Source organism: Lygodium microphyllum, chromosome 2 (genome assembly GCF_053477565.2).
Source record: "Lygodium microphyllum isolate KBCC chromosome 2, Lygodium_microphyllum_v1.1.10, whole genome shotgun sequence".
Taxonomy (NCBI): domain Eukaryota; kingdom Viridiplantae; phylum Streptophyta; class Polypodiopsida; order Schizaeales; family Lygodiaceae; genus Lygodium; species Lygodium microphyllum.
The window spans coordinates 41,373,139-41,517,317 of NC_141136.1; the positions used below are offsets into that span (position 1 = coordinate 41,373,139).

Here is a 144,179-nt window from a genome sequence, read left to right on the forward strand (position 1 = left end):
GTATGGAGCAGTGTGTGGGCTCAAGATGCAGAATCCCATATGCACAGTGGTGGAAAGTGTAGCCTAGTCTATTAAAGCATTGTACTTGCTCTCTTTTTGAATGCAATGTCATAGTACTTGTGTACTTCCAACAAAGTGTCTGTGTCATTGTTAGTCCACTACACAAGATTGTGTTTATGAGTCCATGCTTCCATCTTGGAACCTAATTCACTTGTGTGACATTTGGTCTTGATGTTTGTTACCTCATGAGCTCACTGTTCCTCTTTCAACCTCCATAGCCATGGTTTAGATCCGGCATTTTCTACATGGTATCAGAGCTCAATCGGGCATGGCTCAACTCTACAAATCACTCCTTTAACTCCTCTAAATATTTGGTTAGCTCAGCTTAACATAAACCCTTCATCTTCCACCTCCATCTTCACTCTATCTCTCTTGGCCTACCATAGACAGCACCTACCTACCTCTGTTGGAGCAGCCATATCTCTTCAATCAAGCCATATCTCTTCAGTATTTCTTCTTAAGAGTTGTTTAGGTCAAGGCACATATTTCCAGCCCAAAATTGCATGACATTGTGCAACATGCAGCCTGACATTGTTGAAAACATAGATTTGGTGCAAATTTCGTTGATGTAAATTGGACATGTTCTCTCTCTCTCTACTGTGAGCATTATTCTATGAGTTATCATAGGGCATTTGTTGTCATATAGGTGACTTACTTTAGCTAAGAGGGCTTGAGAAAATTCCACTCCAACAGAGATATATGAGAAGATTACTCAGAGGTGGTACTGTAGGAAGCCATAGCAGCCTGTTGTTGTTCAACTAATGGCACCATCATCGTGCTTCACAATGTCAAGGGCTATCAAAGGGCTTTGAAGTTTATCATATGGGCTACCTCTTGAAAAAATTTCAGCTCAAATGCTCCATTGGGTGAGCTACTACAACCAAAATATCAAGCTATTGTCCTAAAACCATAACTAGCAGCCATAGCCACTTACCTTCAAGCTCAATTTTTCCTTCATTTTCTCTCTCTTTCCACTTAAACCAAACCTCTGTCACTCTCATCCACTGAGAATTGAAGTTTCCAGCAATATTTTAGTATCCAACAAGCAAGCCTTGGATAGCTTTTGAAGATTTGAAGCATTCACTGAAGTACAAGCATCAAACATAGTGAAATTCTATGCTACCATTGCTTGTATTTTTCAACACACTGCAAAAGTCAACTTGGTTACTGATCAACCTCAATCAAGTGAAGCCATTTTGAAGTTGTTTCCAGCAATCATTTCCCATCAAAACAGTAAGGAAGGGAGAAATCCAAGCATTAAAGCATCGAACTCAAGTGCTTGAAAGCATAGTATCTATTGATACTTATCAAGTGTTATTTAACACTACATTCATTGTGTCTCTTGACACAATTAAATCTTCTACTGCTCAAATCTAAGTGTTTTGGTGCTGATTTGTTGCTCTAGCATGGGCAAAGTCTCTCCAATTGTTCAATTCAAAGGGGTCATATTTCACACCTGCCAAACCTGCATTAAGCTCATTCTAATGAAGAAGGGTCTTTGGGCCACTACCAATGGCAAGGAGAAGAAGCCTTGAGATCCAGACCTTGCAGTTACTTGGCAAAATAATGATGACAAAGCATAGGCCATCATTAACCTGGAATTAGATGACAACTACATCCACCATGTGGATACCTGTGAAACCTCTAATAATACATGGAAGAGATTAGATCCTTTGTTTAGTGCACAATCAAAGTCATCCAAGTATGGATTACTAATTGAATTTTTCAGGTTAGATATGAAATCAAACCCACCTCTTGCAACTCACTTAAACTACATGGAAAGTCTCTTAACTCAGCTTGTAGGAATTCATCTCAAGATGGATGAAGATATTTGTATTGGTGTGTTATTAAAAAGCCTACCTCCTAACTATAATAATATGTCAACTACATTGATCAACATGCCTAGTCCTAAACTGGTTGACATTAAGGCCTCCTTGCTAGAAGAAGAAAAGAATGTAAAATCCAAAAAAGAACCAAGCACCTCTAAAGATGAACAAATGTTATATGTAGGTACCAAGTACAAGGGCAAGAAACATCAACGGATATGTGAAGTTTGCAAAAGGATCAAGCACACTAAGAAATTTTGTCATGCTAGGAAGAGGTCCCAAAAGGCCTATCTAGTTGTTGTTAAAGATCAAGACCATGGAGCAAAAGAAGAAGAAGAAGAAGAAGAAGAAGACCACCAGGAGAAGGACAAACCTCATCAGTCCTTCTATTCTGATTGAATTTTTTAGCCTTATATTGCCTAGCCCTAATACTTTTGTCATAAGCTTGTAAACTCCTCATGTAACCTTGTACTACAGCCTCTGTACACTTTGTGAGGCCCTTGTTACAGCCTCTAGATATCCACCACGTCTTTGGTACCCACACTTAGCCTTTTCTATGACAACCTCTGATGTTTACCATGTTTGTGGTTTGCCCACACTTTTCAAGTGGTTGGTCACTAAACCTCTACACACTTTGCACTTCTCTAGTTGTGATTGAGGAGGGGTGTTGAGATATTGGCAATCACACTCAGCTTAGCCTCTTTGTATGGAGCAATGTGGGCTCAGGATGCAAAATCCCATATGCACAGTGGTGGAAAGTGCAGCCTAGTCTATTCCTATAAAGCATTGTACTTGCTCTCTTTTTGAATGCAATGTTATAGTACTTTTGTACTTTCAGCAAAGTGTCTGTGTCATTGTCAGCCCACTACACAAGATTGTGTTTATAAGTCCAAACTTCCATCTTGGAACCTAATTCACTTGTGTGACATTTGATCTTGATGTTTGTTACCTCATAAGCTCACTCTTCCTCTTTCAACCTCCATAGCCATGCTCTAGATCCAACATTTTCTACAACATCGATCCCATTAAATGTCATGACTAGACATCAAACAAAACATGCCAAGATTGCACTATCGAGATCCAATAGCTTGAATGCCTCATCCATAGGCAAAAAGAATAGAAACAAAAGGAAAAAGAGAAGCAAAGTAAAACTAACACTAAATACTGATAGTGCAAAATCTTAACAAAAGGGAAACAAGTCCTTCATGCAGAAGACAAGACTTCAGCTCACAAAACAAATGCAAGAAGGAGCACTAAAGTCGGGGAATACCCAAATCCCAAGTGACAATTGGATGCTATCGATAAAGTGAGAAGTTGGGTAAAAGAGACTCAAGGACACCTCCAGGACATTGAGCCCATCATGAACAAATGACTATACAACATGTCAATAATAAGCCCACCCTCTTCTCCCACCTACATGGGACTAGAGGAAAACCACATGCCCAACGCAACCCCTCTACGAGCAACTAGAAACACAGCTCAACATTAGCTGCAGCATGACCATGGGAAACAAGACATCAATGAATATGCATATGAGAAACCGAATGGTAGCTTGCTAGCTACTCTGACCTCAATGCTAGTATCCCTATCATTAGAACTAATATGGAAGTAAAGTTGTTACACTTTGGAATGCATTGAAAAAGTGGATTGAAGAACCAATGAGCTAGAAACACCAATCCTCCAAGATAACTCTACTGACATGCATATACCTAGTTTGACTCTAAATTCCACAATAGGGAACTTACAAGTAAATGCCTTCAAGGAAGGAATCGAGATGCATGTAATACTTCCTATTGTGACATTGGAAGACTACATAAAGGGAATTGTACACACAACACTGAGTTTAGCATCCTTAGCCATGCAATATTGCAAGCTTGGGGCAACCCACCTATGGGAAATGCCCGATTTAATGTTACATTAGCCAATGGAACAAAGGTCTAAACATTTGGTCTATTAAAAGACTGGTCTATAAAAATTGTAGGTGTTAGATTCTTAGTGAACTTTATTGTCATGCAAGGAGTTGATTATGACATTCTACTGGGTGGAGAGAATCACTCAGATGATGGAGGACTGGGGTAACAGCTTGATGTTCTTCGAAAATCGCACGAAAGCTATTAGGATTGAGATGGACACTTGAAAGATCTCACATGTCAACATCGACACCATCTCTACCTTGCTAAAGGGAAACACCATATCCACACCAACCGCTCATGAAATACATCCCCTATCTTGACGATGAGCAAGATTGGATGTATATCCTTATAAGCATCGACTTGCGCTTCTCGGATGATGAGGATGATTATAAACAAGCAATTGATACATCCAATCATGTGGAGAAAGAAGATAAAAGAAGGAATAACTTAGAGCAAACACCACCTTCGATTTAGATTTGCATGATGGCACCACACATCAAGATAGCACTAGGCACGTCCCACCATGTGCTTGTAAGCAAGTTGGAATTGATGAAGATCTTGGACTTCTTAAAAGAGAAGTTGCATGATGACCTTGGCAAAACTACTCAAAGAGCTTTCGGAAGCTTGACATTGGACCAAGGTCCATGACTTGAATCTATTGTATAACTAGGCTCTCCTCAAAAGAGACAAGGGATGGTGGTAAGTAGTTACAAATGATGAGTATTCTAATGCAGAAGACACAGAAAGCATATACATAGATTGTGAATCAGAATAAGAGGCCTCTAATGTCATTCTTGAGATCAACCAAATGGTTGAGAGTAAGTGTATCTTGTACCCTCAATTCTATGAGCTTTTGTTGTAACACTTTGGGAGTCATGCTTGAAACATCAAAGCTTGTAGCTTGTTAGAAACTATCAACAATGGCTTGGAAGTTAACAAAACTTCTTGTTGAGTTATCCATAGTGCTTGTTGTGGTCCCTATGGTCTCCAAACTAACTAGGTTAATGATGTGATTAATGAGGTAGTGCACATGCATATTTTCTAGGTTGAGATTATGACTAGGGCTTGGATCCTTATTGATAGGAAGTATGAAGCTCACGACTACTTCTCAAGCGCATGCACCCTCTTATGGATCCTAGGCCATGGGTTAAGATGGTATCTATGTGTTGTATTCCTTTGTTTGGTGGTTTTTTATTTTTCTAGTTTCAGTTGTTTGGAAGAATATTTAAATAGAGCTTCATTTTGAAAACTTGATGGGCAACATGCAAGTGTATTGGTGGATGTCATGCGAAATGTGATTGCGTGGGAATGCACACAAGTATTTTAGGGCATGTATGAATGTATCTAAGGTGTGCTTGGTTAGAGACTAAGACACGGGTAATGAGAGAGCACTAGGTTTTGTAGGCACTGAGATGATGTAAATGTAATGGTGTGCGTAACTAAGGTGTGTCGATGTGAGTAGCGGTGTCGTGTGTATGTGTATGCACAACACACCATGTAATGCTTTCTAATTGCAATACGCATACGTGTGCTGTGAGGCTAACTTATAGTGATGTGAGTGTGGTGTGTGATGTGTTTATGTGCAGGGCTATCGTGTGGATATGCAATGGTCCATGTGCATATGTGCATAGGTCCATGAGTATGGATGTGTGCACATGTATGTGTATTCATGCACATGCATGGGTCTATGTGCATACGAGCATGTGCACGTGTGTGAGGGTGTTGTGCAATGTCCTAAGTTCTATTGCCAACGTGTGATGACATGTGTGCACATGCATTTGTGTGTGTGCAAATCCAAGGGACTATGTGCAAAGGTCCTAGTGCGTGGGGTTGGGTGCACGTGCACGTGTGCTAGTGCCTCTGTGGGATGACCTATGTGGGCATGTCTATCTGCACATGTGAGAGACTATGTGCAAGGGTCCTACTTGGAGGAGTTGTGTGTGTACACGTGTGCATGCATGAGTGTGTATGTGCACGTATGAGAAACTCTGAATGCAGGTGCACATGTGCACTTGCCTATGCGCACATGTCGAGACCTATCTGCACGTATCGTTGTGAATGTTCGTGGATGGTAGTGCAAGAGCAAATACATGTGCAAGTGATGGTGTGCACGTGTGCTAGGTCTAAGGGGAAGAGTCTGGTGTGAAAGTCTTGGTCTATGAGGCAGTTTAGGGTTTTTAAAGTGGTGGAGATGGTGGTGGTGGAAGGGAGGAGAGGGAAGGGGGTAGAGAAGTTTAGAGAGGAGGGCAGGGAAAAAGGATGTTGGAGAAGGGGGGAAGGAAGTAGTGGAGGAGGCGGCGGTGGCGGTGGCGGCAGCATGGCAACGCCGCTAGTGTAGGTGACTGGCAGGTGGACAGCACTGTGGCCTTAACCGGTGGGCTTGGTGGGCGAGCAGCAATGACGAGGAGGGTTGCAGAGCATACGATGGCAGGGGAAAGGACTTGTATGACTTGTCATCCCTTGTTCACACGCAAGCCCTTATGGTAGCGTCTTGTAAAAAAGAAGCTTGCAATGATACACCTTCTTTTCCCAATCCTTGTGCAATTGTCTCTCTCCGTTAATCCTTTTTTTAATAAATGTAAAAAAGAAAAGAAAAAGAAGAACTAAGATGAAAGAATGATCATTCTACAAATTTTTTTGTTATATGATTTAATAAAAATCTCATTTTATCTTCCAACAAGTTCCATGCATATCTACATCAACCAAAAGACAATGAAATCCTACCTATACGTGCATTTTGTAAGCAACTTCGTGGTCCATATGTGCTTGGCCCTAGCAACCAAACAAAAATGTTGGGTGATACGCTCTCAATGTCCTAAGACCATTGTGCACACTCCTATTAATTCAAGAGTTTTGGCATGAAATCTGTTGGCTAGCTCTCACCTAGCCTCTCATGCATTGCAAGAAATCTCAAACCATTGTAATGAGCTCCCCTGGCCCTCCTTCAAGTATGAAGGTAGCTCTTAGAAGGCTCCATGACTCATGCATGCACTCACTCTCCCTTCTCACCCTCTATGGCCCTCACATGTATAGAGCAAGCATGAGGATAGGCACACGAGAGCACTCAAGAGAAAAGATGGGAGCTTCACTCTTGGTCCCTCATTCACACACACACACACACACACACACTCTCTCTCTCTCTCTCTCTCTCTCTCTCTCTCTCTCTCTCTCTCTCTCTCTCTCAATGAAAAACAAGAAAGTGAGAACAAGAATGAGCACACACGTGAATATCCTTTTCCATTCTCTTTCATCCTTTTTATACAACTTTTTAGGGTTAGGGTTTCCCCACTTTTTGGACCAAAGACTGGTCTTTTTTGTAAGCATGCACTAAATTCCATGTTCCTATGCTAAGTGCTATCGGATTTGATTACAATTTGCAGGGGAAGGAACCTAGACCTTGTTTACAACAATTGATGTCTTTTCCAAGGCCTAGTAATTTCCCTTTTTTTTGTGGCTCTCATGTTCTTTTTCTTCAAGTCTTTGTTTTTTCAATCAGTCAACAACTCCCTCCACTAGAAATTCCTCATCGAACCGACTAGCAGCTCCTCCACAAGGGGCCACCCTAGACACAGCCACAAAGAAATGAAAAGCTCATCATCCATGCCCAACCAATCCACGCCTCTACAAGAGCATCATTTCTAGATACAAAGGATACTATACCATCATCAAGGAACCATACGCAGCCACTTTAGCTTCTCTGTGTTAGATAGACCCACGAGAGATATCTTAGGATGAGAGTGCCTCCTAAGAAATTCTACATTGTATCTAGCTTAGACATCATTCTGTACTCAGAAGCTATGTGTATTGTTTGTTGTTTATTTTCCATTTAGTTAGTCATATCATTAGATGATAACTATTTCGGGATTTGAAAAGATTCCTTGACTTTTCAAATGTAACATTTTGGTCTCATGGGCTGGTTTGCCTTTTGTAGACATTAATATAACTTTCTTTCTTTCTTCTCTTTGTGTTTGTGTGTGTGTGTGTGTGTATGTGTGCCCATTCTCACACAAAAGCTCAAATATGAGGGTTGCAATACCCTTCAAAGGGAGGTTTATCCTTCACAAAGAAGGGTAATTATATATTCTCTCTTCAAAATAAGTAGATTAGTTTACCTCTCTTCATAAAGAAATTGAGGTTTTATTAGAGCCCTTCAAATTAAGAATTTGGGTTGGCTAACTTTAGTGGTAGCATGAAGAGGGATGCCTTAAACACCATATTGGGGAATATGGGAATTTCCCATAAGTTTGGGATATGTGGTCAAATCTTTGGATTTGTCATAACTTGAACACTATAACTCCAAATCGAGTGTTCTATAGCTCAATAGATTCAATTTTTCAAGTGCTTTCCAATGATAGGTCAGATCATATGATTTTGAGAATGGAAATTGGGAAATTCCCAAACTCACTAATATTGTGTTCTTAGATTTTATCTCCAACTTGAGCCATACTTGATGTCTCCATTGCAGTAGACTTGTACATAATTTTGGAGGCCAATATCTATGCAAGTATGATATTTTGTTTGATGCACTAGTTTAGTTATAAACTTAACTTTAGTTCCATTATAATGTGGGTGTTTATGTTTACATGTGCAAACCAAACTACACACATGATAAACCACAAATATGTTTAGACATGCAATCAAATATGTTTATATAGTCCTTGAATGAGATATTGACATGACCAATGTAGATTCATGTAATGATATAAGAAAAATATAAAGTGAAAGATGACATTCAAGACTCTTATATGCAGACAATAGAAATCATATTTTGAGAACAACCGATTAAAGCAAGCCACAAGAGAAGTGCAAAGGCTTATATTCAATTGATAGATCAGAATACATCAATCTTACTTCCAATGCTTAACTCTACATGAGGAAGGAAGCACTATCATTTTTCTTGATTTATGCACGATTTCTTTCTCTCATCTCACATTACATCCAATGAACAAGCATCAACCTTTTTTGCATTGCTCATTATTGTGGCATTTCCTATTTGCTATAGTACCATGATAAGTTGATTCTTCTTTGAAAAATTAGCCCTAATAAACTTGATTTGAGTACCCTACCTTTAAGAAAGAATGTTAGTAATAAAAGGGAACTACATTGCACACTTGTGCACCATTGTTATAGATGATAGAGCAACATGACCATATAAATCACCTCCCCCTATCTCCCCCTTGCTCATTAGAGAATAGGGAAAATGGTCAAATTGGGCTTAGATAGCATAGCATTGTTAATGTTAGAGTTTCAAGGGTCAAATTGGCTTAGATAGCACAATGTTATCAATGCCGAAGTTTCAAGTCAAGAACTTGAACAAAGCTACGTAAACTCATAGAATTTCAATATTCTTTTTAGAATGAATGTAGATTGGAGACCATTACTTGTGGAGCTTGCTCTAACACATCTATGTGCTTCTTCCATACTCCATCTATTGAGGTGACCATGGTTGTTTTCCTGTTAGGGAAAAATAGAATGGGAGCCAAACTATGTAGATGACCCTCTACTACGTTCATTATCCCATGAAATTTTATATCGGAGCATCTAGATAGCCATGGCATTGCAACTCAAGAAGGTTGGAGGTTTGTGTTGATTCTCAAAAAGATTTTCCATAAACACTGTTGTCCCCTCTCTATCTCCACATATGGCTACTCACTTGCCACTTGACTTCTTTACTTACCATAGCAACATGTCCATTTTGCAAATATTGTAAGAAATTATTGCACCAAGTGATATATTTAGAAGGAACTTCTTTTTGCAGCTGTGTTTGACTAGTTATAAGATACTTAGGAAGGATCGAATTGTCTTACAAAGCATGAGGGATAATTATTATTATTAATGAAACTCACATATATGCAAAGTTTTACTTTTTGTGAGTACTTACATGATTCAACTCCATTCTTTTTAACAATTAATAGACTACTAAGAAGGTTTATGATTTTGTTATTAAAGTGGGCATCCTGTTGAAAATGAAAAGTTAAATAACTCTTTGAAGGAAATGTTTCTCATGAAAGGGCAGCTTGCTACTTTATACAAGCATACCCACCCAAAAGAACATTGGGGGGATGTACATTGTTTTCTCACCTTGGCTTACCAAGCACTTTACTAGTTAACTATTAAATGTCAAAATAGCCAATCTGAGTGGTTTCTCCCTTTGAAAGAGACTAGTGAGATAAGACTATTGTTATTTGTGTGCTTTGTGAGCACCTTATCTCCTGAACTTTGAACCCATTAACCATAACATATTTATATTGCTTAGATCAAACAATAGACAAGGGCACCATTTGTTTTTAGGCATGTAAAGAGAAGGTTGAGAAAAGAGGCATCTACATATATGGTAACATCTCAAAGGCCTCAAGAAACTTGACCTAAACTGTGAATTTTTAGTCAATCACACAATCATCAAATATTACTTCTTTTAATTTGAGAATGTACTTGAAGAACCTCTCATAAGTGCATTTATCATATCAACATTAGCATACTTAGACAACTTCCCTTAGTTGCAATCCACATCTATATGTTTTAGCACAATGTGAAGGTTATGACACTAATAAGTTTAATTAATCCATGGTTTTAAATTTATACCGGATGAATAAGTTCATTTGCAAAATCACTTCACTTTTGTAAAATTGATTTTGGAAGGACCTTTCATTGCACTTTCTAGGTTGCATTAGCAATGGACAATGGTCAACCCCTCTTAAAATCATTTGAAAATTGGTTTTAAGTTTATTATCAACAAAGTTACCATTAAAAATTTCGATAAGTCCTAAGCCTATAACCTTGTTGCAATTCTTAGCCACCTTACAAAGTAAGCTCTACATAAGTGGGAGTTCTTGGGAATAGGCTTAACTTGATTAATCTCTTCGTCACATTGTACTCTTCCACAAAAGAAGGATATGTATTTTAGCATGCTTAAATGTAGAGCTTTAAAAATCATCACCATAAAGGATAAGTATCTTAACATCAAGTGTCTAACAACATTGAGTGGTATTGGCAAGTCATTAAGGCACCCCAAACTACACGTAAAAAGTGAGCTTAGGAGCAACTTTTTAAAAAGGAATCTAAGATTTTGTGAGTGTATTGTTAAGCAAGATAAGGTTGCCATTTGTGACTGAGGGCATAATTGTTTCAAATTTGGATGGAGAAGGAGAAATTTTAATTGTTGAAGGAAGTCAAGCATGGTAGAGACTAGAGAAGTTCAATATCTGAGAGCTCTCTTAGCTTAATAACAATATTTTTTTAATATGTTTTCTATAAAGGAAATGAGAGAAGTTGGTTGAAATTTTGTTGAAAAATGATTTTGAGTTACATGTTGAGAGAAATTTGATTTGCAAAAGGAAGTACATTTAGGAGAAGCTAGAGGATGTTAAAGAGTAATTGAGAACTATGTTGGTTGGCAACATTCAAGTTTATATTAATTCTATAAAGGAAACAAGAGAGGATGTTGGTTGAACTTCTCGTGAAGAATGATTTTGAGTTGCAAGTCGAGAACAAATTATCTTGATTGGTTGCCATTCTAAAGTGATAGTATAAGCATCATATTTTATTGTTGTGGCCCACTTATTAGAAGACACTTTATACATTGGAATTTATACTTTGTGGAGAAACCCTACACACATGACCTTGGTGTTTCATAGTAAAGCATAATGACTACTAAAAGTAACTGCATGTGCAATGTTGTGCTTATGGCACCAAGATTTTATGTCGGATTTAAATTCTTCATATAAGCATTAGAAAAACAAATATTTGTTTGAGAAGGTAACTTCACACATTTTTATTTTGAAACAACAATGTTGGTAACCACTATAGTTTAATTAAAACCATATTATACAAAGCCACATTAATATAAACTTGAGAATTTTTTTCATACCACAAGACAAGACATCATAAATAAAGTAATATTTCAAAGAATGAGTTATAACCATATCACCTCAAATAAGCCATCTTAATGTTGTCTTTACCTTGTTTACATGTTCTTTGATCATGTGTATGCAAGTCAACATGTATCAACACCATATTTCACAAGTATAGGTTTTAGCTCTAGGCTAGTACTTTGCATTAGATAGTGCACACACACACATACACGTGTATGTGTGTGTGTGTGTGTGCGTGTGTGCGTGTGTGTGTGTGCATTGGGCTTCACATGTCATAGCTAAGTAGTGCAAGTGTGTGGATAGGTGTGTAAGTATATTTGCATCTTCTCTCATTACTTCATCTCTCACCTCTTGTGTGTTAAGTTCAAAGTAATATTGACAGTAGCATATTAATAAAATTATTAATATTAATAACCTCAATTAATATCACATTGAGAACACATATAAGAACTATATGTATGTAGTTAAATATCAATATATATCTATAAAAAGATATATAATAGATTATGCTTTAACATTTTATAGTAAATTCTTAATATAGTTGTTAATAATATCATTATGAATTGTTAATATAATGTTGTACTTGTAAGAATATTATTACTATAAAAACATATCTAAAAACTTATATTAATATTAAGTATTATAGCATAAATTTATAATTTAATATAAGGTAATGATATTTAACTATTTATAAATTATTCATATTATTATCCTATATTATAATATTAATGTTTATAGTATAATTTACTATAGACATCCTTTTATAATTGATGTCTAACAAAATGTTGAAGGAAATATTCAATTAGAATATAAACATAATAAAATCATAATCATAATAAATATTATTGATATATATACCTAATTTCTTATAAACATCAAATAATATTAATATATTATCTTTATTAATACTTATTTAAAATCTATTTATAAGTATTAAGTTATAATAAACTTTATTATTATTATTATTATTATTATTATATTGTGTATGTTTAATTATAATAAATCTGTGTCTCACTCAAAGTCATTGTACGCTCTCTCTAGTTATTCTTGCACTTTCTCTCTCCTCTCAATTTGTAACTTTGAAGGGTTTTTGTGCTTGAAGCAATTTGTGAGTACTCCCTACTCTAATAAGTATATGTCTTAAGGAATGCAATGCATGTCAAATGGATCACTCATGGAGATGGCATGATACATAATTAAGAGCTGAGCTTTGTAACATAGTTTCTAGCTTGAAGCTATTTTATGTGCAACTGATGTACTTAACAATTGTTCCAGTAAAGCTTTGCAGTCTATTACTCCATGTGATTGAGATCTAAAATATACTCTTGATATGAAGATTGACATTTCATAATAGGTGTACCCATGGGGATGCCACGAAATTATAATTCAAATATTTGGTACAACATGTTTTGTCTTATGTATATTTGAGGCAACAAGGGGCATTGGGGAAGTCCAAAGATAGCTCACACATTTCTTCATGAGGAACACCTCCAACCAAAAACCCGAGAGCAATATTAGGGAGTCCTCTACACATCCTCAACTTATATCTATACATCCATGGGAGGATATAAAATATCATCGGTTGAGCCACAACCACACCATCCAAGTTTCTCTCTACACGAGAGAAGATTGAGGTTATACTTCCACAAACAAAGAGGGATTTCTTGAGATTATGTGAGTCTCATCATACTATGGACTAGTTTCTTCTATTATCAAGATTTCAATTTAATTTTCTTTTGTTCTATTATTTAATGTCAGACACTTCTATTAGTTTACAAAGAATTCTAAATTATGGTCTCATAGGCCATTTTGGCATGTAATAATAAGAGAAGTATATGGAAAAACCACAAAAGATACATGGCTTTCAAACCAAACAATTATTGTTTTGACATGTTAATATATTATTGCTTTCCTACCTCTTGCAACTTATACATCAGCTAATCCATTCTTCATCGACTCAAGTTGTGTAAGAAGATCATTTGCTATCCATTCCTTAGTACCAATAAGAGACTTGATTGCTTTAGACCTTAGTCTTCTCCTTGTCACTATAGAGTAGAATAGCATGTTTCCCTCTTGCCTATCCATATGGGGGGTAGCAATATTAATAAAGAGAGAAGCTGAATGATATTGCTTCTCATATCCTATCCGGAGGTCTATTTGGCATGTTCATAGAGATGGTCTCTTGATAGCTATCATGTTGTGATAACATAAGATTTCTCATGCCCAATGTGTGTTTTGAACCATGTGTGATGACATTCCCCATCTCAACTAGTCAAGGAAGGGTGGGATTTTGTTCTTAAGTGCGAACTTTCACGTCACACCGACAAACAACTAGCCATTCCATCAAGAAAAACTAGTTCCTAGTTATTGGGCGAAATGCCACCAATTGTCTATTTGCAACAAAATGTACCCATCATTTTCACTTCCTACAGTCAATATCTATAAATGGCATGAAATACTTTTATTACATAGCTAATATATTGTAGCTTGACTAGCAAGTGGGGTTTATTCCGGAGTGTGGACTTTCGCATTACATCAACAAATAACTAGCCATTCAATCAACAAAAACTAGTTCCTAGTTATTGGGTGAAACGCCATCAATTGTCTATTACAACATCACTTTCACTTCCTACAATCAGTACATACAAATGACATGAAATACTTTTATTACATGGTTCAGCTATTCTAGGCATCCTTAGTTATATTGGTTGACTGCAAAGACGGTAATTCTGGCAATTGGGTTATATGGTTCCTACATGTCTTGTCCCTTCAAGAGGCCATCTGGATGGGGATTAAAACTGTCTCACTCCACTTGCAATTCCTTCACGACTAGACTTCAGCATGCACCTGCTTTCTATTGATATACCCATGCAACATCTTAGCCTCTTTTCTTAGCTATTTATATGGTGTCCATTTACTGTGGCTTTGGTTCGCCAGCCAAAAAGCAAGCTAACTAGCACCCAAATTCAAAACAGAGCACTAATGATGGTAATCACAAACTATTCTTTCTTATCAGCTTAGGGTAGGATGCCTCCTGATCTTGGTTTTTTACGTACACATGTTCAATGCAGTATCGGAAACTACTGCATTCAAGCACATCATGGAAGTGTGTTTCTGAGAGAGTGAACTTCCAAGGGAAAGAGGTTGCCTTGTTCCCTTTGCATTTGATCACCAATACAACAAGTTGACAATCTAAGAGTCTAAATTGTAATGATGTCCAGAGAAAAGAATCTCTTGTAATGATGTCCAGAGAAAAGTAGTCCATCAACATGTCCAGCAGCTGCATTCACTCAACTGTACTTTATTATGTTTCACAACTTGACCAAGACTGTTAGGCTCAAATAAAATCTACCTTTCGCATCTTGCTCAAGGCTGTCAGGCTTAAGTCAAAATTCAGGCTGATGAGTTGAACTTCTTAACATTTCACCATTAATCTTTAATGTAAGTAGTGCTTCAATCAACCCAAGACATAAGCCATTTTTGCTGCCAAGGTGGGACCAACCACTTGCGAGTACTTACGCAGGTCACAAGCCAATGAATCTATGTATGTTTGTGGCCCAGTCATCATCGCTTGCAAATGCTTCAAAAAACAAAACATTTAAGAGATATTCAATGCGCAATTTAAACTCTTTTAAACAAGAACCCTACACTGTGAGTCAAATTTAAAGAACTCACCCAATTCAAACTTGAAGTGATTACCTTAAATTGCAGGTATCGGTTGCCCAGTTTCAGCAGTACGTTGCTTACATCTTCAGACTCTTTACTGCTACTAGCAACTTCAGTTGTCGTTACAGCATCCATATATGGCTGAATATTATTATCAACAATTTCCATGTCTCTTGCCTCACCATCTAGTCCATCATACATAATAACTGCTGATTTTTCTGGTTTGGGTGTGATTTTAGAGGATTTTGGCACAGAAGCATTAGCCCAACAATCTGAGAGGCAAACATACGGTTGTTCTTCTAGATAAGGGCATGCAATGTCAAATAGTACCCACCTGAAGCATCACAAACTCAGCTGCCTTTGGACTGTTTCATTATGCAGATAAATCAGTAACATGACTATCAATTTAATCAGACATTACAAAGAGCAGGACCCATTGTGTGAAACAGATAGGTGAGCCAGAGCTAGCTAAGCCGTACATAACTCAAAAATCTGACAGAATATAAAAATAAAAGGCTCCCTCTCCTTCTTCCTACTCCCCCCAACCCCTTCTTTCTCTCTCATATACGATGCATTTTGCTACCAAGTGATGATGAAGACGAATTGTGTGTATGCCATGTACACGAGCTGGATTACTAGTCTGTGAATTGAGAATACCTACAGACCTCTGCCGTTTCATTTTTTATGTTAACACACGTCTACTCCCCATCTATGTTTCACACCATATTGTGGCATCATCTGCTGTGTTTCTTACCCAGATTTGTTGTTATCTAACGCAGTCTACTGCCAGTTTTAGAAATTTTATATGTTGTTTCTTGATGCAGATCAGCCATCCCCATCCTTGGCCACTGTGATAGTAGGTTACTTGTGATTTGTGCAAGCTTTGAATAATGATAAAGAAATATTGCAAGGGATGCCAACCTTTGGGCCCTATTGTGTCTCATCTACCATGCAAGAGCAAACTAGGTGTCCCATTTAGTGAATCTTTTGGTTCATTTGCTGATTTATTTCATGGGCAAGTTGGTTTACATTCATTGCCCTTTGGACTATTTCCAAAGGCAGGTTTCATGGTTCAATCATCAGGACATCACCTCCTTCAAGGAGCCAGATTATTTCCAAAGGCTGGTTTCATGGCTCGGTCACTCGGACATCACCACCTTCTTCAAGGAGGTGAGCTTGTGGTTGTCTAGAGTGCAAGTACAAGTTTTTGTAGTCTAGCTTTCAGCAAAGGATTCTTGGGCATTGCTATCTTCTCTAAGGAGGTGTGCTTGTGGTTGTCTAGAGGACCAAGGTGAGAAAATTTCTCAAGTGCTGTAATTTGTGAACAGTACAAAACTTTTAGCAGTTTCAGCAAGATGTTATGAAGGGAATATGATGTTCTTAGTAATGCACATATCCTGAGTGGTGCTCATCCTTGATGCTAGCATCTCTAGTCTAAGTGCATTTCATTTTCTAATCTAGTTCATTAAATGTGGCCAACTAGTATGTACAACCACATTAAATGCTTGCTGACTGCAGAATTTGATGTATTTACTTCTTTCTATTTATAGGCTGCTAGCTACTCTCCTTGAATTGTCAGATGGGAGCACACTGCTTCTATTGGAGAGAGGAAGATAGGCGCACTTTGTTGGCTATCCTTGGCACATACATTTCTACTACTCTTGAGCCTCAGTATATGGATTCCATTTCCCTAGTCTTGTTAGCAGATTAGTCATCTCATCTTGACTCTGTGGGCTAGGCACAATTTTATATTGTGTTTCTTTTTTGGCTGATTGAGTTTTAATTGGTTATTTGCTGATCTGGCCGACCAACATATATTATAATTTTTATTATTTTATTCAGCTGATAGACTTTCCCCCAAACTTAGGGCTATTTATAGCCAAGCTTCCTCAATTAATTATTCACTTGCAAACTTCTAGAGTAGGTTCTATTGGATAAAGGGAGCCCATGCCAGTGCCCACACAGCAAGTGGCCCACTCTTGTACACGATTGTCTCCTATTTGGTATATGGATTCCATTTCCCAAGCATATATATGAGTTCTCTCTTTGTAGTGTTCTTGTGTTCTCTCTTTTATAGTGTTGTGCAGTCTACTACAAAAGTCTTCTACGCTTCCATTGCTGCACCCACTTCAGACAAGTCTATCCTCTCTGAGTTCTTTTGTGTTCTTGTTGTTCCTTTCTATTCATTGTGTTTACAACAGATCTATCAGAACTGTCTCTTTTCTTCTGTTGCTCCACACCTTTCTGATATGGTATCAAAGCCCCACTTTTTTGGTCCTCCTGGCTGCTGTATTTGACTGCTGTTTTCAGGTCTGATCGTTTAGACTGCTCCAAAAACTTGTGTTTACTGTTCTTTAGATCCAAGCAAGCCCAGCGACAGTTCCTACACCTGGGTGGCAATTTCCAACCACCATGTGGCCTGTTCCAGCCTGTATTTTTGCTGCAAGACCCTGCAAGCAACAGTTCCTCCAGCTCAGTGGCAGTTTTCAGCCACCATGAGGCCTGTTCCACTGCATTTTTAACCCTGCATTTTGATTCTCAGCCTGCATTCTCTACTGTACAGGTTATGTTTTACCTAGATGCTGGCATTTTTGCATTTGCAGTTGGCATTTTGCAGGTTTTGTGGCTGATTCCAACTTTTTTTCAACAAATATGATATCCATTAGTCTACATTTCCGTCCAGTTTGCACATTCAGCCTGATCTGAACACATTCAAAGAAAGGTCACACATGCAAGTTGTCATAGTTTCGTCACTATGCACTCTTCACATCTCTTCCTATCTCCGTATGCTTTAAGTGTTAAACTCTTGGTGTTGGGTTGTTCATATGAAGTGCCTACCTCTCTTATATCCCTCGAAACGTCCCCCTAGGATACAAAGTGCACATGAGACATAACATGAGCCATATTCATGGATATGAGGGACTCAACATCATTAGCTTTGAAGCTAGTAGCATTTCAGGTTGCGACCACATCCCAAGGACTGGTGTCCCGTCGAGGAACTAGATATCAAACTCAGCTCCCAACCATGGAGCCAAACAAGCTCACTCTCTAGCCTAGAAGCTAGCAGTGTTTCTGTTCACAACCACATCCCAAGGATTGGCGTCCCATACCAGCAATCCACACCATCCCAATATATAGATGTATCAGCCAATGGACCAAGAGTCCAAGAGTGGTGATCACATAATGAATGTGCACAATAGGGCCTTGGGTCCTATAAATAGGACTCAACTGCTCTAGCCCGAAAGTACCCTTAGTTCATTCGCACTAAATCACTTCATGACCACTGTGACCAATGCTACTAGCACCTATCCGGATGTCCAAGGATGTAACACTTCCCCCCTTATGAATGATTGATGTCCTCAACAATATCCTTAGGGACAAAGTGGGAAAAACGACTCTTTAACAAATATACAAACTCCCAACCAATCTCCACCTCCACGCAATTTTTCCACTTGAGCATATATTCAAGATAAACGGTTCAATAGGATTGTTTAGTCCTAAGGTCAAGAATCAACTTGGGTTGGAGTGGAATATATCAAGCAATGTCCTCGAGCTGCATGACTTTCTCAATTGGAACAATAAGTTCACCTTGTTCCAATCGTTCTTTCAAACCATTAAAATGGAACACGGTAAACTCCGATTTTTGAAGATAAATCCAACTCGTAGAATATGCTATTTATCTTTGGTAATCTGGAAAGGACTACAACATCTACCAAGTTGTCATGTACATAGTTGTCAGGTACGAAAGGTGCAATATAGTACGGTACGATAACATATGGTACTCAACGATACCTTATGATTTTATAAGATACTGTACAATATTAGTACGGAAAAAAATTAACTTGATTTTTCAAAAGACCATAAATCATTAAGTGATAGAACACATGCTTAAAGTGAAAATAGCCATTTCATTACAAAATAAGATGAATATATCAAGATGGCCCTCGCGGTCACTACATTGCATGCAACATGTGATACATTATACAACTAGAGTCTAAAGACTAGTACATATATGGATAATGGATCTTAGTGGCATGTGGATACAATGATAGTAGATACCAAAAAGAAAGAGACCTATGAATCTAAAGACTATGACGAGGCATCACTATCAATATCATCAAAACCATCTGAGTGCTCATCAAGAGAGTCTGAATATGACTCCTTAGCATCGGATGAGACACTCTCGTACTCATCCTTGCTCAGGTTACCATTATCATCAAATGATGGCTCCGTAGGCACTAGTTCTACAGAAAAAGGGGGGAAGTCATCATGAGGTACAGGATGGTAGCTACTAGAGCCTCGACTTACATATGTCTACAAGCCACTTGAACCACCCCCCCTCGATGTCGGAGGGCGCCGAATAACCATGCCCCTAACACCTACTCAAAATCCTCTCCCATGAGCATACTGCCTATGAGTGTCACAAGTATCTACTACTATAAGCTCTCTAGAACTCCACAAAGATTATTTCCTTCTTCTCATCCATCTCCTTTATATACACTCAAAAGGGGCTTCTGTGTGCCAGTGCCTCCATCTCCATCGACACCTACGGAAACATTCATGTTCCAATGCCTCTGCATCAATCGGCACTCATTGGACACTCCGAGCCTATTTATGCGTACCCACCTTTTCCCCCTCCTTCCTATCAGACATACCCACCGCCACCATCTTACCCTCCACCTCTATCTTATCCCACTTTCCTCACACCTCATGGTTCCGGCCCATCTTCTACCAAGCATGCTTTCAATGATAAGACTCGTTTTAACAAGTCAAACTTTACCACTTGGTCGAACTTGATGAGACATGTCCTTGACTCCCAGAACCTATGGGATCTTGTGCAAGGGTTGGAACCCCAACCCGATCCCGCACTTGTTCCATACGAGATTGTCATCTCATGGAAGGCTAGGAATGCCTCTGCTATTGTTGAGCTAATATACGGCTTATTGCCTGAGTATCGTTCCCAGCTTTAGCATTTTGACTTAGCGTCAGAACGATGGGCATGCTTGACTGACCGCTATGCGGCTTGGGATAGGACCTGTCGTATAAATCTTAACTATGAGCTCCAACTCTTTAAAATCACTAACCGGGATGACTTGAAAGCCAAGTTGGCTGAGTATCAGTGACTTCTTGCGGAATTCTCCACTACGGGGACTCCCAAGTCCTCTAACGATCAAGTCACATTGTTTCTGAACAAACTCCCTAGGAAATACTTCAATTTTGTGGAAGGTATAGTTTCAAAGCCTACCATGCCTACTTTCTATGAAATTGAGTGTAAGTTGTTGCATTACACACGGTTGTTCAATCAATTTCATATGAATTCTTCCTTAGAGGGGGCTCTTGTTGCTCATTCTCAGAAAGGGCAACAAGGAAAGGGCAAACAAAATCAAACCTCCACTCAAAATCAAAAACAAAATCCATCCGAGAAATCCCAAGGAAAATCCTAGTCACAACTCAAACAACAGTGGCAGAATGTACCTTAAAAAAATAGGTACTGTCAACATTGTCAAAAGGCTGTGACGACGAGTGTCAATAGAGGCACAACACCCAAACCTAAGCCTCAAACCCCTGCCCCTCAGTCGAGCAACCCCCAACAGGGGAGGCAAGGAGATGGCAAGGAGCAGTTTAAAGATCAGACTCATATTGCCACCGCTCAGCCATCTCAGTCGACCACATTCTCAACTCCAGAGGGCTTGTCTAACTGGTCTGCAACTGCTCACATCGTCTCCATAGAGACATCAGATGCGAGTCTCATCCACATCTGTGAGTTGTCTCCCGACGAGATTACTGGAGAGGCCCACTCGTCACATCCAAGCACTTCAGCTCCTATTTGGATTGTGGACAGTGGAGCTACACATCGTATGACTCCTATAGCGGACATTTTTCGTTCCCAACCCCAGCAGCCAGGCAAGTCTGCGTAGGAAACAACTCCTCTATCAAGATTCAGGCTCAAGTTAGTATCAGTTTTGCTGCTGACAAGGGTTTGGATCTGGCTTTGCTGGACAATATATACCATGTCCCCTAGCTTGGGGTGAACTTGTTATCTATTCAACAGCTTCGCCAGTTGGGGTGAGCAGTTTTATTTACAGCGACTAAGGTCGAGATCCTTGACTCTCAAACTAATTTAGTTATTGCTCGCGGTGAGGCACAACCTAATGGCCTTTACCACATGACACACTTTCTAACCGAGTTGACAGTCGAGGGCTCCGTGTTCCACAGCTTCCACGCTTTGGCACTTTTGTTTAGGGCATATTGGCTATGACTCTTTATGAGTTATCTCGCCATCAACTAGCTGAGAGCCTTTCCTGCCTAAAACTCGCTCAAGATGTTTGTAAGCTTGTCAACTCGAAAAGTAGCACCATACCCCATTCCCTCAGCAGTCCACACATCGTGCCGAGGAGTTTCTTAGGTTGATTCATGTTAATCTTTGTGGATCGACATCCACTATCACCTTGAATGGCACGTTGTACTTCTTTTTTATCGTGGATGATCATTCTAGATACATGTGGGTGTACTTCCTCGAACATAAGTCAGATGCTTTCACATATTTTTCTGCTTGAGTGTTGTTGGTTCATAACCAGACTGGACATCGTGTTGGTTGCATGAGGAGTGATAGCCGTGGTGAGTTTATCTCCCACGAGTTTTCTGAGTTTCTACTGAAGCATGGCATCTCTCACCAGCTCACCTCTACTAGCTCCCCCTCTCACAATGGAGTCGTAGAGTGTAGAAATGGGACAGTCATGGAAATGGCACGCTCTATGCTGTTCGCTGCAGAGCTTCTTAAGTGCCGTTGGGTTGAGGCTATTAATACTTCGGTATACATCCTCAACCGGTGCCCAACTACAGCTCTTCTTCAAAAGACCCCGTCTGAGGCATTTTTTGGCTCTCCGTCTATCATTTCCCAATTCAGAGTCTTCAGGTGTCGTGCCTACATACATGCGCCTGATGATAAGATAGGACAGCCCTTCGATGCACATATCTATCGTTCTATTGTAGGAAAACTTATTTGGTTAATTCAAACTAGGCCAGATTTAGCTTACTCAATCAGCATACTCAGTCAGTATTTCACAATACCTAGGATGTTACATTGGATTGCATGTCTTCATGTGTTGCGTTATTTACAGTGTACTTATTCTTATGGCCTAACATATGGTTCGGGTTTATGTTTGCAGGGGTACACTAATTCTAATTGGACAGGAGATCCCGACACCCGGAGTTCTCATGGCGGCTACCTCTTTACCTTGCACGGCTCCCACTTCTTGGTTAAGCCGTAAGCAGGAGATGATGGCAGCTTCCACGGCAAAGGCTAAGTATCAAGCTCTATTACCAAGCTCTATTCGATGGTACCACCAAGGCCATCTACCTGAGGAGTTTACTGGGAGCACTTCATTTCCCATGCGACTCTCCCATCGTTATCTACTGCGGCAACCAAAGTGCCATTGCTCTTACGGACAATCAGATCATTACACCATGGATACGGCATGTGGGAGTCCATTTCCATTTTTCTAGAGAGCAGGTTGAGCTAGGCACTATCCGCCTAGAGTTTGTGCCTACATTCGATAATTTTGCAGATATTTGGACTAAAGCAGTCAACCGGCAAGTTCTTCAATATCTGTTGTATTGTTCATTTTGTTCATTTTGCAGATATTGTTCATTTTGCAGATAACGCTTACAATTTTTAGACATTCATTCATTTATTCTTTTGTATTGTGTTTTGGACATTTGTAACTTCATCCGCACTGTCAGGATGATATGATTGTAAAAGGGTGCTTGGGCAAGTGAACAATTCCCCTGCGAGGACACTGTCCAAGTGGCACCGTTGCATTGCATCCTGCATGAGCATGACATCTTGCATTGCCCTTTGCATTACCCCATGCATTGGCATTATGTTCATGTAAACATGCATCTGTGCACATTTATTTCTTTTTGGTCTTTTGGAGTGGTCGACTCTGGATCCACCATATTCGTGACATTATCCACAACAGTCTCCAAGGCAATTTTTCCTTAGCTTGCTTGCTTGCTTTGCTTGTTTTACTTGCTTCACCTATTTGTTATGTCCACACCGTAGCCTTATTCTTCTTCCCTAACACCCACTAATGGTAGGGATAGTATGCTTGTTTTGCGAAGCTCTTGGATCTAACCATCCTTTATCATTCTCCTTTTTGGGACACGGATACTCCCCCACTTAATGCTAAATCAATCATTTTAAAAAAAGCCCTTAAAAACAAAAACAAAAAAGCAATCCGTAGTTGATTCCATCCGCCTTTGTAGAGCTTAGTAGGCCATTGGGTAGCTGACGTGCACCCTTTGTCCGATGCCCTGTCCTCTCTAGGGTGATCACTTAGGCTCCCTTGGTAAGATAACCATTGCCTTTGTAGTCTTAGTAGGCCATTGCGCAGCCAATGCGCACCCTTTGTCCAATGCTTTGGCTGCTTTGGGGTGGGACGCACCCATGGGGTCAAAGATCTTTCTCATGGCACCGTTGTTGGGCTTGAGAGGGAGTGTTGAGCTAAAAATGCATTCGCTTTACTTAAACAGCCCGAAAACTTGCTTAATTAATGAAGAAACCTTGTTTATTCAAAAGAAACGTAATCCTAGAGAGTTTTTATGTCCCATAAGCACAAACCCACTTGGGAGGGTCCAAACTTTCTATAAATACGTATACTGCCCTCCATTCAGTCCTCAATCTCGTTTTTGTAGATTTCAGGTGTTTCAGCTTACTATCCACACCCCAATTGCGGAGGACATCTCAATCGAAGCTATCCATTTCTGTCTACATCAATTGGCGCTTGATTTCCAGCCCTCTTCTCACAATTCAGAGCTAGTCCCAACCAGGCGACTACTGTCCTGCACAGATCTGCTATCGTACTACTTGCCACGTCATCTGCAACCTGCGTTTGGCAGTGTTCTCTCTCCTCCAGTTGTCGCCTAGCTCCTATAGGCTGTCCTACTTGCGTTTTTAGTTTCTCTCCCTATAGGCTGTCCTGCTTACGTTTTTAGTCTTTCTTTCTCCTCACTGCTATCTACATCAAATCCAATTTCTTACTGTTGGTTTACTAGTGTTCAACATCCGGAGGCTTCCTCGCTGCAATTCGGAATCCATTCAGAGTACAACACACTCTCCAGCTCATTACCCCTGCCTTGATCCTTGAGATAGAGGAGTTCGAGGTTCAATATTCATTTATTAGTGTGTTTGCTACATGAGCATTGTATATTCAGCAGTTATATCACTTCAATTATTTTCTGTGTTCATTGTCTCTAGGTTACCCTAACCCTAACTGTGTTCTTTTATCAGTCTGTGCTTTGTCATACGATTGTTATTTGTGTTTCTATGTCAAAGTATTTCTTTACAGTACCATACATCCTAGTATGCGGCCCCAATCCCACCATAGCATGGAAACTAGTGCTATCACCAAAGTACCATGACTGCTCCATCATTGTGCATACCCTGCTGTCTAGAAAACATTGGATTGGTACTTCCAAGTTGGCATTGCATATATATCAATATTTTCACTAGCATCATTTGCTTATACTCACTACCCACATTTAGAACATCATACTGTTGTATTGGCTCTTTCTTCAGTGCATCTCACTGTCCTAAAGCTCATGAAGACGATCTCTTCTTACCTTTGCTGCCCTCCTTTAAGGGTTCAAAAAGTGCGGGAACCGAGAATCATTTTGCCAATTGCATAAACATTTAAGCTATTGTCCTCAACTCATCTTTAAAGTGGTCATCAAATTCCTCTTCCTCTTGCTGATCATCAACTTCTGAAGGCCTAGAAGGACCCACGTTTTGGTCTAAACCAACATTATCAACTTGTTGTCCATGCTCATACCTTCTCCAAAATCAAGCAGTGCATTTTCCCAAAGACTTTGTGAATTTTCAAACTAAGAGGCATCATCCCTGCTTGATCCCATCTCATGATTTGAAGACATTCTTGCTGTAATGCTCAACTCAATACAATTTCAGCACTACAGCAAAGCTTCTGACCTTCAATTAGCCGCCTTAGGCCCACCAATTCCAAGGAATTGATGGCATCTTGGCAATGGAACCTTGAAACATACCTTCCTTCTCAAATAGGATAGTAAATAATCTAATTAAGTACTTAATTACAACAATTAACAAATTCACAAAACTGAAATGCACACTTTACCATATAATGTTGGACATTAGATAACCTATTGGCCCCAAAGTTGGCACCACTTGCGGTATTTCTTTAACTTTTATTGCAAATGGATGGAGTACAACTAAGATTATTTGACCTCCTCCACTAACCCAAGTGCCTCTTGCTGCTAAAGTTGACCAGCAAACCTCCAAACCAATTTTCCCCTTGGTTTGCTTGGGGATTGACCTTCACCATACTCCTCGAAAGACAAATCCAACCTCCAATCTAATATTGGTTGGCTGGCCTCTTGAATCTCAGGGTTCTTGGTCTGTTACCATGAAATAATTGCCATGATGCATCACATGTGCTAAAAAATCTTTCACATTCGATTAATAACTTAATCAAATGTTATGGCCAAGATTAAAGTATCTTAAAATTTCATGCCCCTATGGCAAACCTCCCCCTTGAAATTTCTGCAATCGTCCTCAATTGCACTGCATTGTGCCAAAAAAACACATACTGCACTAGAATTTCCATAAGGCATCACAGCCACAACATTGGTCACTATTGTCCACATAGTTATCAGGTACGAAAGGTACAATATTATATAGTACAATAAAATACGATACTAATTGGTACCTTAAGATTTTATAAGATATGGGACGATTTTAGTACGGAAAAAAATTTAACTTGATTATTTTGGACTAAAGATAATAGAATAGATGTTTCAAGTCTAAATAGCAATGCTATTAGAGTATATAAGCTGAATACTTGAGAATAACCTACCAAAACCCAATGCTACATGTGCTATTGCTTACCTACAGCTTACAACTACATAGATGGGAGTGGATACATCATATGTGAATGATCATACAAATAAGGAAAGCCTGGGCTTGAGAGAGAGAAGGTTGAGAGCAATGGTTTGAATCTCAAATAACCTAATCTCATGGGAGAAACATATTAGTGTAAGGAGCATTTGGCTCATCCCAAAGTGCAATTCGAACAGAAAAAGATGTATCCATTAAGTTGGTATCTTATGGTACTAAAACGTAAGGTATCATACAGAAGTATGGTATAGTATAAAACCTTTTGTACATGGTACTAAGCTAGAGCGAGAGAGAGAAGGTTGTGTGTGTGTGTGTGTGTGTGTGTGTGTGTGTGTGTGTGTGTTTGTGTGTGAGACTTCAGAGAAAAAGAGAATGTGAGAAGCTTGAGAGAGAGGCTTGGGGGGATAGAAATAAGAAAGAAAGAAGAAAAAAAAAGGGGAAAAGAAAAAAAGAAAGCTCTAGGCTTGACACAATATTAAGCATTGAATTTTTCCCAATAGTTTGGGAATATTCAAACTGAGAGGCATCATCCCTACTTGATCCCATCTCATGATCTGAAGACATTCTTGTAATGCTCACCTAAATACAATTTCAGCACTAAAGCAAAGCTTCTAACCTTCAATCAGCAGCCTCAGACCCGCTAATTAGAGGAAATTGATGGTATCTCAATAATGGAACCTTGAAATTGGCCTTCCTTCTCGAATAGGATAGTAAATAACCTAATTAATCAATTAATTACAACCATTAACGAGTTCACAAAACGGAAATGCACACTTTACCATATAATGTTGGACATTAGATAACCTATTGGCCCCAAAACTAGCACCACTTGCGATATTTCTTTAACTTTTGTTGCAAATGGATGGAGTACAACTAAGATCCTTTGACCTCCTCCACTAATCCAAGTGCCTCTTGCTGCCAAAGTTTACCAACAAGCCTCCAAACCGATTTGCCCCTTGGTTTGCTTGGAGATTGACCTTCACCATACTCCTTGAAAGACAAATCCAACCCCCAGTCTGATATTGGTTGGCTCGCCTCTTGAATCTCCATGAAATTCCTTAATTTCAACTCCTGCAATTCAGGTCCTAGACCCTCAATTCTAAGCACGCATCCAGAGTGGTTGTCACACCCTAATTTCTACTATAAATTAGAGTTTATAGCAGAGATTTTGCAATATCTCCATCTTTGATGGCTGAAATGGCAGGATTTTGCTGAGATAACTTGAGAGATGGCTAGCGAATGAGAGAGTGTGTTATAGAGAGAGAAATTTTAGAGTTTCATCATGAGAAATGCTGAAAAAACTATTGTTGCCGCTATCGCCTACAACTTAGAACCACCAAAAAGACTATTGCCCCCTCCTGTATGTTGTCACTTGTACCAGAAGGACCTTGGGCTACAGTCTCCTACTCCTAGAGGACTCCAAATTGTTGTCACTTGCTGTAGAAATGATTCCTAGTGGTTGCAAATCACATAAGCAACCCTCCTTGCTCTCTAACATCCTACTTCCCTCTCACAATGGCTAGAATAGACCTTTACCAGCCCCTAAAAACGCTTTTCCCACTTGCATGGGCAAGTTTTGCCAAGTGGCAGCCTTCTAATTCCATTCTTCAGCAATATCCAACTTATTTTATTAATTTTCAGAATATTAATTTTGAAATTTACTTTAATAATTATTCAACTGCTCAAAAAATTAATTTTACTAGCCAATAATTAAATTGACTAAGTCAATGCGTGTTCCAAGTATCTATGAGGAGTTATTAGCCCTTAGACCTGCATTAATTAATGCCTAGTCTCTAATGTCACCACGAACATTAGTGGCCAATAAATTTGTCTAAGCCAAAATTTGACACCAGGTATCACCTAGCATCTATCAGGCATAACTTATTACAATTTTCTCCTTTGGCACCAAACAAGTGATATCTCAGGGTCCTTGTTCTCTCACTATGAAATAACTGCCATGTGCATCACATGTACTAAACACCCTTGCACATTTGATTGATAACTTAATCAAATATTATCAGCAAGATTAAAGCATCTTAAAATTTCACATCCCCATGACATCATACAACTAATTAGATCAGTTTGAATTTGAGACTTATGTATAGTACACATTGTTTGTCGTGGGCAACAGTGTGGAACTAAATATACATCTCTAGTGACATTCTTGTAAGTCAATTGGACAATTGGATTTAATATAGCATGTATTCATGTGTTCCACTTGTTAAGAGTATAAATAGACAAAATTTGTTACACGTTTGGTTAAGGTTGGTAAGAGCAAGTAAGGATACCATGCTCAAAACGAGTTTGGGTAGAGTCAAAAGCAAGGAGCATGGGGATCACTAGCATTGAGAGAATGTTGATTTGTGACAACAAGTCACTTGTGATTCATGTACGCTTTGAGTAATGATAAAGAAATACCATAAGGGGCAACAACCTTTAGGGCCGTCCACCATGTAAAAGCATTCCATCTCTTCTATTTAGAGAATCTTTTGATTTATTTGCTGATTTGTTTGATGTTTGCAAGTCTATGTTCAAAGCCCTTTAGATTATTTCCAAAGGCTAGTTTCTCCTAGCTTTATTTAGCCTCGTGTATGAACACATATTATTGTGTGTAAAAGTGCTTGTTTAAGTGTGTGAACCTTTTACACACATTAGTGTGTGTAAAACTATGCATTTAGGTGTGAACACCTTTTACACAACTTAGTATTAAATCATGGTCAAAGGTATAGGTGGATACCTCAGCCTATATATTCAAGTCCTATTACTTGTACTTTCATCTCACTTTCAATCCATCTTCCAATTTGTGTAAACTTGCAAGAGCTCTCTCTCTCTCTCTCTCTCTCTCTCTCTCTCTCTCTCTCTCTCATGGAGTTCCATCCACCATAGTCTACTGGTCATACGCAAGCTCCATACCCAATAGCGGTATCACTTCAACAACCCAATATTCTATGTATTTGCCAGTGGTTGTTTGCTGCACAATGTTAAATGGAGGAGGAGGAGGAGGAGAAGGAGAAACAAGCAACAAAGATACTATCCAGAATTGCATAGTTCCATAAGAAGAAGAAGAAGAGCAAGAGGACAAAGTATCGCGTCTCCTATCAATGTACATGCCCTCCAACCTATCCTCCACGAGAAACCTACCGCCTATTTGATGTGTGGGCACCACCCTAGAAGGAAAAGTCTCGCGCACGTTCATCTCACCAATTGTCCCTAATTGTTGACCCATGCACATCCAACCACACACCATGTTACGATTGTCCTACCCACGTGAATTTGATTGGCACCATGCCTGCCCTACCACATCCCGATGATCATCAACCCATAAAATCTCAACAACTAGAGATAAGGTTTTGATTAAAACCTTATCTTAATTGAAGTTTTAAAATTCTTAACAAACAATTCACACAAAATTGAAAATCTTTTATTTTTATCATAATTTATTGTCATCTGCCCAATAAAAATCGCACCTTTTCACGTTGGCATCCTCCAACGATACACCTGAGCGCTTGTCTTCAATATCGGGCCAAAAATGGCCAGCCAAGCATCCAATGTTTGGTGACGTTGTCGCAAGCAATCAAACATTGATTGCAATGTCCTCATTGTTAACATTAAAGGGGGATTTTTATCCCAATAAAACTTTTAAAGATTAAATTGATTAAGTAATTAATTATTAATACAATTGAAATTTTTAAAAAATATAAAAATGTGATTGGAATTAGACACTAGTCATGCTCGTGAATGCACTAAGACCTTTCCATCACTTATTAAATAATGTGGAGTCCTCTACCTAGATTTTGATCCAAAATAGGTTGTATTTCTTTTATTTTATTTTCTTTCAATTCACAAAGGAACTATATTTGAGGGGGAATCGTAACCGCTTCCCGCATGACCTCTGAGTTGAGCTTTAAAGCTATACCAACGTATTTGACATCTGGTCGTGTGCATAGTACCTGTGAGCCACATTGGCTTTTGATTAGCCTCTGAGCCACGCACATGCACCTTTGTTAGTAAACCATGTAATGACCTCTCTCATGTTGTATCGCTCTTTCTTATGTATCTCCTTTTCCAAAATCATTATACGCAATCAAACACTACCTCTTTGAGGTAAGACGTTCCCTTTTCCTTTTTTATATGTTCACGGGTGATCGATCCATGACCCAAAAAGGGGTATATAAAAGTGCATAATTAGGTGTAAACACCTTTTACACCACTTAGCATTAAATAAGGATCAAAGATTTAGGTGGATCTCACTTTCAATTTATCTTTTAGTTTGTGTATACTTACAAGAATTCTCTCTCGCTCGCTCTCTCTCGCTCTCTCTCTCTCTCTCTCTCTCCACAGAGTTCCATCTGCCATAGCCTGTTGGTCATATGCGAGCTCCATACCCAACAGTTTCACAGCCCCTATACATACTACAATTGTTACGTGTAAAGGCCCTTAGACTACTCCCCTGTGTGTATTACTTTGCACATATAAACTCACCCTTTCGGGTCTAAGTGTACACTATCCTAAGTATAAATATATTCTTTTATTCTTTGTATGTACCACACTAGTACACATCTATCAATCGACTCTCACTCTCACACTCACTCACTGTTCACTGGACTCCCGCTGCACCTCCATTGACGTGCGTACTCTCTTTGCTTCTACTTGTACTTGACAAACTGGTATCAGAGCTCAACGGTCCAAGTTGGTAGACGTGATAGGCAGCACTCGCAGTCGACAGACATAGGCAGCAATCACAGCCAACAGGTGCAAGCAATAGTCGTAGGCTAGAGTCGCAGGCTACAGTCGCAAGCCACAGGCGCAACCTACGATAGGCAAAGGAAACTCACAGAGGCGATAGGCACAAGGGACAAGCCCAAGCAACAAGCGGGCAACAAGCATTGGTGGGGCTCCAGGCCATCACCACAAGCTTTGGCACGGCTCTAGGTCATCCTGACAAGTGCTGGCAGGACTCCAAGTCATCCTGATGGATGGCAAGCGATCGGTCAAGCAACAGGCGACGAGCCAGAACAGCCAATTCTTAGATATTTTTTGTTATTATCATTATTTAATTCCTTTGAAGAATCAAGCCTCTCATCTTACCAGGTGTTTGCACATACAAGCACAGAACACAAATCTGTGTAAAATTACTCTTGCAATTTGGGGATTTTCCCTGATTTGGTACCGAACACACATAACAGTGACCGTTGACCCATAAATTGCAAGCATTGGGTGCACAAGTCTCGGAAATTTGGGGGGCTTTTTCACATGTAAATGAAATTTTGCTTGGTTGAGCCAATTTCATTGAAATTTGTGCACTCTTGGGCCTCAAAATTTGGGGCTTTTGCAGAACTAGTAAGATTTCTGCAACAGTTGTCCTCATTTGATGCATGGGAAGATGTTTTTATGCAAGTGGGGCAGATTTACTGCAAAGATTTTGGAGCTTTCCACATCAGTGATGCACTGAGTCAATTTGAGCCTTGACAGTGAAATTTGCACCAGATTCACTACTGAGTGGAGAAATTTTAAGCTTGGGATGTTTCAAACGCTATGAAGGGCAGCTTTTCTTGGTATACGCATTGCTGGATGCTCATTATGCAATAAAACAGTGGTATATAGAGCACTTAGGTTACTGCATTTGGGTATTATGGTGATGTATTACTGAAGTAGGAGGTATCGTTAATGCAAATGTATTAGATTTGATGTGTGTACATGCCGTAATCAGTATTTGAGACTGAAATTGCAGCAAAACATCTGCTTCTTGGACATCTTGGAAGTAGAAGTGTGTGTAATTGTTGCTACATTCAGCAACCTTGCTATTGGCTGAAAGCATTCTACACTTTATTGCTGAAGATGGCTAGTAGTGCATCTACATTTGACACAAAGAATCCCTTTGAGATTTGTAAATTTTATGGCAATGGCTTTGATCTTTGGAAAGATCGTATGCAAGGTACACTCTTTCTGAAGGATTCTGATGATGCCTTGGCAAAACATAAGCCTGTTGCTTTGCCGGATGAGGATTGGGCTAAAATGAATAAAAAGGCCATTACTTACATTAAAATGGCTATCACAGATGATACCTTGGTTGACATAAAGGGGCTTGCTACTGTCTATACAGTTTGGGAGAAACTCAAGGCTACTTATGAAAATACAACTCTTGTCAATCAAGTACATCTCATGCGAAAGTTGGTCAACTTGAAGCTTGATGAGTCTAAGCCTACCTCAGAGCATTTCAATGCTTTCACTGGTATCTTAAGTCAGTTTTAAAGGATGTAGACTTGCCAACTTTTGATCCTAAATTGAGGGCTATCTTCTTGCTCACGACTTTGCCCGATTCATGGGAAGCATTGGTTGTGTCATTGAGCAACTATCCCAACTTAACATTTGATGGCGTGAGTGGTCCTATTCTCAATGAAGATATTAGACGCAAGGCAATTTAGAAAATCAATGAATCAGCCTATAATGTAAGATAAAGTACTAAAAAAAGATCAAATGCTACAAATCAAAACAAAAATCGCAAAAAAAGCAAGGAAAAATAGCAAGATGTAACTTGTTATCAATGTGGTCGTAAAGGACATAAAAAGCTCAATTCCAGGTACTTCAAAAGGGAACAAGAATGCAAGAAGCAGACAAATGCAAAAGGGAAAAAGAACGAAAAGGATGGCAGCTCTACCCCTAAAGAAACAGAAAAAGTAAATGTGGTATCTAGTGTCATTATTAATGAGATAGGAAAAGATAAAGATGCTGATTTGCTGGTTGCAGCTTCAGATCCACATGCTATGACAGTGGAGGACATGTATATCACTAAAAGGGATGTGATAGATGTTTTGTTGTCAACCCATGATGGTTTGTCACAATCTTGGATTGTTGAGAGCGCTGCTTCATTTCATGTAACTCCATCTTTGGGGTGTTTTTCTTTTTATACAGAAGGTGAACTTGGGAAAGTATACCTAGGCAACAACCATGCATGTGATATTGAAGGAATGGGCACCATACATCTGGCTCTTGAAAATGGTCAGGATTTGGTCCTTCATGATGTTAGGTATGTACCTGGCATCAAGAAGAGCTTGCTTTCACTTGGGCAGCTAGACAACAAATGTGACTTCACTACTTTTGGTGGTGGAATATGGATGGTACATAAAGGATCTATGCTAGTCACTAGAGGTGGTAAAAAGGGCACTCTATATTATCTCTACTGCAAGGCACTTCCAAGAAAGTTTGTTGCAGTCGCTGAAGTGTAGTTACACATAGACTTATGGCACAAGTGTCTTGGACACATGAACCAAAAGGATTTGCAGACACTTTCTTCAAGTGGAAAGTGTTGATGTGAACAACTCAAAGCTCGACTTTTGTGATGACTATGTTCTCGGTATGTAAAGAGTCCATACTCACATGGAGTCTCTAGGAAGGCATGTATCTTGGATTTAGTCCATTCTGATGTATGCACCATTCCAATAAAAACTCATAGTCCTTTTCATTATTTTGTGTCTTTTATTGATGACCATTCCAGAAAGCTATGGGTTTACTTGCTTAAGGAGAAAAGTGAGGCATTGGACGCTTTTAAAAGGTTTTATGCATTTCTTAGTACTCAAAAGGGTTTAAAATTAAAATGCATAAGAACAAATAACAAGGGAGAGTATGTATCTAAAGAATTCAATAAATTTTGTGATGCCAATGGGATCAAACAAGAGCTTACAGCTCCTAATAATTCGTCATCTAATGGTGTGGCTAAGCGAATGAATCGCATGCTGTGTAAGAAGATACTAAAAAATGTCACATCTAATGACTCAGACAAAAAGAAAGTGAAATTTTCGCATGATTAATATCTTGAACAGCTATCAACCACTGAAAATTCAGCTCCATTTGATGCTGGTTATGATAATCAGCGTATCATCATTGAGCCAGATGAAAATGGGCAACAAAGGGATGCTGAAAATCAGCTATGGCAACAAAATCAGCATGCTGAAAATGTATTACAGCAACCTGAACATGCAGTTAAACAGCCAAATAATGAGGTCATTGGCATTCCTTTGGATATGCATCCATTACCTAATAACACAAATAATTGGGTAAGAGGGTCTACATGTGCCAAAAGACCTACACAAAGGTTTGATCCCTCTTTGAATTGCATTTTGCTCACAGATAAAGGTGAGCCTCTTACGTATAAAGAGGCTTTATCATATAAATTCAAGAAAATGTGGGAGCTAGCTATGCACGAAGAAATGAAGTCATTGTATCAAATTTTATTCTTTTTTGCAAGTAAAATGTGGCTGATTATATTAGTCAAAAAAACTTATTACAATGGAATGCTCATGCTCGATAGACTAGCTAGATCTGGTGCAAGGTCATAAATACATCATGTGTACAAGCCTCTCAAGGCAGTCGGGGGGAATGGGGGCAAGAAGTCATTTTGGGGGGGGGGGGGGGGGGGGGGGGGGGGGGTGGGTTTGGGTTGTTGTGTTTGTTGGAGGGGTATATATGGCCATTTGGGGCTGCCTACATGCATCATGAAGAATAGGTCCTTGCCGCCCCAGATGAGCATGAAGTGAAAACGGAGCTCCTGATGAGCTCGAGACTCTCGCCTTGCATCTATTCCCATGGTTGCGGAGGGAGTGGATGATGGAGGTCCAGAGCTCTGCCAAAGTGGCGTGCACTAACAGTCTCTCCCCGCCAAAAAAATCCTAGCAGCGCGCCTTCTAGATGTGCCATCCAATAAGACTCCCTACGATCTCCCATACCTCCGAGCGGTCTGCTGTGGACTCCAGTACCTGGCGGATGGGTAGCCTCCAAGCCGACCACTGCACATGACCCAGCCTCAATGATGAAGATCATGTCCTGAATCCCGGCCTCATACAAAAGGTGACGGCCCTAGCTGACTACTTGCTAGCAAAAAGCTCCCCACGAGATACATCTAAGGTAGGGTGCTAGACATTGGAGAATGCAGCATGCTCCTCTCCACACGAGCTGCGCCACCTCACACGACCAAAGGTAGTGCTTTGGAGTTTTCCAAAACCTATTATGTGCAGCATTTACACTCTCCATCCTTTTGCATCTGAGCTAGCCAACTCCCCACCGCCACGCCTCCATGTGCCAAAAGCCATAAGAAATACGATACCCTCCTAGGCCTCCAACTGTCCCGTTGGCGACGCCAGAAAGTCCAACAAAAAGCATCCGTGATGCTGTGCTCCGCCTAGTATCTGCTACGCGAAGACACCTAGTCCATGTCCTTCTGCATCAATACGTGTCTGCCAATCCTGGCTGTGTACTCCAGGAACCTCAGGGGCTTCTTGGCGACCACAGTGGCCAGCCATGGCCACTCTCCAGGGTCCCACTCCAACTCATCAAGTGGCCTACTCTCCCATATCCAGAGGTGCCACTCTCGGAACTCCTCCCAGAACACATAGGGGTTAGATGCCATGTCTTCCCTTAAAGGCCAACCACACGAATCCTCCTCCACGTAAGGACAACGATCCCCTCATCATGTTGCCCTCTATCAAGGACCAGAGATCCCCCCTCCTGCACGATGAAGAAAGTCCGGTGTGGGGCGCCGCCCACTCTACATCCCACCTGTAGGGGGATACATATTGGTGAAAATCTAGCGGCCCATACCTCACCAAGCTCTACCGGCTCTTGTATCGAGGGGTCAAAGCCACTCCTAAGGTATTGTTGCGTTGATCTCCCTCCTCAGCTCAACTCCCTCTCTCACAACCTGATGCCTACTGCAACACCTCCTGGTCCACCATCCTGTACACCTGCCATGTCTTGGTGGTACGAGTAGGGCCGGCCTCCCAACCAACCCACTAGATGTGGGGGCACTCGCCAATCTATATCCCATCCCGATCTCTAACCTAGGGGTTCCAGATCACTGGCTAGCATTCTATCTCCTCTTGACAACCTTGGGGGCTCTGAATTAGGGCCTAATGGAGGCCTTGCCACACACGAAGTAGGCTGCGAAGGAAAAAGGATCAGGGGGCATGATCTAGGCCGTCGTGAAGATCCATCTCAAGGACGGCTTCTAGTCATCTCCAAGCCTCGGTCTATACTCCTGGAGACCCTCTTGCAGTAGGACTTTCCAACTCTGCCCTCTTAGTGTGAGACTGCGGACTACTAGCTTGCCCAAAAGGGTCAGGCTCTGATACTCTGGGTCTATGATCCCAAGCCCTCCCTCTGACCGATGCCGGATGATGGTCGCCCACGCCACCTTGGCCCGAGAGTCCCTGGAACCATTTGACGTGACCCAAAGAAAATTCCGCACTAGGCGACGAAGCTTAACTACATAGGACGAGGAAAAGCACCAACACGAGGCAATGTACCAAGCCGTCACTAGGAGGACCTAGTTAATCACCAAGGCTCGGCCCGCTAGGGAAGGCGGACAGTACTCAATTAGATCAGCTTATGCCGAATAGAGTCGAGGACTGGAAGAAACTGTTGGGCACGAGTGATCTCGAGTCCCACCTGGAACCCTAGGTAACAGAGGGTCTGCCCTCTGTACACCCATCTGAATCCCAAGTGGATGCCCCACTCCATGCTAGAGTCCAGGTCTATAAGGAAACCAACCAACTTTCACCACTTGATTTTCTCTCCCGTTGTAGTGCAAAACACCTCGAGAGCTAGTCTCGCTCTAGCATCAGCTTATCGTCCCCTATGTAGAGTATTGTATCATCTGCATACTCTTAAGTCTAACAGCTCCATCTCCTCTCTCACCGAAAGTCAAAGGCCACGTAACCTACTCACATGTGACTTGAGGAAATGAGACATCGCCTCTACAAAGAGTAGGAACAAATACGGGGCCAGAGGGCAGCCCTGTCGGACCAATCTGTCCAGCCGAAACTCCTCCTCCCTCCTGCCATCGATGAGAACCCTGATGGTAGCTGATCTGTAAACTCTGGAGACCCCGCGGATCCATGCTTGGAGGAAGCCCAACCTCACCATGGTGCCCTCTAAGAAGTCCCAGTCAAACCTATCATAGACTTTCTCAAAGTCCAGGAGTAGTACAACCAAACCCTAACCACTGTATTGGGCCCACTCTGTCACCTCAAAGAAGGTGAAGACATTGTCTAGGATGCTCCTATCTTGGACAAAACCTATTTGTGTGTCATGAATGATGTTTGGAAGCACCAAGCAGAGTCGCCTACCAATCATCTTGGCTAGTGCCTTATCGGCCACCACTGACAACAGGGTGATCGGTCTCCATTGGGATAGCTCCAACCGGTCTCCCCCTTTGGGAAGGAGACTGATAAGGCCTGCCGATAGACTCCCAGGGATCCGTCCTGAGCTGAAAATCTCCTGAAAGGCCACCAATAGAGGACCCTTCACTACCTCCCAGTAGGTAGTGAAGAAGGCCTTCAAAAGACCCTCTCCCAGGCATTTTTGCCTGTTCTGTGCATGGAAAGCCTCCTCTAGTTCCTTCTCTATGAAGGAGTCTAGGAGGGAACATCCCATCTCCTCTATTACAAAGGGACGGAATATGGTCCCAGACCTGCTGTCTACATCGTTGTCCTCTGGCTGGGGTTGTCTCCTGCTGGAAAAGGTGTCTATAGTAGTCAGTGGCAATCTCCATCACCTCATCTGGGCTAGAATGAATCCTCCCATATACTGATCCTAGAGATGCAGGGCTGATGCACCTGGAAAAACTTCTTGTGCATCGTGTCTCCCTTCCGCGCCCAAAAGGCTACTGAGGTGTGGAAGGAAAACTCCGAGCGCCTGTCCTCTAGGCCAGCAAGGGCTGCTCATGTGCACACCTCCTATGCCTGAAGAGTGGGATCCTCGGGTACCTCCTGGAGTAGTCTCTATAAGGCTGCTAGGTCCTGCCAGAGTGCTCTCTCCTCCTACCACCTCTGCTGCCTGGCCTGTAGAGCTGACTCTTGGTAGATATTGCTCAACTCGGCTAGGACCTCTGAAACCTCCTCTGTGATCCGGTCCCTCCTATCCCACTCCCTAGTCCAGAGCTGCTCAATCTATCTCTTCCCCTCCTCCCTCCTGCAGTTCGAGTCAAGGATCCGATAGGATCGTGTCTAGGGCAGAGGTTGGGGGATCAAGAGTCAAGAGAACCGGGCAGTGATCAGACAAAGTGGTGCCAGCCAACTGCCCTACCTAGCCTCCGGGAGAGCATCCCCACTCTCCCACATAAAACCTGTCCAACCGCTCCTGTAAAACTCCACCCAACCGCCTGTATCCCCAAGAGAAGTCTAGCGACCTCTCCCTCCTGTGGAAAGCTAGGTCTCTCTAAGCACCACGTCCTCTTACTGCGAGTAGTAAGACCTCCCATGCCTCTTGCTCCTCCCCAGCCATACCTTGATAGTTTCTGCCTCTGCCCTGCTAGTAGTCCAAGGTCTCCGGGTTGTTGAAGTCTCCTCCAACAATCTACGAGTCCATCTCAAGGAGTCTTGCTGCGATCTCCACCCAGAACATGTTGCGTACCCTAACCTCAGTAGGGGCATAGATATTGAGGACTCTAAGGTATGAGTCCCCAATATCCAATCCGATCCATAGAATCCTCCCTGCCACAATCGTCCTGTGGTCGCATACACAGGCGGTGAGGCTCGGGCCCATAGAGGTGTATACGCCTCCACTCCTGCCATGGGTACCGATGGCATGCTCCCAGTAAGTGTGTGAACTGCCTGGGAGTACCTTCCCTACCCGATGGGCCTGGGCAGGAGTAAGCTTGTGCTTCTATAGAAGTAAGATGTCAATCCGTCCGATGAGGGCAAGCTGCAACTCTTGCCAAACAATCAACTTCCTTGAACCACATGCCCCACTGTAGTGGAGGCTATTCACATTCCAACATGCAAGATGTAAACTCATAGGGAAACCTATGACTGACCAAACAAGCATCTATTCGGTGTGGAAGCTACTAACGAAGAAAAAGAGCTATGGGACATGCGAATATGCTTTGCTGCAAGCCTGGACAGTGAACTCCATTCCCCCATAGTGGCCCTCGGGCGGACTGTGGGGGTAATAGATGCTCCTGGTGGTACCTCCACAGCATCTATCAACCAAACTGAGAAGCATGACTCTATACACTGGTAGAAACAAGCTATCTGTGCCAGGGGCCACTCGATCACATCCATCGGTACTCTCCATTGCGGAGGGGCTTAAAAGATAATGCTCAGATGCGGGACCTCGACCCCAACCCACCAGTTGATGTCCATCATGCAAGCTGGCCACAGCTGGGAAAAGAGTGCTAGTCCTCCCATCCACCAGGAGATGTGGTCTGCCACCTGACTCTTCACCTCCTCCTCTATCTGTGTCATCGTCCACTCTCCTATATGAGAGGTCTAAAGGAAGAAAGTATAGTTTAGTCCATTCGGTGGTGCTAGTAGATGGATCTTGCCGCTCCTTGACCGTGTACCACGAAGATCCCCACCTGCAAAGGTAGGGCACACTCCGCGCTCCGTGACTCTCAGCTAGGACCACAAACCACTACGAAGATGCCTGTGGTAGCAGTTGCGCTTGTCTACGCTCACCCTCCTACTCCTTGCTGCCGTGGCTTTCTAAGGGGCTAAATGCAGCCCCCCTACCGTCTCCCTCTCTGTCGTCTTTGGACCCGTGTAAAAACGTCAGCGTCCACCTGTGGGCCTGTCGGCAAAGCCGCCTTGGCTCCGAAGCACGTGCAATCTACTGTCTAATGCCCAAAGTCATGGCAATGCAAGCACTGCCTTAGCTGCCCGATCACAATAACCTATTACTTGAAAGAGTATCCACTTGTCTCAATCTCCAGAAATTGTGGTATACTCTTTGTGTCTTTCACTACCACCCGTACCTTTGAGACTCCTGTGACTGTCACTGCGTCCGTATAGGAGGCGGAAAGGACAATGCCAAAGAGCTGTCCAAAGTCCTCCACTAATTGGCGATACTATACTGCTAGTCCGAGGAAGAGTAGGGTGACGAGATATCTACGAAACCTGTTACGGAGCGCGAATGCCTCCATTGTGAAGCCACTATACCAAGGAATCATGTAGATAACCCCCTTCGTGGAAGCATAGGGTGAGCTATCCACTAGCTCACAGACTATCTACCGAGGTGAGTCATACCATGAAGATCCCTTGACCCATGAGAACCGCCTCTAATCTGCATTGTGCCAATGTGTAGTGTGGAGTGAAGCCAATCCTGAAGATTAGTGAGTGTCCTACAACTTGACCAAAGATCGATGTTTCTTTCAACTCCAGCTTTGTAGCACGTACTATAAATGTTGAGTTGAACACAATTTCAGCACTAGAGCAATGCTTCAGAGCTTCAATTAGGTTCCTTGTCCCTACCAAGCCAACAGAATTGATGGTATCCAACAATGGAACCATGAAACCAACCTTTCTCCTTGGAGAGGGAGGTAATGACTAGATTAATCAGTAATTACAGCAAGTGATAAAGTACATAAATTGAAATGCACAATTTACCACTTAATCTTAGCAAATGGACAGCTTGTTGACCCCAAAACTGGCGCCCCTCTGAATTTATTTACCTTTTATTGCTAATGGATGGAGTACATTGAGATTCTTCAATCTCGTGTGTTGATCCATATGCCTCTTGTTGTCATAAATTACCAGCAAGCTCGAAATGGATGGAGTACACTGAGATTCTTCAATCTCGTGCTCCTTGAGTGACAAATTTAGCTCCAAATGTCTGTTGGCTGAATGGCCACTAGCCACTTGAATCTCCTAAAACTACACCAATTTCACTAATTGAAATTCGAGTCTCTAGGCCTTCAATTTCTGAGCAAGCTTCCTGAGGTGCTGTCAAACCCTAATTTTTGCTGTTAACTAGGATTTAAAGTTTCCAGCCTGTAGCCTGCCTCCATCTGCTGTCCAGCCATCGTCGACTGCAACCACATCACCTTCAGCCTGTCCATTGCTGTAGACGACAGCTCTCAGCTGCTGGCAACTGCTCCAAACTCTCCCAGATTGCTGTTCAGCCTGCTGTCCATCATCTCCAGGGTCAGCCAGCCTGCATTTTCAGCATTGCAGGCCCTGACACTCTCAGACACTGTTTCAGCCTGCTGTTTACAGCAGACTGTGCACAGTTTCCAACCCCCGATCGGTGGTACACTGCTGCGTTTACCAATTTCCAGCCTCCAGATTGCTGCGTTTTGGTGACCAGCCTGCTGCCATTCACCATTCAGCACTCCTACACTCCGACTGGTGGTCACAGACTTGGGATCCGTCTTCGGTGGACGTCACACTCTGACATTGCTCTGCCCTTGAGCACACTGTACACTCTTACATTCATTTACAACATTCATTCACTTCAGAGTTGTGTTCTCTCTCTCCCTTCTTCTGTTTGTGTTTGAGTTTTTGTGTTTGAATTTTGAGTTTTGCGTTTAGGGTTTGCGTTTTGAGTTTTGCCCTCTGTGTCTGTGTCTGTGTCTGTGTCTTTGTGTTTCTGTCATGGTCGTACACTCTGTGTGTCCTCAGTGCAAACCCTAGCAGTCTTCTTAACGGGGGAGGGGGCAAGGGCACTAGTGAGGAGGGGGGAAATGTTGTTTTCTGCACAGGTGGCGAGTCTGCCAAACGGGGCCACAAAGCGGAGGAGGCAGGGGCAGTGTAGGAGGGGGGGGGAAAGAAGCAACAAGGCGAGGGTGGTAGCGCAAGGGGGGGTTGGGAAAGAGCAGGCAAGGCGAATAGGAGTAGGCGGGGGGAAGCAGGGTGGGCGGGCAGGAGCAAGCAGAGCGGGCGGGAGCAAGTGGAGCGAGGACGGCGGGCGGGCTACGGGCGAGAGCTGGCGCGAGCAAAACAGTGGGGGTACGGGCAACAGATGTGACGCGACGCACAGGAAGTGACTCACTTGTTAAAGGTACATACAATTCAGAAGACCCTAACATTGTATCAAAATGATACTTGGGATTTGGTTTCATTACCCAAGGTTAGGAAAGCCATTCCTAACAAATGGGTCTAAAAAATCAAATGTGTGGATGGTAAACCCAAATACAAAGCCAGACTTGTGGCTAAGAGCTATACACAAAAGGAGGGCATTGATTTTCAAGAAGCCTTTTCTCCTATTGCCAAAATGACCACTCTTTGGATATTATTTGTCATTGTAGCATCTATGGATCTTGAACTTGATCAGATGGATGTTAGAACTGCATTCTTGCATTGTGATCTGGAAGAAAAGTTGTACATGAAATAGCCTAAAGGTCTTGTTATACAAGGAAAGGAGTATTTGATATGTAAGCTTAACAGAAGCTTGTATGGTTTGAAATAGGCTCCTAGACAATGGTATAAAAAGTTTGATGACTTCATCCTCTCAAGTGGGTTTAAAAGAAGTAATGCACATCACTGCTTATATATTAAGAAGGCTAATGATGGAAATCTTATTATACTCATGCTTTATGTGGATGATATAATTATTGCTGGTAAGCATAAAAGCCAGATTAATTCATTGAAAAAATAGTTGGTTTTAACATTTTCCATAAGGATTTGGGTCCAACTCAACACATTTTAGGCATGCATGTGACGAGAAATAGAGAGCAGCAGCTCTTGTTTCTCTCACAAGAAAAGTACATCAGCAAAGTACCTGATCGTTTTTCTATGGCGGATACTAAGCCACTTAATGTTCCTTTACTACCATATCTTAAGCTTAGCAAAGCAGATTGCCCAAAAGATGATATCGTAGCCAGCTCTATGAAGGTTGTTCCTTATGCTTCCGCTTGTGGTTCACTTATGTATGCTATGGTTGCCACTAGTCCTAACATTGCTCATGCAGTGGGAGTTGTGAGCAAATTTATGTCAAATCTTGGCAAAGCACATTGGGAAGCAGTGAAATGCATACCAGGTACCTTAAGGGCACACAAAGAAAATGTATTTGCTATCGAAAGGGTACGTTAGCTCCACAAGGGTATTGTGATGCAGACATGGCATGTGACTTGGATACTCACAAGTCTACTAACAAGCATTTTTACCTTGATTAGTGGGGTGGTTTCTTGGTGCTCTAGATTGCAAAAGATAGTAGCACTTTCTACCACTGAGGCTGTATCTTTCAACCACTGAAGCTTCAAAAGAAGTTGTTTGGCTCGGTTGTTTGGTCAAGGATTTTGGGCTACCCACTAAAACACATGTACAATGTAATAGCCAAGGTGCTATATGCTTGGCTAAGAATGCCATGTTTCATGCACGTACCAAACATATTCATGTTGGATTACATTTCATCAGACAAGTTCTTGATGATGGTCTAGTCACATTGCCTAAAATCAAAACACACGATAACCCTATAGATGTTTTCACTAAAATTCTTACAAGGGCTCAATATCAGCATAGCATTCGACTAAAGGTTCGCTTAGGATCTTTAAGTGGGAGGTTGTTGCATGTAAAGGCCATTATGCTACTCCCGTGTGTATATTACTTTACACATGTGAACTCGCCCTTTCACGTGTAAGTGTACCGTACCTTAAGAATAAATGCATTATTTTATTATTTGTGAAACCAATCTTCCTCCTCGGATAGGGTGGTAAATCCCTGATTACAACTTAATTACAGTAGCAAACAATAAATGCAAATCTGAAAATATAAATTTACCTACTAATCTTGGACAATGCACACCTGATTGGCCCCAAAATTGGCGCCCCTTTCGGTATTTCTTTCGCTTTATTGACGAAAAAGTTGACTTACAATAGGATTCTCCCAATCCCTTTCGATATTTCAACTCCCCTTACTGTCCAAAGTGACCAGTAAGTCTTCAATCTATTTTGCCCCTTGATTCGGGCACTCAATTGGCCTTCACCCACTTCATAAACAATGGAAATGCCCCAAATTTAATGGCTGGCTCGTCCTCCACCTGAATTCAACTGAAATTCACCTTCAGCCTTATTGGATCCAAGTCTTGGAGCTTCCAATTTCTGGCACGCTTCCACGGCTACTGCAAAACCCTAATTTCTGCTGTAAATTAGGGTTTACAACAAAGAAATTTGCAATTTCTCACCCTCCAAGGGTCCAAATGCTGAGATCTTCGGAGCAAGGTTGTAAAATGGTTGGGAGATGAGAGGGAAAGCTGTAGAGAGAGAAAATTCAAAGTTTTGTCGCGAAGACTGACTAAAAATCAGTCAAATGTAGCTGTTGCCCTACCACAACAGCATGTAGACGCAAAGAACTAAAGAAAATCAATCATTTACTACTGCTGCCCTACCTCAACAACCTATAGATGCTGTCTCTAGCTGTTGATTGGTCTTCTTTTGCCCCTGGCTATCTCAGAAGGTCCTCCAATGGCTGCAAATCAAACCAACAGCCTCTCCTCCCTCTCTCTTGCAAGCTGAATTTATAGAAATGCCTCTCTCCAGCCTCTAAAGACGTTTTTCATTCTTGCATGGGCATTTTTCACAAGTGGCAGCCTTCCCAAATGGTTTTTTCAGCATTTCACATAATGAAATTTTAATTTTCAGTCTTAAAATACTAAAAATTAATCTAATAATTATTTCGGTGCCCTAAAAAATAATCTCACTAGCCAATAATTAAATTGGCTAGGCAACTTCCATTCTCGAGTATCTCTGCGCTATCTTTGACCATCAAATTGGCGTTAGGTATCATTAAATGCCACTTCTCTAGTGTCACCAACTGACACTTATGGCCAAATGGATGACCTAGGCCAACAACTGGCACCAAATACCACCAAGTACCTGTGCGACAAAACTTATAGCAACTTTTGCCTTTGACATCCCGTGATTTCTGAGGTCCTCGGCTCCTAAAGTTGAACTAGATCATCAAGATGGATATAATTTAGAAACACACAGCTAGGACATGGATGGTGACACCTACTAAGGATATAGGGACAAAGAATGCTTTCTATAAAAGCATCTTCTGCACATATTCCCTGATGGATTTGTTATGTATCCAAGATACATGGATGTAAATATATCTCATGAGGTATAATGTGCTATTGGATAGCTCTATACATCCTCACACCAACTATAGATTGAGATAGGTAGATATGGCACAGACTCCCTCCCCCCAAAGGACAAGATTTGCTAGCTCTATTAGATCAAGCTAGAGATAGATAAGTACTAATTATGCATATGTGCAATGTATTATGAGATTAGAAGGTGCTTCCATTGCTTGTTTGAATAGGGATTTGGACCACTATCCAAGGTGATAGAGTTTCAAAAATACATGTCCTCATGACAACCCTCCCCTTTGAAATCCTTGCAATCGTCCTCGATTGCACTGCCAAATACATCAAAAGCAAAGTACTATATTGGAATTTCCAAAGGGCATCCTAGTCAACACAACATTGTGCATTGTTGTTCAACCATTCCATATACCCAACATATACTAAAAATTACCAGCCAACATAACATAAAATAAGACTCACAAAGAATCTCAAAAACATTGTCAAATTATCATGTGACATCTCCATTTTTCATGAGCTCAACTCATCTGGTAAAACCAAACCATAGTATAGCGAAAACCAAGTATAAACCATGGCTAAAACATCAATGCTATCATAACATATGCTATTGTCCATGGAACTAGATATAAACCATTGAAAACTGAGCATAATCTGATCATAAACTGATCATATGCTGATCTGAGAACAGATCACGAACTATTGCAAATGTGACCCCAAACTAATCACAAACTCATTGCAAAAACTGACCAACAATCTGTGCAAAAATGATACACAACTGATCCAAAAAGTAACCATAAATGGTTCTCAAGCTAATCAAAAACTGAGCTGAAACTGATCAAAAATTTTGTCTCAAAATTGAGGCAAAGTTCATGCTAGATTGTTCATAAGCCAATGCAAAAGTATAGTTTCAGTGCCTAGGTAAAACTCATACTCGTCTACAAAAATCTCACGATGACTAGTATACTAAGTAGTGATCTCATAACAAACATACTGTCAGCGCAATACCTTGGATGCACGCTGAATACATCTGAGATACACTACATATGAGAGCTGTCCATAACTGCAGAAGGGAAAGTGCTATGTCCCCCTTGAGCATCACGCAATACTCCAGACTCCTCCTCTGCTAAACCCGGCGGAGCCTGAACTAAAGTCGGCTCTAACTGAAAGGCATCTAGGTAAAGCTGGGATGGTCTACCAAGTAATCCTCTTCCATCCATTTGGCATCCATTGGTGAATAATTCTGAAATCTCACCAAGTATCTCCTGGAAACTTTACCTTTGACCTTTCTTTCCTTATGTGTCAAAATCTGCTCACATACCAAAATCACATCTAGCTTCTTAAGCTCAGGCTGAATTTCAGCAGACATATCCTCTGGCACATCACCATGAAAACGCCTCAACAAACCGACATGAAAAGCATTATATATCTGCCAATCTGGAGGAAATACCAGCCGATATACCACATTGTTGATCTTCTCCTTTTACCTGAAAGGGCCTGTAGTATCTCATACTCAACTTCGGATAGAATCTTTCTCTTTCTATCATCTTTTTCAGCCTTGCCTTTTCAAAATGCAACAATACATAATCACCCTCTGCAAACTGCAAAGCACGTCTAAGTCAATAAGCTGCCCTCTTTTGGTTTTCTTGCGATCTCTAAAGTGCATATTTTATCTTTGCATAGGCTACATCCAAGTTTTCCACATAACGATCAGCCTCAAAGATCTTATCCTTAGTTTGCAAAATTGGTAGTATCTTCTTGCCACCCTCAACCACCTCAAATGGAGCTTTGCCCGTAGACCCATGCACTGTGTTGTTGTAAGCAAACTCAACCAAGGGCAAATATTGCTCCCACTGTGTCTTGTGGTCTGAAACATAGCACCTCAAAAGATCTAACACTGTGGAATTTGCTTCCTCATACTGACCATCTGTCTTCGGATGGAAGGATGATGAGAATTTCAGTGTGGTACCCATATTCTCAAACATGCCCTTCCAAAATAAATTGGTCATCCGGGGGTCTCGATCACTGATAATTGACTCTGGAATATCATGATACTTAAAGATGTGCTGCAAAAACAATCGTGTCATATGATCAGCCTTTATTTTCTTTCTCCCCGGAATGAAATGGGCTTGTTTGCTAAACCTGCAAATGATAGTCCATATCCCATCATTCCCTTTAGGTGTCTTAGGAAGCTCAAAAATAAAGTCCATTGCAATGCTCTGCCAAGGTCTATTTGGAATAGTGAAGGGCTGCAATAAACCCGGTATCTTTTGCCTATCATTCTTTATTTTCTCGCATGCGATGCATGTCTTAACAAATTGTTCTATATCATGCCTCAAAGCTGGGCAATAAAAGAAATGCTCCACTTTCTTGACTGTGGCATCAATACTTCTATGTCGTGCATACAGAGGAACATGACTTTCAGTGATAACTCTAGGCCTTAACTACTTTGTGACACATAGTCGTCCATGCATCATTAGAAATCCATCTCTTAGCATGAAGTGTTCATGCCTTTGGCCATTTCAAAGCTAATCATAATTCTTAGCACAGTCCGAATCAACAACATATTGCTCCCAACTCAATGCGATAAACCATGCTGATGGCTGAAATTTGTGGCTTACGTGACGGTGCATCAAGCACAACATTCTTTTCACCATCAATATATACAATCTAAAAATGAAACATACAGAGAAAAATTTCCCATCTCATATGCTTCTCTGACAACTTTAGTGGGTCAGAAAGAACATCAAAGTTTAATGGTCTGTCTGCAATGTAAAATCAGCCCCCAACAAATAATGTTTCCACGTAGACAGTGCATGAATTACAGCTAAGAGCTCTTTCTCATAGACCTGCAAATTCTTTTCTACACCGTGGACAATTTGGCTCTCATAAGCCACAATTCGGCCGTCCTGCATAAGAACAGTCCCAATGCTTTTCCCACATGCATCACATTGAACTATGAATGACTTCCTTAGATCAGGTAACACAAGCACAGGGAGCAAATATCCTCTGTATGGTTCTTTCACAAACAGTAGGAACAGAAGGCTCCAGGAATGGTTGGTTTTCGAGTACATTCAATGGCTAAATGTCCCGCTTGATGACACTTTCCGCACCATGTATTAGAGCGCATCACATCTCTTCCAGCTCCCGTAGGAGTGGATATATTGGCAGTATTCACCTTCAGCGTTTGTAGCTGCTTTGTAATCACATCCAGAAGCTCTTTCTTGATACTTGCGACTGAGTTAGATAAGTAGTCCTTCATATTTTCACCTCCTAAAGTACTTGTAGTGGGATTTTGTGAAGCCTCTGTAATTATTGCATACACTGGTTGGGTAGATCCAGAGGGTCCTCTATTCTGGCTCTGATTCAAAGCTCCTGTTGAGACTTGGGGGGGTTGTAAAGTCATCTTTTCCTTCAACTTTTCAAATGCTGAAATTTCCACTGCTATCCATCTAAATGGCACATTCTTTTTCTGCAAGGCATACAATGGAGATGCAATTTCAGCAAACCTGCGTACTTCCTTCCTATAGTAAGAACATAAACCCAAGAAGCTGCGGATCTCATGCGCATTCCTCGAAGGTGGCCATGATCGTATTGCTTCAACCTTTGCACGGTCCATGCAAATACCATTAGCCAATACAATATGCCCCAAAAACTAGAATTCATGCAAGAAGAATTCACTTTTCTTGTCATTGATAACCAACTTATGGTCATGCAGTTGATTGAACATCATATCCAAGTGTTTTCTATGCTCTGTCTCGTTCTTTGAATAGACAATCATGCCATCAAAGAAAGTGCCCATAAATCCTCTATGTGGCCTGAAGATACGATCCATCATCCGATTAAAAGTGGCAGGAGCATTCGTAAGTCCAAAAGGCATAACAAGAAACTCATACAATCCAAAAGATGTCCTAAAAGCTGTCTTAGGCACATCTTCTGGTCTAATGCGTATCTGATGATACCCACATTTCAAATCTATACAGCTAAATATGGTTGCCCCTTGCAATCTATCCATAACATCATCGATCCGAGGAATCGAAAAGTGATTCTTTATTGTGATCTTATTCAAAGCAAGATAATCAATGCACATACGCCATGAACTATCCTTTTTTTGCACCAAAAGCATTGGAGAACAAAAAGGAGATGAGCTAGGCTGAATCAACCCTTTTTTTAACGGCTCATTTACCTGACTCATAATCGCCTCCTGTTGGGCTCGACGGACTCTGTAGGGTGGCTTATTAGGTGGGCTACTTTCAAGGATAAGATCTATGCCATCATCTTCTGGCCTTTCAGACGGTAGCGGCCTTGGAAGTGACTGAGAGAAACAATCAGCATGCATTTTCAGAAATGACATGCGCTTTTTCTCTAACTTAGACATGTTCTCAACATTCTCACTATCATCTTTATCCCTAGTAAAAACCAAGTACGTTGAAAGATGATTTTTCATTACTTTAGAAAAGACAGCTGCAGATACAACATGGACAGATTCACGTTTCAACTTTACATCCAAGTATGAGTACCTTTCCCTTATGATGAATAGTGATCTTTTTTGCATTAGAACCAATCATTGCATGCATACGATGACACCATGGCATACCAAGCAATATATCACAACCCTCAAGTGGAGCAATGAAGAACTCTTCACTATCCACATATCCTTGTATGTGCAACCAAAACTTTCCAATGAGCGGTGTGACAAGCTCTGCATGGCCTTTACATGCCATTCCAACTTCCCCCATGGGTCTCATCTCATCCTCTCTGATACCTAGACCGGCAGCCATGTCAATAGAGATGAAAATGGCTCGTGCACCATTATCAAAGAAAATCAATGCTGCACAACTCAGTAGCATCATCACTGGGCTGATCACTAACAACATCGGGCATCAATCCCACTGATGTTTTACGATTCTTTCCTTTAGAATCTCCTTGATTTTTTGATTTTCCAGCTTGCTGCCTATTGGGACAATCCCTTGCAATGTGACCCTCCTGTTTACAAATAAAACATTTATTTGCAGCCATCAATTTCCTGCGTTATGCCAATGTTTCCGAGCCCTTTCTTTGTCGTTTTGGCCTCTTTTCAGGCTAATATTCAGATCTGTCCCTTTTCTCAGCCTTAAACAACTTTTTATTCGGCTTCTCCCCACTCTCTAGGAAGCCCGAATCCTTCCCACACAACAAACCATCGGCTGTAGCAGCAGTCTCTATAAGCTGAGACATGCTAGACACAGTGGATTTAATACAAAAATCCTTGATTCCTTTGGGCAGCCCACAAATATATTTTTCCACTTGCTCATGAAAGGATACAATGCGATAAGAAGTAATAGGCAGCAATACATCCCAAAACTTCTTATCATATTGCTCAAAATTCTTACATTTCTTAGCATCCAGCTTATTCCAAGCTGTCATGATGTCCACCTCAAAGGTACTTGTCAACCAATTCGATGCAAAAACATTTGCTTGAATTGTACCCACATTGGCAGTGCTCTACCTTGCATCAAAAGAGTGAACCACCACTATAATGCATTCCCTTTCAAGAAAGTGGCTGCCTTTCGAATCTTTGAGGACTCCGTGAAGTTCCCCCCTGAATAGGCTGCTACAAACTGCTGAATGAAAGTCAAAGCTTTCAGCCTATCTTGTACACCGCTGAAGGACTCAAACTTCACTCCTTTTCGACCCTCATCATAGTCTTTTTCTGCCCCTTTGGGTGTCAAGTTGTCATAAACTAGCTGCTGCAAAAAGGGTGCATTTGCTGAATTCGCATCAAAACCAACGTGAAACAAAGCATTTGTATGGCCAACATTCATTCCTTGGGTCCCATAAGCATTCGGGGATGCAGATGCAGTACCAAACATGCTACTTTGTGCCCCAAGCATCAAGCCAATGTTGTAGATAGGCAACGTGACTACATTTTCTAGCCTATCATCAATATTTCCAAGATAGATCTGACTAGGAAGGGGACCTACTGCATATCATAGGGATTTGTGCCATACATTCCCGTATGCGGGCCTTGTCCAACCATAGCATGAAAAATTGTGCTTCCACCAAAATATACTAGCTGCCCCATCGTAACATGCACGCCTGGCTGTCCAAGATCCATTGGATTGGCACTTCCGTGATGGCCTTGCATTTGCATTCTTTGCCCCGTAGGTACCAATTGTTTTATTTCATTAGCATATTTGGGAGCTTCAAATGAAGGGTTGGGCATTCTCTTCGGTGCATCTTGCTGTCCCGAAGGTGTAGAGAACATCTTCTTCTTGCCTTTGCTGTCCTTCTCTGGAGCAATCAAAAATCAGGTAAATTGAGGATCCTTTGCCAATTCAGCAAAGAGATTTGCTACTGTCCTCATCCAATTCTTAAACTAGTCATCAAATTCCTCTTCACTTTGCTAGTCATCAGCCTCCTTATGCTCTAAAGGCCATGCATCTTGCCCAACAGCAACATTTTCAGCTTGCTGTCCATGGTCTCAGCCTTGTTCAAGGTCAGGCATTGCATTTGCTTCATTCCCATCTGAACGTTCATACTGAGAGGCATCATCATTGCTTGAGTCCATCTCACTGTATAAAGACATCTTGCTGTAATTTCTCAGCTGAGAGTAAAAATCAGCACTAGCACAAAGCTTTGGCTTGCAATCAAGCGCCTCGGGCCCACGAAATTAAGGGATTGAGTGGTATCCCAGCAATGGAACCATGAAACCAGTCTTCCTCCTCAGATAGGGTGGTAAATCTCTAATTACAACTTAATTACACTAACAAACAATAAATGCAAATCTGAAATACAAAGTTACCTACTAATCTTGGACGATGCACACTTGATTGGCCCCAAAATTGGCGCCCCTTTCGGTATTTCTTTAGCTTTATTGAAGAAAAAGTTGACTTACAATGGAATTCTCCCAATCCCTTTCGGTATTTCAACTCCCCTTGCTGTCCAAAGTGACCAGCAAGTCTTCAATCTATTTTGCCCCTTGATTCGAGCACTCAATTGGCCTTCATCCACTTTATAGACAATGGAAATGCCCCAAAGTTAATGGCTGGCTAGTCCTCCACCTGAATTCAGCTGAAATTCACCTTCAGCCTTGTTAAATCCAAGTCTTGGAGCTTTCAGTTTCTGGCACGCTTCCCAAAGTTGCTGCGAAACCCTGCTTTCTGCTATAAATTAGGATTTACAACAGAGAAATTTGCAATTTCTCTGCCTCCAAGGATCCAAATGCTGAGATCTTCGGAGCAAGGCTGTGAAATGGCTGGGAGATGAGAGGGAAAGAAGTAGAGAGAGAAAATTCAGAGTTTTGTCATGAAGACTGACTGAAAATCAGTCAAGTGCAACTGCTGCCCTGCCACAACAGCATGTAGATGCAAAGAACTAAAGAAAATCAGTCATTTACTGCTGTTGCCCTGCCTCAACAACCTGTAGATGCTTTCTCCTGCTGTTGATCGGTCTTCTTTTGCCCCTAGCTATCTCAGAAGGTCCTCCAATGGCTGCAAATCAGAGCAACAACCTCTCCTCTCTCTCTCTCTTGCAACTTGAATTTATAGAAATGCCTCTCTCCAGCCTCTAAAGACGTTTTTCATTCTTGCATAGGCATTTTTCACAAGTGGCAGCCTTTCCAAATGGTTTTTTCACCATTTTCCATAATGAAATATTAATTTTCAGCCTTAAAATACTGAAAATTAATCTAATAATTATTTTGGTGCCCTAAAAAATAATCTCACTAAGCAATAATTAAATTGGCTAGGTAACTTCCATTCCCGAATGTCTCTGCGCCATCTTTGACCATCAGATTGGCGTTAGGTACCATTAAACGCCACTTCTCTGGTGTCACCAACTGACACTTATGGCCAAATGGATGATCTAGGCCAACAACTGACACCAAATGCCACCAAGTACCTATGCGCCATAACTTATAGCAACTTTTTCCTTTGACATCCCGTGATTTCTTCGGGTCCCGGGCTCGTAAATTTACTTTAACCCTAGTTGCACCTTACATGTGCATCATTTACTTAATTATGCGATTAAAAATTGATCCACATGTTAAGTGAGGTTTCAAAAATACATGTCCTCGTGACAATTTGTGTATACCACACTGGTACACACCTATTGGTCAACTCTCACTCTCACACTCACTCAGTGTTTACTAAACTCGTGATGCACCTCAATTGACGTACGTACTCTCGTTGCTTCTACTCATACTCGACAACAGTGTATAGCTATAGTGAGGGCACTAGGAACAAGACAATAAAATAAATAGGTAAGAAACTGTAAAATACTATTGGATAGCGTAACCCTAAGAAAACCTAAAATGCTCTCAAGTGTTACCCAAGATCTTCTAATGTCTCTCATTACCTCAATGTACCAAGAGATGACCATGATCACTGACAAGCAAGTGCTACCAACCCACTAGACACTCCAACAACGATGACATTCTTTGAAAACTAGATCAAGAGCATGGATTTCTTCTCACTTAGAGATGGCACCACCATCACGATCCCCTTCCCAAGCCTTGATGAGTAGTCCAAACCCTACTTTTTCGAGATTGGCAATACATTCAGCCATGTCATTTTGAGACACCAGACCTTCACTAATGCAATTTTGAAGCGCAACCTAGACAGCTATAAATTAGAGACATGGGTCCTAACTGCTCACTTAATTCCTCTGCTCAAGCCATCATGAGTGATTCTATACATGGAAGATGTATCATGTGGACACTTCACTACTCCAATCGGCTAGGATTGTGTTTTACATATAGGATAGATCACCTTGCAATCGTTATTCTAGGCTGCAACATAGAGGAACCTCCTTCCAAGAGATAGTAGATCTCACCATGTAGGAGCACGAGAGAGTGATAGAGAAGGCACAATGCTAGGAAAAGGAGACATACATAGAGACAAAGTGGATAGAGACAAGACGATGGCAATAGAAGAGAGATCCAAAGAGGATGAATTGTTCCTAAGAGAGAGTTCAGATAGGATCTTTGCCATCCTATGAATTTCTTCTCTCTTTCATGCCTACTTCTCCACGAGATCGGACTTATGGAAGTGGAGCTTTGAGTAGAGATATTAGACATACCACCCAAGAGGCAGCAACACATGCCTCCAAGTCATGCACAAGAGCCCAAGACAATTGCTCCCCAGTCACTTGTGCCATTCCCATGTGCCCATCAACGCACCCATATCTCCAACTCTCATAGTTGATTCAACTTGACCAATTTTCACTTTACCTATCAAGGCATCCACATATCTAGCCCCTACAACTATCTCAATACAACTTTTCAAAGTTCGGCTTCGCAGCCCCTACTAGTTAGCACATGGGGAGATTTTTTCTTTGTGTGAGGATGTGCACCTACACATTCAAGAGTCGAAGATGAAGAATTCAAATGATTCCATTGATTCTGTGAATTTTCCTCCCCTACATGAAGCTGCAAAGATTTCAAAGCGGAGGCTGGATAGGTCTTTGTCATTTCAAAGAGAAGAAAATTGTATTAACGATACCTCTGAGAAGATGCCCCTGGGCAAATTACAAAATAGGAACTCTCTAAAGAGTCGTTAAGTACATCACAAATACAATGGTTGTGTGAGCAAGTGATCTAATGGGCTATAATGCCAAACTATCTAAGGGGCAGTATGGAAAAAGGTGCCCTAGTCCCAAGTCCATAGACAGCCCTCTCCCCCTCTCCTCATCTGATGGGCTATAATGCCAAACTATCTAAGGGGCAATATGGAAAAGGGACTATCCAAGCCAAGTGCCATAGTAATCTCCAATGAACTAAAAGCCATAGCAAGAGAGATATCTTCCTAAGCCTAAAGCTGTCATCTCGCCTCGTTCAAAAATCTGAGATAAGAAATGGTCTGATATGCCTTGTCAATCTGCTAACATATCATCGTCAGGTGTCAGAAAGGATTGTAATTGCTATTGCTGCTGTATGCCATACCCTAATCAGAAGTGATTTTGCATCTTGCCCTGTGTTTTCTTCCTCACCTGCTGCCGAAAAGTCTCTAGACAATGCATTTTGCAGCCATCCTGCCATGCTGCTGGTACGACTTCACCTGCTGCTGCAATTCAGCCTTTGCATCCTTCAGCAGTCAGAGCTGCTGTTTTTTCAGTCTACACTTCCTTAGCCTTGGTGACATCTAAAACTCTAGGATACTAATGCATTTTGCTGCCATGCAGTTGCCTGTACCATTTTCTTTACCGTTTGGCATTGAGTTTGGTGGTTTTCTGTCAAAGTATGACAAACTCCTTCAACATCCCTCAGCCTGCTCCCTTGAGAGAGAGTGGCTGTTGGATGCCCTTACACTCCTTCAGCATTCCTTCTATCATATACCTCCATATACTTGGTTCGTTTGTTGATTGTCATTCCATTCATCTGCATTTCATTTCTAAGTTCATTTCTTAGTTCTGTATTCCTTCCTAGGATCTCTTTTAAAATACTTTTTGAGCAAGTTTTCCTACTAAAACTCTTGAGTGTCATCTTTTTAAATTAAATGTCTTGCATGTTGGTTTGGGGTCCTATGAGAGTCAAAGAAGGTAATTACAAGACCTAAGATCTTAGGCAGCTTAACAGCCCCTCTTAGGCCCAAAACAAAAACCAAACAGTATAAGGAGCATGCTCTTTGCCCAACCCAAAAGGTCCCATCCAAAGAGCCCAAGGCATTTGACAAAAGGTGCCAGATTCCAAGCTTACACTTGCAAGGCAGGTCTAAGATATCATTGAGAAACTTTGGAAGATGGGGACAAATACAAGTGATGCTGCTAATTGGATGAGTGCATACAAAGCACACAAGTCCTCTAGTTGTCATGATTATGCACAAGCATGATGTTTCAATTTAACAGCATCATCAAAACAATATGTCAGCTTTTCTCCTTTGTATCTTGACTTTCATAGGGATCCCTTACCCTCCAGGCAGGTAAACTTTTAGGAGTGTGGCTGTCTTGTCAAGGACCATAGAAAAGGAGTGGGCATGCATGTGGCTTGAGGATATGCTATTTATATTCTAGTGACAAAGGTCCTAGTAATCATATTCTTAGGGGCCAATGTCTACTCGGATAAAATTAAAAACATGTATCTCCCATACATCATGTGCAGAAGCTGGAAAAACTCTCCTGATCATTAATCAAATGCTGAAATTATACTTCAGTTCTAACTTGCATTGGCACCTGGATGTCCATGCCAGTGCACCATGCTTCAAAATGGTTCCAATCGGCATGCTAGATGACCAAGCATGGCTGAGCATCCACATCCTCCGTCTCTGGTTGGTGGTTACCATCTCTGATTAGTGATCCATCAACCACATCCAGAACATGATAACAGTGGTTCAGTTTCCTAGAACACAATCAACTAGTTATCACGTTTTCTGATATGTAATCAGCTGTTGGGCTCATAAGTCTTATGGACTCTCCTGGACATGTTTACAACCTCCCTCCTCCTCTCATACAGTTCAGTGCTTTCACAGGAGTTATTAAGAGATCTACTGCCTTGGACTGTGACTTTAAGAACTCAACATTATCACCATCTCCATTTCACTACGTAAATGTTTCAGACAGGAAAACTTACTGGAATCGCACAGGACAAAGAAGCTCTGATGGACAATATGCTGCCTTGTAACGCATTTTTGGACAAGAGTGTATGTAATAACCAAGGTAATAGTATTTCATACTCGGACACGATTTGTGCACCTCTTGCACCCACTGGATCTCTTGCAAGGCAGAGTATTTTCCAAGAGATAGAAAAGCCAAATCTGGATCCCAGAACAAGTATTTACTTGATAAACAAGAGGGTAAAATGTCGACCACTCCAACAGCCACAAGGCGCCCATCAAGCAAATATTGCTGGTGAAAAGAGCCAAATCCACAAGGTGGAGTTTCACCTTTTGAAGGTGGTACAAATATAAGTGGACTGTTCACAAGAAACCTAATATATGAGCTTTCTTTTACGTCGTCAGGTTTGTCATGATGGACTGCTATCTGATACTTTTTGTACAAAGCATACTCCTCTGGGTCAAAAGCTGACCTCTTCATCCGGAACTCCAGTTGCCGTTTTGCTTGCACCCGGCCAAATCGGGGGGAGAAAGTAGAAGCAGAAGTGGAAGTCATTTCAGATGCATCAGATCTTAAATCAAACGCATCCCCCACTGAATGTTCGGTGCAAGAAGATATAAGATCTGAGGAACCAGAGGCCACAGCACCTTCTGCAATAAAATTCAAATGACCTTTGCAAGATTCCACTTTGAATTGATGTAGCCCTATGTTGTTCTGCAGCTTCAAGGATATTTGTTCAGCCAAAAGAACTGGCAAATTCCTTCGTATATCACTTTCCTCCATTCTGTGGCTTTGGAAAGTTTGTTGAAATGCAATAATGCTTTTGTCTCCATCCTTGTGCTTCAATATGGCAGCTGCACAAGGAAAAGCAAAATTGCAGGTGAAGTTCACTCCTGAATTAGAAGCCTTTATCCTCTTTTTTGACATTGGACAAAACCTTTGCACTGTTATCCTTGGAATGTTCATCTCAGCTGGAATGAAACCACTTGCAATGCAGGCTTCAACAGCTGCTTCAATGGCTGATGAGAACTCTCTCAAAATATGATCCACCTCCTGTGGTGTTTCGTTTCTTTTCATGGTTTTCTGTCTGCCTTTTGAATCTACATCACTATTAATGGCATCTATGACTATGCTTTTCTTGAAAGTGCTATTATTGTGAGCTACCTTTGGTTCGTTTTCAGATGTCATTTTCCTCTCCCTGTCTCCTATAGATATAGTGGGACCATTGTAAGTCCCATCCAAATACCTGAACATATTAAAGAGCATACATGACAAAGATTAGCACATATGAGTCCGTAAGTGTAAGTTATTCAGTTAACAATGGAAATACTAAATTTGCATTTTCAACAACCTTTCCATTCGACGCTTTACACGGCGTTGCTCTTTGGATTCACTAAACAAGTCCACTTTAAGGCGTATTGTGTATGCAGGACAGCATGTTTTCTCCATCTCTGGTCTGTATAAAAACATGCCCGATCTTCTCCAGCCTCGATTCAGCAGATCTAAGACAAAGACAAACTAATGAGTTAATACTTTGCTGTCTATTCAAGGCCTGAAGTGTACAACATCCTAAAATTACAAGATCAAGATGAGAAAACACCACCTTGATAATCATATACTGATAAGGAATGAGCCGATAACCCTGACAACAAAGAAACAAGAGATATTTAGGTGTGTATACACGTAGGTGATCTCTCTCTCTCTTTTTTTTTTCCGTAAAAGGTAATTGTATTAATTACGAAAAAGGTACAAGATTGCATGATTACAAGATACACGATGGCTCTACCCCATCGTGAGTACACGCTGACTTTCTACAAGAACCAGACAACCAAAGAGTTACAAAGTCATGGCAAAGACACAGAGGAAATTGCCATATGCCAGGGACGTAAGTCCTCCCGAGGGAGCATGTCAGAGTGCCGGAGAAGATCTATCTGCCAATACAAGAGACCTTTAAGCCGAGTAATATGCCGCTGAACATCATAGGCGGAATCAAAAAGAAAAGCATTCCGAATGGTCCAGTTATGCCAACAGCCCCAATATCGAAGAAAGGGAAACAGGATCTTCATGTGTGGCTGTGTCGGTGCGGGATATTTGGGCCACGCAAAAACCCAATCAAACGGGCGTAGCGAGAGACCCAACCACCGCTCGCCAAACGGCTGACAGGAATGACCAGATTTTCTGAGCGAGGGGGCAAGAAATAAAACGATGACGGGCGGATTCCACAGTGGTGGTGCAAAAGAAACAGTTGCCGTTCGAGATTCGACGCTTGGAAAGAGCTTGACCAATCATCACCCTCCAAAGAAAGACCTTATATTTGAAGGGTGTCTTGTTCAACCAGCCCTCCATCACAGTTACCCTCCACCATGACCGGGATTTATGCAATCCCCATAGAGTATTAGCTTTAGTAACCAGCCATTGATGATCTTTAATCAGAAGATGATACACCTGGTTAGCTGAAGCCTTTTCTAAAATCAGCCGGCCTGCAAAGTCCCAGTCCTGCCAGGGACGATCCGTAGCAAGGGCAGGAAAGGGCTGTCTACTCTGGAGCACCCGCAAAAGTTGTTCCCATAAATACCTGTATCCACAAGGGTGGCAGCCGCTACCGAAGTTAAGCCCAAACGTGCCATGCGGTTGAATTTTGGTTGAAGCTCATGTTTACCTTCCAACGAAATTAACCGCGAGATTGCCAACAATTCCAGTTGAAAAGAATTAGTAGCTAAGCGATCCTCCACTGGATGCCACTGAGCCTTCCGGAGAACCAGTCGCCAGGAACACACCAAATGGGCAAGCAGAGATGAAGAAGAACTGGAGAACCGCGAATCTGCATTAAGAACACGCCACCAAGAACTCCGAATTTGAGTATTGCCATGCAGAAGCCCGTGATCCTCAAGAAAATAACGGGCTATAACGACCCATGGATGATGCTCCGAGCACATGGCGCGAAAAAGAGACCAACAGAGTGCCAGCATATGAGTTTGGGCATCTAGAATAGCCCCTCCACCCATGCGTTTGGGGGTGCACGCATGCGACCAAGAAATCCAGGAAATGCCTGCATGCAAAGAATCCTTCTTCCATAACATGAAACGAATAGACTGAGTAAGAGCATTGAGTGTACTAGTAGTCCAGGGCAACAATGGTAGGAAATATGTGAGCATTGGCAACATAATTGTTTGGGCTACTTTGGAAGGGCCAGGCCTGAGACTTCCAATACAGAAACTTAGCTACAAGTGTCTGTGAAATCCACTATAGGAACTACTTTGGGGGAACATCAACACCCAAAGGCTACCCAAGATGCCTAACAATGGAGCCAGGGGGAACAACCATTCCCTGCCAGTCCAATGACTGCAACTCCGACTCCGTGCAGCTGAGAATGGCTGATTTCAAAGCATTGATGCGAAGACCGGAAGCCTGACCAAAGAGAGCCCAAACATCTAAAGCTTGGCGAAGGTTATCCTTGTCCGCACGTAGAATCATAAAGCTGTCATCAGCCAAGGATTGACTAATGAAGTGCTGTCCAGAGGGAAGTGACAATCCAGCCAATTGAGTAGAAGCTGCCATGTGAGATAACATCGAAAGAACTGGATGAGTCGCAAGGGCAAAGAAGAGAGGACTCAAAGGGCACCCCTATCTGACTGAGTGGGCAAGGACAATTGGCTTGGTAACGCCTCCATTCAGCATAACTCGTGAAGATGCTACAGCACTGATAGTGTAGATCAGACGAGACATCCGAGTACCAAAGCCCATAGAAGACATGAGTTCTGCAATGAAAGACCAATCCAGATAATCAAAAGCCTTTTCCAGGTCTAGTTGAACCAGTACGACCTCCTGATTAGAATGCCTGGCATAATCAATCGCCGGTTGCGCATTCAATACATTGTGCAAAATGTTTCTGCCCTTAATGAAACCATATTGGAGAGGATGCACAATGGCAGGAAGATGCTTATGGAGCCGATTCGCCATTACTTTGGAAAAGATTTTATACATAGAACCCATCAAAGAAATTGGGCGCCACTGTTTCAACATAGATGGCGAAGGAACTTTTGGAAGCAGTTTGATAAGACCTTCTTTCCATGAGGAAGGCATGATCCCCGTTTCCCACACCTACTGAAACAAAGCCGTCAATGGTTTCGTGAGCTGGGTGGCAAAATTTTCAAAGAACTCATTGGTGAGACCATCCCAGCCAGGACTTTTATCCTTGGGCAAGTGTAACAGAACATCCATAACCTCCGCCTCACAAATATCTGCCTCCAGAGTAGATTGCATGTCCTACGGAACCTGATTGCGGACCAGATCATAAAAGACTGAACGAGCATGAGCAATTTGGCCTGAAGGAGCAGAAGTGAAACCAAGAAGGTCGAGGAAATAATTCTGACACATATTCACAATAGTCTGCGGAGCAAGGATCATTTGACCTTCTGTATCCTGGAGTCTCGTCATATTCTCTCGAGCAAGAGAGGCATGGAGAGCTCGAAAGAACTTATGAGTCTGACAAGCACTATCTTGCAAAGTCTCCGTCAGATGTTGCAATTTGACCTGCTGATAAGATTTCAACTGAAACTCTTTGATAAGATCAGCCAGGCGCATTGCCAGAGACAGCAGAAATACATCATCCGGAGTGTCCACCAGCAAAGAACGAACCAAAGCCAACAGGTCCTCCGCTGCTTGTCGACGCCGCCGACAAAGAGAGGCATGATGGATCCCATACTGCCGAGCAACCCGCTGCACATTAGAGAGCAATCTTTCAAACGAAGCAGTGCCCTAGGAGGAGAAGTCCGATAAGAATCTATCAATCAATTGTTGCATATAGCCCTGAAAGATTGCATGCTTCAAATAAGACGAGTTGAAACGCAAAGGGAGTCTATCCAAAAATTGCTTGAAAGGTGCAATGGGTTGTGCAAGGAGCTCAAGCTGGAGAGGGAAATGGTCCGACAAGGCATATTGTTGCAACACTTTCATTTCGAGCATCTCAGGAAGGAAATCATCATTCTGCATGATATATATGTGGTCTAACCGCGACCATGTTGTTGCATACTGGGCAGAATGGAAAGTAAACCCTTTAGAAGAAGGGTGCAGCCACGACCAGAGATCTTGCTTAAGAACGGCAAGAGCCAATTCCTGCCACATACGACTTTCTGGCGCATCCATTACCGAATGCTCTGATGTGGACTATGACGGATCCACACACATATTGAAATCCCCCATCAAAAAACCCCGTCTGCCAAGGGACAAGGAAGTCTGCAAAGTATGCCAAAGCTCCCGGCGAAATAAAAGATCATTGGGAGTATAGAGACCAAGTAACCATAAGATCTCTCCTTCGAATAAAACTTCAAGCACCATAAAGCGGCCATGTACATCATTCTTAATAAGAACCGGCTGATATTTTTCATGCACAATCATAAGCACCCTAGAATACTGCCTAGCATGTGTCCCTGCATAGAACAAACGAAAGCCATGGCAGTCCACAACTTTTCCTGCTTCATCATGAGAGGACCCTCAAATAGTGGAGAAGGCATGGCGTGTAGGGAAAGACCTCACCAAGGGAAGGCCTCTTATCCTCAAATTTGCCAACTTAGAATCCAAACGAGCCTTCCTCTCTAAAAGGACAGCTCTAAAAGGGGAAAAAGTCTACCTGGAGGATGACCTTACACCCGCACAGGTGGCACACCGTAAAGAATGCATGCCACAGATTCTGGAGGCTCTCAAATCGGGAAAATGGGCAGTATACAGAGATGGTCGGGTCATCATCACAGATAAGCGCCAATGACGGGGCGCGGCCTATGAGACCCACCTGAGTTTTGCAGTGTGGAACTGCAACGGAGCTATGAAAACAGATGCAAGATTATTCCAGGAGACCTTCACCGGCAAGGACATCGTCCTCTACACAGAAACCCACCAAAGCCCAGGCACCTACTTACCAGAAGTGAGGGGATATAGATGGGAGACGGCATGCCGCCCTAGAGCCCGAACAAAAGGAGGGACCCGAGGGTCCGGAGGGGTGGCTGTGTTGTACAGGGAGGAGCTACAGCCCATGGTGCAAGTCATGCGGAAAGATGAGGAAGCCCAGTTCATGTGGATCCGGATACACACAGATCGCCCCCGAGACATATACATGGCGGTGTGCTATTTCCCACCAGCACACTCCCCATACGCACCACCAAAGGGCGAGTCACCATACCTACCACTGTACGAAGATATCATGCACTACTCCAGCTTGGGGGACGTCATGTTGGCTGGAGACTTCAACGCACACACAGCACAAAGGCAGACCCCCTTCTTCGAGAGCGAAGACCACATGTACAAAGAGATCGCACCGGAGGAGATAGGACTCAACCGGGCATCACAGGACATAGTTGAATGCACCGAATATGGCGAACACCTACTGGCGTTAGGGGGGGCACACGGACTAGCCATCCTCAACGGTCTCGACAGATGGCCCGGGTCGGATGCCCTCGCATGCTTCCCACACAAGCCGCGGCCAATTGCATCGGACGGGGGGCACATGGAGCACCCACACAGAAACTGGGAGCAAGCACAATGGACTATATCCTCGGCCCTCTATCACTTATCCCCGACGTCCAGTCCTTTAAAATATCACCTCGCCCACTCGCAGTGGCTGCCGACCATGCATACCTGCAATTTGACATAACCTGCAGGTATGACCTAACCCCCCCAGCAAGCAACTCCCCAAGATTCCCCAGGTACCACTTTACCAGGCTAACTGCGAGTGCATACTCCGACCATCTCTATTGGAGCCTGCAAGAAATGAACCCCCACACACCCCTGGAGGAGGTCACAGCACAGTTGGCGGGCACACTACACACCTCGACTACCGAATACTTCCCCCATACATCCCCCTCCCCCCATCCCACCCCTCCGAACAAGAATGTCCCACAGAATAGTTGGTACGATGCAGAGTGCAAGGAAACGCGGCTCCGTCTTCAACAGGACGAAGCACGGGGAGTACACACGCATAAACAGGCACGCTTGATCTTCCGTCGCCTAGTGCGACGGAAGAAACGAGCCTACCTCTCCAAAGTGGAACACGAATTCTACCAGCTATTCTTAGGACAGGACAGCAAAGAGGCATGGAAGGCGTTTCAGGAACCCCGAGCCAAGACGCCCATCACCTCCCCGGACACTTAGCACGCATATGCAACCTCACTATACCAAGTACCCAAGCAGCCCCAGCTACCCCGGCCCCCAGGGAGCAGACCCGGATCATCCACATTCTTCAGCACGGGGCGGGTTCGGGACGCCATTGATAGACTCCAAAATGGCCGTGCCCAAGACCACGAAGGCTTGGTAGCAGAGCATTTGACCCATGCTAGAGACATACTGGCACCTCTCCTAGCACACATGTTCAACAGAGCCCTATGCGAAGGCTTCCCAGCCAGTTGGTCAGCCAACACCATAATACCTATCCTGAAGGCCGGAGACCCCATGGTTTCCACGAACTACCGAACAATCATGGTTGGCCATGTACTAGCCAAGCTCTATGGATCCATACTGGACCACGAGCTGAGCAAGTGGGCATAGCAACACCAACACCGAGCAGCAGGACAAGCAGGGTTTAGGAGGGGGTTCTGCACCCTTGACCATATCCTCACACTGAGAGCCATCATAGAGGAGAGCAGAGCACATGGAAGACGCGTGTACTGCTGCTTCGTGGACTTCCACAAGGCCTTTGACACAGTCCCACGAGCGAGGCTCACGCAGAGACTACAGGAACTGGAGGTACCAACTGAAATACGATGGGGGATACTGGCACTATACGAATCGGTAACGGGCCGAGTTCGGGCACCGGGAGGGCTGTCAAAGGAGATCACCAGCACCATCGGAGTCAAGCAGGGATGCCCACTCTCGCCCACCCTATTTGGCCTCTACATTGATGAGATCTCAGAGTACATAGATAGATTGGGCGAGGAGGGATCGAGCCTGGGAGGGACACTGATACCTATCTTACTATATGCGGACGACATAGTCCTCATCTCCAGCACACTCGAAGGGCTACAGCGCCAACTGGACGCACTACAAGCCTTTTGCCAAGACAAAGACCTAACTGTGAACCTAGGGAAAACCAAGGTCATGGTGTTCAACACGTCAACCCAATGGCTCCGACGGTCGGTACCCCCCTTCACATACGGCGGAGAAACCGTGGACGTGGTCCAAAGATACGTCTATCTAGGGATTACATTCTCTGGACCGAGATTTACCCTAAGAAAAGCCACGGAAGATAGACTAACCCGAGGCTATGCAGCCCTCGGGTCAATGGAGAACCAATGTGCCCGCATACAGTTCCAGGAACCCCGGACAAAGCTCTGGCTTTTTGACACCTTGGTCACACCAGCCCTCCTGTACGAGGCTCCCATATGGGGGTCCAATCTCTACCACACGCGGAGGGCCCCACAGGATCAGCCACTGCCTAAGGAGGAGGCCACCTATGAGGGATGGGAGCAGATGGAGAGACCCTTAATACTTATGATCTCACGGATGATCCGAAGCAAGCCCTCCATACCACACGAGATCATCCGCGCAGAGCTGGGGGCACCGCCCCTCGTGGCTGAGGCCCTCTTCTAGACCGTGACCTTCTTGCGCCGAATATGGGACCTGGCCCGGCACCGGTACCCCAAACTCGCCCTGAAGTCATCCAAACAGCTAGCAACACAAGGGGACACTGAGTGCTGGTATGCCCGAACAGAGACCTGGCAGGTTATGGATGCTATGCAACCTTGCATTGGCAAGGTATATGAGGCTATGGATAGGCTGAATGAAAAATTGTAGAAGTTGGCACCAAATGATGAGGCGTATGAAGAAATACACCATTTAGTTGTGACGAGGTGGAACTCCTATAGCTCACCCATGCATGCAGCTGCATTTGTTGTGAATCCTGAGTTCCAGGGCAAGGGTCAAGAGAATGACACTGAGGTTATGGATGCATGGAGACTTATATTGTCTCGTCTAGTGCCTGATCATGGCACTAGACGAAAGATCAGAGATCATCTTTCATGTTATAGGACCTTTCGGGGTTCTTTTGGTTGTGGGGATGCACAGGAGGATCGCTGTAAGATTGGGGCAGCTTTGTGGTGGGAGGACTATGGTTCGGATGGTCCTGAGTTGCAGCAACTAGCCATCCGCTTTTTGAGTCAGTCAGTTAGCTCCTCTTGTTTGGAGCAATTGTGGAGTACATACGCTCACATTGCTTCAAAGAAGAGGAACCGTCTTGGTGTGGAGAGGGCAAACGATCTAATATTCGTTAGTGCTAATTTGAGGATGTTATGTAACAGTATGACAACAAAGCCTGATCCATTCACAGAGTGGGAGATGCAGCAAGAAGAGGAGACACATGCTGATGTTGAGGGAGATACAGCAATTCATGGTACACATGATGATGAGGCTGGCACTTCAGGAGTGGCTAGAGCAGCCTCAGATCATGATCATGATCTTTGATTTAGCTTACTTATCATGAGTCTCATGATACATGACACATTTACATTATATATGATATTATGATCATTGATGACAGTGTGACACTTGGGCTGTTGACAGTTGTGCCATGCCGATATTATATTTGTACTTGAGTCTTGCAGTCTTGCAGTTGCCCTTTGGGCTATTTTGGCATGCCACATTTTGCTTTAGTCTAGAGATTAGACTTTATATTTATAGTCTTTTTTGGGGCAATGAGCATATTCTTTCAAAGATTAGACTTCAATTTCATATTTGTAATCTTTTAAGTTTTTTGGCAATGGTATCATAGGCATGTTCTTTTAGCTTAGACTTAAAGTTTAGTTCATTGTTCATTGTTTTATCATTTATGATTTTTGGCATATGTATTATGGATTTTATTATTTATAATTGAATAGCTTACCTCTTGAGCCTTGTAAGTTGCAATTCAATTTCTAATGAGTAGTTTTAGAATAATGCATGATATCTTAAAGTTAAAACTTAAAATGATTTGTTCTTGTGGATTATAAACCTTGGTTTTAAGTTTTAACACTCCAAAGTCCACATGGATTATGAGTGAAATATTAAATTTTTTTCATGAATTTTGATTTTTTAAATGCCGTTCCCGTTCCCACATCCCCGTTCCCTAGGTTTGGCGTTCCCATCCCCGTCCTCGTCCCCGTTCCCCGTTCCCGTTCCCCGTTTCATGTTTCCATGCTTTTAGGACATCTTTTGGATTGTATGAGTTTCTTGTTATGCCTTTTGGACTTACGAATGCTCCTGCCACTTTTAATCGGATGATGGATCGTATCTTCAGGCCACATAGAGGATTTATGGGCACTTTCTTTGATGGCATGATTGTCTATTCAAAGAACGAGACAAAGTATAGAAAACACTTGGATATGATGTTCAATAAACTGCATGACCATAAGCTGGTTATCAATGACAAGAAAAGTGAATTCTTCTTGCATGAAATCCACTTTTTGGGACATATTGCATCGGTTAATGGTATTCGCATGGACCGTGCAAATGTTGAAGCAATACGATCATGGCCACCTTCGAGGAATGCGCATGAGATCCACAGCTTCTTGTTAGCCATCAAAGCCAGTCGGACTGCAGCCAGTCGGACTGCAGTCCAATCGGACTGTACAGTCGGACTGCCACGTGGCAGTCCGACCTGCTGCCGTACAATCGGCTGCATCATTTAATGCAGCCGACCTGTCTATTTCTGGCGCCCAGATCCTAGCTATTTATAGCCGAGTTTTTCAGCAGTCTGCCCACATTCTTCTGCTCGCAGATTACAGGCTGGTCGCTCGCGCAAATTCCGTCTCTGTTCGCAGATTTCTGACAGCAGACAGTGCAGACTGCAGCGGACTTCGAGGTGAACAGCAGGTTGCATCGTCGAGGTGGAGACACGCAGTCCAGCGCACTGTGCCCGTGTATATATCTGCATATCTTTGTATACAGCACACTTTATACAGCAGATCTTCATCTTCCACTGTCTCTTTCTCTCTCTTTTTTCTCTCTGCGTTCTCTCTCTCTCAGTCCTACGCTTCCGCACCGCTGCACTCTGACATGGTATCAGAGCAGTGTAGAAGGGCTGACTGAGTGCAAAACCAACCTGAAGAGAAGTTTCCATCGCGACACAAGGCTGCGTTTTCAGCGTTTGAGGGCGCGGGAAAGGAGTCCAGGTGGTGGATTTGCTGCTGTTTTCTGCTGTTTGACGAGGAGGAAGTTTAAGTTTTCAGCTTTCAAGTGCAGGTTTTGCGTTTTCATCGCCTCCGGCGGGTGAAGAAGTCTCGGGACGCGGAAGAGCCCTAGCAAGCTGCGTTTTCACAGTCAGAGGGGGCTGCTTTTGCGTTTGTGAAGGCATTACAAGTGAAGATGTCTACAGAGATTGACTTGGACTTCCAGACGATTATGGACCGAAAGGTGCCTGTCTTACTGGCTCTTCCCGCAGATCAGAAGCTCGATGGCGACAACTACCGCATCTGGCGTGTAATGATGTTGGCCATCCTTGAGTCCTACGATTTGGCGGAGCTTGTACAGGAGGAGATCGACCGGCCCTCGGTGAGAGATGAGTCCAAACTCTCTTCCAATGCTCGTGCAGAGTTGGCCAAGGCACAGTCTCACTGGGACAAACTCAATGCCAGGATTCGTTCCTTTCTTTTTCTGTCTCGTACTATACTACAGCCATGATAGCTCACATCGAGCACTTGACGATGGCTCGGGAGATATGGCTGGAGCTTGATCAGATGTATAACCGGATGACCCTTATGAAGCAGGTTTCTTTGGAGGTACAGATGCGGACCTTGTCCGTGAGCAAGTCTTCTTCGTTGCGGGAGCACATCAACAAGCTTAGACAGCTTCAGAACAGGTTCAGAATGTAGGGAAGCTGATTTCCTCCGAAGACATGGCGATCACACTCTTGTCCCAGTTGCCGCCACGATTCGGTACTTTCTACTCCGCCCTCATTGCTTCGGGGCGGAAGTCCACTCTTTGGTGGAAAGAGTTGGTTCCTATGGTCTTGGACCAAGAGGAACAACTAAAGGGACAGAATGCTTCCAAGTCGGAGGCACTGACAGGTCAAGCCTTTCAGAAGAAGGGAAAGGACCAAAAGAAGAAAAAGGGGGATAACAAGTCAAAGAAGGACAAAGAATCCACATGCCATATTTGTGGAAAGACTAGCCATTGGAAGAAGGATTGTCCTGACAAAGACAAGAAGTATACCAACATGGACACGAAGGATTCTGGAGCGGTGGCTGCACCCTCATCAGCTGCATTTCTTCATCTAGCTGTCATTGAGGACTCTACACCAAATGCTTCTGATGCTGCGATGACAGCTCCCCAGGCTCGAGAGTGAATCGTTGACAGTGGTGCCTCCCGCCACATGACTCCTTCATCAGATGGTGTTGCCCAGTTGTGCCCTTCACATGGGCAGATTCTCATTGGAGATAGCTCTTCAGTGTCTATTGCAGGACAGGGTGAGATGCAACTTATTCCAGATGGACGTGGTGGTACCCATACCTCAAAGGTCTTGCATGTACCAGGTTTAGGGTATCATCTTTTGTCAGTTCATAAGATTTGCTCCCTTGGACTTTTGGTGGAGTTTGACAGTGAATCGGTGCGAGTCCTTGATCGTGCATCTCGGAAGGTTCTCTCATCTGGATATGAGGAGAACGGCATCCATAAATTGAAGTCTTCCCCCGCCCTCTCTACTCTTCTTCTTACCTCTCAGACACAGTCAAGAGTTATGGCATGCTCGGTTTGGTCACCTTAACTATGATTATCTTCGGAGGGCGTCACGTAGACAGCTTGTTCGAGGGTTGCCGAACATAGTGGTGAGCCAGCAGCCATGTGTCTCCTGCATTCGTGGGAAGCAGCATAGGGATGCCATTCCCCACAAAGCTTCACGCCGGTCTACTTCACCGATGGAGCTTGTATCTACGGATCTTTGTGGCCCTATGAGGAACGAGTCCTTGCGAGGGAGCTCGTACTTCATGTTGATCGTAGATGACTACAGCAGGATGACATGGGCCTATTTTTTGACATTAAAGTCAGAAGTTTTTTCCCACTTCAAGGATTGGCTTCTCTTTGAGGAGAACCGATCAGGCCGGAGATTGAAGACCTTGCGATCCGACAAGGGTGGTGAATTTGTTTCTAATGAGTTTGCTCGTTTTTGTGCAAATAAAGGTATTCACCAGGAGTTTGCTAATACCACTGTCTCTTTCTCTCTCTTCTTTCTCTCTGCGTTCTCTCTCTCTCAGTCCTATGCTTCTGCACCGCTGCACTTTGACACTTCTTGGGTTTATGTTCTTACTACAGGAAGTAAGTACGCAGGTTTGCTGAAATTGCATCTCCATTGCATGCCTTGCAAGAGGAGGATGTGCCATTTGATAGACAACAATAGAAATTTCAGCATTTGAAAAGTTGAAGGAATAGATGACTTTAGATCCTGTGCTTGTGTTGTCCAATCTAAGGAAGTCATTCATAGTTCAATGTGATGCATATGGTAACAGCATTGGGGCTATTCTTATACAGGACGGCCGACTTTGTAGCTTATGAGAGCTGAATTCTCCATGGTGTAGAAAAGAACTTGCAAGTCTATGAGAAAGAGCTCTTGGCTGTAATTCATGCACTGTCTACGTGGAAACATTATTTGTTGGGGCTGATTTTACAGTGCAGACAGACCATCAAACTTTGAGGTACTTTCTGGCGCAAACAAAGTTCTTAGACAAGCATATGAGATGGGCAAACTTTCTCTCTATGTTTCATTTTTAAATTATACATATTGATGGTGAAAAGAATGTTGTGCCTGATGCACTGTCACGTAAGCCACAAATTTCAGCCATCAGCATGGTTTATCACACTGAGTTGGATGCCATCAAAGAGAATATGTTGTTGATTCGGACTATGCTAAGAATTATGATTAGCTTTGAAATGGCCAAAGGCATGAACACTTTATGCTAAGAGATGGATTTCTGATGATGCATGGACAACTATGTGTCACAAAGCAGTTAAGGCCTAGAGTTATCACTGAAAGTCATGTTCCTCCGTATACAGGACATAGAAGTATTGATGCCACAGTCAAGGCAGTGGAGAATTTCTTTTATTGGCCAGCTTTGAGGCATGATATAGAACAATTAGTTAAGACATGCATTGTATGCCAGAAGATAAAGAATGATAGGCAAAAGATACTGGGTTTATTGCAACCCTTGACTATTCCAAATAGGCCTTGGCAAACCATTGCAATGGACTTTATTTTTTGGCTTCCTAAGACACCTACAGGGAATGATGGAATATGGACTATCATTTGCAGATTTAGCAAACAAGCCCATTTCATTCCGGTGAGGAAGAAAATAAAGGCTGATCATATGGCACGATTGTTTTTGCAGCACATCTTTAAGTATCATGGTATGCCAGAGTCAATCATCAGTGATCAAGACCCCCGGATGACCAGTTTATTTTGGAAGGGCTTGTTTGAGAATATGGGTACCATACTGAAATTCTCATCATCCTTCCATCCGAAGACAAATGGTCAGTCTAAGAAAGCAAATTCCACAGTGTTAGATCTTTTGAGGTGCTATGTTTCAAACCACAAGACACAGTGGGAGCAGTATTTGCCCTTGGTTGAGTTTGCTTATAACAACAAAGTGCATAGTTCTACAGGCAAAGCTCCATTCAAGGTGGTTGATGCCAGGAGGCATATTTCACGGTGGATTCCGTGCCACGGTGGATTCCGTGAGGTTTTACGGTGGATTCCGTAAACTTTGATGGCCGGGGCTCATACACAAAGTAGATTCTTTGTGCGAGAAGTTGATGGGGACGCCTGTCCTTTTCGGGCGTTTCATTAATTTAGTGTGTACATGGGTGATTCCATAGCGGGTGATTCCGCAAAATGCATATTAAATTAATAAACGTTTATGAGTTTAGAGTGCGCACTTGTAATAAATTAAGGTTAGGATTTATTTCTAACCAATTGATTTATTTATGTAGCTGAAGACTGCTAGGTATTCACTTTTGTCGGTTTAATTGTATTATTTTACTAACGATTGTGAATACTTCAGTTGATGTGTAGAGATAGCAGCAGTGGCGGAGGAAAGCATTGGAGTCTAGCGAGTATTCGACCTATGGATTATATTTTGATAGGCGCCACGCCTATATTTCGCCATGTCTATTGAGGCATCGATTATTTATTATTATTTTGTATGCGCCTATGCGCACGGATATGTTATTTCTATTTGGACATTGTGTTGGGAGTGCCAGACTTTATGGGCACAGTCCATTAGCTTTATTTCCTATTTTTGTAAAAGCAAACTCAAAAGCTAAAAGCTTGTCATATTTTTGTAAATTGGGCTATTATTGAGCATGAAGATGGAAATATACATAAAATACATGCTTTGTGAAGCGCTCACACAAGGCATGGGGGGAGATTGAACCCAATTGGTCTCTTGCTCTTGTCGTTCATGCTTTTTACATTGTAATTTGTGCAAAAAGGTAGAGTTCATTGTTCTTGGGAACCTTCCGGGATTCACTACGTGAGCATACTGCAACCGATTTGCGCACTAGTGGTATCAGAGCGGAGCTGAGATCAAGAGCTTCCAATCGCTACCCATCTCGTGCGAAGGCAGAGCTCCTGGAACGATCGGGCTCCACGGTCAATCTCGTCGCGAATCGTCGATACAGGCAGACTTCTGGCGATCAAGAACCCCTGTTTCTGCTATCAGATCGCGAAGGACCAGGCTGTATAGGCGGAGGACCACGCATTCATCTCCTTCACCAAAGTCGTGGATAAACAGAGTAACTTCTTGTCAACAAGCTTCAAAGCTTAATAATAATAATCAATAAGCTTATTAGAAGCTTAAGAAAGCTTCACAAATTCAATCGACTAATCACGGAGGAGGTCCAATTTTTCCACATGGAAAAAAAACGGCCTCCCCCCCCTCACGATCTGCGCCGTTGCTGATCCATTAAGCCCCCCCTTAAAAGCTTAATCTATTAAGCTTAATTCCTTAAGCTTAATCAAGTTAGACAAGACAAGCAAGTCAACAAACTCCGGGTCCTGCACTCCAGAAATCAAGTTCTGCAAATCAACCGTAATCAAGTCCTGCAAGTTCACTAAGTCGGCTAAGTCTGCAACTCTGCAAGTCACCTAAGTCTGCAACTCTGCAAGTCAGACTAGTCAACTGGAGTCAGAACTGACTTGTGCTCAAAACTCATAGAAGGGTTGTTCCTGCGCAGAAACTCCGAACTGCAAAGTTGTTCGTGGCAAGGTATTCTACCCATACGCAGGTTCGCTGAAGCATTTTCAGCATACGAAGAAGGAAATGTCGCAGATTTTCTGAAGATTGAGAAAGAAATACCCAAAAACACATAGCCTTGTAACCCCGAACTTGAGCTACGCTCATCCCGCTAACCTGATTTTGAGTGAGAAAGGTCTTTTGAGTTTTACAGGATGACGGAACCACATATGGATGATCCTATGGCTGAAGACGACCTACCTGAGCCTACCATGGAGCAAAAGTTGAACCTAATCATGATGCAATTGGAAGAAGAACGAAGGGCTAGGCAAGCATTGCAAGTACAATTGGCAAAATTACAAAGAGCGTCTACCGACAAAGAAGAACCTCAAGCTGAAGATTTGATTCGACGTACCATCGACGCCACTCTTGAAGCTCAAACCATTCGCAAGGAATCAAAGATAAGTAAACGAAGTTTCAAATTTCGCACTTTCAATGGCATACGAGAAGGAAAGACTGTTTTATCATTCATTAGTCAATCTGATGACTATTTCCATGAGGAACCCTATCCAGAAAAAGATAAAATCAAGTGTATTACTAATCATTTGGTAGACAGAGCATCACTTTGGTGGACTGTAGTACACAAGAGCATAGAATGTCCTGCTACTTGGGAAGATTTCAAGAAGAAGTTCATGCAGAATTTCCTTCCACCGCAATTTCATGAGAAGGCTATCAAGCAATGGGATCTACTCCAGCAACAGGAACGTGAGCCTATACCTCAATATACAGAGCGTTTTTGGAATGCACTCCTACAGCTCCGCATACTTGAAGACGTACCAGAGACGATGCATAAGCGAAAGTATATGTCTGGACTTCTTGGACATTACTACGCTGAAGTGAATATGTTCAAGCCTGCTACCCTTGAAGACGCCATCTCACTAGCTCACGACACTGAAGATAAGTTACGCGGTAGAGACAGACGACCACAGCAATTCCAAGCCAATGGTAATTATGGATCTAAACAATTCAATTCCAATTTTAGAAGATTTGATCCAAGTCGTTTCTCTTCATTATCTATCCGCAAGAATTGGGCTAAACCACCTGCATTACCATCCAATGTCAATCCAAATCCTAAGCCTATTCCACAAGTAAATCCAAATGTACCTAGACTTCCAGTCATTGCAAATAATGTAACCAAAGCCAAGCTAATAGTATGCTATAAATGTCACCAACCTGGACATCTCGCAGCAAATTGTCATTCAAAGAAGCCACCAGCTCATATCAATTATGTTGGAGCCATGGACGAAGACGAACATGAGGATATGCCTGATTTCACTGAAGATGAGGGCAGTTGGTGTGTAAACTAAAACGCAGCTTATATGGGCTGAAACAAGCACCACGGCAGTGGTACAAAAAGTTTGACACTTTTATGCTCTCTCATGGGTTTACGCGCAGCCATGCAAATCATTGTTTGTATATGAAAAAGGATACAGATGGCAGCCCTATCATACTTGTTTTGTATGTGGATGATATGTTGCTAGCTGGGAAGAGAAAGACTAGCTTGGATGCTCTCAAAGATCAGCTGAAATCAGCTTTTTCCATGAAAGATTTGGGGAATGCAGAGCATATATTGGGCATGAGGATTCATAGGGATAGAACGCAAAAATTGTTGTTCTTATCTCAAGAAAAGTACATTGAAAAGGTACTGGACAGATTTAACATGGCTGAAGCTAAGCCTCTCGGAGTACCCTTACCTCCATACCTTAAGCTTAGTAAAGCCAACAGCCCAAAAGATGACATGGAAGCCAATGCTATGAAGGGAGTCCCTTATGCATCAGCTTGTGGCTCTCTTATGTATGCTATGGTGGCTACTCGTCCAGACATTGCTTATGCAGTGGGAGTTGTTAGCAGGTTTATGTCAAATCCTGGCAAACCACATTGGGAGGCTGTTAAGAGTATTCTTAGATACTTGAAGGGTACACAAAGTGGTGCGCAGATCGGTCACTGTATGCTCACGTAGTGAATCCCGGAAGGTCCCCAAGAATAATGAACTCTACTTTTTTGCACAAGTTACAAGGTAAAAAGCATGAACGACAAGAGCAAGAGACCAATTGGGTGTAATCTCCCCCCACGCCTTGTGTGAGCGCTTCACAAAGCATGTATTTTTTGTATATTTCCATCTTCATGCTCAATAATAGCCCAATTTACAAAAATATATCAAGCTTTTAGCTTTTGAGTTTGCTTTTACAAAAATAGGAATAAAGCTAATGGACGGTGCCCAAAGAGTCTGGCACGCCCAATACAATGTCCAAATAGAAATAACATAACCATGCGCATGGGCGCATACAAAATAATAATAAATAATCGATGCCTCAATAGACATGACAAAATATAGGCGTAGCGCCTATCAAAATATAATCCATAGATCGAATACTCGCTATCCTTCAATGCTTTCCTCTGCCATTGCTGCTATCTCTACACATCAACTGAAGCATTCACAATCGTTAGTAAAATAATACAATTAAACCGACAAAAGTGAATACCTAGCAGTCTTCAGCTACATAAATAAATCAACTGGTTAGAAATAAATCCTAACCTTAATTTATTACGAGTGCACACTCTAAACTCATAAACGTTTATTAATTTAATATGCATTTTGCAGAATCACCCGCTATGGAGAATCACCCATGTACACACTAAATTAATGAAACGCCCGAAAAGGACAGGCGTCCCCATCAACTTCTTGCACAAAGAATCCACTTTGTGTATGAGCCCCGGTCATCAAAATTTACGGAATCCACCGTGGCACGGAATCCACCGTGAAATATGCCTCCTGGCATCATACCCCCAGGGTGGGATAGCAATTGACCTCAATTGCTATTAGCTCAATGTGGAGGTAACAGAGTGGGGAAAGCATTTAAGTCTCTAGCGTGCATCCATTGTGCTTCCTCTACAGGATAGTTCTTAAATTTAACTGTATATCTAGAATACCTTCGGCCAGTTCTAGTGGTCATAAAGTCAGTGTCTATGATAGCTTCTGGTTCAAGTATTTTAGTCTCTTCCTCTAATAAAGGTGGGTTTGGATCCTAAATGGTCCATAGAATCTAGGGGCTAATTTGACAACTGGATGTCTATCTACACTTTGCAGTCTACGTTTTTCTATTCTCAGCCAAACATAATCATCAACTTTGAAATTCATTGCTTGTCTTTTCTTGTTGGCTTGTTTGGTATATGATTGCTGGGCTTTAGCAATCATATCTTTAACCTCATCAAAAATACTGTTATGCATACTAGCAATATCATCAACACTTTGAATTCTATTTGACAAAGATGCAACAGGTGTAGATAATCTATGTCCATAAATGACTTCAAACGGTGCTTTCTTTGTAGATGTGTGTGGTGTATTGTTATATGCAAACTGTAATAAATGCAAATGAGTGTCCCATGTCTGAGGTTTAAAAATAGTATATGTACGTAAAAGATCTAGAATTGTGCTGTTAGTGGCTTCTGTTTGTCCATTAGTTTCTGGATGAAATGCAGATGAGAAATCAATCTTTGTGCCTAGGTTAGCAAATAGAGTAATCCAAAAATTGTTACAAAATCTAAAATCACGATCTGAAATAATAACTTTTGCCAATCCATGGTTAGTAAAAACAGTTTTCAAAAATAACTGTGCCGCTTGTGATGCTGTTAAAGTTTTCTTACATGAAATAAAATATGCTTGTTTACTAAATCTATCTACAACTGTCCAAATCATATCATGGTTAGATTTAGTATTTGATAAACCAGTAATGAAATCCATAGAAATTTGTTCCCAAGGTTTAGATGGAATAGACAAAGGCATAAGTAATCCATACTGTTTTTCATGATATCTCTTAACTCTTTGACAAATCAAACATTCAGAAACAAAGTTAGATACATCAGCATCCATATGTGGCCAATAAAAATCTTCAGTTAACATACGTAATGTAGATATGATACCTCTATGACCTTGATATGGGGGACAATGAATTTCATTCAAAACAAAAGATCGGAATGGAATGGTAATATACAATTTCTTTTCATAAAACATAAATCCATCATTATATGACAATGAATCAATAGGAATGAAATTATTTTGAACTAATTTATTCCAATCAGAATAAAAAGTAATATCCTGGTGATATGTATCTTTCATAGCAATCAAAGAATCAAAAGATATGACAGAAATATTATGAATTGCAGGTCTTCTACTCAATGCATCAGCCACTACATTTTCTTTTCCAGGTTGGTATTGAATGATAGGATGAAAACTTTGAATAAAGAAAGCCCATTTGATATGACGGTCAGAGATTTAGGGTTGGCTAAGTAAATGTCTAATACTTTGCTGATCGGTCTTAATCATAAATTCTAAACCCATTAAGTAGTGTTTCCACTGTCTTAATCCTTGTACAACTGCTAATAGTTCTTTGTCATATGTGGAATATTTCAGCTCAGAGGGTTTCAGCTTACAACTAGAATAGGCTATAGGATGATTGTCTTGTATAAGTACGACTCCTATTCCTGATCCACTAGCATCGGTCACTACTAGAAAGAATGGTCTATTAAAATCAGGCAACTGTAGAACAGGGACATGGGTTAATGCATGTTTTAGTAAGTCAAAGGATTTCCATTGATTTTCGGTCCAATGATAAACAATACCTTTCTTCAGAAGTTTGGTTAATGGTAAAGCAAGTAATGAAAAATTACGTACAAACTTCCTATAGAAACTAGCAAGACCAAGGAATAAGCGTAACTCATGCACGTTTTTAGATACAGGCCAATTCAATATTGCATCAATTTTCTTAGGATCAACTTTAATTCCATCAGATGATACAATATGACCTAAATACTCAATTTATGTTTTAAAGAATTCACTCTTTTCAGGATTTGCATACAGTTGATTTTCTTTCAATAACTGAAAAACCAATGACAAATGCTCATAATGTTCTTTCTCATTTTGACTAAACACCAAAATATCATCAAAGAAGACAATTACACAATACTGATATTTCAAAAAGATACGGTTCATCATTCTACTAAAGGTAGCAGGTGCATTAGTCAATCCAAATGGCATGACTAAAAATTCGTAATGACCAAACTGTGTTCTAAATGCAGTCTTAAATATGTCAGACTTATCTAGCCTCACCTGATGATAACCAGACTTAAGGTCGATTTTACTAAATATAGCAGATTCTTGCAGTTTGTCCATAAGGTCATCAACTCTAGGAATAGGATACTTATTCTTTACAATGATCTTATTTAAAGCTCGATAGTCAATGCACATTCGATAAGTATTATTCTTTTTCTTGACTAACAGAACAGGTGCACCGAATGAAGAACTGCTAGGTCTAATCAATCCTCTGTTCAGTAATTCCTCAACTTGACTCTGGATTTTTTTTTGCTCTATCTGGTTATACCTATATGGTGCTTTGCAAGGTGCTTGTGTGCCAGGGATCAAATCTATCTTATGGTCTTCTGGACATGAAGGAGATAAACCTGGTGGTAGGTCTTCTGCAAAACAATCCTTAAAATATGCAAGAAATTATTTATGCCTAGGGTGCATATGATTTTCTTTTACTTGCAGTTCATTCACCCAAATGAGATAGGATTTACTACTCTTGCGTAATGCACGTTTAGCTTGAGTATGCGAAAGCAGTGGAAAAACATTAGATGCATGCATATCATATAATATAATAGATTTTCCTTGAAAATTAATATTCATTGTGTGTGTAGAATAATCTATATCTGGGTTATGCTGGTGTCGCCAAGGCATTCCTAAAATAATGTCACTCGACTGTAATGGAACAACTAAAAAATTTCTTCTTTCAATGTATGAACCAATTTGAATCTCTAAGTCTTGCACTTCCTGTGTACCATTATACCTAGTGCCTAAAAATGCAGCTTTGATGCGATAATGCGTAGCTACAGTCTGTAATTTCAATTCTTTTACTAATTTTGCTGAAATAAAATCATGAGTACTACCGTCATCATGCAAAATAGTCTTTTCTTTTCCATGCACCAAACATTTCATAGTCAATAATGAATGCGGAGTAGGCATACCTGGTAAAGTATCTTAAGTAGTAGTAGTGTCGTCCTCATCTTCAGTGAAATCAGGCATATCTTCATATTCGTCTTCGTCCATGGCTCCAAGGTAGTTGATATAAGCTGGTGGCTTCTTTGAATGACAATTTGCTGCTAGATGTCCAGGCTGGTGGCATTTATAGCATACTATTGGCTTGGCTTTGGTTACATTATTTGCAATGGCGGGAAGTCTAGGTACATTTGGATTTGGCTGTGGAATAGGCTTAGGATTTTGATTGACATTGGATGGTAATGCAGGTGGTTTTGCCCAATTTTTGCGGAAAGATGATGAAGAGAAACGACCTGGTGGAATTGAATTGTTTAGATCCATAATTACCATTGGCTTGGAATTGCTGTGGACGTTTGTCTCTACCACGTAGCTTATCTTCAGTGTCGTGAGCTAGTGAAATGACATCTCCAAGAGTAGCAGGCTTGAACATATTAACTTCAGCGTAGTAATGCCCAAGGAGTCCAGACATATACTTGCGCTTATGTGTCGCCTCTGGTACGTCTTCAAGCATGCGTAGCTGGAGAAGTGCATTCCAAAAACGCTCTCTATACTGAGGAATAGGCTCACGATCCCGTTGCTGGAGAAGATCCCATTGCTTGATAGCTTTCTCATGAAATTGCGGTGGAAGAAAATTCTGCATGAACTTCTTCTTGAAATCTTCCCAAGTGGCAGGACATTCTATGCTCTTGCGTACTACAGTCCACCAAAGTGATGCTCTGTCTACTAAATGATTAGTAACACACTTGATTTTATCTTTTTCTGCATAGGTTTCCTCATGAAAATAGTCATCAAACTGACTAATGAATGCTAGAACAGTTTTTCCTTCTCGTATGCCATTGAAAGTACGGAATTTGAAACTTCGTTTACTTATCTTTGATTCCTTGCGAATGGTTTGAGCTTCAAGAGTGGCGTCGATGGTACGTCGAATCAAATCTTCAGCTTGAGGTTCTTCTTTGTCGATAGATGCTCTTTGTAATTTTGCCAATTGCGCTTGCAATGCTTGCCTAGCCCTTCGTTCTTCTTCCAATTGCATCATGATTAAGTCTAGCTTTTGCTCCATCGTAGGTTCAGGTAGGTCGCCTTCAGCCATAAGATCATCCATATGTGGTTCCGTTATCCTGTAAAACTCAAAAGACCTTTCTCACTCAAAATCAGGTTAGCGGGATGAGCGTAGCTCAAGTTCGGGGTTACAAGGCTTATGTGTTTTGGGATATATCTTTCTCAATCTTCAGAAAATTTGCGATTTATCCTTCTTCGTATGCTGAAAATGCTTCAGCAAACCTACGTATGGGTAGAGTACCTTCCAACGAACAACTTTGCAGTTCGGAGTTTCTGCGCAGGAACAGTCCTTCTAAGAGTTTTGAGCACAAGTCAGTTCTGACTCCAATTGACTAGTCTGACTTGCAGAGTTGCAGACTTATGTGACTTGCAGAGTTGCAGACTTACAGAACTTAGCCGCCTTAAGGAACTTGCAGAACTTGATCAGAATTTACTTACAGAACTTGACTTCTGTAGTGTGTGGCCTGGAGTAATTGTGACTTGCAAGGTTTGAGACTTGCTTAGAAGACTAAGCTTAATTGTTTAAGCTTAGAGGGGGGGTTATAGAAGAAAAACGGCGCAGATTCGTAGGGGGAGGGGGGGGCCGTTTTTTCAACGCGACGGAAAAATCGAACACTCTCACAGCTTGATGACGAATTTTGAAGCTTTTTAAGCTTCCTAAAGCTTTTAAGCTTCAATACTAAGCTTTTGAAAAGAATTAGATATGGAGGTTATGAGCTTAACTCTGGTTGTCCACGACTTGTTGAAGGAGATGTAGGAGTGGTCCTCCGCCTGTATAGCCCGGTCCTTCGCGATCTAATGACAGAAACAGGGATTCTTGATCGCCAAAAGTCTGCCTGTATCAACGGTTCGCGACGAGATTGACCGTAGAGCCCGGTCGTTCCAGGAGCTCCGCCTTCGCACGAGATGGGTAGCGATTGGAAGCTCTTGATCTCAGCTCCGCTCTGATACCACTCGTGTGCAGATCGGTCGCTGTATGCTCACGTAGTGAATCCCAGAAGGTCCCCAAGAACAATGAACTCTACTTTTTTGCACAAGTTACAAGGTAAAAAGCATGAACGACAAGAGCAAGAGACCAATTGGATGCAATCTCCCCCCATGTCTTGTGTGAGCACTTCACAAAGCATGTATTTTTTGTATATTTCCATCTTCATGCTCAATAATAGCCCAATTTACAAAAATATATCAAGCTTTTAGCTTTTGAGTTTGCTTTTACAAAAATAGGAATAAAGCTAAAGGACGGTGCCCAAAGAGTCTGGCACGCCCAATACAATGTCCAAATAGAAATAACATAATCGTGCGCATGGGCGCATACAAAATAATAATAAATAATCGATGCCTCAATAGACATGACAAAATATAGGCGTGGCGCCTATCAAAATATAATCCATAGATCGAATACTCGCTATCCTTCAATGCTTTCCTCCGCCACTGCTGCTATCTCTACACATCAACTGAAGCATTCACAATCGTTAGTAAAATAATACAATTAAACCGACAAAAGTGAATACCTAACAGTCTTCAGCTACATAAATAAATCAACTGGTTAGAAATAAATCCTAACCTTAATTTATTACGAGTGCGCACTCTAAACTCATAAACGTTTATTAATTTAATATGCATTTTGCGGAATCACCCGCTATGGAATCACCCATGTACACACTAAATTAATGAAACGCCCGAAAAGGACACGCATCCCCATCAACTTCTCGCACAAAGAATCCACTTTGTGTATGAGCTCCGGTCATCAAAGTTTACGGAATCCGCCGTAAAACCTCACGAATCCATCGTGGCACGGAATCCACCGTGAAATATGCCTCTTGGCATCACAAAGAAAGTGTATTTGCTATGGACAGGGTGCACTTAATTTGCAGGGTTATTGTGATGCAGACATGGCAGGTGACTTAGACACTCGCAGGTCCACTAGCGGGTATGTCTTTACAGTTGCTGGAGGGGCCGTCTCTTGGTGCTCCAAGTTGCAGAACATCGTCGCACTGAGTACTACTGAAGCTGAATACATATCAGCTAACTGAAGCTTCTAAGGAAGCTATATGGTTGAGCAGACTCGCAGAGGATCTCGGCATGTCTATGAGTACTCCAGTGTTGGGATGTGATAGCCAGAGTGCTGTGTATCTGGCTAAAAATGCCATGTATCATTCACGCACAAAGCATATTGATGTGCGATATCACTTTATCAGACAGATTCTGGAGAATGGTCTAATCACATTGACCAAGATCAAAACACAGGACAACCCTGCAGATGTTCTCACTAAAAGTCTAGGCAAGGCTCAGCATGAGCATTGCATACGACTAGTGGGAGTAGGTTAAAGGTTCACTCCGGACCTTTAAGTGGGAGGTTGTTGGGATGTAAAGGTCCTTTATTCACCTCCGTGTATTTTACACGTGTATTGTTATGTTGTACATGTGAATGCACCCTTACGAGCCCTAAGTATAAATACATTTTATTCTTTGTGTACCAACACATTGTTGGTACACCCAAATCTGTTCGTCACTCTTACTCACTCTCACTCACCTGTTCACTTCCTCTGCTGCAAATCTTCACGCTTCCGCTACTCGCGTACTCCAACATGCATTAATCAATGAAGATAGTATGCGTCCAGGTACACTCACTAGTCTCACTGATACGGAGCCCAAGTCTAAGGAATTGGAAACCTCAAAATTTGTGGGCAAATTTAAAAGAAAAATGCCATTTTTTAAGGGTAAAAAACAACCTTTTGAAAAGAAACCATATGTGAGACCAAAGTTAAGTCCTGATGACTTTGATAAGGTCAAAAAAGAAAAGTTGTGTTTCAATTGCCTATCCCCTAACCATGCTGCTTGGAATTGCCCTCAAAAGAAAAAGGGGGAAGACAAAGGAAAGGATAAGGACAAGGGCAAGGGAAAAAAAAACAAATCCATGTAGTACAAACCTTAAAATTAAAGGGGCATGAAAGGTATAAATCTTTAGAGGTCTTGCACATGGATGTACAACACAAGTGTTGTATGTCAACTTCTATGTGGCAGCCTACTTTTGGGCCACATGATTTAGTTAGAGTACATGGATTGATAGCTGGAAAAAGGGTTAGAGTCATGATTGATGACTCTGCTACACATAATTTTATAAATTATGCACTTGTCAAAAAATTGAAACTTCCCCAACAAAAGAGTGGGCATCAATATGTTGTTCGTATGATGCAAGGCCAAGATAATAAAATATGGGATACAATGGTATCCAATTTGGAAATTGAGATTCAAGGATATAAAGATAAACTTGATTTCCAAATTATGAATATGGAAAGAGCTCATATTGCTCTAGGGAGGGAGTGGCTATGGGGATTGGAACCATCCTTAAAACGTAGTTACCATCATAATACACTGGAATTTGAAAGGGATGGTAAGACTTTTGTCATTCAAGGTGAACATGAAGTATCTGATAATCCTTTGCTGTGTTCTACTGAAGTTCAGAAGCTGATAAAGAAGGAAGTTTGTGAGGTATATATGTTATGGTCTCTTCCTGTACAGAACACTTTCACTTTCTGTAATATAAAGCAACAATTTTCTTATGATTGTGAGTTGAATGTTAATAATGAATTAAGTAGTTTGTTAAATGATTTTAAATATGTGTTTCCTTCTGATTTACCAAGTGGCCTTCCACCAGATAGGGGTGATATAAATCACCCCATTGACACAAATAAGGATACACACCCTATTTCTAAACCACCGTATAGGTTAAGTGAAACACAACACCAAGAAGTTGAAAGACAAATTAAGGATTATCTTGATAAAGGGTTTATACAACCCACTAATTCACCTTGGGCTTCACCAATTTTATTAGTAAAGAAAAAAGATGGTAATAAATTTCCTATGCCCAGAATGGAAGATCTTTTTGATCAATTGCACGGGGCAAAATTCTTCACAAAGATAGATTTAAGATCAGGTTATCACCAAGTAAGAATTAAGGCACAAGATGTTCCCAAGACAGCATTTCGTACTAGATACGGGCATTATGATTTTTTGGTGATGCCTTTTGGCCTCATTAATGCACCAGCTACCTTTATGAAGCTGATGAATAGTGTTTTACGGCCCTATCTAGGACATTTTGTAGTAGTCTTCTTGGATGATATCTTGATCTTTAGTAAATCAAGAGAAGAACATTTGAAACACTTATAATTAGTATTCCAACTGTTAAGAACACATTCCCTTTATGCGAAGAAAACTAAATGTGAATTCTTTGCACAAGAGGTCAAATATTTGGGGCATATTATCTCGAAAGAGGGAATCAACATGGATCCAGAAAAAGTAAGGGCAATTATTGAATGGCCATCTCCAAGGAACCTGGAAGAGCTGCAGATCTTCCTAGGTTTATCTGGATTTTATCGTAGATTCATTCGAGATTATGCCAAAATAGCTGTTCCAATGACTAACCAACTTAAAGAGAAAGGAAAGAGCTTTAATTGGGGAACAGACCAAAATGAAAGTTTTCAAAAACTTAAGGTAGCTATTGCTACAGCTCCAGTATTATTAATAGTGAATCCCAATAAACCATTTGTGGTTGAAGCTGATGCCAGTGATAAGGCGATAGGCGCGGTCTTATTACAAGAAGGTCGACCAGTTGCTTTTGAAAGCAAGAAATTAGACCGTGCAAAACAGAATTATTCTGTTTATGAGGGGGAGCTATATGCAATAGTACATGCAATGAAGAAATGGAGACACTATCTGTACGGTGCCAAGCTTTTGATTTTATCGGATCATGAAAGCATTAAGTGGCTTAATGATCAATCGGATTTACACGGGCGTAAAGCCAGATGGGCCGAACTCCTCCAAGAGTTCGACTATGAGATAAGATATAGAAAAGGAAAGTATAATATAGTAGCTGATGCACTCAGCAGAATGCCCATCATTAATGAATTGAGTTTTACTCAGTTCACTTTCAACTTGCTTGAATCTTTAAAAGGGAAATGCCAGGTTGATCCGGCATATTCCAACATATGGGAAGCAATAAAAAATGGGGATCCAAATGAAAGTGCTTCTACTGACGAAGGAATATCTGAGGATGTTCAACAAGGAAATGGAGCATCAGGGGTTGCTCAAACCAGATTCAAGTGGAAGAATTTTACCATTGATAATGGTTATCTACTCTACAAGGGTAGGGTATGTGTCCCGAAAGATACAGAAATAAGGCGCCACATACTCTTTGAGTGTCATGATACCCCTAGCGCGGGACATCTAGGAGTTAATAAGACTTATAGTCTTATTAAAAGGCAGTTCTATTGGCCTGGAATGAATAAGGACGTCCTTGACTATGTGGTCAAATGTAATAAATGCCAGGTTAATAAAGCTGAAATATTAAAAATGGGAGGACTTCTCCATCCACTAGAGATTCCTTCGGGAAAATGGGAGAGTATCTCCATGGACTTTATTGTTGCTTTACCTAGAACACAGAGGGGGCACGACTCTGTGTGGCTGATTGTGGATAGGTTAACCAAAATGGCTAGGTTCATTCCAACTTCAACTGATGTTAAAACACCAGAATTAGCTAGATTGTTCGTAGAGAACATATACCGATTGTATGGCCTTCCGGCAAATATAGTTTCTGATCGGGATAGAAAATTTGATAGCCAATTTTGGCGTGCGGTATTTAGGAAATTGGATACTAAACTTAGCATGAGTACGACGGATCATCCGCAAACTGATGGGCAAACTGAAAGGGTTAACCAAATTCTTGAAGATATGCTTAGGGCATATGTAAGTAAAAGGTAAACTAATTGGGAAGAGTATCTATAGATAGCAGAGTTTGCATATAATAGTGCCAAGCACTCTTCCACTGGATATAGTCCATTTATGTTAATGTATGGGTTTCAGCCCAAAGCTCCTTTTACAGTAGGAGTGCATAAGGAAAAGGTTCAGGCAGCTAAAGACTTTTTGGAGGATATGAATAATATGTTAAAATTTGCTCAAGAAAATATTAAAAAGGCTCAAAATCGAGCTAGAGCATATGCAAATCCTCACCGAAGAGACATCTCCTTTGAAGAAGGAGAATTGGTCTATCTTAAGGTGTCTGAACAAACTAAAACTATGAAAAAGGGACAATGTCCAAAGCTTTCACCAAGGTATTGTGGTCCTTTCATAATACTTAAAAAGGTGGGAGAATTGGCTTACAAGCTCCAACTACCTGCTTGTAGTAAAATACATCCAGTTTTTCATGTAAGTAAATTAAGGAAGAAGCTGGGTGATTTGGATAATCTAATCTTAAATGATGATATTGAGGAGCTATTAAATGACCAATCTAATCCACATGAACCAAAAAGAATATTAAATGTTCGTAATAGATGAACAAGGAATACTATTTATCAAGAATGTTTGGTTAAGTGGAAAGATTGTTCAGAAGAAAGCTCAACATGGGAGCGAGTAAGTACTTTAAAGAAAAGGTTTCCCAATTTACAATTAGACCGTCCAAGTATCGTTTTCAAGGACGAAACCGATTCTTAAGGGGAAGGAAATGTGACATTAATGTGACATTTAATGTGACATTAAGGTCACAAACATTAATGTGACATTCAAGTGACATTTAATGTGACATTAAGGTAAATCAAGGGGAACATGCACGAGGACGACCGTCCGGGCTCTTGGGCGCCCGAACGGGGTTTAGGGGAGCCTAGAACCAAAGAGAGTCCAAGAATAGTAGGACTCACCAAGGTGTGACGGCTGGCAATCGGATCACGATGGTCTGGCCAGCAATATACTAGGCAAGGCTGGGAGGTGAAAGAATCACTCGTGCTCATTCATTCCGACTGTTTTTCCTCTGGCTTTTATGGTCTTCTTCAGAGTCATCTAGCACAATGTGTCAAGAGACACAAGATGATTAGTGTTTAACAACACTGCATGAGTATTAAAAAGATACTATCTTGGAGCTCAATGTCGGATGTTGATGCTTGATCTTCTTCTTGCTTGCTAATTTAGTGTGACACTTTGCTGGAAATTAAGTGCTCAGTAAGACCAGAGTGATAGAGTCTTCAATGGACTGAGAAGAGTAAGAAAATGAAAGGTTTTATGACCTTGAAGGTCAATGGCTATGGCTGCCCACAAAGATGACAGTTAGGGTTTCTCAGATTTTGATCGACAAAGAGAGTATTTTAGCGAACCCTCTTAGGTGAGGTTAGCCCACTTAGGGGGCCACCAAAGCCCTATGGTGGCAACTCAACTCGCACAACATGGAGATGATGGCAGCCTTACGAACGTCAGCATGCGCAGTTTCAACAGCGACCTCAAATTTCATCAATGTTGAGCTGTAGCCAGGGCAATGTCGGTATTTGAAGTGATTGAAAGTTACCCAAGGAGTCAAGGAAGAAATCTCCAGAAAATAGCTTGAAGAGATGTGCTTTGATTTGAGAGATCCAGAAGCTCAAAGTCAGGTAGGTGCTGTTTTGGCTATGGCTGCCACAAGATCAAGTGGAGATGGAAGTGGGAAATGAAACCATGAGCTGGATTTGAGCTAACTTGAGATTAAGAGGGACAAAGAGAGCAAAGAGGGGAGTTATACCATGCTCGGCTGAGCTCTGATACCATGTAAAAATGTTGAATCTAGAGCATGGTAGAAGTTATGGAGGTTGGAAGGTAAAGACTAAATTCATGTTGACATGAACAATGAGTAAACAACTGTTACATGAGTGAACCAGGTTCCAAGGTGGAAGCTTGGACTCATAAAGATAATCTTGTGTATTAGACTAATAATGACAATGACATGTCATTGTCACTAACTGAAAGAGGAAAGCATCATGATATTGTATTCATCATTATGAAAGTGATAGTCAAGTACAATGCTTTATAGAAGTTGGGTTGTTCCCCTCTCCTCACTGTGCATATGGGATTCAGGACATCTCTTCCTGCAGCATACATCATTTGTCATTTCTCAACAATCATCAACTTGGTGAATCGATTTCATTATGTAAGCCCTCCCAACCGTAACTGGTTGGTGGTCAAAAGCTTCCTTGTCCGTGCACAACTTAATAATGTCAAGGCTAAGCATTAAAAGCGCATGTCCCTACAGCATCGTGAATAGTTCATACTTGCTGAATATCACCACAAGAGTAAAACTATATAATATGGCTTGATGTAGAATACTAGCACGATTTCATGCTCGCACTAAGCATATTCTACCATGTGTAGCAACTCTCTAAATCATACCATAAATAACCACCATGGACATAACATTCTATTCTCCTCTGAATGGCAAATCATAATGGAATGGAGAAAATTACATGAAGATTAAAGTAAACACCTCAATGACTAAAAAGCTTTTGTCTATGTGGAACATAGAGAAAGGAAATGTGAAGAAAACTCTCTACTTCTGCTTTTGTTTGTCAAATGAGAACTCAATCACTACTAGAATAGAGAATGTGCACTAAGTAGAACTTCAATCCCAATGATTACAAAATCCTACCCAACATGATAAACTCAAATCCCTCGATCGAGAGAAATCAGCCTACTAGTACAAATAATTTGTAACTAAAAGTACATTGTGACAATAAAACTTTACTTAGCCTCATAACTACCTCTTGGAGGATATCAAATGCAGTATCCCTCAAAGGTGATCATAGGATCACTATGTGAAAATCAATTGAAGCAACTTGTCATGACCTTGAGCATTAGTGTCAAGGAATATTTAGATCACGCATGCCTCTATGACCCTAGTGCTGCATACTACTAAGATCTTCATTAAAAAATGATTAACGCTAGGTTCAAACATGATGAATGGAAGGAGTGAGTTCGTTGTATGGAACTATGATATATTTGCTTTTACATATAAGGATAGTATTGGATAATGAAAGGCAAATAAATCAAACCATGAATGCTAAGGAAACAACAATGTGTTTGCCACATTCTTGATCATTGCAATTACCCTCCCATGTTGAGGGAAATCTTTCTTTTTTCACCTTCATATTGGCCACAATTTTGAGATTACCAGTTACATGCCATAAAACCTGGTTTGTCAAAATTAAATGTGTTGCTGATACGAAAGACGTCAAGCATAAATTGCAGTTTCAGCATGCCTTCACATATTAGCTACCAGATTTTTTAATCAAACTAAAAGCAATAGTTTCTTACTATCAGCTAGTGAAAGCACTCGTATCAATCTTCTGACATCAACATAAAAACATACCATATGCAACACTGGTCCGTGCATTCGATTTGCAATAGCCACATGAACTAGCATACAGCCCCTGGTCCTCAACCACACTTGGCTGCCCCCTCTTCATCACACAAATTAAGATTTACCAGCTGCACAGCCAGAAGAATATTAAAGGAATAAATCAAATAATTGTTTATTTCTCAGACTTCAGCAGTAAACCAGTCAGACAAACTAATCAAACTCATAGTTAGTCAAGAAACCAAGACAGACCCTCCTCTGTTCCCCCCCCCCCCCCCCCCCCCCAAAAACAAGCCCAAACAAGTCTGAATATCTCCCAAACAAGAATGAGAGCTTCAGACAGTCTGAATATCTCCCATATAATGCATCAAAGTTAGAGCAAGATTCATTTCTCCTAACAAGTTTTGGATAGTGCCAAGGCCCACAAGTCGAATTGTTTGCAATATTGCATTGGTTTCAACATGATGGACCAATCGCTTAGATGCTTACAAAGTTATATAATAAACTAAAGTGGACACACCAAAGGACCAATCACTTAGATATTTACAAAGTAATATAGTAAACTACAATGGACACACCAAAGGACCGAGCAAATCAATTTGCAAACACATGTTTCATAGGAATGAGCTATGGACCAGGTGCTGATTTATCGCCATCTGGTTTGTTAGCACAGCTGGTTTATGGGATCGTAAATTTGTCGTAGTGAAAAAAAAGGGAATAATCGCTTTTGCAATTACAGAAAAAGTAATAATAATAACAATAACTAGTGGATAGAGCTAACACAACAAGATTAGACAAATTCCTACTATGATTCCCACATTGTGAATTATGACAACACGATAAGCTTCTGTGAGGGAGGGACCACAGACCTAGCTAGAAGTGGTTAGGGGCAGGAACCTGGGCTAGCACCCCTCTGTCCCCCAACCAAACGTAGCTAGGTATGTGGTGCCTCCCGAGCAGAAACTCAGGAAGTTAACACCATAGGGTAAAACAAGGAAAAGGAGCCCTTTTGCCGACATGGGAGAATGTCAAATACTTCTTGTGTAAGGAACAAGGAAACCGTTGTGCAAAATGTAATGAACTATGGACCTGATGTTGATTAATAACAAATCTGGGTTTTTGATAGCACAGCTAGTCCATTAAAACTCTCAGATTGTGGTTGTGAAAAATAACATACAAAACTCACGTACGAGCTATGTTTAACTTGCATCAGTGCAAGCTTGAAAGAAATAGAAAAAATGAGTGGCTTGTCCGCTCAGACTCTGCTTATTCATACGATGATCGGGCAATTGAGATGCAACCTGTCCTGTGTTTTTTCCGTCTGCCCTGTTTCGAGGAGCTTCCTTTAATGGGCGAAACCCAACACTTCGAGCTGGTATGTCTTGTGCAATCCCCTGCTCCTGCTGCTGCTTATTTCTGCAGGAGGATTTCCGATCCTTGCTTCTGACGCTAAAATGCTGTAGCTGTATGCCAAAGACCATGGAAACCGAACAGAAGCTTCATGGACGAAGCAAGCAACAAGAATAATGCATGAGTGAAATATTAAGATAATTCTTATCTATTACCTATTATGATCTATGTACTTCAGATTTGCATCGGATTCAAACAAACATTATATTTCACATCATTTATCAATTCTGTATGACTTATGTACTGCATATTTAAAATGGGATATAAAAAACATTGTATTATTTACCAATTATGTTTTACCTATGTACTGCATATTCAGATCTAATTATCCGTTATATAGTGATGATAGTAGAGCCAAAGATTAGCTATGGCCCTACAAATGTAGATAACAAAGAAATAAAGAGTTCAAACATTCATCATGTGAAAAAAAAAAAAGCTATGTACCATTCTAAGTAATACATAGATTTCCAAATAAAGGAAGGAAGAGTAGGAAAAAAAAAATGACACATGAGTAAAGAGGTGAAAAATATGAAAAAGTATAAGAGATTTACATGTAAGACTGCTCTAAATGATTATTAAGACCATCTAAGAGCAACCATGAAACTTAATTTATTATTATAATAGTAAAAGTATCAACAAAATCCTCTTTATAACCTGCAAAAATATCACACATGCACATGGATGTGTGCGTGCACACACACATGTGTGCTTACCTTATAACTAAACAAGTACTATCATGTAAGGATCTAAGACCAATCTCCATTGACCTTAATGATAGGTACAACGACAAGAGAATGGTAAAATGTTTCTTGAGCCTCATTATGCAAATGCAAAGATGTGTGCAATTCATAAGGATGAATATGATGGAGACAAGGTTTTAGTTTTACAGGATCAAATAATCTCATTATTTATGTTTAAATTCTTATTTTAAGTGCTATTGTTTCTGAAATGGTAATTGTTATTAACATAATGTGTTCTAGTTAACTAGTTAAAGTGGACTTTATCTGAGTGTTTTCTTGTTTGTGAAAGGGAAGTAGTTGTCAATGCAAATTTATTCTCTTTCCCAATGTTTGTATTTGACCAAGTTGGCCTAGGCCCTTAAACAAGACTAGGGATCACTTACTATTCAAGATCTTCAATGCCCTACATTGGGAAGCATTCTACCTTATATTGGGTTTTCATGTATTAAATCTAGTCTCTTAGGATTGGCCATTGCTTACGTAGGAGCCATTTTACACCGCTTGAACACACGTTGGCCTATCCATGCCTTTTATCATAGCTTTGTCTTTAGCTATCTAACTATTTTGATTTCTTACATCTGATACCATAGCTTGGCTCTTGATCCATTCCATTTGACTAGCTCTAGCTTCAGAAATTCTTCCTTAATTTGTTAGGACCCTCCCTGGCGTCAATTTTAGCCATGGCAGCCCTCGTGAAGTTGAGTTTTTGTGGCTCAAATGGTATAAATAAGCATGCAATGCACAAAAACTATCAAGCCTACATTAGAACATAGCTCTTAGGGTTAACTATGATTTGGCATGGATCACTTTTAGCAACTGGTTTGGGGTTTCTTTCTAGGGGAATCTTTAAATTTAGCTTTCTCAATATAGCTTTTGCAAAAATTAGGTTCCTTGTTAGAGCTTTCAAAAATTTGGGTTTATTGAAGGAGAGAAAGCCAAACTAGTGAGGTTGTTGATAGGATTAGTGGAAAGAAGCACGGTACCTTCTTCTTTACTCTTCCCTCATCTTCTCTCCCAACCAAGTCCTTCCCCTCCACCCCCATGGAAGCTTCCAACCCTCCCCCCATGGCTAATGCATTCTCCTCTTTCCAAGCCTTGATTCCCTAAGTTAATATCTAGCATTTGAGGAGGAGAGAAGCAATCTTTGTCATTTTCATTACATTGATCCAGAACACTCCTTTTCTTCATCACCATGTTGTGCCTCTATTAGGAACATCTTGGTTAAAGAGCTTCAAAGAAGCCATTAGACTAGTGTGGGGTTTTCTATGATTTGGCTAACTAGTGTTATTCATTAATAATCTAATGGTGGCAAAATGACTTGTTTATTTACAACATTAGTCAATTCTACTTCAAACTAGGAAGGTACCACTAAAAGAATTTTAGGTTAAACTAAAGGTTTTCCATTATATCGAAGTCTCTCAAGTTTTGGATTAGCACTTTTAAATATTTACAAACTAATTGCATTGCTATCATAGAGTGGAAATGGCTAATTATGTGCATCTCCTCTTCAAATGATGGCATTGCCTAGCAATAATCATTTGACAACTATTTGGGGATTATTTCTTTTGCAGCTTAGCTACTAAGAGCCCAATGGTTGGTGCAACATATGTAGCAACATGAACCTTTTTTTTTCTCTCTCTACCTTTTTATATACAGTCTAATGTCTTGCTTTTGATATTTCCCATTTCATATGACTAAGAAAGATTTACTTGTATTTTACTTGGTGTGAATGTGCTTTAGCTCCTCCTCATTAGTATCATGGAGTCCTTTTACAAATGAGGGGATTAGTTTATGTTTCTAGGTCTATTTTGACGTTGACCATTTTAGTAAATTTTTAAATTGGCGAGCATTAATGTACTCATGTTATTCCCACAACACATGCCATATGCTAAAAGAATCTCATTGTTGGTGGTGTATATTTCACAAGTTTTAGAATCATTTATTAAGCTCCTTACTGGGTGCCTTTATGGGAAATTGGGCATCTCACTTAGGGCTAGTCCATTTGTCTTAGGGCTTGTCCTATAGCCTATATATACTCAACTCCTCTTCCACTCTTGTAGTATTAGATCACATCCACATTAAGAGAGGTTCTAAAGATATTGTTGGTCCACATGTGCCATCACATATGTTTGCATGGTACATCTCATGTCTTGTACTATGGATTCCATTGCTTGTTTGTTCATAATTGAGTTCTTGTGTTCTCTCTTTCACTATCCATACTTCTTAATGTTCAATAGTTATTATTTTGCTTTTATTACTCATTTTCCCATGGCATCAAGTAACAAATATTGTTGGTTTTGGTGCCTCATGTTGTTATTTTTTGTTTTGATAGATTTGCTATGTACTAGTCTATTGTTGCAAGGGTTGCCATTCATTGCATTTTTCTACTAATAACTACCATAAGTGTTGGGGGCTTTTATCCCCTACTATAACTGACCTATATTTAAAGGCTAAATGACATGCTTTTCAACTTGAAATTGCCGTGCAGCCTCTTTTTGCCCCTAGTACATCTACATTCTCCTCTTACTACTTTGTCTCAGCTACACAACCACTTTGATCAACCCTATACCAAGCTTCATAAACTCAATCCACATCTCTAAGGTTCTTAGCCTAACTTCTTCAGAGGATGGTGGTTATTGACATATTTCATTAAGTTTTCTTGATGGTTGCTTTTTGGTGGCCCTATCATTATATTGCATAGATGAGATGGTGTCACACTTGTTGGACGGTGATCATGCTGATCAATCCATGTTGGTGATCAATGCAAAGAGAGTCACCTAACTTTTTGGTGGCATCATTGCTTCTATTTGGCTATTTGATAAATGGTTTCTACATTGAATCTTGACCCCTTAGATTGATTGGGATCATGGCTCCATGTGAATGAGGGAGGTGAAGTTCTCCTATGGCATGGCTAGATTAGTGTTGCTCTCTTAGTAGTGGGGCATTGGATGGACTTATTGTTTCAAGAGATTCCTTCTATGTGCATGATATGTCTAACTCTCACTTGGTCCACTCATACTCTAGCTTTGAACCACCATGTTTCTCCCTTAAAACAAAGAACGTTTGCCAAAGGGAGAAGCATATGGCCACATGACCCAAGTGTATGGCTCTTCAACACATTGCCTATTTGCTACAATCCATGGTGCTAAGACAAGGTAGATGGGCAATAGAGGAGAACAAGGATTCTCCTTCCACATCCCCCCTCGTTATCTCACTCTCTTTTGTTTCCACAAATGCATATGGAGACCAAAAATAGCCTATGTGGTATGGAAAAGAAAAAGAAGAAGAAAACAAGATGAATGGAAACAAGAGAGGGCTTCTCTCTCTAAGTCCAAGGAGATGAATGGAAGCAAAATATGACTTCTATCTCTAAGTTCCCCCACCCACCCCTCAACACACACACACACACACTCTCTCTCTCTCTCTCTCTCTCTCTCTCTCTCTCTCTCTCTCTCTCTCTCCCTCCCTCCCTCCCTCCCTCCCTCCCTCCCTCCCTCCCTCCCTCCCTCCCTCCCTCCCTCCCTCCCTCCCTCCCTCCCTCCCTCCCTCCCTCCCTCCCTCCCTCCCTCCCTCTCTCTCTCTCTCTCTCTCTCTCTCTCTCTCTCTCTCTCTCTCTCTCTCTCTCTCTCTCTCTCTCTCTCTCTCTAACACAAGCTATAGTGGAACCAAGAAGATGAAGAGAAACCTTGAATTCTCAAAATGCACACACAAGAATAAGAGTCTCTATTTATTCTTTTGCATTTATACATAGGGTTTCCAACGTGGGTAGCCTTAGATCTTGGTCATTTTTTCAAGTTTGGTCACTCATTTTTACATGCTCGTGGCTTATTTGAAGGACAAACTTGCCCCTACACTTTCTTTTATACTAAAACATAGAATATGACTCTAGGGGATAATGCAATTGCATAGTAGTGAGACTTGCTCTCACTTTTATATAAAAGGCATGATATTAGTTTTTAAATAATGGCAAGCTATTCAATTTAATTTCCTATTGTTCGTTGATTGGTCTTTTTTGACTCCTTTAACTAAGCCTTGACCTCTTTGACTAGCCTTTACTTTTGATTTCTTTGAGCAATTTTCAAATATTTGTATGCAAACTTCTCTATTTGGTGCTAACATTACCCCTCTCTCTAGATGAGTACCAATCTCTTAGCACATTAGTCTGTGAATAGTTAATATTCGTAACATTGAGGACTTCAAAGTTTGGGACACCCAATATGAAAAGTTTACGGTTGGAATGGGGGACTTCTAAAGGTAGACAGTGGATGTTGATTGTTTCGGGTTGTAGCTTCGTGGTGTATCTAAAAGAAAAACTCGTGCTCTCCCTAAGGATAATGTATTACCTACAAATGCTAATAGTGCATGTGCTTGTATACTGCAATTGGGATCCAGTTCTAATGTCAGGCAAACCAATACCTCTTAAGCATGTACTGCACTTGAGGACCCAATCAATGTGGTGGTGGAATTCAAGGTGATAGATCTTCCAAGCAAGCCTAATGGTATCATGTCCTTGATGTGCCTTGAGTTTGTGGTGTGTGGAGATGAGGGCTAGGGGGTTAGAGATGGCACTGATTAATTGAGGCCATCAAACACCTCTAACTTGAGGATCCTATGTGGTGTGGTGTTTCGTGTCTGCACATAGCTATGACTAGAGCCTTTTCTCTCATTTATTGCTTATATTTTTTTCCTTTTTTCTTCTTTTTCATTTCTCTATTTTTTGTACTTTTACTCTTCAAGAAGTGGTTGTAACATCTAAGAAAGGCAAGCCATGCTCGTCAAGTAAGAGCTACATATTGAACCAACTCTCAACCATATATTCCAACAAATCCAAGCAGTATGTTGGTATAAATCTTATAAAGAAATGATCCTGGCCATGATAGCTTAGTCAATCCTAGTGTTTTCATCAAATAACAATGGTGGCAGATAATTCTTGCACAATTTTGGGTTTTATTGTAGTAGAAGTAAGAGTATGCAAAGGTAATTACATGCCATCATGACAGCTGGATTTGGATAGTTTTTAAATGTATTTGACAAAGGCTAGAAAATATGTCATCGTGGCGCTTGGTCAAAACAAGAAATTAAGGTAGGGTCCTTTGTGTTTTTGTTCATAATCATTTGGAAGTTGAACGTCTTGTGCTTGTCAAAATCAAATGTAGCACCATGCTACCTTAGGTATAGGTAATAAGTCAAATCAGCCCTATTTGGCAATAATCCTGTAGAAGGCAAACCAAGTATGGTCATTGGTCTCTAATATATTGCGTCTCCCATATTGGTCAAACTTTGTAGGCATCATTTAGCCTAAGGCCATAGTTGGTTATCGAAGTTTTTCTATCTTCATTGCTCTAACAAATACCACATTATCAATGTGGTCCACCAACCATATCCTAGATGTATGTATTGATGAGCCTATCAAAGTACCTTTGGAGGTTTTGCAGCTCTTCCTTTGCTTTTCATGTACCAGTTGCCACTTCTTCCTAGACTCTCTAAAGGTTCCACCATACAATTGCTATAAGGAGGCTTTCTCTTTTCTTCCCAACTTTTCAAAATATAATTTAATAGTCCTCTTATAGTCCTATTGTTATTCTTGTTTCTAAGCTTTAGCAACTTCATATTCTCTCCTTATTTTTTTGATATGCTTCCCTAAGTTTCTCTTCCTCTCATCTATCTATTCTATCTTTCTTTCTCCATGTTTTCTTCATTTTTTTTTGGTCTTACTTCTTAAATTCAAGCCTCGATTGCTTTCTTGTTTTGTTCATCCTCTATTTACTTTTTGAGTAACTCATTCCTCCTCTTTGTTTTGATTTAACTTGAAGAGACAAACTTTCTTTGTTCCATAGAATGAGCCATTTCTTGTGTAAGGGAGCTAAGGATAATTGAGAATCTCATGGATGATCTATGTTAAAGCACTACCAAAGCCTATTACGATGACTCTAGTGTACACCCTCGTTCTTTCTCTAAGATATACTCTCTATGCCACCTGAGTATTCTTGTAGCCTTATAATTTTGTCATACATTGTTTCTACACAATAACAATTTAAGTTTTGATCCACTATTATTATTTTCAAAATTCCCTCCATGAGGCTTTAAGGAATCCTTGTCATGTGATTTTTCCAACACATGCTACGTACTATGTAATTATTGGCTTTTAATTTCAACTATTGATCCTTTATAGCTATTAACTATAGGCCATTCTAAATAAGCTTAGTTGGATGACCCCACCTCAAGGTAGTTTTTATTAGCTTTTAGATTTTCTCATAAGATCTATTGTTGTGCTTCACGCCAAGCCTTTCTTCTACTATTTGTCCTATCAGAGTGACTAGATGCTTTGTAGCCTTGTTAAGGTGTTCATGGCCTCCCACATCATAAAGTATCCAAGCCTTGGTCGTCTCACAAACCTAACTTAACCAAAGATTCTCCTCTATGGTCAAGCACAACTATTGAAAGAAATCAAAGTGTCACATGAAGGACAGGGATGAAGTAAATTGGTGGCTAAAGTGGCGATCAATGCTACAATAATGGTGTAATAATGGAAGGCAGTGGTCTAGCTAAAGATAGTGGCATAAGGAATTTAAGGCATTGTTGGTAGCCAAGGCTATATAAGGAGCAGAGAGGAAGTGATGAGGGTTGCATTTAAGGGTTAGAACAACAATAGATGAGGGTTGTATCCTTGGGATGAGTACAATGCTAGTTCACCCAATATATACAACTCCATACACTCACACTTCGCTTCATTGTAGTGATGTGATTGCAGACATGGTCATCTAGCTTATGCATTGTATTACTAAGTGGTTTACACCCTTGAATGTATTCATTGGTTTGAGTCTTGTTTGTGCTTATTATCATCTCCTTGAGAGACAATGATGCCTTGTATGAACTATATCTACTGAGCTATTTAAATATATGAGTATTCTATTTTCTATCAAGTATTGTATGTGATTGTCTATTTAGGTAGACTTTCTTTTGATATGATGTGACTCATATATGTGTAATATTAGCATATCACGCTGTTGGGTTTGAGCATGTTAGGACTCTGCAGTCCCACAAAGTTGGTGCAGTTCAATTGCACTTGGCAACCACAACTTGGAATTGGACCCAATTTAAAAAATAAAGTAACAACAAAAACTCATTGAGTTGTAGTCTAGCATTCACCAATGAGCTCCTAAGCTCTTGCCGATTCTGATGGTGCACCTGTTTGCGGATCCATCGTCCTTGATCACACAAGCTCCATATGTAAGAAAACAAACTTTTCACTTGTTACTCCATGTTAATGTGAGCTTTCTCTACGTGTGTGTGTGTGCGTGTGCACGCGCGCATGTGTGCACGTGTGTGCATCCCTCTCTCTTTATCCCTTTCAAATCTATATAATAACACATCTATGCTCCCCTCTATTTGTCTTTCAGCACATATATAGCAAAATAAGCATGCATCAATAGATAAAAGATCACCTTCTTCTTAAAATGGCTGGAGGAATAGAGAAGCTCATAAAGATGGTAGAAGATGGAGAAAAGATAACCTAGGTTGAAAGTATTCAAGCCACTTTTAGCTTTTTTGCAATTTAAAGTGCTTTTCCACTTTTGCTTTAGTTCTTGCTACGTAGGTGCAGTTAGTGTACTCCTAGACATCTCCATGTCATGTTTTCACCTTGCTTTTTATCACTACTAATTTTAACAGTGAATATTTTTAAATTATCGAAGTCGATTTTTACTTTTGCAGTGTCCCTAGATCCTTGTTACTTTATACGCACCTTTGTTTTGTTTTTCATGGATATTTTTTGTATGACTTACTTTTTTGCTTTTTTAACTTGCACCTACAAATCCAAACGCATGCCCACATAACTCTTCATGTCTTCGCCCCAATGTGCTTTTGTTTTTTGATCTTAGGCCTTAGTCACCCATTGCTTTTTGCTTCGTCCTTGTAAAGGGCTAGCATTACCCCCCTCATTATTAAGTGCTAGCCCCATGGCACCCGATGGGATGCATGGAATATCAGAAGAATGATGATAGAGGGTAAGAGGTTTTGTTGGGGATGAGCTTGGAGATAGACCTCGATGGTGCTTCACAATAGCACAGTGTATACTTGCAAGGAGAATTTTATGCTCCTATAAGGGGGTTGTGCCTAACTATGTGATTGGGAGTTGGTTCTAATGCTAGGCAAGCAGATGATTCCTACATATGTTCCACACTTAAGGAGTCAATTGGTGTGAAGTTACTAGTGTACTGTTGTGCACGACCATTCATGTGATAATTATATCAATTTCTTGGATCATCGTACCCTTAAGGACCCTAAATGATATGTGGCGGAAGGGGCTAGGGGGTTGGAGATGAAAATGGAGCTAGCTAATCAAAATGATTGGACATCTCCAACTTGAGGGGTCCTTAGGTGCAATGCTTGTGCAAGATTCTAGGCTACAAGTGGAGCTTTTGCACTCTCTTTTTTTTCTATTAAAAAAATATTTTAGTTCTCCTTATCTTTCAAGTATAAAATGATTGGTCTCAAAGACCATTAAAGGGAGAAGCCTGAGTTAGAGCACAAGCACACTAAAGCACCAAAGGTGTGAGCTATCATGGATGGAACAAGAGAGCAAGAGAGAGAGACCCAAGCTATGGGTACTCCAGTAGTCACTATGTGCAACCGTGACTTTACCTTCAAGAACCTCCCACTAAACGTGAATGTGCAACTCGTGAGGAGAGAATAATAAAAAGTTGGCAAAGTACAACAGGATGAGGAAAGATGTCATCTAATCTAACGCCCATCAACTTCTTAAGGAAGGTAAAATGCTATGTATAGAGACTTTTAGTGAGCAGATCTGCTAGATTTTGGTCAATTGAGATAGGGTCAGTGGAATTGTCCTCAACAAGCTCTCTAATAAAATGGTAACCCACCTCAATGTGCTTCTGCCTTTGCATGGAAGATAGAATAATTAACCAACTGAATGGCACTCAAAGAATTCGAATATAGTGTAGGGACCACATTAGTAATACCAAGGTGTGCCACTAGATGGGTTAACTAGAGAACCTCCTTGCAAGTCTCAGTAACTACAATGTACTTTGCCTCTATTGTAGATAGGGTTGTGTATTTCTACACCCTGGACATTCAAAAAACACCACCTTCAGGAAAGGTGAAGACATAGCCAAAGGTGCTCCTATTGTCTACATGTCTCGTATAATCAAAGTTAGTGTATCCTATGGCTCTTCTATCTTGGCCAACATAGCATATGCACATATTTCCAGTGCCCTCCTTAACGTACCTCATGAGACCCTTCATCACCACATTCCAATGCTGCCTACTAGATGTAGCCATATAGTGTGCCACAACTCCCATTGCAAATGCTATGTCAAGAGATGATTGGCTATCATCGCATACATCAAACTACCCACCACCACTGTGGATGCATAAGGGATCTTGAACATCTTAGCCTTGTGCTCATCGGACTATGAACAATTGGCTTGACTAACCTTTACATAATAAGGTAAGGACAACCAATAGGCTTAGAGTCTTACATAAGAAACTGCTCAAGGACCTTTTGGATGTACTCCTTATGTGACAAGTAAATAAGCCCCTTACAATGATTGTGCATGATGCGTACCCCAAGAATATGTGAGGCTCGTCCCATGTCTTTCATCATAAAGATCTTCTTGAGCTGACTTTTCAAGGCACCTAGCTCATCATGAGTACTCCTAGCAATCAACATATCATTTATATAGAGTACCAAAATCATAAGAATGCCATCACAAGCCTTCTTCATATATAAACATGGATCCATATCACTGCGAGTATATCCTTATGAATACATGAAATCATTGAACTTGTGGTACCATTGCCTAGGTACCTACTTAAGGCCATAAAGGCTCTTTCTCAAATTGCAAACTAGGTGTTTCTTGCCTTTTTCCTCAAAGCCCTTAGATTATTATATATAAATCTCATTATGCAAGTCCCCATGTAAGAAAGCCATCTTGACATCCATTTGATAGAGGTCCAAATCTTGTTGTGCAACCAAAGCCAATACCAAGCATAGGGCAATCACCTTAACTATAGGAGAGAAGACTTCATTGAAGTCAACATCATGCTTCTGCTTAAAATCCTTAGCAACTAGTGTGGCCCTATACATTACCTTGAGGCGTCTAGGGATATACTTTCAACTTGTATACCCACTTGCATGGCAAAGCACACTTCCCATTAGGCAAAGAAACCAAATCCCACATATGATTTTTTTGTACTCTGATTGTATGTCCCTCTTCTAAGAGTGACTATCATCTTTGTGCATGGCCTCATCATAAGTAAGAGACTCACCATCATCATCTATCACCATAACATATTACATGTAGGGTGCAAACCAATCAGGCTAACACCTATCTCTAGTAGACTACCTCAAAATAGGCTATGGGTATAGTAACAAGAGGCTCCTCCTAAAATATTATATTGCATACCTCAATGACCTGCTCAGGTTTCTTGTGCATTTTCTCCTCATGGAAAACAAAATCATGGCTGCAGATGACCTTTCGAGAATGGGAATCCCATAGACGATACACTTGCATCCCATAACCAAGAAAGTTGCATTTTATGGACTTAGGATCCATCTTATTGCACTTCTTCTTAGGAACATGGCAGAAAATATCACAAACAAAGACATGAAAATTAGCATATGATGGAGGTTTTCCAAACCATGCCTCTTGCTTAGCTAAGCATACTACAGACATGCTCTTGAATTGTCTTGTTTATGCGATTAGCCATACCATTCTTGGGTGGGGTGTACGAGGCATGCCAACTAACACTTGATGCACTGCTCATCACAAAAATTCTTAAAGAATTTAGATACATACTCTCCCCCATTCTCAAAGTGTAGGCATTTCAACGTATATCCATATTGCTTCTCACAAACAAAGGCAAGCCAACACTAAAAAGTAGCCAACAATTTTGATTTTTGCTTTATAGGGTATGCCTATACCTTATGTGAGTAATCATCAATGAGAGCAACAAAATACTTCACATCACCTAATGACTTGTAAGGCATAGGGCCACAAACATCATAATGAATAAGAGTGAGAGGCTCATCCATGTGTATAATGCCAAACTTCTTATGTGAACTACGGGTCTACTTGCCATAAAGATAATAATCACAAGAATCAAAACAATTATAGTCAAGGCAAAAGATATTGCAAATGGATAATCAATTTCATTCCCTTTAATGACATGCACCCAAGATGAGATGCCATAACGATATAGGTGGTACTACTACCATTGCCAAAATATGATCAATAGACTTAGACACAAGTAAGAGATGAAGAATACCAAACTTGGCACCTCGTGCCAAGACAAGATTTCCATGGATAATCTTGCACAAGAAGTTGCTAAAAGATACAAATTAACTTGCATCATCCAACTATCCAATAGAGAGTAGGCTTTTAATCAAAGTTGGAACATGGCATACATTGTGCAAAGTAAAGATGTTGCTTGAAGCAAACTATAGCTATACATCTCCAATACCAACAATATCCAATGCCAGGTCAATGTCATGTTGTGATAGGAGTGGAACCACTTTCAATGAGGGGTAACATGAAATGAATCCATTGAATCAATCAACCAACACTAAGCATAGGTGGATGAAACATCACGAGCAGAATATGCAAGTATGTAATTATCATTAGAATTAGTTTGGAAGATTTTAATCCCTTCAATCTTGACGATGGTAAAAAATAAGGAATCCCCAAGATTTTTACTTTGTAGATAGGTGGGTGAATGTTTGATTGATCAATGGTGAAGAGTTTAGAAAATTGGGCAAATATTAAAAGCTATTTATGGGTAAATTTCAAACTAAAATTGGTAAATTTTTGTATACGTAGGCTATTGCTTCAGGTTTCAAGCCTAAAAATATACCTTGACCTTGACTCTAGACTTGCTAGGGACAATGCTACAATCATCATTCTTTTCTTGCACTTTTCCATTTCCCTTTTTACTTGCACTTGTCATCGTGCACTTTATGGCACTATAGTAGAATATGACCATGGTTCCCACAATAGTGACAAGTTAATGCCGACTTACGGTCACGAGACTTATTATGTTCCACATGATTGAGAATGAGACTTTTGAGAGTCTCTCCCATAGCAATCATTACTGCTTTTATCATTATTGCCTTTGACTATCAAATCATGAGATCTACATGAAGCATCAATGTTCTTTTTATTAACTTCTTCATTCAATAATGCACCCTCTACATCCTGCAATTTCAACCCATCAGTAGGCATACGTGCATACATAGCATTACGAAATGTGTCCCATGACTCACGCAATATAACCAGTAAGAAAAATTGTGGAAGAACAAATACAAGTGGCTAAAAATAGAATGAAACTCATTCAACTGGGTAGATGTGGAAGTACCCTTCTTCGTACAAAGGTCCATGAGTTGCTTTTGGCCAATACATTTGAGAGGTAGGGCTTTGCTTGCCATAGACATTACAGATCTTGTCCCATGATAGCACTATTATTTGATCCATCAGCAATCATGCAAGAAATGAAGGCATAGTACAAGTAGACGGGCTAAATTAGTCCTAAAATTACGGCCAATACAACGGGTGAACAAGAGAAATTGCCAAAATAGTAAGCTATCCACTAACTGTAACCAATGAATGGTCAAGAAAAGTGTCAGCTCTCAAAAACAATCTTGAAAACTACAATTATAGCATGCTAAAATAAATTTAACAATAAATCCAAAGCCAACTGTGGGCAAATCGACAAAAGACTAAGCCACTAGTGTTAGGAATCTTCAGAGAAACAATTGGGATATGTAGAAGCAACTAGTAGTGAAAATGCATATGATTGGTATCAAGATCTATTACACCTCAATGTGTGAATGAACCATACATCTAATAGGTAGAGTTATCATGTATGTAGTAGGTATCATGAAGAATATAAGAGAACTGCTAAATGCATGATTGATGTAGCAAGAGTAAAAAGCACAATACATAGCCAAATAGTGTGTATACACTATCACATTGATAGAGATAGGTGTTGAATCCAAAGCATAAATCAAATCAACCCATTGAAGAGTAACTACATCAGATAAGCGTCAAGAAAGCATATATGTAGCTCAATGAATCCCATTGTCTCATGAAAGAAGTTCAATTTCATCAAATAAGCATCAAGAAAGCATGTACGTAGCTCAATGAGTCCCATTGTCTCATGAAAGAAGCCCAATTGCATAAACCCAAAGCTCTGCTCAAATAAAAAATATGCAAGTAGCTCAAGTGACACCCATTGGAACAAGATCAAATGGCAACTGAGCAAGGCAAGCTCAATAGATCATAGACATGACATCTGGGCATCCAAGATACATGAAGCATAAGTCAAGAGCATAGAACTCAATGTGATCTTCAAGCCCTTAAATGTAGTACCATCCAACATAGTAACCATAGCCAATGCAAGTGTCATCAAGCTCCAATCAAAGCTCAAGAGCATCCCAGAGCATATTTGAGTGCATATACCAATGCTAAGTATCAATACATTCATATAAGAGACTTGAAAGCCATCCAAGAGCAATAGGCATGTATTTTCCTTGATAAAAAGCTTATTGTGCCCTATTATAATAATAGTGAAAAACCTTTGAAAGTTGAGACATTGAAATGGTAGACTCCAATGGCATTAAATCCCGATAGGTATAACCTTCACGGTGTAAATGCTTGTTGCTCACTATGGTTCAATAGTGAAATAATGGTAAAATCCAAGCAATACAAGCTTAAATCAATTCAGTAGCAACTTAAGACATCATTCAAGAATCCACCAATGTAGGGGTGCAACCGCCAAGACCTAGGGACAACTTATTGTTCAAGCATTTCAAGCAAAGCACTAATGGCTACCTCTCACATGGCCAATGTGCTATCTCTCTCTACGAGTGTAGTGAGCTTTCCTTGATGCTTGATTGCATTGCTTTCTCTCTCTACTTCGATTGCTCCACGATTCGTGATGCAAGCTCAAGCATTCTCAAGCCTCTTCCTCCAAGCTCCATCCTCCATAGCCACGTGCGAGACAAGAGAAGAGAAGAGAAGAAGAAGAGAAGAAGATGGCAGAGAGCTTCACCTCCTTAATCCCTCACCCTCACGCACTCACTCCCTCACACTCTCACACTCCCTCTCTCAAGCACTCACAAGCAAGCCATGAAGAGAAGAGAAGAAGAAAAGAAGAGAAGAAGAAGAAGAAGTGTCCACTTTGCCACACACCAAAGAATGAGCTCTCATTCACTTTTTGAACTTTATATAAAAAACCCTCTTTCCCTTGGGCGGTCATCCCCTTTTTACATGGCCGGCCCTGGCTAGGCCATTTTTTCCATTGTTCTCCTATCTTTCTCGCTTCCTTTCTACTGCCCATCTACATTTACAATTTGTACGGGTGAGAGCACAACGCTCTTAAAATAAATCATGATGCGTCTTGCGCTCTTTTACAAAAATATTGACTTGCACTTTTTCTTGTGCGTCTTTCTCCCGATTTAGGACTTTTTTGCGCTTTTTGCATTTCCATATTTTTCTTTGCATACCTTCATCTTCCGTTTCACTTTTGCCTTGTTGTCTGCTTTAGATTTTCTGGATTTTCCACCTTGTTCATTTGAGGGTTAACATTACCCCCCTCCTAGATGAGTGCCAGTCCCATGGCATTGATGTGGAGTGATTGAAAGGGGTGATAGGTGTAGCTAGTTGGCTTTTTTGAGTTTGTATATAAGCCCTAGTTGAGGGCGTGTTGGAGGGATTTGTGCCTTTGAAATTGAATATCGTGTTGGATGGATCCCTGCGTGGAGAGATACGGATGTGCGGATCCGTCTTTGAAATTGAAGATAAAGTTGGATGGATCCCTGTGTGGAGAGAGGCGGATGTGTGGATCCATCTTTGAAATTGAAGATAAAGTTGGACGGATCCGTTGTTTGGCCCTCCATGGCTGCCTTCTCCTGCACTGTTTCAAATGAGCTTCTTCATTCACTTTTTGATTGGGGTTGCCTCGATCTGCCTCTGCCTTGGTTTGCCTTCATGGGACCATTGTCACATAAAATGGCCCCTCTCATAGGTGGTTGCTAGTCCCGAGACATTGTGGTTTTGAGTTGATGAGGGTTCGGTGAGAAAGGGCAGATGTTGTCATGCCACTACGCAGACACGATGTAAAAAACTCTAGAGTGCACCATCATCTGACTTTCTTATTGATCAAGAGATTCAATGACGTCTGAGTCATTAGTGCTAGTGTGAGTGGCATGGATGGCCCAAAAATACTAGATTTTTGGACAATTTTAGCCTATTTTAGATATGTTGGATATTATTTATTGTAAATATCCGAAAAAGCTATGAAAACTTCTAGATTAGGATGGCATGCAAAAAGTAAGTTGCTTTTTTAGCCAGTTTTGGGATTTTTCGTAAAAAAGAAAGATTGGCAAAATCGCGTGCATCATGATCACAGTTGACAAGCAGAAAACAACACTTTGAACTGAGAGAGGAAGAAAGAGTGAACTGGGAGATTCTGGGTTAGGTGTCCTAGGGTTTTAATCCCCTTTTGGAGCCAACAAAGCCATCAAATTTGGGTTTCGAGCAGCAAAGAGAAAGATGTTGTTTGAAATATTTTTTTGGTCTATGAGGGAGCTCCAGGAGATCTAATGCTTGGAGATTGCTTTTGAGTAGTGCTAGACAAGAGATTTCATGTTCTGCCAATATATATTGATTCAATTCATTGTACTTTGTCTTTATCGCGTTTACCTCTTATCTATTCTTTTTCTTCTCCTCCATCTCCTATCTCTACTTCCTTTTATCTCTGATCCCCGGTGGATAGGACCTTTTGATGAAAACCCCTCCCACAACGTGTGAGTCGATGATGACGGGGCTGCAAAGGAATTGAGCTTAGGAAGAAACAAATTACCCAGTTAAGGTGCTGGGGGTCTAGGGTGTATTGCATGTATAATGGGGCCGTCGAAGTTGGTGGTTGATGTCTTTGTTTGTATCTGGAAAGAAAAGAACGTGCACTACCTAGGGGTGTCTCTGCCTTATCGTGGAGTGCATGATGCACGTGCTTGTGGAACTGGGAGATGGGTCTAACCTTGGAAAAGCCCTTGGTGGTGTTCCACACTTGAGGACCCAGTTTGTGCACAAGGGAGGTGCGGTGGATGGGGCTTAGGGTGACAGGTCTAACCATAGGCAAGAATTACCTTACTAGGTATGACCTACCCTTGATGTGCCCTAAGCATGTATCATGGGGAATCAAAGGGGCTAGGGGGTTAGACACGGAGCTGGCTGACCGAGGCCATTGGACGCACCTAACTTGAGAACCCCTAGGTGCAATGACTATGACCAACGTGCAACTTGCGGTGTCTTGCATGTTATCTCTTCCCATTTCCATTTCTAACCTTCTTATTCTTGTTCTTGTTCTTTTGTCTTGACTTTGGTGGGGCAGTACAAGATAGAGAATTTATTATTCGGGCTCTTGAGTGTGAGATTGAGAGATAGGGGGCTTTAACGATTTACTAAGGAAGTGCCTACTTTGCATGTACCCTTTTTGGCCTATTCTAACATGGAGAGGAGTGGTGGACAAAAATGGATGGCTATAGCTAATAAAATGGATGTCGTTCATGTCCCTAAGGAGGGCCATGCAAAAAGACGGGAGTAAAGTAGCGCACAACATTAGCCGAGTCATGGCACATCCATCTATTCCCACATTAATGTCAAAAAAGAGCGGCGGAAGATGGTACTCTATTGGTGCGGGGGGTTGCCTGAGGAGAGTCCTAAGTAATCTAATATAATTACATGTTGGTACAAAGGCGAGGTCTAGGCAAGAGGAGAACTCCGTTAGGAAATGAGCCATGGAGTCCCATAGATCTTGTTCTGAGAAGGCGAGTGCTTCCTCCAGTTTTGTGACATTGATGTTGTAGATCTTCGGGAAGTTGTATTGACAATGGATGTTAGGGTCAAAATCTACTCCACCCTTCGAGGATATGGTAGATAGGCCGGGTCATTTGTTTGAAGGGAAAGGATGCATCCACATTGCCGTTCCAAACTCTTCTTCTCCACTTAGGTTGGGATTTGTAGCCTTTCGTCGTGTGGGCACCTCCTCATCCTTGTTTTCCTAGTAATTTGGGGATTTTGTCCCCCAAGCCATTGGATTCTTCTACCTTTCAGCGAGCCATCGTCACCAAGCCTTCTTTCCATGGCGATTACTTTCGTTATCGCTTCACTGGATAATACTTTGCTCAAGGCCGCTGGGTATCGAAAGGTGAAATTGAAGGGTTGGCGGTGATTTTCCCACTGCTCCCAAACTAATAGCTTCGTATTCCAGTTCATGGGTGAGCAATCCCTTTATGGTGGGATGGGAGGCTCTAGAACTACAGGTGGTTGCACTTTCGCCCTTTTGCATGCTTGATCCAACATTCTGGCCCTCTTCTTTTCGCTTCTGCCCTTCTTTCTATTGTGGCATATTGCTCTTGAGGGGGATTTGGTTGTGGCGAGGGAGGTGGTGGAATCCACTCCTCATCTCGTTGTGCTCCTTCATGGCTTGACCTTACTCCTGCCTCTTGTGGTTGTTCTTCTTGGAGTTTCAATGCGCCAACCTCCTCTGGCATCAAGCCTTCTCTCAACAGATTCTCTCGCTGACCTTGCCCACTCAGGTTGAGACTTGTGTCTTGGACTTGGGAGCACAACCCTTGTTTAATCGCCTTGCGGGCTATTTCTAGTTTTCTTTTAAGCACCTCAACTGCCTCCTCCTTCTCAGAGAGTGTGATGTCTAAGATCGTGCCGAGGAAGGCATGTTGTATGGCATCGAGGCTAGCTTGAGCGATGCTTGCCCTGCTTTTTGCGAGTATTCTACTTCCTTCTGCAAGGGCCAAGCGGCTCGCTAGGTCCTTTACTTTCTTCTCACTCTTGGCCTCCCATTCCCTTGCCTTCTTTTTCATCTCTTCCAAGCCCTGACTTTGCCTTTGTGACAAGGCCACTATCACCAACTCCTGCCTTTTCCATATTTGTACAAGTTTCTCTTTTTCTTCTGTCAAGCGCCCAATCTCCTTTTCTAGTTTTGCTTTTTCCTCTCTTTGTCTTTGCATTCCACACTCTACTTCTTCCCTCTCTTTTTTCCGTTCCTCCTATTCCTTTGCTCTCTCTATTTTTAGCATGGCGAGCTCTTCCATGCCCTCTTGGAGTTTTCTCATTTGCGTTTCGAGCTCTGCTTGCTGTAGAACCAAGAGTTTGTACTCCCTTTGCATTCTCACCAACTCCTAGTTCTCTTCTTCCAGTCTTTTTCACCATTGTTCCTCTTCGTCTTCCTTGGCCCTTAGCTACGCTTTTAGCACGCATATTTCTTTTTGTTGTAAGGCCACTTGGTGGGCCTTTTCTAGTTGAAAAGCATTTGATATTTCCCTTTCTGTTTCCAGTTTTGCTACTACTGCTCTCTTCACCTTCTTTTCCCTTTCCAATCAAGCGTAAATCTCCCTGACATGCTCGTCCTGGTCAACAGGTTGCGGCCCCGTGGTAGTAGTATATGTTCTTGGTCGCTTGGGCCCCTGTTGAGATTTGGCATCTGCAACTACCGGTCTTTTCATTCCTGTCGTTGGGGTTCCTACACTAGAGGTGGGCATTGGGGTATGTGTCTTATTGACTAAGAACTCCACCCGTGCCATGAAATTACTAGTGTCTACTATGGTTGGAGTGCCTGGCGTTGCTATGATGGTTGCGGTATTTGGCAAGATGGTAGGTAGGGTCAGGTGGAGTGTGGCCTTGCCCTTTCCCTTTGGGATGGGTGGAAGTAAGTCTTCTGATGCTTGGCCATTGGTTCCCGACCCTGCCTTGGTGGGCTCATTGCTACTAGCTCCTCATGCTTGCACTGTTGCTCAATGGACATGTGCACGGCTTGTGCCAAGTCCTCCTCTTCTTTTCTTCTCAATTCCTCCTAAGCTCTTTTTGACTCATTCTTGGCTTTTTGCAAGTCCCCTTCCTCATTTCTCTTCCTCTTTTCCTCCTGCCTTTTTTGCATCATCTTCTTTTTAGGCATCCTTGCCTTCCTCTTGCTGGATTGAGCTTCTTGCTCTCCCTCTTCTTCACTAACCGTCCTCTCACTTGATTGTTCCTTGTCTTGACGAGGAGGAGGTGACCTATTCGGCATTTCATTTGCTCCCTCATCTCCATTTTGTTAGTCTTGGAAGGTTGAGGTATCTCAAGGTCACTATTTGAGTGGACTTCTGACTCGGAATTGAACTCTCCATCTTCACTAGAAGAGGGGGTCTCTCCTAGTGGTCGTAGCTTAGAAGGTGAGTCGGTCTTAGCAGTGGTGCATCACTCGGTTGGGTTAGACCTGCCTGCTTGTAGTCAATTGCGCCTATGTGCTCCAACCAGGTTCGATTGCAGTCCCTATGCATGACTCCTTTCTCCATCCTAAAGGCATTCTACTTGCAGGGTCTGGAATCAACTCATATTTGTTCAATCACACGTCCCCCAGTCTCGTATTCTATAGTATCTATTTCCCTTTCAATCTCATCACTGAAGGAACAACAGCCCTCGTATTCATCATCAGAGCTATCTTTGTTCGGTTGCTCATCATTCTCCAAGTTCTAATATGTCACTTCTTGATGGTCGAGGATTAAAGCCCATTTGTACCTCAAGTTTAAATCGTGCACCTTGGACCATCGCCATTCAAGCTCATTTAGGAGATTTTGGAGTGGCTTGAGATTCATTACTAGATTGCCATCTGACTTGCCCTTCAGATATCCTAGGATCTCCAGGAGCTCTTGTTTATTGTTCGGGACTCGGAATGTGATGGGGTTGGGTCTTTCGAGTAGGCTTCCAGCCATCATGTAGACTGGTACTAAGGGTGTGTCCTTGGGCTTGCCAGTTGCCTTGATGACTTGCTTTTACTCCTCATTGTTCGAGAACAGCATGTCATTGGTAGTAAGAACATGCATCTAATCTCGCTCGTCCTCCAAGCACATGATATACTTGGTAAGGGCCCCATAGGATCTCCTAATCTATCCATCACCCTTTAACATGGTGGAGATGGCATCTAGGTCAATCGGCGTAGTCTTCCAAGTGTCAATCTCTACTCTTACAGCCTCCATTCGATTGCCTAAGAAGATGAGACCATGGCCTAGTAGGATGTCGTAGTCCACTCTCCTCATGACTATAAAGTCGACAGAGAAGGGCTCCTGCAATCTTCAGTGGCCAAATTTTCAACACTCCAAATGGTCTCACCTTCATCTCGTTAGCCAATGTGACGTTGAACCTAGCAGTCTTGACCGGTGGGTTACCCCTAGTTTGGAGTACCGCATGGCTTAGCACACTCGCTCCTGCCTCTGTGTCAACGATCCCCTTTCTTGTGATATCTCCAAGAGCTAAGACTAGCAAGACTGCATGCATTTCCATGCCTTCCCAAAAAGCATTAATGTGCAAGGATTTAGGCATGGAGTGCAGCATCAGACTTGATATTTGCGTTTCTACATTGTGGACTGGAATATCACTTGGTGGATGGGTGACGTAGGGTCCAGGTTGTCTAGGGATACCTGTAGGATTTATCTCCATCCTAGGGATGGATGGCTTAGCATCATTAGGCATAGGAAGGGCCAATGTGGCTCCCCTTCCAAAGAATTTCGGTGGCCTATTTGCAAGGTAGGGTTGACCATAAGGCTGTGGGTATGGGAGTCTTCGGGGTAGTCAACAATGTATGGCGTCATGGCCAAACCTACCACAATTAGCGCAAAGGTTGTGACCTAGGGTCCTGACACTTGGTTGGCAAGTGGTTCCTGCCACAATGCATGCATTGGACGTGTGGGCGCATTGGTCGTCTCTTAATCTCCTGCAGTTTGGCTATGTCCATCCTAATCTTTGCTAGCTCTTGTTCTGAATCAGTGCCCTTCCCTTTGTCCTACACACTTGGGCCTGGTCTCTCACTCAGCGTTGAGGCCCTCTTGGAACTCTTGACATTGGACTCTTCTCGATTCAAGCTTTTGGAGCTTCTTTCCTTGAGTTGGTCATCCACTCTAATAGCTTCTTCAAAGACCTTTGCCAGTGCGTCTCGCTGCAAGCTCAAGTTGCCGGCCAAGGCTTTGTAGAGCTCTTCACTTCGTATTCTGTTGATGAATACATTGGATACCACTCTTTCGATTGGTTTCTCGCCCATAGGGATTCTCTTGAAGAGGCTCCTCACATGGGTCACATAATCTCGAATATCCTCTTTCTCTCTCTGCTTAATGTTGATGAGTCGCATTAGCAGGTTATTAGAGTATCCAGGTTCAGAAAATCTCTTAATGAAGAGATCTTTCAAGCCATTGAAATTGGCACGCTCTGCAACATCCAAGCTTGTGTACCATGTCTAGTCCTTATCACCTAAGCACAGTCCGAAAGCTTGGGAGTGTTGAGTAGGATTGGTGAGGCCTCTGGCCTCACAGACCTACTTGAATTATTCCTCAAACTATATGGGTCATCATTTGCTTGGTATTTGTCCGATTGCTTCGCTACCATAGGAATTTTCGATTAGCTCTTAGAGCCTTGGTTGACTCCTAACCCCGCTAGTAGCGATATTGCTAATGTTGGAGTGCTTTGCTCTACTACTGTGTTATCTAGCAGCCGCTTCGTCAGAAGCTCGCTCAGTGTGAGGTCTCCTTCTAGCGCTCTCTTACTCTCTGACCGATTTTTGCCTGCTAGGGTTGGCACTCTCTAGATCTCTCGAATTGGGTCGAGTTGAATGCAAGTTGGGTCAAGTGGCTGATTCAGACATGCCGAATGGTAGGTGTCCAAGTCAAGTGGACAGAGTAGCTGAATACCACAAGGCCGAGGGCCGATTCTAGGACTCGGCCCTGAGTCACCGTTACTCGGACTGAACGTGGCACATTTTTTTCCAAAACGACGAAAAAATTGTTGGGCTGAGTGATTGTGGGCTTTGCACTTGCCAATCACTTCCAGATCCTACATATGCATGAAGGAGAAGGCGTGGGTATACCTACAGTGGGCAACAAACTTGTCGGTGGCATGATCGAAGTGGATCCAGGCACTGGAGCTCTCTCTCTCTCTCTCTCTCTCTCAACTAGCATTTCAATGAGATCTCCCTTGGCCTCTTGGCTAGTAAAACCCTTCCCCGCTAGGTTCTTGCCACTCCTAACCCCTAAGTTGTTGACCTCAATCCCCCCTTAAGCACTATTTCTTCCCGTTTTTTCTTTATTTGTGCCCTGTTCGGGCCTGTTTTACAATAACAAACCCTACAATTTTCCAATCGATCTCTTAACCTTAACCTACTCTAAATGCAACAAAAATCGGAAGCAAAGTACTAAATCGATTTTTCCTACTCTCCCATTCATCTAATTATCAAAATAACCAAAATACTTACTTGTTGTCAAGATCAAAGATCCCAAACTTCCTACATATCTCAAGCTCCAGTTCGGGGATGAAACCCTTACTTCGATGCTCAATTTGAAGCGCACAAGTGCTCAAGCTTGAATCCGTTGATCTCGACAACGGAACCAAAATGTAGGGCGAGATCAAGCTCAACCGTCAAGACCCACAGACCGCTTATTGTTCAAATGTTTCGAGGGAGCACTATAATGGTTACCTCTCACATAGCCGATGTGCTATCCCTCTTTACAAGTGTAGTGAGCTTACCTTGATGCCTGATTGAGTTGCTTTCTCTCTCAAGCACTCCAATTGCTCCACGATTCGTGATACAAAATAGAAGATGGTGGAGAGCTTCACCTCTTGGATCCCTCACCCTCACACACTCACTCCCTCACACTCTCACACTCCCTCTCTCAAGCACTCACAAGCAAGTAAGGAAGAGAAGAAAAGAAGAGAAGAAGAAGAGTCCACTTTTCCACACACCAAAGAATGAGCTCTCATTCACTTTTTTGAATTATATAAAACCCTCTCTCCCTTGGGTGGTCATCCCCTTTTTACACGGCCAGCTTGGGCCCCTTTTTCCATTGTTCTCCTATCTTCCTAGCTTCCTTCCTACCACCCATCTACCTTTACAATTTGCACGAGCGGCACTCTTTAAATAAATCATGACGCGCCTTGTGCTCTTTTACAAAAGTATTGACTTGCGCTTTTTCTTGTGTGCCTTTCTCCTTGATTTAGGACCTTTTGCACTTCTTGTGTTTCCATATTTTTCTTGGTGCACCTTCGTCTTCCGTTTCACTTTTGCATTGGCTTTATCTTGTGCTTTAGATTTTCTGGATTTTCCACCTTGTGTTGGGGGTGAAGGCGCCTCCCCCTAGCCGCCTGTGTATTACTACATTGATAGTACTCGCCATTGCACACTGTAGGTGGCGCTGCAGGTGGCAGGGGCCCATCACAGTCATTTATTCTTTATTTTTTTAGTGACAATTTGAATAAAGGAAGGCCCAGCCACACATTGTGGTTGTTGGAGTTCCCATTTCTTGTCTCTCTCTTTCTTGCTCTTGCTCTCCCGCCATAGCTCTCGCGTGAAAAGCTTCGATCCTTCTCACCTTTCAACTGGTATCAGAGCAGGTCCTTTGCGAGTGTTTCTCGGCCTTCCCTGGCATCTACACAAGGTATGCGAGCTTGCTCCTCACTCAGTTCTCAGCCATTCTTTGACATGAACAACAGGGTTTCATGAAAAGGCAGCCATAGCTTCCATCATTGAAGCTTGTTCTCTTCACCTCTTGCTTGGACTTGTCCTAGGCTTGTGTAGGCCTATTGTAGGCCTTCATTGGGCTCTTGCTTATCCCCTACCCACCCTAATTTGGCCCCTGAAGTACAGCAGCATGTTCACATTTTATTTGCGTTTGTTTGCAAAAATGGCTAAAAAATCACTCTTTTTGTCATATCTCAAGCATTCGGAACCCGATTCAGGCAAGGTAAGAGTCTAAGCTGGGATTTTAGCACGCATCGGATGCGATGGTGATGTTGGATTTGCCAAATTTTGATGACAAAATATTTTGCAATAGATTTCAGGTTTGAGATAGCATGTATTTGTATGCCTATGGCTTATGTGATGCTTCTATTGATGTCTATTGATACCGGATCACTTGTGGATGTTATGCTTCTTATGTGAGACGCATTTGGAGCTGATTTAGCTCAGCCATTGACTATTTTGAACAGTCCTAGATCTAGCCAAAACATGGCAGCACTTATCTTTTGAAGTTTATGCTTACTGAGATTGATCACTTGATGCATATTGATGCCTGGATGATGTCTACATGTATGGAGATGCTATGTTAATGGATTTCTATCATTTTGGTACTGATTTGAGGCCTAAAATACTCAGTCTGGAGTAGTGAATGTCTGCTATAAACAGTTGGGCTGAAGCTATTCTACTCATGTATGCTTATGCCTATGCTATTCGGGTCATGTGTTGGAGATGTACATTGATGTATTGACCATCGGGGATTGGAAAAGAGTTTGACATTGCTTCTTAATCATTGGTTGAGCTTGAGCTCCGCTTTTCATAGTATTTGGATGTTTATCTTGGATGTATCTTGGCACTTATCGGTCTATGCTTGACCGCTTTGGACATGCACTTATGCTCATGCCACCTATCTATGTCAGTTACATTGTTTGAGCTTGGATGCTATTGGAGCTTTACTTGGGCTTGACATTTGATTATCTGGAGCATATTTTGGAGATTTATTGGCTTGCTAGAGTTTATTTTAGGATATACTTTATGTCTATGGATGCTACATATGGATGTCACACCGCCTTATGTTCGGGATGTCACATTGATGTTTGATCTTGGTTACTTGTCATTGGTGCTTGTACATGCTTTGTTCGAGCTTTGTTGCTGCTTGATTTTTACGGCCTTTGTGCCAGTGGGAGTGTCTTTGGATGCTTGACAGACATTGAGCAGGTGGTCTTTGCTATTTGAGCTTTTGAGACTATTTGGGATTTCTTACCCTTTGGGATGATGCATGGTTCATATGTCTTGGTTCCTTCCGATGCTTATGAGTTGACTCTTTGACTTGGGTCCCTTTCCTTGTGAGCTGACACCTACTTGTGTCAAGTCTTTGTAGTGGTAGGCACCCTTTGCTCCGTTGACTGGGGGGTGTGCCTACTCACTGGCAGATATTTCATGACATGTTTGGGTGTTGGATTCATGCTTATCGACTATCATATGCCTATGTTATGCCCGCATGATGTTGGTTATGGTCTTGGCAGTAAATGATTGACTTGGGATCCACTTCTGGCACAATTAGCTCTCATTTACTGAAACCTGTCATTTATTATAGCAAGATGAAATCTGCAAATTTTGAGCACTTTTATGAGGGTAATGCTTACTATTTGATGTTATCTTGGTCATATTTGGTGGACAGGTGCTTCTCTTGGTAAAATCCACTCTTTCAGCCAGTTTTAGCAGTGGTTTTAGTGCATTTTTTGCTAATTACAACAACCTGCAATTTTGCCTTTTTACATTGATTTGGGACAGTATGGCTGGTCATTTAAAAGATACATCTCTCTTTAACATTGCCAAGTTGGATGGTACCAACTATGGGTATTGAAAGTCCCAAATATGGCAGGGTTTAGTGCAGAAATTGTAGATTAAACCCTTGCATTTCAAGGGTGTCAAACCTAAGGATATGGATGATGATGTTTGGATGGAAGTTGATGAGCTATGCAAGTCTACCATTATTTTGTCACTCTCAGAAGAGGTCCATCATAATGTTGTTGAAGATGAGAGTCAGAGTGCATGGGACTTATGGGAGAAAATTCAGGAGCTTTATGCGCAACAGAGTCCTACGCCATAGATGTATTGATTGAAGCAGTTAATGGACCTTCACATGAAGGAGGGGTCATCGCTATCATCTCATTTTAGTTAGTTTCATGCTATCATGAAGAATCTGTTATCACAGGGTATTGAGTTCAACGATAACTTGCACCCGTTATTTCTGCTTGGCACTCTTCCTGAATCATGGGATGTATTCCGTACTACCATATGCATGAACAAGCTTGATGGGCTGAAAATCAAAGATGTTGAGAGTGCTTTATTGACTAAGGAAATCAACAAGAGAAACAATGATGCTTTCCGCTCTTCACATGCATTGACTATTAGAGGTGGTAGAAATGGCAAACATGATAATGATCATAAGGGCAGGGACTCTTAGAAGACCAGGTCCAAGCCACATGGTCGTAGTAAGTCCCGTGGACGAAAGTCTGATCTTACTTGTCATTATTGTGGGAAAGTAGGACATATTAGGCCACAATGCCATAAAATGCGCGATGATAAGCGCAAGGAAAAGGGAAAAGAAAAAGTGCAGGAAAAGTCTTCTGAGCGCGCAATGTTGTACCTGCAAAGTCCAGTGTGAAGATAGAAGAGGTTAATGTCATGCATGCCACCGATTCAGATGATGATTACATACTTGCAGCTTCTTCATGCGATGCCTTACAGACTTCTGAGATACATTCTATGTATACGTAATGCTGGCTCTTGGATTCGGGTGCGTCCTTTCATGTGGCACCCTGTTGAGATTGGTTTCATACCTATCGTACCATGTCTAATTCTGTGCGTCTTGGTGATGATAGGTCTCTTGACATTTTGGGCATTAGAGATGTTAGGCTGCAGTTTTCTTCTGGCAATTCTTTTGTTTTGCATGATGTATGCCATGTACCTGTGTTGACTCGCATGCTTATGTTAGCTGGACAGCTTGATGATGCAGGGCATTTTGTGTCTTTTGGAGACTCTGTATGGAAGATTACTCATGGCAGGCTTGTACTTGCAAGAGGTGCCAAGTCCGGTAGCCTCTATCCCTTGTATCAAGAGCTATATTGGATCATGTTTTGTCTGTGGGTTCTATTCCCCATATGTATCCCTTTGGCAAGCTCATTTGGGACATATGTCTCTTAAAGAAATGAAAATGCTCCGTGCTTTGCAGGATCTTCTGCCTTTTGATTGTTCGCATTTTGATTCTTGTGATCATTGTTTGTATGGCAGGCATACTAGAAATACACATAAAAAGTCTGGTAAGAAACGCATGGGTGAGCCCTTAGCTCTTATGCACTCAGATGTATGTGGGCGCATGCCATGTTAGTCACTTGGTGGGGCAAAGTACTTTGTTACTTTCATAGATGATTACTCATGTAAGGTTTGGGCTTATCCCATAAAGAGAAAATCCGTTGTCTTAGACACATTTCAATGTTGGCTAATGCCTAAGGTCAGATAATGGGGGTGAGTATGTATCATGTGCTTTTGAGCGCATGAATAGGACCATTTAGGAAAGGGTCCGTAGCATGCTTAGCCAGGCTGGCTTACTGCAACACTTTTGGGTTGAGGCAATTACTACTGCAGTGCATCTCATTAACAAGTCGCCTAGCAGTGGCATTGACTTTTAAGTTGCAGAGGAGGTGTGGACAGGCAAGCCCCCCTCTTTTGATCATTTGCATGTCTTTGGCTGTGAGGCATTTTGCCATGTGCCCAAGGACAAGCGCAATAAGCTGGATCCTAAGAGTGTCAAATGCATTTTCATTGGCTATGGAGATGTAGGAGAGATGGGTTACTGTCAATGGGATCCGCAAGCACAAAAAGTGATCCGCAGCCATGATGTCATCTTTCATGAGGATAAAATGCATATGCAGCCTGAAAAAGTGATTGAGGTACGCAGAATTATCTTTTAGGAGGAGTCCCCTGCTCCCGTTCAGCCTGCTCCACAGCCAGCTACACAGCGTGCAGCATCACCTGATGCTCATACCCCAGATGTTAGACAAACTGATGGTAGACAGGATGTAAGTTAGGCAGCAGAGCCTGGATTGAGGCATTGTACTAGAGATAGACAACCTTCTGACCGTTTTGCGCTCTCTATGGATTATGTACTGGTTACAGATGTAGGAGAGCCTCTCACTTATGATGAGGCTATGTGCCGAGGTGATTGTCACTCTTGGGAGAGGGCTATACAGTCTAAGCTTGACTCATTGCATAAGAATCAGACTTGGGATTTGGTTTCCTTGCCTCAGGGTAAGAAGGCATATAAAGCTTGATTGGGTGCTAAAATATACTTGGTATGTGCATCACACGTGATAGATCTCAGGGACTCCTCTATCTGTTAGAGAGGGAGTACGTACATAAAGTCCTTGAGCACTTTCGCATACAGGATGTTAAGCCCATTGGTTGTCCATTACCTTCTCATGTGAAGGTTTCACATGCTGATTGTTTGCAGACAGATGGGCAGAGGGCTGAGATGGCCAAGATTCCCTATGCATCAGTTGTGGGCAGTCTTATGTATGCCATGATAGCCACCCGTCCAGATATTGCTTTTGCAGTTGGGATTGTGGCACGTTATATGGCTACACCTCGCAAGAAACATTGGGATGTCGTGAAGGGTATCATGAGGTACCTGAAAGGCACAACAGATATGTATCTTTGTTATGGCAGCCAGGATACAGGAGTCATGGGGTACATTGAATCAGATTATGCAAGACATGTAGATAGTAGGAAGTCTGATATAGAGGCTTATAAGGAGGCTATCTGGTTAGGTCGTTTGATTGCAGACCTTGGTATGACATATGCTATGCCTATACTACATTAGGATTCTATGAGTGCCATTCAGTTGGCCAAGAATCTGGTCTTCCATGAGAGATCAAACATATTGAGGTGAGGTATCACTTCATTCGCGAGGTCGTTGAGGACAAGTCTGCTGACCTTGTCAAGAGTTCAACTGAGTAGAATCGTGCATACTTGCTCACAAAAAGCCTCACTACCGAGCGCTTTGCCTTCCTCAGGAGATTGATGGGCATTGGATGAGATGACGTCTTTTTCCTCATCATGTCGTACATGTGTACATGTTGTACTTGTTGGGGGTCAAGGCGTCTCCGCCTAGCTGCCCGTGTATTACTACACTGATAATCACCACCACTGCACACTACAGGTGGCGGGCGCATGTCACCGTCACTTTATTCTTTATTCTTTTAGTGACAGTTTGATAAAGGAAGGACATTGAGGTACTGCTTCATTTTTTCAGAGTTTTACTTCAGTCCATAGGTCTAGGTAAATAGGGTTTTCACAGGTTGTGGGTAGCCATATCTCACACCTCTTGGAGCTTCCTTCACCTGGATCTTGCTTCTAGCCTATCAAGGCTTGCTAAGACTTGGTGTAGGCCTTCTTTGGCCCCCATTTGTGCCCCCTTTGGGCCCTATTTTTGACATGTGGGACAGCAGACCCCCCAGCCAGCTCACGTTTTTTTTTGCACCTATTTCAAAAGCTGGCCCAAAAATCACTCTTTTTGTCATATCTCGGGCATTCGAAACTCGATTCAGGCAAGATAAGAGTCTAAGTTGGGGTTTTGGCACGCTCCGAATGCAATGGCGATGTTGGATTTGCCAAATTCTGATGAAATAATATTTTGCAATAGATTTAAGGTCTAAGATAGCATGTATTTATATGCCTATGGCTTATGTGATGCTTCTACTGATGTCTATTGATACCGGATCACTTGTGGATGTTATGCCTCTTATGTGAGATGCATTTGGAGTTGATTTAGCTCAGCCATTGACTGTTTTGAACAATCCCAGATCTGTCCAAAATAGGGCAGCCACCTGTTACTTCAATTTTATGCTTACAGGTCTTGGCATTTGCCTATGGATTTGAGCTTGGATCAAGCACTAATTTGCTTAGTTTACAGAGGTTATATGCTGCTAGAAACTTCAGGGATGAAGCTATTTATGCTACAATTGGGTTATGCCTATTGGTGACGGGGTGCTCCCGGCTACTCGGTATGATGTCATGATGTATTTGGACTATGCCACATATCTTGTTTATGCTTTGGAATGCTTTTGAGTTGAGATTAGAGCTCGGTTTGGGTTTGAGTGTCACTTCTTCGCAGCTAGCATTTCATCTATGACATGGTTTATGCCTAGGCTACCCAGTACGGGTTATGATGTCTTGGTGAATACTTTATGCTTTGGCTGTGGATGGCAGTTGTTTGAGCTTGTCTCGACATTCATTTGAGTATTCGAGCAGTTGGACATTGACCTAGAGTTTTCCGTTACGACTTGGCTTTTTCCATAATGACCTTGGATATTATTGAGACATTGTCTTGGTTGCCTGTCTTTGGTACTTTGACTTGGTTTGCTTGAGCTGTTGAGCTCGTTTATCCGCCTTTTAAGCTAGTGGGAGCATCTTGTATGCTTGACCGACATTGAGCAGAAAATTTATGCTATTTTGAGCATTTTGCAAATACTTGAGACTTTGGAATCTCTTACACTTAAATGTTGCATGGTTCATGCATTGGTATCTTGGAGTTGCTTTTGACCTGAGCTTGGGCTTTGCACTCTTGTGAGCATACACCTACTTTGGTGTCAGGTCTTGCCAGTGTTATATATACTTTGCCCTATTGTCCAGGGGGTATGCCTACTCATTGTTGGATGCTTTGGTGACATGTTTGGGTGTTTTCTCAGGGTCTTGATGATTGTTTGGTGCTGATTTATGCCCGTTTATGGCTGGTCATATCTTGGCTGTCATTTGTTGACTTTATGGAGTGATTTGGTTAGCAATTGCCTCTCACAGTACCTTCCTGTCATTTATTACAGTAAGCATATAACTCCAGATTGACATGGATTTTTCATGCTGAAATATTTTGAAATGATGTACTTTCACTAGTACTTGGTGGGTAGTAGCTTTGGTTACACTTTTCTCGCCATTTTTCTCTCGATTTTGGTGATTTTTTGGTCATTTCTGCAGTAAACAACAAGCAGTTTTAAACTGTCTGCAGTCTTCCAGCCTGCATTATGGCGAGTTTGTCCATTGATCATGCTATTTTCAACATCACTAAGCTTGATGGTACGAATTACTCTTATTGGAAGAGCCAGATTTGACAGGTGTTAGTGTAGAAATCACAGATCAAACCTTTGAGGTTGAGCGGGCATCCACCTGCAACTATGCCAGATGAGGAATGGCTTGAGCTTGATGAGTTATGCAAGTCTACTATTATATTATCTCTCACCGAACAGGTTCATTACAATATATTTGAGGAAGAACAGAGTGCATGGAAGTTGTGGGATAAAATCAAGAATCTCTATGACAAGAAAAGTCCAGTGAGTCAAATGTATTGGCTGAAGCAGCTTATGGATTTGCGCATGAAGGAGAATGTGACTATGTCTACTCACTTGAGCGAGTTCCATGCTATACTCAAGAACTTGACTTCGCAGGACATCACTTTTGCAGAGGATGTCACTCCTCTTTTCTTGCTTGGTACTCTTAATGAGTCATGGGATGTATTTCGCACTGCATTATGTGCCTCTACTGCTACCTTGAAATTATCTAATGTTGAGAGTGCTCTTCTGCAGGAAGAGGTTAACCATAAGAATTTGGATGCCTCTCGTGTGTCGCATGCTATGACAGTTAGAGGCAGGAATGATGGATATGGAAAGCATGGCAGTGGCAGTGGCCATGGATGGGATTCTCAGAAATCTCAGTCCAAGCCTTGTGGGAAGTCATGTAGCAAATCCTATGGCATGAATGTAGATATTACTTGTCACCATTGTGGGAAAAAGGGCCATATTGGGCCACAATGCCATGAATTGCACAATGAAAGGCACAAATATAAGGGGAAAGACAAAGTGCAGGATAAGTCTTCTGATAGCAACATAGTGCTTGCAAAGTCCAGTGTTAGAATTGAAGAGATCAATGTTATGCAGGATGAGGATGTTGATGATGATTATATCCTTGTAGCTTCTTCTAGTGCTTCGCAGATGACAGAGATACACTCTATGTATGCACAATGTTGGCTCTTGGACTCATGTGCATTCTTTCATGTGACACCTTGCCGAGAGTGGTTTCATTCATACTGTACTGTTTCAGATTCTATGCATTTGGATGATGACAGCTCTCTTGATATTGTGGGCATTGGTGATATTAGGTTGCAGTTTCCTTCTGGCAGTAGTTTTGTTATGCAAGATGTACGTCATGTACCTGCTTTGACATGCAATCTCATGTCAGCTGGGCAGCTTGATGACACAAATTATCATGTATCTTTTGGAGACTCTGCATGGAAGATCACTCGTGGAAGACTTGTGATTGCGAGAGGTGCCAAGGCTGGCAGCCTCTATCCCTTGATTGTATCCGCTTCTTCCCTTGATCATGTTTTGTCTGTGGGTTCTATCCCACATGTATCTCTTTGGCATGTCTATTTGGGCCATATTTCTTTGAAGGGAATGAAAATGCTTTCTGGTTTGCAGTACTTACCGCCCCTTGATTATGCATGTTTTGATTCATGTGAGCACTGTCTTTATGGCAGGCACACTAGGACTACACATAAGAAGTCTGGTAGGCCACGCATGAGTGAGTCCGTGTCATTGGTACATTTGGATATCTGTGGGTCCATGCTTGTCAGTCTATGGGTGGTGCAAAGTATTTTGTTACTTTCATAGATGATTTTTCACGAAAAGTTTGGGCTTATCCCATTAAGCTGAAATCTGATGTCTTGGCTGTGTTTCAGAGATGGCTTACATTGGTTGAGAACTAGTCTGGGTATTAGCTAAAATGCCTAAGGACAGATAATGGGGGTGAGTATGTCTCACGTGCTTTTGAGCAGTTATGTGATGAGAGGGGTATTAAGCGTCAGTTGACCGCCCCCTACATCCCCCCAGAATGGTTTCGCTGAGCAGATGAATCGAACCATCCAAGAGCATGTACGCAGTATGCTTAGCCATATAGGCCTACCATAGAGATTTTGGACTGAGGCAGTTAGTACAGCTATGCACGTCATAAACAGATCACCTTCTAGTGGTTTGGATTTCCAGGTTGTAGAGGAGGTATGGCCTGGAAAACCTCCCTCTTATGCGCATCTCCGTGTCTTTGGATGTGAGGCATTTTGTCATGCGCCCAGGGACAAGAGAAGTAAGCTGGATCCTAAGAGTGTCAATTGCATTTTCCTTGGTTATGGGAATGCAGGCGAGATGGGTTACCATCTCTGGGATTCGCAGGCACGGAAAGTTATCCGTAGTCATGATGTAGTCTTCCATGAAGACAAGATGCATAGGCAGCCCGAGAGAGTTGTTGAGATTCGCAGGGTCATATTTTAGGAGGAGCTGAGAGCTCCCGCACAGCCAGTTGGACAGCCTACAGCTGCACAATAGATGCTCATGGTCAGGGTGTTGGACAGGCAACTGGGTAGGCAGCAAAGCCTGCCCTGAGACAGTCTACTAGAGACAGCCGTCCGTCTAATAGATTTCAGCCCTCGATGCATTATGTCTTGGTTACAGATGCAGGAGAGCCTTTCACCTATGATGAGGCTATGCACAGGGGTGACAATCACTCCTGGGAGAGGGCTATGCAGTCTGAGATAGACTCCTTGCATAAGAATGAGACTTGGGATTTGGTTTCCTTGCCTAAGAGCAAGAAGGCTTTGCCATGCAAGTGGGTGTACAAGGTGAAAAGTACCCCTGGACACCCCAAGCCGGCATACAAGGCTAGATTGGTAGCAAAGGGTTTCAAGCAGGAGCATGGTGTGGACTTTGATGAGGTCTTTTCTTCTATGGTTAAGATGACCACCTTCCGCTTAGTCTTGGCTTTGGTTGCTCAGCTTGACTTGGATTTATGCCAAATGGATGTCAAGACAGCTTTCTTACATGGAGACTTGCATGATGAGATTTATATGGAGCAGCCTAAGGGCTTTGCAGAACCTGGCATGGAGCACCTAGTGTGCAAATTGAAGAAAAGTCTTTATGGCTTGAAGCAGGCACCTAGGGAGTGGTATCATAAGTTTGATGCCTTTATGCAGTCACAGGACTACAACAGGAGTGCTATGGATCCGTGTCTTTATAGAAGAAAGCCTGTGATGGTTCTTTATTGATTTTAGTACTCTATGTGGATGATATGCTGATAACAGGGAAAGCTCATGATGAGCTAGATGCTCTTAAGGCTCATCTCAAGAAGAAGTCCTTGAGCGCTTTCACATGCAGGACGTAAAGCCTATTGGCTGTCCATTGCCTTCTTATGTGAAGGTATCACATGCTGATTGTCCGCAGACAGATGAGTAGAGGGCTGAGATGGCCAAGATTCCCTATGCATCTGCATTGGGCAGTCTTATGTATGCCATGATAGCCACTCATCCAGATATTGCCTTTGCAGTTGGTGTTTTGGTATGCTATATGGCTACACTTTGGAAAGAAGCATTGGGATGCCGTGAAGGGTATCATGAGGTACCTGAAGGGCACTGCAGATATGTGCATATGCTATGGCAGCCAGGATACAAGAGTTGTGGGGTACACTGACTCTGATTATGCAGGACATGCAGATAGTAGGAAGTCCACTTCCAGCTATGTATTCACCTATGCTGGAGGTGCTGTTTCTTGGATGTCTCGAGTGCAGAAATGCACGGCCCTTTCTACTATAGAGGCCGAGTATGTTGCAGCCACCACTGAGGCTTGCAAGGAGGCCATTTGGTTGGGTCGTTTGGTTGCTGACCTTGGTATTGATGCTATCCTACATTGCATTTGGATTCTATGAGTGCTATTTAGTTAGCCAAGAATCCGGTCTTCCATGTGAAGACAAAACACATTGAGGTGAGGTACCACTTCATACGTGGGGTCGTTGAGGACAAGTCTGTTGATCTTGTCAAGATCTTGATTGACCAGAATCCTACAGATCTGCTCACAAAAAGCCTCCCTACAGAGCGCTTTGCCTTCCTCAAGAGGTTGATGGGCATGGGATGAGATGACGTCTTTCCTCATCCTGTTGTACATGTGTACATGTTGTACTATCTTTTTTCTTTTTCTTTTCACTCCTCACTAGGGCAGATTCGCCTTTAAGTGGGAGGTTGTTGGGGGTAAAGGCGCCTCCGCCTAGCCGCCTGTGTATTACTACACTGACAGTCATCGCCACTGCACACTGCAGGTGGCGGGCGCCCGTCAACGTCACTTTATTCTTTATTCTTTTAATGAGAGTTTGAATAAAGGAAGGCCCGGTCAAACAAGCCTTAGGAATGCTAGGAAGGAAGCTCAAACACCTAGGAACATGCTCAGGTCAAATGGTTACCTCTTCAAGCTTGAGCCATGGCTAACATGAATGTAGATTGTAGGGATTTTATTTAAGCTAAAGTGAATCGCTGATGAAGCTCCTTGAACCGATGATTTGATACCAATTGAAGGAAGAAGCTTGAGTGAGAGCATGAGCAAGTGGAAGCACTAGATGTGTGAGCTATGGTGGATGGAGCAAGAGGCTAAGAGAGATAGAGATTCAATATGTGGGAACTACAACAATATTAATGTGTGAGGAGCCTCCCTTATTCTATTAGTCATTGAAAGAATGAAGAATAAAGTGATAGTGATGGGCGCTTGTGCAACTCGTAGTGTGCATGTGTGCAAGTACTATCAATGGAGTGAGTACACGCATAAGTGCCTTTATTCCCAATAATTGTTCCATGCATCCCTTTCTCATTAGGTAACCTTTTGTGGCCAACCTAGTTGCTAGAGGAGTAGTGGACAAAAATGGGTTGTTACAACTTGTGAGTTAACTCTTATTTATATCCTCTAGCAAGTTAAGGTAATAAGCTTGTAACGTGGTGGCATATAGAATCAACTTAACCATTGCACACTTATCAATGTCTATGTTCACACCAATGAATAAGGGGTAGAGACCTTCTTCTTCTTATGCTCAACTTCTACTTGAGTAAGCTGATGAGCAACCATAAATAGTTGCAAGGGGTGATGAATGCTAGGTCTAGGTTCTCGATAAACTTTGTCACAAAGCTCTTAGGGGGAATCAATGCCCACTCTTGAAGTTTGAGGTTGTCTTTCTCCCTTAGGGGCATTAATATTGAAAATGAGGGGGAAATCATATTTGTTGTGCTCCTCTAGATTGTAATTCACTTCATCCCTTTGAGGATTATAGAAAGAGAACACACAATAAATATGAGAAGAACAAAAATTGCTTTAATTTTGAATGAACTAATACAAGGATGGATGTGTCCACCTGTGCACTTCCACTGTGAAGCTTAGATGTTGATCCAAACGGAGATGATAGGCGAAGAGCTTAAGAATTGCTGAAAGAACTCTAATGACTGGGTGAAATATATATTGACAATGGCTTTAGAGGGGTCTTTCTTTAATAGCCAAGGAAGATAGTTTGTTCTACATATCTGACCATATTATGAACCTTCCCTAGTTGGCTAGGTATTCCCTTTACCGTTAGGCCAGGGGCATTGCCCCTAGATCGAGAAATATGGGTTCTTGATAACTCCCATACCCCACAACTCAATGCATTGTGCCTCAAGTTGCTACCATCATAACTACTTTATCTAACCCAAAGGCAAGATCCACAAAGGTCATCTTTTTGCCATCTAGTCACATAGACCTCATTTGATATATAAGTCATGACCCACCCAATGTCCATGCTCACATATGGCTTCTCCTCATAATGGAGGCCTTAGAGTACCATGGATCATTGGTGGCACCTTACGAGGATGGGGCATTAAGCATATCTAACACCCCTCTCAATATCCACCCACAAGTAAACTATATTCTCAGCCAATACCAAGTCAATGAAGATGAATGTGAAGGAGGTCCTTCATAAGATCTTTGGTGATGATATTTTCTCAATTCTCCTTTGTTGGACAATTAGCTCTACTACTCCATCCCTGATTAAGTCACATGCATAGTGATACTGGATCATCTCAATGTGTTTGGTGTGTGCATGAATAATTGGATTTTTGGCAATGGTGATACAACTCTAATTGTCACATCTTAGCACTGTTGGATATTCATCATGTACTCCCATATGCCACATTGCTTCATATGCAGCATAGCAAGCTGCCTTGTACTCTGCTTCAGTAGAAGACAATGCCATAGTTGGTTACTTCTTATTGATCAAAGAGAAGATTCTTGAAACTAAAGAAAAACAATATCCAGAAATTGATTTCTTGGAATGGCTGTCACATGCCTAGTCTAAGTCACAGTTCCCCATAAGAGCACTTCTAGAACTATATGTGATGTCATCGTCAAGAGTTCCCTTCAAGTATTTGAGTACCCGCATCCCAACTTTCAAATGACTTTCTCATGGATTGTTTGAGAACTTGATCAAAACACCAACATCAAAATTGATACTTGGCCTGTTGTTACACAAGTAGATGAGGTTGCCAACCAACCTCGTATATCTCCCAATGTTTGCTAGTGCTGATATATCCTCAATGTATAACTTCACATTGACTTCCATAGGTGTAACTATCTCCTTATACTCGGCCATGCCAAATACTTTTAAGATCTCCCATGCATACTTTTTTTGAAAGATGAAGATTTTGCTAGGCTCTGGTTAGAGACTTCAATCCCCAAATAATAGTGCAAAAAGCCCAAGTTTGTCATTTCAAACTTAGAGTTTAAAGCCTTTTGAGTTTGATGGATCATATCTTCATAGTTACCTGTAATAGGAAGGTTTTCTGTATATAAGACAGTCACTACAAACTTTTCACCATCCTTGTAAACATACAAGTTAGCATTTGAGGCACATCTTTTGATATTAAAGCCTAAAAAGAATTTATCTATCTGCTGGTACCATGTTCCAGGGGCTTGTTTCAACCCATACAATGCCTTCTTGAGGGCAGGGATGGCTCTTGGGATAGGTTCACAGTGAACTACTTCTTCGCTAGATGATAAAGTGGAAGAACTTATATTCTCCTCCTCCATTGTATGTGGTTGCTCCTTGAATACCACATCATGACTCGCTATGATCTTCTTTGCCTCTTGGTTATACAATTTGTGAGCCTTTTGCTCATCACTATAACCCAAAAAGATACATTTTGTGCTTTTTGGATTAACTTGTTTCTCTTATCCTTTGGAATATGTGCATAACATTCATATCCAAAAGTTCTAAAATGTGAGATAAATGGTTTCTTACCAGAATAGGACTCATGAGGAGCTTTGCCCTTAAGAGCCTTTGTGTAACTATGATTGAGAATGTAGATTGCAGTATTAATAGCTTCTACCCAAAATTGGCCGCCCTTAAGCACGCACCTTGCCATTTCCATAATAGTGCAATTTTGACGTTCAACAATGCCATTTTGCTGAGGTATATGAGGTGTCATCAATTGATGCTTAATCCCTTTGCTCTTGCAAAAGTCATCAAACTCCTTTCACCACAAATTTCTTTACACTTTCCCCTATTTTATTGTCAATAAGTTTTAGCCATTCTTTAGACTTAGCAAAAGCTTGAGCCTTATCATGAAGAAAGGGCACCCACATCTTCCTACTGTAATCGTCGACTATCAACATAATATAAGAAGATCCTGCCAAGGCTTATGTAGGCATTTCATTGCATAAGTCAACACGCACCAACTCTAGAGGAGCCTTCACTCTATTTTTTCTTTCTCGTAAAAATGCATTTATTTGTTGCTTGGCCATCATATAAGCTTCACATGGTTCCTTCATTTCAATAGTACTACAAGTAGATGAGCAATCATACCTCGCTTCTGCATCTTTTTTAACATTGCAAAACTAATGTGACCAAATATTTCATGCCAAAGTTTACTCGTCTTTTAAAAATCTTTTTTAACTTTACTAGCATTGTTAATGATTTTTGCACATGTCTTAGTGAATGAACCTCACCTCATGGCCAAGATTAGTTATAGAAGCAACTGATAGTAGATTTCTCTTAATGTTTGGAATATTCAACACATTTGCAAGATTTTTGAGTTCACCATTTGCAATAACAAAGAAAATAATATTAAGGCCCTCAACAGGGCATTTTGCATCATTCCCAACTGTCACAGTGTTGGGTTCTTTGCAGAGGCTTCATAGAAGTATATAAACCTTTCTTATTGGTCATGTGATAGAAGAGTGCTCGTCCCCAAAAACCATCCAACCTCAAACCCTTGCTATCTATTTTTCTTTGGATTGAATTTGGCTCTTCTCTTCTTCCTCTCAATGAGCTACATGAGCACTTGGTCCTAGTCTTGTAGTCACTTCATGGCCTTGACATGGCCCATCATACCAACTCATAGACAACAACAATTGACTAAACATGACTCAAACTACAAGCCTTGCTCCTTTGTACAAACTTGAATTGCAAATTCTACAAGGTCTTGAACTACAAGACTCTTGCTCAACTCACTCCCCCCCTCATCACCATCTCCTTGGCTACTTCTATGGCACTCAACCTTTACTACATGGCCTTGATTGAGTGCCATAGAAGTAGCCAAGGAGATGGTCTGTCAAAGGTTGGCTACTTCTATGGCACTCAACCTTTACTTCTATGGCACTTTGCCTCCACAAGTGATTGCTCAACCTTTGACAAACATATTTAGCCTTCAACCTATGAACTTGGTCTTACTAGAAAGCACTCAAATGATAGAGTAGGGAGGGTTTACATCTGCACATATTTGGGATGGGATAGTTTGAGTAGGACCATGCCCTTAACCTTAGACATGTACGGCTCGCGACTCTAGCCCTTCGATGTTTGGTTTGAGCTTGTACATCAACCAACCTTGGATGTGATCTAAGTAGGACCATACACATGCACTTGGCCTCTAGTAGTGTTTCTAGGCTGCTTGCGGGGGTCACTATATGTAAACCCTCTATATCTTGTGTGTACAAAGGATATTAGAAATTACCCTTTACTTATATACTATAAGGTAATAAAATGACCCCTTTTCCTTAAAGAAACATATAGATTTTTTCCAGATTGTAATTAAAAAACCCCTTTTGTAAATATAATCCTATAAGTTTTACTATATAAAATAATGCTTCTCTTGATCACACATGGTATACTTACATTTTTTTGAGGTGATCCCCACCCTTTTGGTTGGCCATATACACTCAGATTCAAGGAGCCTTGTGAAGGGCTCAATCCTTGACCATGACACACTATCTTTGGCAACCTCTGGCCCCCACACTAGCCTCAATCAAACAATTTTTGACTTCAACCACTAGTTGTAGCAAGAATCTCCTCATTGTAGCCTCACCATAGCTTGCAATCGTCCTTAGCTTCAGATGTGAGTCACCACCCTTGTTCATCTTTTTTCCCTATACACTTGGTGTCCACACTAGCTAGTAGTTCTAAGACGAGCATACACTAATTTGCAAATAGCATTGATATAACCTTATTACAAGGGTGCCTCCACATGATTACAGTTGCAATTGTAGGTGAAAATGACAAAAGCAAATATAGTATTATGAACAACAATACAACTTAAGATGTTGGCTAGGGTAGGATGTTAATGATGTCCTTGGGAAAGCTGGAAGGAATTTCAAATTTTGCATAGATATACAATAAAATAGACCTCTCAAAAGGAGTGGCTATTTCATACAAAAGTTGAAAAGGATTGTTGACCACATGAAAACTTTCACCCATAACTCAAAACACACCACATACAACATAAAATCTATTTTCTACAAGTCCATAAGAGCCTTAGGGATTAATTTTAAAGGGTATTTTCGTAGTGTGATGAGCCTCTTTTTTTCGTTTACCCTTGATACTCTAGCATCTTCTTCTATCACAAACTTGAAAAGGAACTCGTGAGGAACTAAAACACATATTTCAAATAACACCAAGAACCAAGTAGAAGTCTAGCTTTATGCCTTGTTACAAGTCTTTGTATCCAATAAGACTTGAGTCAATACCTCTATCTTTGCATGATATCTTCAAGGAAGTGCATCCTTGCAAGTTCATGTTGTGGATTTGAAGGGTATCTAGATGATGAGAAGTTTAATGGTAATAGTGGTTTGTGTGAACAAGCTTTTGAATCCCATGAAGGCAAGAAATTAAGCCTTAAGAGTTAAGGTTTATATTAGTTAGTTTAGATTGTCAAAAAAGATGAATGAAGAACAAGCTTGAAATTGTCATGAGGGCAATTGTTGACCAATTCTACACCCTTGCTTTGCATCAACAAGCTCAATTTATAATTTTTTGTCATCTTTGATATAGTCGTTTGCCTCCTCATAACTCATCAAGTATATAATACATGCAATGCATACATATTAACAACCAATTAAGCAAAGTCCATTTCTTTGGCATCACTAGATAGCCAAGGTCACCCACATACTATTTTCATTGCAATCGAATGCATCTCACTTTGTTGGAAGATCTCCCACAATGCTCTGTAATATAGTCAGCACAATTTCTTCATTGAGCCTGATTTCTAAGGCTTTTCAAAAACTTTATCAATTAACCATAGTGCCCCCTTCACACAAGGCCTTACAAAACCACATTTTTCCCACGAAACAATCCATATTTCCATTGAAGATAGCGGGTAGATATTATAATCCAACATAAGAGAAGTTTTTTACAATTTGCTTCAACCTTTTCTCCTATGCACGCGCACATTTACTTGAGGCCTCATTGTACCATTTCTTTGTTGAATCAAAATCACCATCATTTCCTCAAACCTGGCCCTTGTGGCATGTATCTTGGCACATGATTTGACATCATGCACAAGCATACACCACAAATGACTTGTTTTACACACACATCCACCTAGACTCTACATAAAGCTTGAAGTATTTAAACATATACAAGAGGCTTCCCTTGTTTACCAAGAAAATTGGGCGAAAAACAATTGGTTGTGACCCCTTAGCTCAACCAAATGACTATTGGATAATTCAATCAATAAAAGAGGCAATGCCACATTGGCAACCTTGATCTTTATTAGACTTGGAATAGCACCCAACTCTAAAAATTAGAGAATATTTCCATAGTCACTAAAAAAGTAGAAAACTACAAGGAACATGATGATTCCTATAGTTTTGTGGAGCAAATTGAATAAGTCTATGAGGCCAATATCCTATATGATGCTAATAAATGAGCACAAGCCTTTACATCATGTTTAGGTGAAAAGGAGATAGCTTAGTTCATGATGATATTGAGCACAATAATTTTGACATGCATAAGGATATCTTTATCAATATATTTTCAAAATTAAGGCATGAAAACAATTTAATAGTCAAACACATGAATGTAAGTTAGAAGGACAAGGAAGAAATCCATGATATATCAAGCATGTGCAGATACGAGAGGATCCTGAAAGTTGAGCAATGTACGCAAAAGGATGTCTCCACTATGTTTATCAAGAAGATTTGAAATGAGGAGATTTACAACACATTAGCTAGTAATTCAAGTCTACAAAGAGATGTATTTGCCAACATCTTTGAAGAAGCCATTGATGACTTGATGAAGGAGAGGAACACTAAGGCTATCTAGCTAGCAAGCATCATCACTACACAAAATGAGAGGATTTTGAGTCTACAAAGAGATGCATTGGCCAAACTCTTTGAAGAAGCCATTGCTAACTTGTTGAAGGAGAGGAACACTAAGGCTATCCAGCTAGCAGGCATCATCACTATACACAATAAGAGGTCTACCATTCATTAGTGAGCATCCAATGTTTGAAATGCAAGACAAAGGGAAGGGAGTGGACCTCACCTAAGAAATGGCTAGCCTTAAATTGGAGCTTGCAAAGCTCCAAAATTCTTTGAAACATCCTATGAGACCACATGTGCAATCCATCCATTTTAGTGGCAACTACCTTTTGGTGAAATACTCGAATCCTTGGCCATGCACTTGCATAATTGCGGATGGTTTGGATACATGGCCATACACTTTTGACTACTTAGGAGACTACCACACCCTCAACCTTATTCACAATATGTATCCAGTGAACATGCTACTCAATTACAAAATGGGAGATCTATTGGCACTACCAACAACTAATGAGCAATGATTGGTAGCACCTAGGGTAGACATAAATCTGATAGGAATACCTTGATTGTTTGGAACCATTATCACCCGCCCGCCTAGTGACACACTTGTTCACTTCATGGTGGAGGAACCACATCAAACGCCTAAATTCCCTCCATAAGAGCCAAGTGGCCATGTGACTCAACACCAATTGGGGTTTGAGCAATGGACACAAAGTGTTAAAAGGTATAAGCATGAAGATTTGGATGCCAAGTTTCTTACTACACTAACCTTAACATTGATATGGAGTCATGCAAGGACACAAAGTTGAAATAATATACCAAGCCTAACCGTAATCCTTGTGTCAAAAACTCTACAAGTTAATGCCTTCTTGAAAGGAATGGAAATGTATATACTCCTTCCAATCGCAGCATTGAGTGACACAACTAGGAAAGAAATAATTGACAGGGCAATAATTATGTCTTGAGCCACACAATGTTGTAGGCTTGGAATTTGTCTTGCACTTGAATAAGGAAGTCCCACAACAGTCCTCAAAAGTGGGCAAGAATTTAGCATTGAAAACCTTTTTTGTTTCATATGTCTATAGCCCTCTTTTCTAAGAGGCAAGTAGATTATCCCATTGATTTAAAGCATGTTTTCTAAGCCAATGAATAAGCCACCTTACAAACTCTCAAGTTGTGAGCACGAAGAAGTTTTGAAGCAGATGGGATATATTGAGCCGAGTTCTTCTCCTTATGCATCCCAATCATATTAGTAAAGAAGAAAGATGGGTCTTTCATGTTGCAAAATGTGGTTGAGTAAGAAGATAAGATGGTGGAAAGAAGAAGAACGAGTGGAGAACCGTGATGTCACGAATTGACTTGATTTTCACTCACAAGGTGGCCCAAGTACTCCACTAATATCTCCATGAATACACACTTTCTCTCCTTAGTAGATAACCTATGCTCTCTCAATATGTTAAACACTATTCTGACATATGACAAGTGCTCTTGTAGTGACACGCTTGTAAATAAGAATGTCTTCAAAGAATATGATCACAAACTTGAAAAGAAAGAGGCATAAGATTTTATTCATAAGGCTCTAGTATGTGGCTAGGGTATTCATCAAACCGAATGTTATCATAGAGAAATGGTAAAGCCCATGATAAACCTTGAATTCCATTTTGACCTCATCACCCTCTCTCATGTGTATCTAATGATAGCCAAATCTCATATCTATCTTTGTAAAGTACTTTACCCCTTTTAGCTCATCAAGCAAGTGATCAATTTTGGGAATAGCATGGGGTATTTATTCTTGATTGTGATTTTGTTTGGGTTTCTATAGTCAGTTCACATCCTAAAATATTAGCATATTTGATGTGTATGTATGGTAACTAGGCCTAAGAGAATAGATAGACACAGGAATGAATAATGATGGATGAGTTGGCACCCAAAAGAGGCTATCTAGAATGTATGGAATGTATCCCATAGGTAAAGAGAAGGAAGAGTAGCTTAGCCATAAAGCTATAAACAATGTGCTTACTTCACTATCAATCTAATCAAGTCTATTTGAGGCATCATGCTTCTCCACTTGTTCTTCTTCTTTCCACCATAACTCATCTTATCTTCTTGCTCAACCATGTTTTCCAACATGGTATTAGAGCCTCCTTCCTAGAGGCTATGTGGATGTGGGAGTTTCCATAGCTACAAATCAAGGTTTGAGAGTCCAAGTAGTGGTGGTGTTGCTATCCAAGAGGCTCAATCTAAAGGTGTGGAGTCTGACTCAAGAAAGAGGTATATCTCCATCATTGTGCTCATTAGCATATTCAAATCCATTTTGAAGGTTATCATTGTGAAAGAAGAAGAAGGCTTGTAGTTATTGAGGGTTGATTGCAAGCCTAAATTAGTTTGGGATTTTGGATTTCCATTGTTTGGTCAAGGGGGCTACTTAATCCATGTGTGTAAAGGGCTTGCTTCAAACAAGTAGGATGCCTACTTAAGGTGAGGCTTACCTTTAGAAGGAGTCTGATTCCATAAAAGCAAGGGGGAAGCTTGTGAAGGAAGAAGAGGGTTTGCATCTGTGATACAAAAAAATAGAAAAGAGAGATTATTTTCTTCCTTGGCTTGAAGCCTTGGATATTCAAGTCTACTTGAATTGTTGTAAGAAGACATCCTCATTCAAATCTATGCTAGCCATGTAGGGGATTCAATCTATCTATGTTGTTTTTCTGAATGATGCCCTTGCTGCATTTGATTTCTCCCTTATCTCTTCCTTTTTTTAAAACCTTGACTATTGAGATTCAAATAACCCCCTCTCTAAAACCTATTTCTTTCACACCTTCTCCTTTCTAAACATGTTTACCTTCAGCCCATTTCACACCTGTAACTTATAAACTAGTTCAAATTTAAGACCTATTCACATGCACATAAACATCGAATCAACTATTGCAAAAGCATCAATGATTTTTTCCATATAAACCTTGAGAAGTTTTCCCTAGAGAAAAAAAAAGAAGTTCATGAGCACTATTTTAAATTTGCAAAAACTGTATTCTTGTAACTAAGTTAGACATTGTCGTGGTAAAAGTACCTTGGTAAGACCTCTCTAGAATGCTAATGTGCATGTAGCAAAAAAAGTTGCAAAATATTTATTTCAAAATCCAATGCCAAGCCAATGTTCAACAAAATCCCAAAACTCATGTATCCCAAGATGATCCATGTAATGAGCAACGAAGTCAATGACTTGTCCCAAGATGATCCATGTAATGAGCAACAAAGTCAATGACTTGTCCCCAAAAATTGTATTACTCTAAAAAGTGATGTATGCTATGAATCCATCAAGTTCAAGAAGATTTTCAAAATCTATATAATCCATAGAGCCAATGAGCCTAACCACTTTACTTACAAAATACAGTGTATAAAATAAGTGACAAAATAATGGAAATGCAAACTCAAACAATAAGAAATTCATGAAGACAAAGAAGAGCAAGGACATCATGAAGGTCACTATGAAGACAATGAAAGAATGCCAAGTCCAAGAAAGGAAGCAAGAAGATCAAGATTGGAGCCAAAAGCCAAGGAGAAGATCAACCAAGACAAAAGAGTCAAAGAACAATAATTAACAAAGGTGAAAAACAAAATTCTAATGTCCACTATTGGAAGAAACGATGTAGCCAAGGGGACAAAATTCCTATTCAATCCAATGTCATTTTCTTACATCACAGTCACAACACATACTTGTGAGTTTGATGGGGGACTGAAGGGGGCAATCCTATTTTGTAATCACATCCCTTTTTTATAGTGGCAATTGGTAACCAACCACGCATCAAGGGGGGTCTTGTTAGCATATTTGATGCATATGTATGGAAACTAGGCTTAAGAGAAGAGATAGACATAGGGATGATAAGGATAGATGAGTTGGCACCCAAAAAAGGCTACCTACAATGTATGGAATGTATCCCATAAGCCAAGAGAAGGAAGACTAGCATACTTAAAAAGCTATAAAATAATGTAATTGCTTCACTATCGATTGATTATGGAATATAGGCTAATCCGAAAAAGGTGCAATGTGTAAATGATTGGCCCATACCTTCCAATACTACATACTTGCATGGTTTTCTTAGTCTATCATCATTTTATTCATCAAGCATTATGCAATAATTGCAGCATCCTTGATAGATAGGTTGAAGAAAGAAACATTCTATTGGGATGCCATACTCAATTGCAACTTCAATTAATTGATAAAAATTCTCACTTCAACCCCCTATCCTAGTATGCCCCGACTTCTCGAAGGAGTTTACTATATAGCGTAATGCTAGCAGAAGGGATACGGGTGCTACCTTATTGCAAGAGCATGGTGTGATTGCATTTGAGAGTCACAAGCTTGATGAAAAGTAAATGCAAATGATTATGACCAAGAAATGTTATCCATCCTTCATGTTATTAAGAAGTGGCACCATTAACTCTATGGCAGCCAGTTTAAAGTAAAGAAAGACTATTGAGTCCTCAAGTACTTCTTCACTTAGTTTACTTTGAGTCCTAAGTAGAGGAGTGGGTAGCAACCCTCCAGAATTATGATTTTGATATCTATCACACTAGAGACAAAGACAATGTAGTGGTTGATTCACTCTCACAGATCTGGGTATATAGAGTATCATCAATATTTGAATTGCATAGTGATTGGATTGAGGAGCTCCAAGAAGTCTACTTAATGAATAAAGAGTTCATCCACATTTTAGAAATCACAACATGGAGTCAGGGAAGAAAACTCCTAGTATCACCTTAAGAATGGGCTCATGTGGTCCCATGGCAAGATTGTCATCCCCGGATTTCTCCCTTCACATAGAAGATCATGAAAGAGATGCACCCTTGCCCCACTATTGGTCACCTAGTTGTTTTCAAGACATATGATAACATTGCCAATAGTTTCTACTAGAAAGGCCTATGGATGAATCTCAAGGACTTTGTCTCTTGTTGCATTCCATGCCAATAGAACAAGAACAATACTCTTAAACCAGTTGGTCTATTGCAACCCTCGCCAATCCCTATGGAAAAATGAATACATATCAATATGGAATTTATCATAGGCCTATCCACAACCAAGAAAAATGGAACAACAGATATGTGTTGGGGTTAAAAAGGCCCTTGTGACAAGCTGCCCACATTTACTCTGTATACTGAACTCGCACACCTGTATACCACGAGTGGTAGGTGCCTATCACTACCACTTTATTCTTTATTCTTTACATGACAATACAATAAGGGAAGGCATGCCACACATTGTGACAATTGGGGTTCCCATAGACTAGGTTGCTCTCTCTTGTTTGAACCTCCATAGCTTCTACATTGCTCTTCTTTCTACTCTTACTCTAGATTTCAACTAGTATCAAAGTGGGCATTCGAGAAGATTTCATTGGCATTTGCTTCAACCTGTGAAGAAGCTTCATTCCTTGTTTTCATGATAGCCATTGATTCATATCTTTGAGGTACACATTGATCTTTAGCTTATGCAAGTCATGTTAGAGCTTGCTCCAGGGCCTCTCTATGAGTATTTTTAAATTCACTCGAGTTGCTTTGTTGTAATAAGCTAAAATTTGCATTATAATGAATCCCTCTAAACATATGAGCTATCTCTCTAGGACAAACTCCATATAGAGCCAAGAGAAGTCCATAGCAATCTTGCCCAAGTGTTTCTCATGACCTAAGACAACATCAATGGGGACGATTTCTAGTGCAATGACATAAATAGATGCCACATAATTCTCAACCAAGCATGGGGGTATCTTAGAGTAGATATACCTTGCTATTCTTTGTGTGCAAACATACTTTTGTCATTATCGCTTATTCATCAAGTTTAGAGAATGCATTATTGAATATTGAAAAGCTTGATGGTGCAAATTTTTCATATTGGAAAAGAGTAAATATACAATGTATTGGTCCATGAGAAGCAGGTAAAGCCAATTAAATGTAGTGGGATTAAGCCCGAGGACATAGATGTAGATGTATGGGAGGAATTAGATGAGGTAGCATTCTCTATTACTCTATTGACACTCTCAAATCCATGTTTTTTAATGTGAAAGACATGCATTTCATTCGAATAACATCAATGAGTTCAATACCATTTCTAACTAACTGACATATTAGAATATTGTCTTTCATGATTTAATGAAGGCCATGTTCTTGTTAGTCACCTTGCTTAAGAGCTCTTAAGAGTTGGGATACTTTTAGGATTGCTAATGCTAATTCTGCACTTATGAGTACTAATGTTGAGATCACCTTACTCACCAAGGAGGCGAATAGAAAGAATAATGTAGGGTCAAAGAACTCCAACGCACTTATGGTGAGAGGAAGTTCAAATGCTAGGGAAAACACCGATGAGAGAGGCAAGTCGAGAAGCAAGTCATGTAGGAAAAATGAAATGTTGTAGAATACTACTTTTGTAACAAGAAGGGATGCATAAAAAAGAATTGCTACAAGTGAATGAACAAGCAAAAAATCAAGAAGAAAAATACAAATGATAGTAAAGAGAAAATCAAGGTAAATATTGAGGAGATTTATACATGTGGTAGTAGTGATGATGGTGATGTCTTGTTCATATCCTCTCTTGGTGATGCATTCTTGGTTGCCATGTATAATGACATGTCTCAAAATTGGATTATGGATTATGGAGCACTGTTTTATATTACTCCACATAGGGAGCACTTCTCTACTTATGATGCTTGAAAGAGAGGATGCATCCATCTTGGAAACAACTAAACATGTAGTATTATTGACATTAGGGATGTACACTTCTCATTGCTAAATGGTTCTTCTTTTATCTTGCAAAATCTATGACATGTTTCAAACTTGACAAAGAGTTTGATCAATATAGGATAGCTCAATGATTATGCTTATAGAGTGATCCTTGGTGATCATGTGTGAAAGTTTTGCAAGGGGTCTTTTGTTGTATCTAACCAAGAGAAATCTAGTACTTTTAAAGACCATGTTGTAGCTATTGTTATACAGCCATCTGTTTCTTTATGGCATCACTATTTGGGTCATATGTCACTCATTAGAATGAAAACTTTATGCCACTTGAACTATCTTCCTTATATAAAGTTTTTTTAATCTTAGTTTTTATGAGCATTATCTCTTTGGAAAGCAAACAAAAATATCACACAAGAGAGGTAGTGGGAGTAGAAGATGATAATGTCTTCATTTGGTTCATAGCAATTTGTGTAGGCCAATGCCCACAATCTCATTGGGTGGAGCATTATACTTTGTCACTTTTATAAATCATACCATAACCTCTTTGTAGGAAGAGTGATGCATTGGATGCATTTCAAAAGTTATTGACATTTGTAGAGAACTGGTTAGGCAAGAAGCTTAAGTATTTAAGGATTGATAATGGTGGAGAGTATACCTTGCATGCCTTTAGGAACTTTTATGCAAGCTGTGGTATCAAGAGAGAGTTGACAGCTCCTAAGAATCCTACTCAAAATAGTGTGGCTAAGAAGATGAGAATGACCATTTATTAATGGATTTTGTGCTAAAGCTATAACGACAACAACGCATTTGATTAATAGGCCTCCTTGCAAGCCATTGGATAACAAGATATCAGAGGATTTATGGTCTAGCAAGAGACCTTGTTATGATCGCTTACCTATTTTTGGCTATGAGGCATTTATGCATATACCTAGGGACAAGCAAAGCAAGCTTGATCCTAATTCTAAGAAATGTATTTTTCTTGGCTATGGAGAATCAGTTGAAATGGGATATCACTTGTGGGATCTCGAATCAAAGAAATTACTATGTAGCAATGATGCTAACTTCAATGGGATAAAATGCATAAGAATCCTAGTAAAATAGTTGAGATCCGTAGAGTAATGTTTTAAGAGGATGGTAGCCAACACATGAGTAGATTGTACAACCTATTCCACATGATGCAGGACTTTGATAGCTAGTAAATGCTGAGGTGGGAGTGCCATGAGATGGTAGACAACACACGGGAGTGCACTAGTGCACATGTATACTAGGGTGTAGTGTGCTAGGGTAGTGCATTTAGGTGCAGTGCACTAGGTCTAGTGCACTAAGGTACAATGTACTAGGGTAGTGCACTAAGTGTAGTGCAAGGATGGGGCTAGTGCAATAATGTAGTATAATAGTAAAGTACAGTAGGGTGTAGTATAGTAGAGTTAGTATGTAAGGATGGAGTGCACTAGTGTGAAACTTAGGTATACTAATGCATGTGTACACTAGTGCATAGAGGCATTCATGTTTCCTAGTATCTGTTCAATGGAGTGGGGCCACTACACTTTAATAATAAAGGTTCAAAGTAGGGAGGATTGTAATGTGTATTGGCTAGGTGCAAGGAGGATATGCACAGTACATGTGCACTAGGGTGTACTGGTGCATGATGGGTACATAATGTGCATGCACTAGTGCATTATGCACTATGCACTATGATGGATGCAAGATGTGAGGCTAACTTAGCAATAAGGTGTGTGCACTAGGTGTCAGGTTATGTACACAGTGGTGTGCCCAAGGCATATTGATGCACATGCACTAAGGTGGAAGCTATGTGTGTGAGGTGTGTGCACTAAGGTTAAGCACACTGGTGCACAATAGTGCACTACTCAGTGGGATGCACTCAAGGTAACGTGGGTGCTTAGTATGCAATGTACTAGGGTTAGTGCATAGGACACAATGCATAGTCATGTGCATTGTTTTGAAGATGGAGAGGAGAGCTAGTGCACGCAAGTGCACTCTGATGAAGGTGGGATGTGCATAGAGTGTAATGAGGGTTACTAAGTTTAGGCTCATGCACTAGTGCACTAGCACACAGTGCATACAAGTGCACTAGGTGGGGGTCTAGTGCATGCTAGGCAAAAGTAGGGCAAGTGCACAAGTGCCAAGTGTATTGCAAGGTGTGGACTCATTCAGATGTAATGTGTGGGTACAAGTTTGGTGTGTGAGGAGTGAACAACACATGGAGCAGATTGCACAATGCATAATGCACTAGGCTATGTGCACTAGTGTACAATGTAGTAATATGTACATGAGCACTAGCTTCACACACATGTGCAAGGATGGTGCATTAGTGCAAATTGTACTTATAGGTGCTTTAATTCTTTAGTTTGTGTTCAATGGGGTGGTGGCTGTTTTAAAAAAGAGAGTGCTCATCATTAAATGTTGGTAGAATGGTGGAGAATTAATTGACAAGAAGAACTGATCACTCAAAGTAAATAGGGATATGCTAATTGACAACAATCTAATACGTGACAATAAGAAACAACCTCCCTCTTTTCATTATCCAATTCCCTAAAGTATTCCTCTCTCCTTTCCCCTTGACTGTCCTTAGACCCTCCCTTGTGGACATGTGTGATCTAGAGAGAAAAGTAAAAAGAGCAGAGGTTCCATTGCAAAGTTTAGTGTAGCTACCACTTCCCTCAATCATGATCAATGCCACAAAAGCATATCTTGTGCACTTTGGAGCTTCACTACTTGTCTTGTCACATTTCTAAAGCAATGGTTGCTCCTCCTTTTGGTGCTTGATAAGGGTGGAGGATAGCACATGACAAAGTAGCCGAGATGGGACACTTATAGGGTGAGCAAAGATGATCTAAAAAAAGGAGAAAACAGTGAGTGAAGAAGAAGACAAAGATACAAAGGAGGAGGGTCAAAACCAGTGATAATTTTATTCGTTCCAACAACATTTTTATAGAAATGGTAGCATATAAAATGGATGAAAACTTTGCTGATCATAGTAAAAATTTTAACAACCTAGAGATTCTTATTGGATGTTAGTAGAGATTCTCACATGATATTGGAATGTTAGTAGACTGTTTGCTACCCCTAAAGAGCATGCCAATCTTTGAAGATTTAGAATCATTTAGATGTTTATCTATGGCTATGAGAGCAGTAGTTTGACTTGCAAACTTTATAGAGTATTCACGGTGCTAGGATGAAAACCGTGATATGCATGTTCAACCATTTGAGGTGGCATGCATAGCAAATGAGATCACCGACAATGATCAAAAGCTTTATATATTCCCAGTGACATTGAAAGTTGAAGTAGCCTTGTGGCATGGAAAGCTTCCCCCTACCAACAAGGGCAACTTATACCATTCTAAATGAAGATTTTTCAAATAAATTAAGGCAGTAAGGATTCCAAGTCCATTTGGTTTTGAGTTCAATTATCTAGCACAAAACCTAGGAGAAATTCCCGAATTCTACATCGAAAAGATGGAAACGTTGACTAGAAAGATGGAATAGAATTCCCCTAGAGAAGATTTGCAAAACGCAACAACAGCCAAGCCTAAGCAACCGTAAGAAAAATTGCATTCAATCAAACAATGACCAACCAGATCAAACATAGCCAGGTAGATAAGCAAAGTATGAGTGAGATAGACTCAATTCATGAACGCAATCGTGGCAATACAAGAGATCTCAGTTAAGAAACCATAGACATTTGATACCATATTAGAAGAGAAAAACACACAATGGAATAATGAAAGACACAATAACCTAGGAATAGGAATCCACTATGACAAGAGTACAATGGTTGAGCGTTGGCTCACATACTCCACAAGCTTCTTCTCTCCACACTAAGAGCCTACAAGTACATGAATGGATAATGGACTGTGGCCATGCTCTCTCCTTTTATAGACAAAAATAAAGGAGTTTTCCTACCACAGAATAGGCTAGCCCATTACCAAATAAAGAATAAAGAGAGTGCCCATAAATTAGGCCATGGGTGCTTGTGAACTTGTGATATGACCACTTCTAACAAAAGTGACTAGCCAATTTGGATGAAGCAAAGGTGGAAGCTTGATGATGGAAATAATTTCATTCAAAAAATTTGAGAAAAAGGTTATATGCTGACCCTAGATTAGTTCCCTTGGGCATGTTCTCATTAA

At 41.3% G+C, this 144,179-nt stretch overlaps 1 protein-coding gene across 4 annotated transcripts; it reads right to left on the bottom strand.

Moving 5' to 3' along the window:
• Positions 1-14,290: 14,290 nt before the first annotated feature.
• On the bottom strand, positions 14,291-90,658 carry LOC148039658 (arginyl-tRNA--protein transferase 1-like). Of its 4 annotated transcripts, XM_087692482.1 has the most exons (7): positions 90,407-90,656; positions 89,118-89,236; positions 58,209-58,247; positions 57,957-58,107; positions 56,622-57,851; positions 15,370-15,670; positions 14,292-15,250 (listed from the first exon to the last, which is right to left on the bottom strand). In XM_087692482.1, exons 2-7 carry the CDS (start codon positions 89,212-89,214, stop codon positions 15,128-15,130), a joined length of 1,941 nt encoding a protein of 646 aa, XP_087548608.1. In that variant the 5' UTR covers positions 89,215-89,236; positions 90,407-90,656; the 3' UTR covers positions 14,292-15,127. The 4 variants fall into 4 exon arrangements, with proteins under 4 accessions (XP_087548610.1, XP_087548617.1, XP_087548608.1 ...); XM_087692484.1 differs by lacking the exon at positions 58,209-58,247 and having other exon boundaries at positions 14,291-15,250; XM_087692491.1 differs by lacking the exons at positions 89,118-89,236; positions 90,407-90,656 and adding an exon at positions 78,868-79,631 and having other exon boundaries at positions 14,291-15,250.
• Between the last annotated feature and the right edge of the window lie 53,521 nt (positions 90,659-144,179).

What these genes read in the sequence shown, in the direction of transcription:
- LOC148039658 (XM_087692482.1), bottom strand. Translation starts at nt 89,214, where the DNA reads ATGAAGAGGGGGCAGCCAAGTGTGGTTGAGGACCAGGGGCTGTATGCT. An exon ending in ACGGACCAGTGTTGCATATG is followed by an intron (nt 58,248 to 89,117) that starts GTATGTTTTTAT and finishes CTTTGTTGTCAG; the next exon opens with GGTTATCGGCTCATTCCTTA. An exon ending in GTAAAGCGTCGAATGGAAAG is followed by an intron (nt 57,852 to 57,956) that starts GTTGTTGAAAAT and finishes TAATATGTTCAG; the next exon opens with GTATTTGGATGGGACTTACA.